Source organism: Malaya genurostris, chromosome 1, assembly GCF_030247185.1.
Source record: "Malaya genurostris strain Urasoe2022 chromosome 1, Malgen_1.1, whole genome shotgun sequence".
NCBI lineage: Eukaryota > Metazoa > Arthropoda > Insecta > Diptera > Culicidae > Malaya > Malaya genurostris.
This window is the reverse complement of record NC_080570.1, coordinates 49,692,026-49,834,726: the sequence shown is the minus strand read 5'-3', so window position 1 is coordinate 49,834,726 and position 142,701 is coordinate 49,692,026. Positions and strand designations below refer to the sequence as shown.

General features: G+C 37.0%; 15 protein-coding genes and 1 long non-coding RNA gene across 20 annotated transcripts; 7 read left to right on the top strand and 9 right to left on the bottom strand.

The window, feature by feature from the left end:
* Positions 1-6,016: 6,016 nt before the first annotated feature.
* Positions 6,017-7,063, bottom strand: LOC131425865 (craniofacial development protein 2-like). Its single transcript, XM_058588118.1, has one exon. It carries the CDS (start codon positions 7,061-7,063, stop codon positions 6,017-6,019), a length of 1,047 nt encoding a protein of 348 aa, XP_058444101.1.
* Positions 7,064-30,738: 23,675 nt separating this feature from the next.
* On the bottom strand, positions 30,739-32,261 carry LOC131439231 (nucleolin-like). The gene has a single exon (XM_058610000.1). It carries the CDS (start codon positions 31,932-31,934, stop codon positions 31,014-31,016), a length of 921 nt encoding a protein of 306 aa, XP_058465983.1. The 5' UTR covers positions 31,935-32,261; the 3' UTR covers positions 30,739-31,013.
* Positions 32,262-54,318: 22,057 nt separating this feature from the next.
* Positions 54,319-56,522, bottom strand: LOC131439160 (luciferin 4-monooxygenase-like). The gene is made up of 3 exons (XM_058609858.1): positions 56,200-56,522; positions 55,935-56,142; positions 54,319-55,855 (listed from the first exon to the last, which is right to left on the bottom strand). Exons 1-3 carry the CDS (start codon positions 56,326-56,328, stop codon positions 54,558-54,560), a joined length of 1,635 nt encoding a protein of 544 aa, XP_058465841.1. The 5' UTR covers positions 56,329-56,522; the 3' UTR covers positions 54,319-54,557.
* Positions 56,523-64,302: 7,780 nt separating this feature from the next.
* LOC131439183 (luciferin 4-monooxygenase-like) lies at positions 64,303-66,257 on the bottom strand. Its single transcript, XM_058609904.1, has 3 exons — positions 65,814-66,257; positions 65,425-65,746; positions 64,303-65,370 (listed from the first exon to the last, which is right to left on the bottom strand). Exons 1-3 carry the CDS (start codon positions 66,160-66,162, stop codon positions 64,416-64,418), a joined length of 1,626 nt encoding a protein of 541 aa, XP_058465887.1. The 5' UTR covers positions 66,163-66,257; the 3' UTR covers positions 64,303-64,415.
* A 24,194-nt stretch (positions 66,258-90,451) lies between these two features.
* Positions 90,452-92,570, top strand: LOC131439176 (uncharacterized). Its single transcript, XM_058609894.1, has 3 exons — positions 90,452-90,762; positions 90,811-91,018; positions 91,076-92,570. Exons 1-3 carry the CDS (start codon positions 90,634-90,636, stop codon positions 92,365-92,367), a joined length of 1,629 nt encoding a protein of 542 aa, XP_058465877.1. The 5' UTR covers positions 90,452-90,633; the 3' UTR covers positions 92,368-92,570.
* Positions 92,571-98,223: 5,653 nt separating this feature from the next.
* Positions 98,224-100,301, top strand: LOC131439169 (uncharacterized). Of its 2 annotated transcripts, none has more exons than XM_058609870.1 (3): positions 98,224-98,255; positions 98,313-98,529; positions 98,587-100,301. In XM_058609870.1, exons 2-3 carry the CDS (start codon positions 98,401-98,403, stop codon positions 100,087-100,089), a joined length of 1,632 nt encoding a protein of 543 aa, XP_058465853.1. In that variant the 5' UTR covers positions 98,224-98,255; positions 98,313-98,400; the 3' UTR covers positions 100,090-100,301. The 2 variants fall into 2 exon arrangements, with proteins under 2 accessions (XP_058465853.1, XP_058465864.1); XM_058609881.1 differs by having other exon boundaries at positions 98,241-98,255; positions 98,322-98,529.
* A 138-nt stretch (positions 100,302-100,439) lies between these two features.
* On the top strand, positions 100,440-104,016 carry LOC131439188 (luciferin 4-monooxygenase-like). Its single transcript, XM_058609918.1, has 2 exons — positions 100,440-100,728; positions 100,785-104,016. Exons 1-2 carry the CDS (start codon positions 100,603-100,605, stop codon positions 102,276-102,278), a joined length of 1,620 nt encoding a protein of 539 aa, XP_058465901.1. The 5' UTR covers positions 100,440-100,602; the 3' UTR covers positions 102,279-104,016.
* Positions 104,017-104,714: 698 nt separating this feature from the next.
* Positions 104,715-106,110, bottom strand: LOC131439193 (integrator complex subunit 15). Its single transcript, XM_058609931.1, has 3 exons — positions 105,886-106,110; positions 105,515-105,816; positions 104,715-105,458 (listed from the first exon to the last, which is right to left on the bottom strand). The coding sequence occupies exons 1-3, from the start codon at positions 105,959-105,961 to the stop codon at positions 104,730-104,732; spliced, it is 1,107 nt and encodes a 368-aa protein (XP_058465914.1). The 5' UTR covers positions 105,962-106,110; the 3' UTR covers positions 104,715-104,729.
* Positions 106,111-108,316: 2,206 nt separating this feature from the next.
* On the bottom strand, positions 108,317-109,335 carry LOC131439200 (ribosomal RNA-processing protein 7 homolog A). Its single transcript, XM_058609944.1, has 2 exons — positions 109,198-109,335; positions 108,317-109,080 (listed from the first exon to the last, which is right to left on the bottom strand). Exons 1-2 carry the CDS (start codon positions 109,223-109,225, stop codon positions 108,353-108,355), a joined length of 756 nt encoding a protein of 251 aa, XP_058465927.1. The 5' UTR covers positions 109,226-109,335; the 3' UTR covers positions 108,317-108,352.
* A 1,347-nt stretch (positions 109,336-110,682) lies between these two features.
* On the top strand, positions 110,683-111,196 carry LOC131439219 (uncharacterized). 2 transcript variants are annotated; one of them, XR_009231083.1, is made up of 3 exons: positions 110,683-110,791; positions 110,849-111,010; positions 111,078-111,196. It is a non-coding gene; the product is annotated as an uncharacterized LOC131439219 (long non-coding RNA). The 2 variants fall into 2 exon arrangements; XR_009231084.1 differs by having other exon boundaries at positions 110,688-110,791; positions 110,877-111,010.
* A 1,494-nt stretch (positions 111,197-112,690) lies between these two features.
* On the top strand, positions 112,691-113,669 carry LOC131439206 (histone deacetylase complex subunit SAP30 homolog). Its single transcript, XM_058609957.1, has 3 exons — positions 112,691-113,065; positions 113,136-113,351; positions 113,407-113,669. The coding sequence occupies exons 1-3, from the start codon at positions 112,889-112,891 to the stop codon at positions 113,533-113,535; spliced, it is 522 nt and encodes a 173-aa protein (XP_058465940.1). The 5' UTR covers positions 112,691-112,888; the 3' UTR covers positions 113,536-113,669.
* Positions 113,670-113,807: 138 nt separating this feature from the next.
* LOC131439147 (anaphase-promoting complex subunit 4) lies at positions 113,808-116,623 on the bottom strand. Of its 2 annotated transcripts, none has more exons than XM_058609824.1 (4): positions 116,198-116,623; positions 116,018-116,134; positions 115,819-115,964; positions 113,808-115,758 (listed from the first exon to the last, which is right to left on the bottom strand). In XM_058609824.1, exons 1-4 carry the CDS (start codon positions 116,322-116,324, stop codon positions 113,857-113,859), a joined length of 2,292 nt encoding a protein of 763 aa, XP_058465807.1. In that variant the 5' UTR covers positions 116,325-116,623; the 3' UTR covers positions 113,808-113,856. The 2 variants fall into 2 exon arrangements, with proteins under 2 accessions (XP_058465807.1, XP_058465816.1); XM_058609833.1 differs by having other exon boundaries at positions 116,193-116,293.
* Positions 116,624-119,718: 3,095 nt separating this feature from the next.
* On the bottom strand, positions 119,719-122,478 carry LOC131439137 (probable cleavage and polyadenylation specificity factor subunit 2). Of its 2 annotated transcripts, XM_058609813.1 has the most exons (3): positions 122,353-122,478; positions 122,100-122,291; positions 119,719-121,952 (listed from the first exon to the last, which is right to left on the bottom strand). In XM_058609813.1, the coding sequence occupies exons 2-3, from the start codon at positions 122,246-122,248 to the stop codon at positions 119,756-119,758; spliced, it is 2,346 nt and encodes a 781-aa protein (XP_058465796.1). In that variant the 5' UTR covers positions 122,249-122,291; positions 122,353-122,478; the 3' UTR covers positions 119,719-119,755. The 2 variants fall into 2 exon arrangements, with proteins under 2 accessions (XP_058465796.1, XP_058465786.1); XM_058609803.1 differs by lacking the exon at positions 122,353-122,478 and having other exon boundaries at positions 122,100-122,345.
* Positions 122,479-126,652: 4,174 nt separating this feature from the next.
* Positions 126,653-135,775, top strand: LOC131439126 (claspin). The gene is made up of 6 exons (XM_058609779.1): positions 126,653-127,445; positions 127,504-127,659; positions 127,715-129,194; positions 129,249-130,561; positions 134,702-134,857; positions 135,563-135,775. Exons 1-6 carry the CDS (start codon positions 126,783-126,785, stop codon positions 135,692-135,694), a joined length of 3,900 nt encoding a protein of 1,299 aa, XP_058465762.1. The 5' UTR covers positions 126,653-126,782; the 3' UTR covers positions 135,695-135,775.
* Positions 132,174-134,068, bottom strand: LOC131439154 (cytosol aminopeptidase-like). The gene is made up of 2 exons (XM_058609846.1): positions 133,733-134,068; positions 132,174-133,671 (listed from the first exon to the last, which is right to left on the bottom strand). Exons 1-2 carry the CDS (start codon positions 133,961-133,963, stop codon positions 132,265-132,267), a joined length of 1,638 nt encoding a protein of 545 aa, XP_058465829.1. The 5' UTR covers positions 133,964-134,068; the 3' UTR covers positions 132,174-132,264.
* Positions 135,776-139,709: 3,934 nt separating the features above from the next.
* LOC131439211 (single-stranded DNA-binding protein, mitochondrial) lies at positions 139,710-140,667 on the top strand. The gene is made up of 3 exons (XM_058609969.1): positions 139,710-140,116; positions 140,214-140,322; positions 140,378-140,667. Exons 1-3 carry the CDS (start codon positions 140,032-140,034, stop codon positions 140,595-140,597), a joined length of 414 nt encoding a protein of 137 aa, XP_058465952.1. The 5' UTR covers positions 139,710-140,031; the 3' UTR covers positions 140,598-140,667.
* The last annotated feature ends 2,034 nt before the right edge of the window (positions 140,668-142,701 follow it).

Sequence of the window (142,701 nt, the reverse complement as noted above, 5' to 3'; positions counted from 1 at the left end):
AATTGTAGAGTTTAATGAACACGACTCAACCCGTACCCAAACATGAGGAAAGTACAATACCAATAATGATTTGCTAGGTATCCGGGGAAAATGAGAAATAATTTGCTGCTGTGATGTTTCCGATAATTGTCAGCATTAGGGTGGGACAAAATTTTGATTTCAGCTCCACCAAACTTTTCGTGTACCTTTTACCTCCATTGTATGAGATTTAGTATGGGGAAATTGATGTTTTACAAAAAAAAACTCAACTGGAAATCAACCTATAAACTCTAAAAATCAGTGCATCGTTTCAGTGTCATTTTCGTAGGAAATTTAACGAGGAAGAAAACCTTCAAAAACTGTAAAACAATCCGACATTTGTAGAAAAAAAGATTTTAAAGGAAAACCGAATATACTGAGGTCTTTTTTATGCGGTTTTTTTTCGCGACTTTTTTTATGCGAATTTTCAGAGTTATGCGGTTTTTTTTATGCGAAGTTTCAGAGTTATGCGGTTTTTTTTATGCGAATTTTCAGAGTTATGCGGTTTACCCTTCTGCGGTCTTTTTTTATGCGAAGTTTCAGAGTTATGTGGTTTTTTTTATGCGAAATTTCAGAGTTATGCGGTTTTTTATGCGGTACGTAAATTCGCATAAAAAAGACTTAAGTGTAATGGCTTATTCCTTAATATATCTGGCACCACTGCTGCTAGTGGTCGTAATATGATTTGTCTTTCTTTTATTATGTTATGACAATTGATTTGAGTTGTTTGATGACGTCACTATATTTACTCAGCTTAGTATGAAGATTCTTTTTAAGTGACAAACCATGCAAAAAAACTCACTGTAAAGAAACAAAAAAAATATGTAAATTATTTTTTGTTTGCATATTCTAAACTAGATGAGACAGAGAGTTTACGACTTCGGCAAAGTTATTGGATTTGAGTTTATCTAAAAGCATTTTTGAAAAGCCGAAAAACATTTCTTCAAATTAAAAAGTTAGGCTTTTGGTGTCTTTACAGCGAGTTTTGGAACATGGCTTGTCACTTAAAACAATTCAGATCATATTCATATTACGACCTCTAGCAGCAGTGGTGCCAGATATATTAAGGAATAAGCCATTATTCGGACCTTGTATCGGCTTTTGCTTTATTTACTTTTTCTACAAATGGCGGATTGTTTTACAGTTCTCGAAGGTTTTCTTCCTCGTTGAATTTTCTACGTAAATAACATATGCACTGATTTCTACAGTGTATAGATTGCGCTCCAGCTGCCTTTTTTTGTAAAAGGAACATTTCCCCATACTAAATCCTAAATACAAACTTTAGATAGATTTAGGCGCGAAAATATAGTTTCACCAGTCGACGAGCTAAAAGGGTGCACCCGGTTTTTCATATAAAAACTGCCCCCAAACAGAAACAAAATGATATACGCTGTTTGAAAGGGTTTTTGTTGGAGATGATTTTCCCAAAATTTGAACCCTTTAACTGCCATATTGGTGGAGTTAGGACGGTTCTTCTGATTTTCAATTTATTTAAATTTTTCAAAAACCTCTTTAGCAAAATAATTCATTTTTTTCAGAATTTTTCAAAATGTATTTCATGTGAAAAATTTTTTCAAAATTTTCGAATTTTTTTTAAGCACACTTACAATTTTGGTACCACTCTAGATTTTACATCAAAAATAAATCATTTATGAATACATTAAGCTGTTTATTTTTTTATTTTAAAAAATGTGGACGTTAAATAAATCATTCGTTAAACCATGCGCCCTCATCAAATTGTCATCATCCGATGGAGACGCATGGTATTTAGTTCTAAAATCATATATCACATGCCCTTGGAACTAAATACCATGCGTTTCCATCTACAACTTGAATTTTCATAAGAAAGGACCAGTGAGAGAACCATGAATCAAAACTGATGAATTGACAAATATTTAGGTTTTATTATACGGTTTAATGTTTTTATTTATGAACTGACAAGTCATTTGACATTTATTTTACATTTATTGTGTTCAAATCAAATAATAACTATATTTAGTATAATTCTAAAGGACAATAATCAGGATAACAGACGGCAAACATTTGAAAATGGTTCTTGAATGTGATTCGGAAGGCTCAAGAAAAAAAGAAACATAGCGAGCAAGGTGGATCGATCAGATGGAGGCAAAGAGTGGTCATAGTCTGAGCTGTAAGGAAACGACTTCTAGATACATAATAAACGGGCTTGAGCTGATACGTGAGAAAAGTACTTCACGAAACACCAGAAAAAGACCTCTAAGTGCAAGCAAATTCGATGAACTAAATTTGCGAAAGCGTTTGAAATTCAATTTTTATACATAGCTCAGTTACTCATTCATTCTTAGTTAATACATATTTCGATTAAAGCAATAAAACAATACGGTTTTTTCGAAACTGTTTAATAAGGGGTCCTCTTCAGGAAATAGCACAAAACTAAGAATAATAAGTTTAAAAGAACATGTTGTTTGTATATAAAATCGACGATGCGAATTAATACGTTCATTTTGGGTCTTCGGGACTTGCAGCAGGCGCTTCGACTTGATTTCTATCTGGTTTATAGTATTTCTCAGGACTGTTAATAGCTAACCTCGAAACCTTCAGACTATCCCGCAAGATGTTGAAGTTAGGAACGAATTACAACCGTTCGCTGGCACACATGTTCACTAATACATTTCCTACATCAGTGCTTGGTAAATCGACCCAGACGTGTGGGCATGTGTAAATAACATAAGGAAGAAAATTCTTTTATCATTATCAATTACGTCAATACTCAAGCCGTGAGCTCAAGTTGTAGGTGGAAACGCATGGTATTTAGTTCTAAGGGTATGTGATATACATATGATTTTAGAACTAAATACCATGCGTCTCCATCGGATGATGACAATTTGATGGAGACGCGTGGTTTTCCGAATGATTTATTTTTTTAAAGTCTGATATTTTTTAAAAAATTCGAAAAAAAATACAGCGTAATGTACTCATAAATGATTTATTTTTGATATATAATCTAGAGTGGTATCAAAATTGTAAGTGCGATTAAAAAAAAATCAAAAATTTTTTTTCACATGAAATACATTTTGAATAATCCCGAAAAAAACAGAAAGGTTTCCCATAATTCCTTAAATATTCCTGATTTTTTTTCAATTATTTTGCTAAAGAGGTTTTTGAAAAACTTGAATAAAATGAAAATCAGAAGAACCACCCTAACTCCACCAATATGGCAGTTAAAGGGTTAAAACTTTGGGAAAATCATCTCCAACATAAACTTTTTCAAACAGAGTATATCATTTGTTTCTATTTGAGGTCAATTTTTATATGAAACACCCCTTTGCACAGTTCTTATGGGACCCAAAGGAACACGGAAAGTTTGGTAGAGCGAGAAAATAAGCCTTGCCCCATTCTTGATCATGCACTGCCAAGCGTGAACGTGGGCATTTCCCTACGAATGTAAAAAGTTTAAAGTAAATTTTATAGTATACTCTTTTCAAGAGCAATTTCATTTGAACTCGAACGTGGATTTCTCTTGTATTTCTTTTGCATAAGCATTCCTCATAACAAAAAGGGATAATTTGAGTCCTCAGTTCACAATTTTGACACTAGCCTAACTTTTGAGAAGGGCCTAGGTAAACATTCTTCGGAGCTTTTCAAAAACATATATCTCATAAACAGTTAGTCCGACTGATTTGGTGTCTTCGGCAATGATTTAGGTAACTAATGGAGCTATATGTAGAAAGTGTACTTTTCAAAGAAAAAATTGTATTTTTATTCTATTTCAAAAATTTTCCATTCAACGAATTCGGTGGATAGATGGTAATCGTTGAACCATTTGAGGTAGTCATCGATATTTCACTAAACAAACACAAGTAATCACTTTCAATCAATTCACTTTCTTAAGTCATAAGAATGTTTCTTTCAGATCTAAGATTTGTCTCTATGCAGATCTCTGGGTGTAGAATCCCTAGACAACACCAAGCAACTCTTAATCCACTTCACGAACCAGCTCATGTCTGGTTGAGAATTACTTAAACATGTACTGGATGTTTTAATTAATGATGTTACCGCAGGATGGAATAAAAAGTGTTGTCAGTATCGTCGGAACTAGTGTAGTTTGAAATGTTAAATATTGTGATTTTTACTGCCGGTTCTCAAAGACTAGATAGAGATGGTCGTGTCTAGGGTATTTGTACCCGAAACCCGACGGGTTTGTGTACAGATAAAAATATGTTAGTTTGGGTCGGGTACGAGTGCCGATTATTTTAATTTTCAACGGGTTCGGGTTGGGTTTGGGTTAATAAATTTGATCGAGTTTCGGTTTTTTATGGATTTCGGAGTTTATTTTTTTGGGTTCGGATCAGGTATGGAAAATCTTTTTTTATTGTTTTTATCGGGTGCGGGTCGGGGTTGAAAGAAATAATTATCTCGGGTTCGGGTCGAGTACGGGTAGAAGTTTTTTACCCTTTGATTTGCTCTGACAGGGTACCTCGTTTCCCGCTTTTGACGAACTAATGTCAGTCACCAGTTCAGCTCAGCTTCTCGCGCTCACTCTGTCTGCAGCCAAAGACTGCGATGCGACAAGATAGCGATAAAATGCCGTAAAGATAGCTAAACTGTCATTCGCATCGATTCAACCACTTCGAGACCGCTAGACAGAGTTTTTTTTAAATGCACCGTACGCATTGGTACGGAAGAAGAAAGCACCACCGCCTTCACGAACGATGCACAAAGCGTGCTTTGACCGATTTCGCACACGTTACGAAGAAAACGAAAACCTTCACCGTTTTGAAAACACAACCGAGTCCTTCGGTACTGAGCACTTGTGAGCACGTGTTTCCAATCGTGTTGAAGAAATGTTTGGTGTTTGATTGAACACGGTGCTACGGTTGAGTAAAATAATAGCTACTTTACGGAAATATGGTAAAAAGAAAGAATTTGAATGGATTTAAATTTAATTGAAAAGGCATGCATCGATATCTCATCGATATTCGAGATGTATACGTAATTTCAACAGTCGATTGTGTAGTCAATAAAAATAGTAAATAATATAAACATACCTGATGTGATCACAAAATTTTATATTTTATATATTATAACAAAAATAAAAACCCAATCACAAAGCATGCTTTTCACTATTCTGTTTAAAAAATATTATTCCATATTTAACTTGAATTTCATATACAGCAGTAACAGGAGCACAGGTTTTCGTTTGAGGTCTAACCATCATGTAATATATAGATAAGTACGATATTTTCAAAGCAGATTTTAAAACTATTTGAACTTGTAGGCTTGGGTATTTGATGAAATATTGATAAGAAAGGTATCATCACACCACTAGGTGCATTAAAGCAGGAATTGCAGTTTACTTACTAATGCATACTGTGCACCGGCAGTGGTGCAAAGGGCCAACGAGAAAGATTTCCATCCTGGGCGATTGTTTGCCTTCGTCTTGACCCAGGTCGAATTCTGATCGACTCGTTTAATTGACTTGTTCAGGCTCCGCCGCCATGAGCCCCTAGGTCTCACTCACTCCAGCGACTACCCGAATAGGGTCAGACAAGGCTCCATTATGCAGTACTCTACACGTGAAAGCCTCATACTGCGCTTCGATGAGGTTGACGATTTTATCTGAGACTCCCTTGCGCCTTAGAGCGCCCCACAGGTTTTTGTGATTGAGTCGATCGAAGGCTTTTTCGTAGTCAATGAAGACCAATTAAAGGTACTCTTGGAATTCATTGACCTGCTCCAGAATAATACGTACCGTGACAATATGGTCCACACAGGATCTTCCGGCACGTAATCCTGCCTGCTGCCGTCGGAGAGTCACTTCGATCTTCTCCTGTATTCGGTTGAGGATAACTTTACACAGAACTTTGAGAACAATACACAGTAACATGATACCACTCCAGTTGAGTCCCCCTTCTTCGGGATATTTACTAAGACGCTCTGCATCCAGTCGACCGGTAATGTCGCGGTGTCCCAGATATTCTGAAATAGTTGATGCAACATTTGAGCAGATAGCGTGGGGTCAGCTTTGAGCATCTTCGCTGATATGCGCGACCCCAGGAGCCTTGTTGGATTTCATGCTTTGGATGGCGGCTTCTCTGGTTCTCGCTCGCTCTATCGCGGCTTTTGCGTCTCTCCGTTCCTCGATTTTCCGCCAGGTATCATCCGTGATCCACTCCTTCCGCCGGGCACGCAGCTCACCCAGGTTGTTTTGGCAGAGAGACCTGGCATTCTTGAACGCCGTCCACTGTTCCTCTACGCTGCCACCTTCAGGAATACCCGCAGCTCTGGTCTCCGGTTCTTCCACGAATGACCTCTTAACTGCTGGGTCTTCTAATCGGCGTGTTTTGAATCGTCGCCCGAGCCTCTCCTCCTGTCGCATGACCCGCGCAATACGTAGGCGAATCTCTCCGATGAGAAGGTGGTGGTCAGACGCGATGTTGACACTGCGTTTATTCCGGACGTCAAGAAGGCTCCTTCTCCATTTCCGGCTGATGCAGATGTGGCTGATTTGATTTTCAGTATGTCCATCGCGGGAAACCCTCGTGACTTTATGCGCTGAGCGATGGGGGAAGAGCGAGCCCCCGATCACCTTGTCGTTAGTGCCACAAAACTCTGCAAACAGTTCACCGTTGTCGCTCATATCTCCAAGACTACAGCGCCCCATGACACGCTCATAGTCTACGTTGTCGGAGCCGATCTTCGCATTGAAGTCGCCGGTGTAGATCTTGATATCACCCTTTAGAACTTTATCCACGACGGCATCTAGCTGACTGTAAAAATTCTCCTTGTCTTGTAGCTCGGCAGCATCGGTTGGCGCATAACATTGGATTATGGGTAGGTTGCGGATCCGCGTTCTAAATCTGGCAACGATTATCCTCTCACTGATAGGTTCCCATTTGATGAGCGCCGCATTCGCTTGGGCGCTAAGTGGGAAACCAACTCCACGGTGACGGGGAGCTTTTTCACCTCGTATACCAGAATACAGTAGTACCTGTCCCGACGGTAGCTTGTGTTCTCCAAAGTTTGGCCAACGGACTTCACTTAGTCCCAGGATTTCGAGCTTCATGCGTCGAGCCCCACTGGCAAGTTATGCCAATTTACCCTGTTGGGCTAGCGTTAGTACATTCCATGTTGCAATTCTTGTCCGTTGTTTTTCGCTAAAAGTCGTTGCCGTTAAATCAGTTCGTAATCTTTCTCTATTGGTTTCTGTAACAGTTCTTGATTTTCGGAGACAGTGGTTAGCCTAAGGTCCCCTATCCTTGGGATGAGGCTACCATCTTAGATATAGTTTCCGAGGAATATAATTTCTTATTCAGCCGCTGGATACCAGGCAGACGCTGTTTGAGCCGTCCCTAACGTGGGAAACAGACGCTCGCTCCAAGGGGGTTTTGGTTGGCTGACGCTTTTAAGGCGGCGTCTACAGTTGTTGTTCTACAGTTGCCAGCTGCATGAAACCGTCGCATCCTATCCCTCCTCCGCTGCTTGCCTGGGACTGCTATCGCAGCTAGCCTCCATATCTGGAAGCCGTTCCACTATCCGCAACCTGTGGACCTGCTTGGTTGTTGTAGCTAAGCATCCTGCCCACCCCTGCAAATTGTCATCAACTGACTAAAGGCCAGGACCAGGAACTGCAATGCAATTTCTTAAAAAGAAAAATATTTAGATATACTTATTGTACCAATAGTCATCTCATTAGTGCAGTCGCCATGTTATTTTGTGGATAACTAAACTTTCAATGAAGGAATTGTTATAAAATCTATATATATAAAAATGGATGTAAGTTTGTATGTTTGTAACGCCATAACTTCGGAACTACTGAACAGATTGCCACCAAACTTCTTGTATTTCAGAGATGGTTTAGGGAGTATATTTATATGGAAGGGAGCGTAGCAAGTGTCATAAACAAGGGGGGGTCAAGGAAAAATTCTTATAACTTGACAAGAATCGATACGTTTTGAAGACCGTAGAACCATTTTGCATACCTTAGATATGACTATATGGGGGGTGGATGTAGCAAGTGCCTTTAAATAGGGGGGTGTAGTGTTTAAAACGGCATAATTCCGAAACTACTGAACAGATTGCCACCAAACTTGGCACAGATACTACTCACATTTCAGAGATGGTTCAGGAATCATTTTTATAGGAGAGGGAGCGTAACAAGTGTAATTAACAGGAGGGGGTAATGGAAAAATTAATATAACTTGACAAGAATCGATACGTTTTGAAGACCATCGAAACATTTTGCATACATTAAATATGACTTTACGGGGGTTGGATGTAGCAAGTGGCTTTAAAAAGGGGGGTGTAATGTTTGAAACGGCACAATTCCGAAACTATTGAACGGATTGCCACCAAACTTGGCGCAAATACTTCTTGCTCTTCTGAGAAGGTCATAAAAGTATTTTAATGGGGGGGGAGCGTAGTAAGTGTCCTTAACAAGGGGGGTCATGAAAAAATGTGTCTAATTTGACGAGAATCGATACTTTTTTTAGACCAAAGAAACAGTTTGCATATATTAGATATGATTATATGGGTGGTGAATGTAGCAAGTGCTTTGAAAAGGGGGGTGTACTGTTTGTAATGTAATAACTCCGGAACTAATTATCGGATTGCTATCAAACTTGGTACAGATACTTATTGCTCTTAACAGATGGTCATAAGGGTATTTTTGTGGGGAAGGGAGCGTAGCAAGTGTCCTTAACAGGGGGGGTCATGAAAAAATGTGTCTAATTTGACGAGAATCGATACTTTTTGAAGACCATAGAAACATTTGGCATTCCGTAGGTATGATTATATGGGGGTTGGATGTACCTTTAAAAAAGGGGGGTGTATTGTTTTTAACGACATAACTCCAAAACTACTGAACGTATTGCAATCAAACTTGGCATAGGTACTTCTTGCTCTACAGAGATGATCATTAGGACATTCTCAGGGGAAAGAGTGTGTAGCAAGCGTTCTTAATTTGAGGAGGCCATGTCGAAATTTATCTTATTTAAAGAGAATTGATAATTTTTAAAACCATACATACATTTTGAAAAACTCAAATATGGTTTCAAGGATATTTGTGGGGGGTGGATATAATGAGTGCCTCTAAAAAGGAAGTTTAATGTGAAGTTTATAAAATTTTCCATAAAACGATACTTCTTGCTGAGTACAGATATTATTTGCGCTTCAGATGATCCTAAGAGCATTTTTAAGAAGAGAGTGGGAGAGGGTGGATAAAGTAAGGGTCTCATCCAAGGGAGGAGCAAAGTTTAAATTGTTAATATAATCGAACGTAACTCCAAAACAACTCAAGTTTACCACACCTAACTAGGTTGGATATTTTAAGGTGGGGAGAGTGGGGGGGAGCAAAGTTCCAGAACAACTCAGTAAATTATCGCCAAATTTGGCACAGGTACTTTTTACTATTCAGAGGTGGTCACGACAAGCTTAGATATTCATGACAAAGGTTTATTGTAACATTTTCTTATTCGTCGTCAAATAAGATAGGGGGCGGATTCAGACTAGAAGAAGGGGATCTTGAAAATCAATTTTCAACTTGAATTTTTTATAAAATAAGAGAGGGGCAAAATGTCAAGATTGTTCTAGATAGTATTGCTATCGTTAATTTGAATTAAGTAGTACTGCTAATTATTAATCGAATCTTTTTGAAGAGCACAGATACACTACTAAGAGGTGGTCATAAGGGTTATCATGGAGGAGAACTGTTGTAAGTTCACTAAAAAAGGGGAGTTCAATATAAAATTTATTCTACGAGAAACGATGCATCTTGACAAATACAGATACTACTTTTATGTCAATGTAGATTAAAAGGTTATTTTAAGGGAGAGGGAGTGCAACAAGTGCCCCAAACATGGGAAGTGTAAGGTAAAATTGATTGACTAGCAACATAAAACTGCTCAGAGCATCACACTAAGTAGGACAACTTCGGGAATTTTGTTCGGTCTTTTCTTCCCGAAACATTTCCGAGCAACGCCGGGTCATTCAGCTAGTCGAATAAAATATCTTCGCTTCGGCTTTAAGAAGCAAGACCGCAGAAAAAAATAATTCGACAATTGAGCAATACTACTATTATAGCGATGCGAAATCACAAAGCGAATGCTCCTTTTTCATTTTACCCTTCGAGTCAATGGATCGAACGGAGACAGCAGATCTCACTTTAACTTGATGTTTTTAGAATACGATGTGTATAACGTTTGCATTAAAAAACCGTTTTTATCCACCTAGAGGTGTAATGATGCCTTTCTTATTAAAATTTCATTAGAAATCGATGAAATTTGCGATGGAGTTTTGACAACCTTTTTTCCAGAGCCGGAACACGGAGAGCATCACAGTCATAAAAATCCAACAGTCATAAAAGGCCAACAAATAGCCAGGACTACAAGTCTAAATAGTTATAAAATCTGCTTTGAAAATGACTTTATGAAGATTAGACAGTGTGACAAATATTTGATTATAGAACCAAAGACTTTGTTTGGATTAAACTATTTAGATTGAGACAATTGAACGAAAATGAAACCAAACGAAAACCTGTGCTCCTGTTACTGCTGTATAAAAATTCAAGATAAATGAGTAGTAATACTTCTCAAGCAGCATAATAGAATATGCTCTGTGATTGGATTTTTATTTCTGTCATTATTATAAATGTAATCACATGTAATTATGAACTAATCACATTTCATAAATTACATGTTTTCTTTATTTACAGGTAGAGGCGCAGAGTAGATTCTAGATACAAATGCATATAACAATTTTGTACAATAATAGTACAAAAATCCTTTTCACGTTGCTGTTACAGTTACTGATGACTCGGCAATTCAAGATTTATTTCCAGGCGTTTTACCGAGGTAACAGTAAAGTATATTTTCCTTAATTATACATTCTGCCGAGACGCTTATCGATCAACAGGCGGTAGCAGTCTTGGAAAGCTTTTCCCCTAGATTCAGCACAAAAATTTAAGTGTGTACAGTTACAGTTTTCGAGCTACAGTGCGATGAAAAAGTGCATATAAAAAATCATTCGCCTTTTTAACAACCTTATGTCGGATTGATCTTTCCATCGTGAAAAATAAACGGTTTCTTATACCGAAGACGTGTCCAAAGTTTTATTTGAATCGGAGTGTTCGAAGCTGCTACACATTCCTGGAATGAAACCCTTAGCGGTTTCTGTTTTCATAAAAGAAGGTCTAAAATAATTTTTTCGTCAATTTATTGGCTATTCTACCTAATTGTCCCTATATTCTACGGAGAGAATTAAACTCCAACAGACACCATTGAAGAAGATACAAAAATGTTATCAACCTTCACATTGAAAGTTCCACAGTTTGCCGAAAGACGAAGTTAATAATAATTAGTAATAAAGCCTCGATAACAGTCAGCTCTAAATGCAGTTTATGAATCAACGGTCCTTTTGTTAACAACCATTCTCGGGATAATATTTCTTGATGTTCGCTTGGAAAACTCAAGTCCATGAACCTCTCCTAGAATTAATTGCGGCCAAATTTTTCCATTATTGTTCAACTGAGTGGAAATAGTTTCGTGAACAAAGCACCATTAAAAGATCATAACTGTCTTGTCGAAAGAACAAAACTTTGCGGCGCCCTTCAGCGTAGCGAGAAATCGTTGCCGGCAACCAATTATGATTATGTGTTTTTAAGTGTTTCTAACAATCCAATGGCACACCAAACAAACAACATCTGAATGACTTTTCCACTTTTGTGCCCGAAGAAAGCTGTATAAATTATTGTAGCTGGAGGCTGTTGTTCCCCTGTACGAAGAAGTGTTACACATCGCACACATATGCAAATCAGACATGACAGGATGAGTACATTACAAATTGCATTACATAATCATCGACAGTGTTTTACCATCATGTAGTTATCTCCGACCCCGATGCATTCATCGTCATCATCATCATCATCATCATCATCATCGACGTTCTTCCTTCGGTACCCTCGTTATGAAATGTCAGGGCTTGGAGTGGCAGAGGACTGAAACAAGCAAGCGATTGCCGTTGTTCAGTACGTTATGGCAGTTTGCAATATTCGTATGTCATACATCATAAGTTTTCATGTTACAGTGCAGTGACAGATGGCCACTATCGGCATACCAGGCAACGGAGAAGGGCTCGTTTTCCGTGTCTATCGCAATAAACTGAACAGAATCGAAATCCATTTGGTTGTTTTACACAAAATCTTTACAATGTGTGTTCGTTTTTGGATAGAAAATATCGATGGCAATTCTTGTCGCCATTCATTGATAGGGGAATTTTCTGAATCTGTGTTTCTAAAGATTAGAGCATTGATTTCTCACATGTCACCTAATTTGCTTAATGGTGGTCTGCGATCCAACGAACGTGATAAACACACAGGTTATGCTGTTAAGTTGGCGGAGTTATTTCCGTGCAAAATTCATCACATTCCATGTCGGTGTTGACTTCCCAGGGCACCGAAAACAATCAGGAAGCCAACTCTTGCACGACTTGGCCGATTAGCCATATATTATCGCATTATCAAATGCCGAACGGAAGCACCGAACTACGTTGCAAAATGCATTCCTGAGCGAATTTCATTCGAAATACTCAATTGCCTCGATGCAACGCAAAGGATTCAATTTCGCACGTGCCTTCCGAAGGAAGCAAGCTCCGCCTGAAGAATGTGCTTCCATTAGTGTTTATGAGCCGTTACATTAGTTGGAAATTGGCATCTACTGCTCCGTTTCCGAGCCATCGTCGGTCGAAACGATTAGACCAGGCGACTGAAGGAATGTCGGTAAGTTCATCCTGCCGGCGGTAGAAAAACTTGATGACTAATTACCAACCCAATAAACGAGCTTGAGAAATGATGTAACTGAATCATCACATCTTAATTACTTTCTAATTAAACATAAATCCGACGATGATCCTCCGGAGAAGGAAGTGACTTATGCCGGCGGTCCTGTAACTGTAGACACAATATCGCTAGGCCAAGGATGGCTAATGATGCTGATATGCAGCCCTGAAATCTGATTACGTAAAACCGCAATAGATGTACGTGGCAGTATTGTCGGTTGCGGCAACCACTTCTTCGTGCCGGAGCCGAACGTGAGAAACACCGATGTCTTACAGTGGTGAAAAGTCTTGCTCATAGAGTAACATTGCTACATCTCACAATTATCTGCTTGGGATGAACAAACTTACACGAACATTGGTGTCAAGTTTTAAAAAAAGCAACATCAGAAAACGCGTCACTTTAAAAATCCGCATGGAAAAATAACGCAAAATTGAAAAAAATGTTGATGCCAAATGTCTTAGAAATTCATGAAACGACCAGATCTGTGTAATCTCAAAATTCTTAAAATCGACTTCAAAACTTTAGAAGGAGAATTTTTGGTGCGAAATGTCTTAGAAATGAAATGTCCAGATCTGGTATAACTCAAGAAAAAATGTTTTTCAAATCCGCGTAGAAAAAAAACCGCATAATCAAAAAAAAAGGTTGATGCCAAATGTTTATAAATGCCTAGAACGGCCAAATCTGGTGTAAACTCAAAAATTTCATTTAGAAGTTAGCCAAATTTTGTGCTAGGGCACATAACCGTTTTTATTACTTTTACGTTTCGTCTTTGACTCATCAGTGCAGAGCAGTTCAAGTTGAACTGCTTAGTGCTAAACTCGGCAGTTCAATTTGAACCGCTAAGCGGGCGTAAAGTTTCTGCTACTTACAGAACACTTTTTGTTTTGCTACGGAGTGCAATGTCTTTTCTGACGTGCCGAACGAAAACGTGTTTTCGACTATTTCTGGCCGATGCAGGTTTGGTTATTTAGGGGTTAGACAAATTTTGATTTTCTTAAAAGCCAAAAATTTGTTATTCTAAAAATCGAATTTAAGACCGCGTAACTTCAAAAATCCGCGTGGAAAAATAACGTAAAATTGAAAAAAAATTGGATGCCAAATCTCTTAGAAATGCATGAAAAGTCCAAATTTGGAATAATTCAAAAAACAATTTATACAGATCCGACTTAGAAAAAATTTGGGAATTCCGATTTTTGCCTTTCTCATATACAAAGGTTATGCAATCACTGTGAAAACCGACTTTTGAACCGAGGCACGGAGGGCCGACTGTCATATATCATTCGACTCAGCTCGACAAACTGAGCAAATGTCTGTGTGTGTATGTAACTAAAATATGCACTCACTTTTCTTAGAGATGGCCAAGCCGATTTTCACAAACAAAGATTCAAATGAAAGGTCTCATAGTCCAATAGCCTGCTATTGAATTTCATTCCGATCCGACTTCCGGTTCCGGAGATATAGGATGATATGTACCAAAAAAGTGAAAAAAATATGCAATCACTTTTTTCAGAGATGGCTGAACCGATTTTCACAAACTAAGTTTCAAATAAAAGGTATTATGGTCCCATAGCTTGCAATTGAATTTCATTTGAATGTTACTTCCGGTTCCGAAGTTATATGTGGAAATTTGAGAAAAAATTTACACTCAATTATCTCTGGAACAACTGAACCGATTTTTGCAAACTAAGATTCAAATTAAATGTCTTATAATATCCTAAAAATTTGTGGAACATTTTATCTAGATCCGACTTCCGGTTCCGGAACTAAAGCGTGATAAGTGGAAAATTACCAATTTTATTAGTATTTTTCCACGAACGATGGTTAAAAACAGGTATGAAAACATGAAAACTTAATTCGGCACTACTGGTCCCTTCTTTTCCTGTTCCAAGAGCACCGAAAGTGGAGAAGAAAAACTCCTAAAACTAAATTCACGATTTCTCTGCGATGCTTGAACCGATTTTCACAAATCTTGATTTGAATTAAAGTTCATACTGTCTTTAAACCTACTGTGAAATTTCATCCGGATCCGACTTCTGGTTCCGCAGTTGCAGGGCGATGAGTGTCAAAGTTTTCAAATCGCCGTATAGAGTGACAATAGAGTACAACACCGAAAGAAGAAGAAAACACAAAACGAACAAGGCGTGCTTTGTTCTATTTCGTACACGTTGTGTAGTGATTAATAATAATAATAATAATAATAATAATAATAATAATAATAATAATAATAATAATAATAATAATAATAATAATAATAATAATAATAATAATAATAATAATAATAATAATAATAATAATAATAATAATAATAATAATAATAATAATAATAATAATAATAATAATAATAATAATAATAATAATAATATTAATAATAATAATAATAATAAAAAAATAATAATAATCCTATTACATGTTTTATGCTGTTTAGCTTGACTAATATACTTGACTTGACTAATATATATGTGGATACTACTTTCGGTTCCGGAACTACAGGGTAAACAGGATTTATAGAGTTCGTGAGATTTGGTCCGAACAAATTTTCCTATTTCTATTCAATAAACAGTTGTTTTTGCGAATTTCACGATTATATTTATGATGTAATGAGTAATATGAGAAAGGCATCATTACACCACTAGGTGGATTAAAATATGTATTTTGCACTAACTTTTCTCGGAGATGGCTTAACCAATTTTCACAAACTTATATTCAAATGAAAGCTCTTTAGATCCCATACTAAATTCCTGAATTTCATTTTGATCTGACTTCCGGTTCCGGAGTTATGGGGTATTAGATTCAAATGAAAGGTCTTGTGGTCCCATTCAAAATTCCTGAATATTATATGGATCCGACTTCCGGTTCCGGAATTATGGGGTAAAATGTGCAAAAAAATGCGAAAATAAGTGCACCAACTTTTTTCGGAGACGACTGAACCGATTTTCACAAACTTATATTCAAATGAAAGCTCTTTAGGTCCCATACCAAATTCCTGAATTTTATTTTGATCTGACTTCCGGTTTCGGAGTTATGGGGTAAAATGTGCAAAAAATGAAAATATGATTTCTTGCTTTTCTCATAGATGGCGCGGCCGATTTACACAAACTTAGGTTCAAATGAAAGGTCCTGTGATCCTTGAATTCTTTCGGAATTTCATCCGAATCCGACTTCCGGATCCGGAAATATAAGGTAAAGTGTGTTAAAAATTTTATACCATTACTGAAAAGGGCGAAAACCCGTAAAACAAATTCTAAATCGACCATAAATCTTCTCCAATTGTTCGTTTTTATCAGTAGATGGTCAAACTAATTGATTTCGGTTATACTTTCAAGAATCGAAGAAAGTTAGTTTAAAGAATACCACAATATTATATATGATAGTATGATTGATATGAGAAAGGCATCATTACACCAATAGGTGGATTAAACAGGTTTTTTTGTATGTCAGATGTCTTAGAAATGCATGAAAAATCGAGATCTGATGTAATTTTAAAAAAATCCCATTAAATAAAAAAAACTTATTCGACTTGATAACTCTCATACTAGGTTGCAATATTTCAAAACACTTGTGTGGAGCATTCACTTACATTTTTATAGACACAACTTATACAAATATTAGATGCACTTAAGCGACAGTAGTAAAATGATTTCATTGCAATTATCCACTGCCCATACAGAATCGGATCGCGAAACGAGAATAAGCGACCTTTGTTGCTTCAGAAAGGATCCTCACAGCAGCGTGCTAACGTGCGAGATTCTCAGAAATGTCATCGAGAGAAATTCGCTCTCGCACTGGTGTCTATTCTATGTTAAATGAACCATGCCGGTTTTTTGTTGTTGCGATGATATCCGTCTCTCTTTGATGGCACTGATTGAATCGTATGAAGAGTTGCTAGTGAGCATTCTTTCATACGATAAAAGCCATCCTTCAAACATAATACAATATAATAAAACATATTGTAATATAATATAATACAATATAATATGATATAACATAACATAAAAAATATAAGACGATAATATATGGCATAATATGTTATGATACGATATTACAGTGAATGTCGCAGCGTAAGTTATGCTCTTCTTTCGTCGCAGTACTGCAGGAAATAGAATTCTTTTAATAATAATAATAATAATAATAATAATAATAATAATAATAATAATAATAATAATAATAATAATAATAATACTAATAATAATAATAATAATAATAATAATAATAATAATAATAATAATAATAATAATAATAATAATAATAATAATATAATATAATGTAACATAATTACATTCAATATACAATAAGTAATGTAATAAACAACATAATCATATGTTGTAATATACACTAAGGTCTTTTTTATGTGGTTTTTTTATGCGAAGTTTCAGAGTTATGCGGTTTTTTTTATGCGGTACGTAAACTCGCATAAAAAAGACTTCAGTGTACTATGATAAGCATTGCACTTTAGAATGGGCTTCAGCTTATAAGCCATTTCGTACGTAACCAGAAATCACAGTCGATTAATTTTCAAAATTGATCAATGACTCAACAGTAGAGCCTAGGCTTGATGAAATCGGTTCAGCTATCTTCGAGAAATTTGAGCGGTAAGAAAACGAGCGTTTTGTCGGTTATGTCACTTATAACATTATGTCTCCGGAACCAGAAGTGCAGGCCATTCGATCTTCGAACTCGATCACTGATCTAATATTAGCTTTCACCGTAGCCTAAGCTTGTTGAAATCGGTTTTGTCATTTCCGGGAAAATTAGGCGGTAAAAAAAAACAAGCGTTTTGTCGGTTAGGTCACTTATACCACTATATCTCCGGAACCAAAAGTAGCAGCTCTTTGATCTTCGAAGTTGATCAGCGACCCAATAGTGCCTATTAAACGAGTTGTTGCCTAAGTTTGTTGAAATTGATTCAGGGAAAATTAAGCGGTAAAAAATCGTTAAAATGTGCACACCGCCATTTTCCGATGTGGTCGAGCTGACTCGAATGGTATATAATACTAGGGGTCCCTGGAGCTCTGATCAAAAGTCGGATTTCCCAGTAATTCTGTTACCTACCGAATCAAGCATTTCTCGAGAAAACTACCTACCAGAGTGCTCCACAAAACATGAGAAAGTCATTTTGCACCATGACAACGCCCTTCTAGACTCATATGGGAACTTTTGCCTCATCCGTCATACTCCATAGATTTGGTTCCTTCCGACTGTTATTTGTTTTTTATCGATGGCTCACGCGGGCTCAAATTGCATCACAAGAAAATATTCAACAAAATTCTTTAAACTTCAGTGAATCAAATCAATATTATTCAACTTATTCCATGTACGCTTTATTCAATTTCAATACCATATCCAAATGCACCAACCTTCCTCTTAGTATCATGTATTTATAGGTAAACTTTGACATATTCTACTTTCTAAGATCCGGAGCTGTCGGAAGTCTGTCATCATCTGGGTTCCTTAGAACTTCCGTCCACGTGATTCTCTCACCTTATTCTGCCGTGTGTAGTCCTTCTCGAAAGTCATCTCTTACATAACTGTTTGGATTTCTCTTGAAAGCTTGAACCAGTGGGTGATCATTTTTACGATATAGAAAACCATTTTGAACACATTTTTTCCTCCGATCAACAGTTGTTTAACGCTTGATCGGAAGACAAAATGAATCTAAAATGGTTTTTCGTATAGTGAAAAATATCTAATTTATTGTACCAATTTAAAGCACTAGATACCGTAAATTATGCAATTCCCAGTTTCCTGACACGATGAGAGAGACCTGAATTTTCAAGGTGCGTGCGCAAAATCTTTTCACGACACTGCTGTTTTTCCGACCCTATCTTCGCAACGATTGCAAAACTATTACTGTCACTTACACAGTGTAAACATTACACATTAGGCTAGCTTTTTCCAAAATTTTAATTGAAAATACCCAATAGGCAAAAAGTTACAGATATTCGAAAGTGATACAATTTGAGTCCGTGCCCGCTTTTGTGCGGAACTGTTATTTAATAATTAGTTATTAAAATACATCACTTGAAGAGTAAAATTTAATATTTAACTTTTCCTTAACCGGGTTTAACTTTAAAATTGATAGATATTTGTAAGCATTTTATGTGGCTTTCTGTGCAACCAAGACTACAAATTCTGTGCAACCAAGACTACAAATGGCATTTTAGGCAATCTAGTGGCCTAGTATAACCATAATAGTAACACTAGAAAGAAATTGGCATGACAAAGATGACAAAGCAACATTCCGAACATAGATACTGTTGCATATTTGGCAGAACCCATTTCATCGAAACTGCAATTGAATTTGATGGTATACAGTTTCACAATGTCCGGTATTCAACCAACTGGACGAAAATTTTGCTTCACTTGTGCTCAGTCCCACCGTCTCGCACCGTCCAACCAACGGAAAGATCTCCGAAGTATTATTTTAGTTGAAATTTCAGCAGCTTTTTGTTCCTAGCATAGGGCTCAAGTTTCATCGAACATTTTCAGGAGCACAACTTATACCATGTGGAAAACATTGCTATTCAACTGTCCCGATCCACTATCTGTGCGAGTTTAGCAACTGCTTTATCCATTTCCGGAAAATCCGAATGTTTTCTGCAAACATCAACCGCTATCATCATCATCATCATCATCATCATCGTCGTCATCAACATTGGTTGAACAGCAGCCGATTTGAAAGCATCGATTGGAAATAATTTGAAACCAGGATCGGACCATTCTTCGCGTATTCACAGCATCCCTCTTGGTTTAGATCCTGTGAAAATTTTGTTGTTCAATAACACGGGATTGAAACTGTCTTTTGTTTTGCGTTGTTGAGCTGTTTTCTAGTTCTAGTTAATTTGTACGGCTGCAAGCCTACTATCATGTTTTTTTCTGATTTAATAGTGCTCACCGAATCCACAAAATTCGAAACAATAACCTCTTGAAAACAATTCGTTCGATTCGGTACGGTATGGCGACATATAAAAAAAATCGAAGCAATAAGTTAATTCCCTAAACAACATGCATTTCAAACAGGTTTCAACTCAGGCATAACAGAGTCATCGTATCCGTACACACCCGTTCATAATGTATTGCCCTTGGAGTTCCGGTTTTCACGAATGCCAGAAGCTCTGAGCAATCGAACAATGCGAATTCATCCCTGGACGCTAGTTGTTGTTTTTTTTTCCTACCATCAACATCCCAATTTTGAAACTCTGCTATCCATCTGCTAATATCCAACGTTATTGTGTTTAGGGAGAAAGGTGATGACGGATGTGAAACGCCCTGGACCTCAACGCAGGAAGGACACAACGAAACAAGCCGGGCAGGCTCCCGGCATGGGAAATTGAAAAATAGAATTCCGAACTTTCCGCTCAACATTGATAATCTCCTGCAGAATAGGACTCCTTCCCCATTGGCCCGAGCTCATCTGACTCTCATCCATCGAATGGCAGTGCCATGTAGAAGCAGTTGTGCTTTTCGCATTGTACGGATTTCAGCTTCCGACTGGAACCCGGGACATGAATTGTACTGGCTTGCTTTGTTCTGGCGTACACAAGAGTAAAACTGGTTAAAATTGGCAAGTTGACTAACAATGTCAAAGTTTTTCCCGTTCCCGGACTTTTTCGACGAGGTACACTTTAATATATAGAGCATCTCTTCAGCCAGATTGATTGGACAGAATATAATCTCCATGTCGCTCTATTGTTGATATTGATAGAAAGACATTAATTGTTGCAGATTTGGCAAAGCACATTGCTGAAGTAAATGCTGAATAGAAGAGATCGCTTTTAATTAAACTGCACCAAAGCAAGGAAACTGTAAGGAAAGTCTGCGGAGGGCCATGTTGGCTGGCACAAACACAATAATCTGCTAGTAAACGTGTTCACCAGGCTCCCAGAAAGTGTTGCCCACGGAAACGAGACCGTATATACGGGAATAATGTAATTAAGACATATAAAACGGAACGAACGATAAAAATTCGCTTTTCTTCCTGGGATAATAAATTGTTTGCCCCAAATCCGAAGCGGTAGAAACTAATTAAATCGCGACGAAGGTCCGAATTTACGGCGAAGTCATAAATTTTACGGTCTGTTTCCAATCAACGAGATGATACCGAAATTGTCGCGATAGCGAATTGCAATGTCTGAGATCACGCCATCGTTGCTTAAAATAGGACTCAAGGCTATTTAAATTTTTTGTCGAATCGAAAAATACGAAAGAATGAATAGCTATTCTTCTTGATCTTAAACCGTTTTTGAAAAAAATGAAAGTTCCCTTAAATTCCACCAGCCAGCCAGAGATCACAAAACAACTAAAATATTACAACTAATCGATTGTTGTTTTAACTAAACTGTCATTTCTGATTTATCGTGCTGACAGTTTAGCAATTACAGTCAGCAAAGACAAACGAGTAATGAAACGTTACAGCAATGACATACACCCTAAGCGAAAAATGAAACGCTTCAACGAGGTGTCACTCGTGCAACTGAGCAATGACACAATCCCAGCAAAGTTACCTGTATACATGAAAACAAAAAATGTCTCAATTATTCAGTTATTTGAACTTAAGACACCTATTGCAATAAATATATTTTACTGCTAGTCCCTTCGGAGGGCGGCCAATCGTTCATCGCTTGAACAACGAAATTTTGCATAATTAGCTGCTTATAGCTGTATCACTAAACTCACAGATAATATAGAAATGCAACAACAAAATTTAAATTCACAGGGCATCAATAAATTTATCCTCCCTTTGCAGAATGGCTGAGCTTTTTTGATTCCATTTTCAAGAATGTTGCCGATAATTCTAATACTACAGATGTACTTTCAAGAAAAAACCAATACTATCACATTACTTTTGTAGTAATTTTTATGCGTTAAACGTTTTTATTTACACTGACATGTACTGTCCGAAAACACATCACTCGTATAGGAAATTAAAACATTTATACTGTAGGAATATTTACTCAGTAGATGGAAAACTTGTTTTACAATCAATTCTTATATTCTCCTGCGTACATTACTAGTATCTGTGTGTCACTATTACGTTAGTATTATAACGAAATAGTTAAAAATCTTGATAGTGGAATTTAAGGGAACTTTCATTTTTTTTTTCAAAAATGGTTTAGTATCATTCCACTAAACGCTCAAACTTCTTGATCCTGCTTTTCTTGTCGCTTATTTGCTCCGCTCGTGATGCAAAACAAACGTATGAAACAGTTCTCGAAAACAAAATATTTCAATCACTAACTAAATTTATGCTTAGAACCAGTGATTTACTAACTATTCAACACTGAATGAACACTCAAGTTGTCAAAATTTTGCAAAGGTATATTGTTGGTAAATAGCCCAACGATAAGTTATCAAATACCAAGATCCAATCAGCCGCTTCGGTTGAATTTTTAAATGGCCGTATGAGCGAATGACTTTTTTTTCGATTATTATTAAGGGTAAAGTGTTAAAATACCTTATGATAAAAAAGAACCGGATTTTTCATTTTAAAATTCCCGCGCTTGTCCAATCGGTAAATTTTTATTCTCTCAACGTTGGCAACACTTTTAAACACATTTTGTCAAATTTTGACGGATATCGTACGATTAGTTTTTGTTTGGCGTCTATACAAAGAAGTTGAAAAATTTTCGTGTGGCGATTTTTATAATGAATGAAAATTTAGAACAACGTGCGTGCATCAAATTTTGTGTTGCAAATGGATTTAAGTGTTCCGAAACGTTGAAAATGTTAGTGTCTAGGAAAAACACAGGCATACGAGTGGTATAAACGCTTCAAAGGTGGTCGTACAAGCTTGGATCATGATGAGATTCCTGGCCGCCCAACAACATCTGTTACTGAAGAAAACATTGAATCGGCGAAGTAAATCGTGTTGCAAAATCGTTCTGTACCGATTAGAGAGATTGCTGTGTTGTTGGGCATCTCTTATGGATCAGCCGAACACATTTTAACTGATGTTTTGGGTTTGAAACGCGTCGCTTCTCGGCTGGTGCCAAAAAAGCTGAATTTCATTCAAAAAAAAACAGCGTCGTGTTGATGTAACCAAAGAGATGATTTCCAACGCAGATAGTGACCCCACATTCATCGAATGCATCATAACTGGTGATGAGGTGTGGATCTGTGAATATGACGTCGAATCCGCACAACAATCGACCGAATGGCGCTTCGAAGGCGAGCCGTTGTTCTAAATTTTCATCCATTATAAAAATCGCCACACGAAAATTTTTCAACTTCTTTGTATAGACGCCAAACAAAAACTAATCGTACGATATGCGTCAACATTTGACAGAATGTGTATAAAAGTGTTGCCAACGTTGAGAGAATAAAAGTTTACCGATTGGACAAGCGCGGGAATTTTAAAATGAAAATTCCGGTTGTTTTTTGATCATAAGGTATTATAACAGTTTACCCTTTATAATAATCGAAAAATAAGTCATTCGCTCAAACGGCCATTTAAAAATTCAACCGAAACGGCTGATTGGATCTTGGTATTTGATAACTTATCGTTGGGCTATTTACCAACAATATACCTTTGCAAAATTTTGACAACTTGAGTGTTCTTTCAGTGTTGAATAGTTAGTAAATCACTGGTTCTAAATTCCGGTTCTTTTTTTATCATAAGGTATGCCCCCCTTAAGAAAACATTGAGATTTCAAAATGTACTGATATATTTGCTTCGAAAATGTAGGTATTTATTTGCAATACGCCTGGGGAATGTTAAATATCTATTTTACTTTCTTAGGATTTCAACTCACCTTTACAAAACTTTATCTTTCAAATTCAGCTTTCAACCGGAGGAAACATCAAAGGTCCAAGAGCGGGTTAGGTAAGTATACCAGCGAGAACTCCCAACAGGTCCAGCAACAGGTAACCAGGTAAGTATTCCAGCAGGCTTTCGGAATGAACATTTTAAAGGAAAAACTAAACTATACGGTTTAACGGTCAAACTGAGAATGCCCAGCATCCGAAATCTTCTAACTTTATTTTAGCTCTTTTGACAGTTCTTGAAAGTGAACTAATTTCAAATTATACACTGAACTAAAAGATTGTACAAAAACTAACATCTATACACAACAGCTCTTCCCCTTTTAGAAGAAAAATTATTTTAACAACTCAAATTCAGAACGAGTTGTTATCACGGAAAAAATCAATTACTTTTATAAAAATGAAATTTGCCTTTGCCAAGAATATTTTAAAATCAGCTTACCGATTACAGCCCTTGCCGTATTCTAAGGTATTGATCGTCTTGGTTCGACAATCGCCGACTCCTTAGAACGAAGTCCGATTTTCCTAATTAGCACCATGGTTTTGTTCGTGAATCCATACAATCGTTCATCGCCTTCTGCATCACTACTCCCAGTTGAGAGTTTAATCGTCAGAACCAAGTTCGGCCCCATGAATTCATCTCTGTTGGCAACCCATAGAGTGGTATGATGTGCCCTTACCATTGTGACTTCAGCTGCATTTCCAAACTTCCTTCTGCTGTCAGCCGCCAGCCAATTAGCCGTCGTATTACGTATATAAATTTCCTCTTTTCTTGTATCTTCGACAATCGTCGATCCGTTATTTGATTCACCCTTTGGCGTTCTTTAATATATGTGAACTGTCGAAATCCAAAACCTTTAAAAAAAACACTCTTAATATGATCGCTTTTACAATAGTTTCATTGTCATGCAAATTATTGAAATAAAAGAACAATGCAAAACCAACGCCACTGAACAAAATGGCGAAATATTTTATTATCCCGAAAACAATTTGTAAAATGTATTACTCTACTTACGTATATTTTTTTACTCTTTAACGTATGATTTGCAGATAACCTGGATTCAAAGCATTTGCTTAATAGTGAGAAAAATCGATACACAACGGTAACTTTTCAACACTCTTTTTTGCAACTGAGGCCGTAAAAGAGAGAAAAGCTTTATCAAATGAACTCGCTTTTCCTCGTCGCCATTGTTAAATATCTATTTTACTTTCTTAGGATTTCAACTCACCTTTACAAAACTTTATCTTTCAAATTCAGCTTTCAACCGGAGGAAACATCAAAGGTCCAAGAGCGGGTTAGGTAAGTATACCAGCGAGAACTCCCAACAGGTCCAGCAACAGGTAACCAGGTAAGTATTCCAGCAGGTTTTCGGAATGAACATTTTAAAGGAAAAACTAAACTATACGGTTTAACGGTCAAACTGAGAATGCCCAGCATCCGAAATCTTCTAACTTTATTTTAGCTCTTTTGACAGTTCTTGAAAGTGAACTAATTTCAAATTATACACTGAACTAAAAGATTGTACAAAAACTAACATCTATACACAACAGGGAACATAATTTTCAATGATTTTGTATTTAATGAAGTGATGAGAATTGATTGATATAAACACATTTTACAAAACGGCCAGATTCTCATATGGAAAGGTTATTTCGCTTGCCGTAGGCATAATGCCCCAGCAACCCCAGTATGATAGAGAGTGTATCGAAAATAAGCTATCCACATACATTTGTGTTGAACGCATGTATTTGTCATAGTTTTTTATGTAAAAATGAAAATGCTTACACTTGTGATTTTGAAAGAAGTGAAACAGATTTTATCGACAATATTTTTATTGCGTCGACATCTTTTTGCTCGGCAAACATTTCCTACTTGGTAAGAAGAATTTTAAGGTAGACCACATCAGGATGATCTGATTCACTCTTTTTAATTTCAGTTTCAATTATAATAGCGCCTTCTTCTGTTATCAGATTTTACTCTGAATGTCTTTCTTTTCCTCCTCATCTTTTATTCTTTTATTTGGATCAGGGAAAAGCCCACTGGAATTAGTTTCTGTCAAACTTGTTCTCCAGCAGGCATAAAACCTCCTCATCTTTTGCATCAATAGATCCAAATCATCCAAATAATACATTTCCTTAAATCTAGTGCTTTTATAGTAACTAAATCTAATGAGACAGTAACATAAGAAACGATTTCTTGATAACATTACGTGATAAATGAAAGTCGAAAGAATTTAAACATTTTTTAAATATGCGGCACATGCTAGCAATGAGCTCGTTATATCCATAATTAGTTCTAACATAGAGAATCCGAAAAAAAACTACGACGTCGGAAGTCGAATTGTAAAAATTGAAAGCTCTATGTGCTCTTTAAAATTTAACTTGGTTTCCAGAACACCCAGGTCCTTAACAGACGATGCGCGTTCGAGAACAGTTTGTGGCATATTATAGTCGAACTTGAATACAGATTTTTTGCTACAAAAAGAGACGACGGAGCATTTAGTGGCATTTAAACTATTTCGAAATATGAAATACGAAAGTCATCGGCAAACGATAGTTTCATGCACATGATCGGAAAATTTAGATCGTTGATACAATAAAATTATGAACGGTCCAAGGTGACTTCCTTGAGGAACTCCAGATGTAACAGCACATGGTGAGGTTAAACAGGCTCCTATTTTCATTATCATTTCATTACCAGTTAGATATGATCGAAGCCAATTGAAAAATGATCCGTTTAATCCCAGTCTACTTAACTTGGAGATCGTTATGTGATGATTGATTTCGTCGAACGCAGCAGGGGAAGTTGAAAGCTTTGGCATGGAGTCTCTGATATGTAGTCAGAGCAACTATGTGTTATAAATTCTAGAACTATGATTTCAAACAGCTTCGATAAAGCGCACAAAGAAACAATTCCAAGGTAGTTGGATACTACACCCTTGTTCACATAGGATTTTTTCCATATTTCAGGAAACATTCCAGAACGCGAAGAACAATTGAAAATGTTGGATAGTGGAACCAACAAACTATTAGAACACTTTCTTATCACCACGGATGGAATCCCAGAACTTCTTCGTTTCTTTTATTGTCAGACTTTTTTTTTTGTTTCAATTATAGAGGCTTTAACATTAATGTCATTCGCCTCTTCGGGACAGAAAAACTTTCTGACCCTATGTGCGGGGTTGGGAATCGAACCCAGGCGGGCGGCGTGAAAGGCATCGGCTTACCCATCACGCTATACCCGTCCCCTTTGTCAGCCTTCGCTTCGTAAGCATGTCGTGTAAATTTTACTTTAAGAATGCGATTTTTATCATACACAAAATTTGTTACCATATTATTGAAGAATCGCGTTCCATTTTATTAAGTTCTTTGCATTATTGAATGTATTATCACTGAGACGATATCTTCCATCTCACAATAACCTTGAGTGCAAAAAGTTGAAATAGCAACTTGTATCACTCGAGATCGAAAAGCATAAAATCGAAATTTTGTCCACTGAAGAAAACATTGGCTAGAATCGCCTTCTAGTAAATTTTAGTTTTATCAAGGGGAAAATTCTCGACCATCTCGACCAATTGCTGAAACGTTCGCCCATCTTTAATTTTTTAGGGTTTCATAAAACTCACAAGCTACAAAAATTTGCAAAGAATTTTGTGGAATGATGTTTTTCGAAATTCGCGCGAAATCCGCGCCACAGCATCAAAATCTTAGCAGAAATCTCGCCAAATCCACGAAAATCGTGAAATCCGCAAGAACCGCGAAATCCGCGCGACCGTAACAACCCTGCATGTGTCGACAAGTTAAGCCCGTATTCGAGCGAGTTTCTTTCCGGGGGCTGCTTTGAGTTTGGATTTTTAATTGACGATTGTGGAACTGGGTTTTGAAAAGACTGTTGGATGGGAATATTTATTGAATTATGGGGGTTTCTGTAACTCGTTATTTGTGATGGGACTCGAGAGTATAGAGAAGAAACGTTCAGAGAGTTTGTATATTGAAAATTATGGTAAGGTGAGTATGATAGTTGGTGAAGTTGAGGTAAGTCTAGTTCTTGAAACGTTTGTGTACTAGCATTTCTGCTAATTTTAACCCTTTTGAGTTCTGCTTCCAAGTCAGTGATTCTGACTTGCAGGGAGTGGATCAAATCTAAGTCATCTGCACTAAGGACCGACCTACGGGGTATTTGCTCTAAGTTTTGATCATCTGACTCGTTTGTCTCATCCAAAATATCTAAGCAATCCACTTGCAATGCTTATGTGTCCTCGTTTTCTTGATCTTCATATTGAACATCATCCAAGCTACCTTCGGGCACAGGCTCTTCCGACTTGGTTTGTAGCCTTTTAACTATTTCGACCAGTTCTACGAGTGTGTTCTGTAGATTACTGTGTAAATTTGATGACCCTCGTAAGTTGGACAGTAACATTGATATTCGTTTGCCAATATGCAAAAGCCTTGCTATGCATTGACTTTTTGATACGTCATCTACCTGGGCTTCTAGCGTTTGTTTGATGTCGTTAAATTTTTGGACACACATCTGCATCTCCCCGCCGCTATCGCTTATCACTCTTCGCGTGTTTTCTAACTGACCCTCCTTTTCTGACTTTAATGCGTCTCTTACCCACTTTCGCTTTCTAGATAGACTAAGATCACCAGTCAAAACAACTGAACGTGATACCAATTCGTGATCAAGTTCATCATCGTGCAAATAGTCTACTCTTAACCCATAATACCATTCATTGATCATTTCACTCGCTTGGTCAAACGTAGGGCGACTGATAGCCATTTTTGATTATCTAATCTTGAAAATTAACTTTCAAATAACAGAACAACGTATTTCAAACATATACAAAATGAGACAAATAAATACAGAGAAATGGAGGAAAATATATAAATCCACCATAAATATATAAATCCACCATACCCTAACATTGATTAAATTGTCTCAAAGAAAAACAACATATAAACAAATAAATAAATAAATAAATAGATAAATATAAATCAATAAATAATGTGTAAATAATTAAATAGTGTATAAGTAACTAAATGGCAAGTAAATAAATGAATGAATAAATACATAAATGAATAAATAAATAATCGTCTGAATGAGGGAATAAATAAATAAATATAATTGAATAACTGTTTTAGGGCACCAATCGAGGCTATTAAACATAAAATAAACATCCTTCAAACACGTAAACATGGAAGACTTGACATTTATTTCATATTTAGACATTTACTGACAATGTTTAGATACAATCGAGGAACAGGAATGTCAAACACTGAAAGTGGACCTCACACTGTTTCTTAATTATAGAGAAGAAAAAATACAAAAAATATATGTAGTCTGGGTTAAGCTGGCCCAATAACCAGGGATTTATTGTGACCATAATCCCGAAGGTCACAATATATAAAAATGCAGAGATTAAACATTGTAATCGAATCACGTAAGAACGGATGGATAGATTAACATGATTATTTTTTTGTTTAAACAGCTTTTACCCCCACTGGGCTCGTACATAAAAAAAATAGGAAAACTTGTCGGAAAAGTGTGAAAAATCAATAAAATTGGTTTGTATGGAGAATAGAATTTTCCGTTGAAAAAGTTACCAATGCTTGCTAGATCTACGATTGACCGTTGAAGAAAAGAACACTAGATCGTTGAAAAAATCGTTTGGCGCGCAACGAATACCCGCATACGTATGGCTGCCAGATGGCTGACTAAACGCTGCCAGCTGGAAAAATATAGCTGGCAGACATTCTGGTGACCGGCTGCCTCACCGCTGCCAGATATACAACTCAAACGATATCCACCAGCATTTTTCCACATTGAAATCTTTGACATTTTCAGCGAAGGTGAGAAGATGAAAACGCTCGGCTAACTTAGATACAGGCGACTTTGTTTTGTCAAATTGAATTTGACAACCGTCACTGAATCAATGTTGGTAGCCGTCTGGTGGCCATGGCTGCCCAGGTAGCCAAAACGCTATGAGGGTAGTTTTGTGTGGAGATTTCACATGCATACGTGATTAATTGGGTATCAAAATTATTGCTTGGTAAATAAATTAATGACAGAATGCATATGACTGTATGACCGCAGCAGGTAGAAGAAAAATTCTGATATCCAGTTGAAGAATTGTATGTAATAAAATCAGACGAATAATATTGATCATTGTGAGCGCGAATTTAAAAAATTAGAAAATTTTTGAATGAATCAATGAAAAGATTGTGCTGTTGAAGCGCTAAGGTCAAACTAAGAGATCTTCTTGCATTCTACTTTCGAATGTTTTAGATTACACTAAGCACACATAATAAGTGACAATTAGATCAATGTTCAAGATGATTACCATAATGGATTGAGACTGCCATTTTCTATTTCATATTCTGTGAAGAATGTTAAAATTGGTAAGATAAACATCAAATTAAAATTTAAGTCGTCTCTCCAAGGAACCAAAAGTTCCACAGTACCTGAAAAGTATCGACTTTATTAGAGCCTTAATGTACGCGTGGTACTTTTTAGCAACTAGAACGTACAGAAAATGTTTCCAGAAAACTTTCTCGCTGCTTTAAAGCTGTACAAGGAACTTCTGCAAAGTTTGTTCTGTTGCGTCGGGTGAACATTCAAGTTTGAGTAATTCTTTAAAAACGGACTGTTGGGAATGTTCTGTATGCTACTTAAGCCAAATCCTTTTTTAAGAACTTTTGGTTACTTGGGCTAAAAACCAAATTGTAAATATATCCTACTCTACCGAATGAACAACTCTAGAAGAGAAACTCTGCAACATTGTGTTAAGTTTATCAATCCAACATTATGGTTAGTGAGCATTTTTATCGATTACCGGAGGCAAGAGTCACATAAAACGTGACACCTTATATCCATTCCGCCGCAACCGTTAGAGAAGGATCTCTGCTCAGTTCATTGACTCAAAGAATGAGATGACAATCTGTGCATTTGCTCAATTTTAAAATAAGTATTTCAAATTATTTTTTTTGTGATACTCCTTTTTTTAGCTAAAGAGTGTGTGTGTCGCAGCCCGTTGATTGTAAAACAATGGAGGCATACGTGAAGCATTTTTTTTTTTTTTTTTTTTAAATTGGTAATGTCAAAAAAAAAACTTTTATTTCTGACCACTCTACAAGTTGATATTTCCATTTAAAACAATGAATATTTTTATCGAGTACAGTAAATAGTTGAATTAGTTTTTATAGATTTTTTTAGAATTACTGGTATTATACAGTAAATCTGACACATTCTGTAATTTATTTTACTTTATAATATATAGAATACTTATCCACTCATCTAACGCATTATTTTTTTAAAATAAAGACTACTGAAAGGATGAATATGTCATGCAAAACAGTTACTACGCCAAACAGGTTTCAGTTATTAAAACAGTTCTTATCGATATTTCATTCTGAATTTAGATAAATTTTATTCTTCTTCTTCTTCCTCCTCCTCCCCTTCTCCATCTTCTAGTTCATCGTATTCATCATCATCCTCGTCCTCATCCTCATCTTCAGCAATCCTGTTGGAGTTGTCACCGCTCTTCTGAGAATTCGTTCGCACTGGTGGAACTCCGTACACCGCCACGTAGTTGTCATATTCTGATCTTGATTTCGCTTCTAACTCCTCGGCATCGACCAACTCTACCCTAACTTGTTTAGCTTGTTCAAGACATTTTACCTTTATTTCTAGGTATTCATAGGCACGTTTATCCTCCCAGCATGAGTACACCATAGATGAATTGTACTGTGGAGTACCAGTTGCGATCGATTTATCTCTCAAAAATTTTTGTAATAAACTCGAGCCATCCCGCCGCCACAAACACAACTCATGGTTGTTATAAATACCATCTTTCATATCCCCCTTGAAAATATACAGGGTTAAAAATCCTCCTTTATCCGGAAAGCTTTTCAAGGGCGTCGCTAGTTTGCGTTGAAGCGGCTGTGGTTTAGATGAACTATCGGAGGATGTAGTTGGTTCGAATTTAACTTCAGAGGTTGATGCTGTTGGATCAGTCTGAAGCACATTGTCGGCTGGTTTCTTCGGCGTTTTTTTTACTTTTTTGGCTGGAGTGGGCATTTGCTTTGTGAAATTTTCATCGTCTGTATCGTTTTCCTCGCCAGAATTAGTTTTCTTTTTTGATTTTTTAATTGGTTTACGTCCACGCTTCTTCGTGCCGTTTTTGCTGGATGCTGTAGTTTTTTTTATACGTCCAGGACTTACTTTTGATTTTCCTTTCGGATCGTCTTTGGATGGTTTCCAATCTTCTTCTGAGTCTTCAAAATCTGACTCTTCCTCAAATTCAGAGCCTTCCAATTGAGTTGTGACTAGTTCCGTTCGGCTTCGCATTGTCGTAAGTTGCAAAAATTAAACTGGAACACTGATTATTTGAGTAACACTCTTTCACTTAATCCAGATTTATAATGTATGAAAATATGATAAAAACACTTTTAATAAAACTGTGTTATGCCAAGCGTTTACAGCCACGCGCAGACACGAATTACTTTTGAATCACGAGTTGAATGTGTTGTTTTCCTACACTTTTTCGGGTTGCATATCAAATTTTATTCTTATACATAATTGAATACGTTTGAATATATGACTAATTAAACGTCTGGAGACATGTGATTGATGAGTTTTATTTATTTTTTCTAGTATTCAGTATGAAAATTAAACTTTTAAACAATTTATATGAATACAGAACAATATTAACACTTCGAAGTGGATTACACGAGCAGGTAACAAAGGAGCATAAAAAAACTACGTTTCCAAAAAAATGACGTGAAGCATTTAGTCGTTTGACAATTCTGCTGTCCATTCGAACATAAATTCGAACAAAAACTTTTTCTGCGAGACGAAGTTCGACGGGTCAGCTAGTATTGAAATAGAAAATACGTGTCGAATATTTTCGAGTTCTTTACCGAAAAAAAAATAGTTAGATGAAAAAAAATTTTGGGTGGTTGATTTTGTGTGGAATGCCCCATATAGATATATAGATTACCTCGTTTTTCATTCTCTTATCCAATTACAGCATTAATTCCAGCTTGATTTAAATCAACTACAATTCTCGTTTCCTACAAAACAGTTACACCTTTGAAAGCATTCCCTTCCAAGTTCCAGTTCAATAGTTGAAAGCACTCATCGGGTGGGTAAAAAAACTCCTCACCCCCCACCAGATACTATTCCTTCACTGATGTGTGAGCCATTCATTTGAGATTCGGCTTGAAAAGTGTAAAAGCAAACACCGCCCTATTTATCCGACACCAACCCAAGTGCACGGTTAAAGCAGCGAGGCTCACGCTTCAAGCAGCTAATTTCATCCGATTTGCATAAATTATGTATGTATGCACGCCCTGCTATAAACTGACAAAAACTTGCCATACACACTATCTGTCTGTACTGTTGATGAAACACGTGGACTACGGACTCGTTGACGGTGCGATGCGATTCCATGGGTTCCGTGGCGTGGCTTTTGGTTGGTAGACTGGCAGTTGATGGCCGACCTGGCTGGTGCCAGGCTAGGATAGCAGGTCGGCCCTTTAATGAGATTAGCCTAATGCATGGTACGTGCAGTAATTCGCTAGGATTTCCCAGAAGCGATGATTTGCGCTGGGTTCTGGAACTTTCCACTATGAAATGCTGAGAGGCTTAGTTTGTATGAAAATTTCCGGGGCAAAAATGTGGCCGATGATTTTGCATAACCGTTCAAAGTTTTGCCTCTTCTCAGACTTATGGTTTGGAGCAGGCTTCTATTATTCATTTGCAGAATATCGCTCTCATTGTCACTGGAAGTCAAATATATAAACCGTGAAGCTCTCACTTCAGAAACCGCCAGAGGTTCCTAATCGCAAACGGCCGGTTCGTAATACCGGCAACAATTCTAGGGTAATAAAATTTCTCAAGCTGCCTTTTATAAAAACCTTGAACCGTTCATGTTGCTCTTATTACCATGAAGTATGCTCAAATTATCATAAATGCTCTTGCAAATTGCCTGACCATTACTGCACTCCATAAAGTAGGTTTTTAAGCTGTATTTTACGGCACATTTCAACAACAGTTCCGTCTTAAGAGGCTCCGTCCTATGCAACCGTTTAATAGGCTAGATTTTTCCACAACAAATACGTTTTTTTCTCCTACACTGCGGGTGAAAAATTAAACCTTTGCTATGGGGCCATGTTTTCCATTGGCGCTTCCGCATGAAAAAAAAAACAACTGTGTCCCTAATGCCGTTTTGATTTCGGGTTCTTGTTTCTGTTTCGGAGTGTTTCCGAGTGTCAGCAGATTCCGCAAGTCGGCTTACAACATTTTCGAAAAGACGGGAGTTAAATCAAAAGCCAGAAAAAACAAAAACCTTTTAATAATCTTTTCCCGTAGGCCCCACGCCCCACAGTTAAAAGTTTTGGGCAAAACAACACTCACCCCCGCTCAGCCGGGTACCCAAATCAATCCCGTTGAGATTAATGATCGTACCAATATGTATAAAAGTTTTTTTTCTCTCTCTCTCCTCTGAACCATACCCGTTCCGGTCGTGGAAGTGGCATTTCTCGGACCTTCAGCAGCCGATTAGGGGCGACAAGAAGTACGCAGATTCGTTGGAAGTAAAAAAGCACACCTCAGGGCCTAGAAGTCTACCGGCTTACGAAAGGCGAGATCTCGATATTGAGAGAAAAAACATTGAACCGCAAGCAACCACAGTTTCGGCCATGAGGCACCAGCAAGCACACACAAAAAAGGATTGAGCTGAAGTCAATTACAATCATTGTGCTGCAACTGAGAGGGGGAACAACTAACCCTCACTGAACACCGTTTAAAAATCGATTTATCTTCGTCAGGGATGAGTTTTCACCACGAAGTAAACGTAGATTATTTTGGTACTGACTCAGACAGCACAATCGGGTGGATGTGCCCCGTACGGAGTAGTATGAGCCAAAGGATAACGATGTTGCTCCGGTATGGCCAACACAGCCGGTGAGTGAAGTCGAAGGGTTATCGTTGAAAGCCTGTTTCCGGTGGTTTCACTAGCGCAAAACATTTTATTATATCGGGTGTACTGTGATACTAAACGATTCGCATTGATACGTCCGTCAAGTTCCAAATCCTCAATGTAAGACAAAATGTTTGCATGTTTATCGATCAAGGTTGTGTTTCGTTGGTGCTTTGCATGCGAAAGTCCCCTATTTGGCTATTATTCGGTCTTTAGATAATTGCCTTTATTTTTTATACCCGCGGAAAAACCGGTGACTGAAAAGGAAATGTACAAGTCTGGTTCTGAAGTAGTTTAAAATAAATCTCAGGGCTATCAATAAAACTTCGACACGCAACTGCGAGGCCAGTAATAATTCTAAAGAATAATCATGATGGACTGTAACGAGTTTCAACTAGAAAAGACGGTAATACCTGGTGGGTAATGTCAGAATCACAATCGTATTTAAAGACTGTCCCAGAAAGTATGGACGCACTTTGATTTCGCTGTAAATAATTCACAACTGTTAGATATTCAAAATTTATTCAACATACTGATAATATTAGGCTACAACAACAGAAAATTATTCTCAACATTTGCTACTTAGCCATTGTAGACTAGCAGACTTTTTTTCCAATCTCTTTCGAACTGTTGAATGGTTTCGGCTGCCGAGACATGTTTACTGAGATGTGCCTTCGTTAATGCCCAAAATTCTTCAATTGGTCTAAATTGTGGGCAATTTGGTGGATTGATGTCTTTTGGGACGAAAGTGACATTTTTGGTAGTATATCATTCTACCGTTGATTTCGAGTAGTGGCAAGAAGCAAGATCTGACCAGAAGACAACAGGATCCTTGTGGCTTCGAATCATGGGTAGAAGTCGTTTTTGTAAACATTCCTTGATGTATATTTCGCTGTTCATTGAAGCAGTGGTGACGAAGGGTTTCGAAATCTTACCGCAGCTACAAATTGCTTGCCAGACCATAGCTTTCTTACCAAATTTTTCGACTTCAATCGATGTCTCGGACTGGTTTAACACTTGCCCTTCTCGCACCGTATAATATTGTGGTCCCGGCAAGGATTTGTAATCGAGTTTCACGTAGGTTTCGTCGTCCATGATTATGCAGTTCAAATTTCCAGCAAGAATCGTATTGTACAGTTCGAAAACTCGGCCTGATCGATGCTTCTTGTTTCGGACTACGTTTTGGTTGTTTCTGCTTCTTATAGGTTCAAAGATTCAAACGTTCTTTAGCACGAAGAACATTTGACTTCGAAGTGCCCACTTTTTTGGCCACATCCCGAACTGAAACCTCCTTCTTTTGCTCGAACGTCTTCAGTGTGGTTAGAGAAGAGTGTAAACAACAGGACGCAGCCAAAAAAAATTGACAGATTCTGAACCATTGCGAAATGGCAGAGGTTATGGGTTGCGTCCATACTTTTTGGGACAGTCTTTACGTGAATACGAATACACTGAGGTGAATACGAATACACTTTTTCAGGCGGTTTTTTACGCGGCTTTCCGAAGTTATGCGTCTTTCTTGATTTGTCTTAGAAATGCATGAAACGTCAAGATCTGGCGCTATCCCGAAACTTTGTGACATTTGGCATCAAACAAAATTTTCGATTTCGGAAATCTCAAAATGTTTCTAAAGTCGGTTTAAAAAAAATTTTTCGAGGGTACACCAGGTCTGGAAGTTTCTAGTAGTTCTAATAATTTTTGTATCAATTTTTTTTCACTTTGGTGGTTATTTTCTACGCGGCTTTCTAAAGTTACGCGGATTTTTTTGCATGATTTTGTCGTGAATACAACTTACTATTATTTCATACTTAATAAGTATTAAGTATGAAATAATATTTCGTACTTAAATAAAACTGTGTCTCAGTTGAAATATTAAAAAAAAAATAGTTGACTAAGCAGGAAGTTAAGTAAGTACATCAGTGCAGCTCTGTTCCAGCTCCAGTTTCAATTGAATTGAATCAATCCGCACACATTAAACAGTTCTGCTGCGGGACGTAAACAGAGCCAGTTTCGCTTCAAACAAGAGCGATTGTGTCATCCTGCTGCTGGTCGTTAACATTGGAGCAAAATACAACGAAAGGAGACTAACGATGGGGAACATTCTACAAAATTAGCCCTTTTAAATGTTATCAGAAGAACTTTTTATAGTACTTATTACTTCTTTGCTTTCATCAGTTTATTGCAAATATAGAATTATTTGATTAGCTTTGTGCACTTTTCACAGGGCGAAATTCGCAGCAAGCCAATGCAAATAAAGCTAGCATTTGACTGCTTCGCGTTTGAACAAAATGCTCCAAACAATGTTTTATATCGTAGAGTATTCACCAGTTTGGCCCTTCGACATCAAAATTCTGTATGAGATTTTTTTTGCAGCCGTTACCAACCATTTGTGAAAAATCTACAAATTAAATCGAAGAAAACCCTTCATCGAAATTGCTTTAGTATTAAATCAACTCGCACAGGAAGCAACTCTGCTGTGAAACGTTCGCAGTGCGCTGTTTCGCTTCAAAACACATTGATTGCGCCATCCAGCTGCTGGTCATTGGCATTGGAGCAAAACACAACGAAAAGTGGACAACGATGGGGACCTTTACAAAGAATCAGCCCTTCTAATGGCCCTAAATGTTATCTAAAGAACTATTACAATTAGTTATCTGTTGAAATATGCAAATCGGAAGAAAAATTAATCAAATTTTCTCGGCTTTTTTTTAATTTAGTTTTTTTGTGTATTGGTTTGAATGCATTTGGTTGATTCAGGGTTCGCACGGCGTTTCAGTTATTTTATTGTTCATTACATCCACATTAAGTTAGAGGAATTTTTTTGTATGATTTAAAATAAAGAAGTTTTTTGATTTATATGTCTTCCAGGAAGATTATAATCGGTTGTGAACGCTATACCTACGCCAATCATATCAGTTTCGCATCCATGTGACCTGTTGTTAAAAAAAAAAGATGACGGAAGTCAGCGGCCTCCATCGGAATTAGAATTTAACTCGTCACTCTCCAATACGAATGCCTTCATAAAAAGTTTTCAGAACTACTATTATTTTATTATAAAGAACTATACAAATTATTTCGTAATATTTAATTGTGTGTCAGAATGTATTATGTAACTAATCCGCACTTTAGTGTAGGTGCGTCGTTTTAAATTTGTCCCGAGTTGGGGGTTCAATGCATAGGACGCTGGTCTTACAAGCCAGCTGTCGTCTGTTCGAGCCCCGACCTGGAAGGATTCTTATTGTCAGTAGGATCCATAGTACTAGCCATGCATTGATTCTGTACACTAAGAATCGGCTGCGAAGTCTGTTGAAACAGAAAGGCCAAATTCCACCACAGGAATGTAATGCCAAGACTTTGCTTTGTCGTTTCAAATTCTAGAAGTAAAGAAGGGGAAAGCTTACACAATTCACACAATCGATCAACAAACTAATACTCGTTAGAGTTAGGAACGTGTGCCAGTTGTATTCGTATCCACGTCATCCAGTTATGTCTCTGACATTACCCACCCACCTTTTTTACTCGTTATGTATCCCACGCGTAAAAAGAGACCTTAGTGTAGGGTGCTGGTCTTACAAGCCAGTTGTCGTATGTTCCAGCTCAGACCTGGAAGGATTCTCAGTGTCAGTAGAATCGTAGTACTAGCCATGATTCTGTACGGTATGAACAAGATGTTAAAAGGCGTTACATTCGTTACCTTTGGGTAAATTATAAGAGTTACATTTGTTAGTTATAGATATTACGAACCGTAACATGCGTTAGTTTTTTGTAAGTTATAGGCGTTATAAAGCGTTCCTTGTGTTACTTTTTCGTAAGTTATAGGCGATAAGAAGCGATATATGCATAACTTTTTTGTATGTTATAGACGTTACATGCTTTATTTTTTTAAGGTTGAGGTGCTATGAGGCGTTAGACTCGTTACTTTTTTTACATTATAAACTATACATACGTCACTTTTTTCGAGTTATAGGTATACTAAGGCCTTTTTTATGCGGTCTTTTTTATTCGTTTTTTATGCGACTTTTTTATGCGAATTTTCAGAGTTATGCGGTTTTTTTATGCAAAGTTTCAGAGTTATGCGGTGTTTTTTATGGGAATTTTCAGAGTTATGCGGTTTTCTTTTATGCGGTTTTTTATGCGAAGTTTCAAAGTTATGCGGTTTTTTTAAAGCGAATTTTCAGAGTTATGTGGTTTTTTTATGCGAATTTTCAGAGTTATGCGGTTTTCTTATGCGGTACGTAAACTCACATAAAAAGGACTTCAGTGTATTACGAAGCATTACTTTTTACCTTTCTCATATAGAAAGGTTAAGCAATCACGGTGAAAACCGACTTTTGAACCGAGGCCCGGAGGGCCGAGTGTCATATACCATTCGACTCAGTTCGTCGAGTACGCAAAATGTCTGTGTGTGTATGTGTGTGTGTGTGTATGTGTGTGTATGTGCGTATGTGTGTATGTAACGTTTTTTTGCACTAACTTTTCTCGGAGATGGCTGAACCGATTTTCACAAACTTAGATTCAAATGAAAGGTCTCATGGTCCCATACAAAATTCCTGAATATTATTTGGATCCGACTTCCGGTTCCGGAATTATGGGGTAAAATGTGCAAAAAATTGCGAAAATAAGTGCACTAACTTTTCTCGGAGATGGCTGAACCGATTTTCACAAACTTAGATTCAAATGAAAGGTCTTGTGGTCCCATACAAAATTCCTGAATATTATTTGGATCCGACTTCCGGTTCCGGAATTATGGGGTAAAATGTGCAAAAAATAGTGAAAATAAGTGCACTAACTTTTCTCAGAGATGGCTGAACCGATTTTCACAAACTTAGGTTCAAAAGAAAGGTCTTGAAGTCCCATAAAAAATTCCTGAATATTACTTGGATCCGACTTCCGGTTCGGGAGTTATGGGGTAAAATATGCAGAAAAAAGAAAATATGTGTTCTAACTTTTCTCATAGATGGCGCGACCGATTTTCACAAACTGAGATTCAAATGAAAAGTCTTGTGGTCTTATGCAAAATTCCTGAATTTCATGCGGATCCGACTTCCGGATCCGGAAATATAGGGTAAAGTGGGTTAAAAATTGTATACCATCACTGAAAATGGGGAAAAACTTGAAAAATTTTCTAAATCGACCTCAAATCTTTTCCAATTGATAGTTTTCATCAGTAGACGGTCAAACAAACCGATTTCGGTTATTCTTTCAAGAATCGCAGTGTTATATATGAAAGTATGATTGATATGAGAAAGGCATCATTACACCACTAGGTGGATTAAAACAGGTTTTGTAAGTTACCTTTCTGTAAATTGCTTACGTAACATGTGTTGCTATTTTGTAAGTTATATGTGTTATGAAGCGTTACATGACAATCTATCCACTAGTGTTTGAATAACAGCTCATCGTATCAGAGGAGTTCTAGTTTTCATCATGCAATCGAAAAAGACGCACCAATGCATTCATGCATAAAAGCAACGATGAAGATGTACGGATTGGTTCACTATCCCTCGTATTCTCCAGAACTGGTTCCCAGCGAGTATGATCTATTTCCAAACCAGAAAAGGTTTCTCCAGGGAAAGAAAATTTCGTCGAATGCTGAGGTCATTGCAGAAACGGAAGCCTATTTCGAAGGCTGATTATACTGAAGGAGATTATACTGAAAAATAAAAAAATTTTCACGGTAAAAAATTGACTTAGGCCTTTGTTAGGCCCAGGACTTCTCATTGCTTGTAGTACCTTATGATCAAAAAAGAACCGGAATTTTCATTTTGAAATTCCCGCGCTTGTCCAATCGGTAAACTTTTATTCTCTCAACGTTGGCAACACTTTTATACACATTCTGTCAAATTTTGACGCATATCGTACGATTAGCTTTTGTTTGGCGTCTATACAAAGAAGTTGAAAAACTTTCGTGTGGCGATTTTTATAATGGATGAAAATTTAGAACAACGGCTCGCCTTCGAAGCGCCATTCGGTCGATTGTTGTGCGGTTTCGACGTCATATTCATAGATCCACACCTCATCACCAGTTATGATACATTCGATGAATGTGGGGTTACTATCTGCGTTGGAAATCATCTCTTTGCTCACATCAACACGACGCTGTTTTTGAATGAAATTCAGCTTTTTTGGCACCAGCAGAGAAGCGACGCGTTTCAAACCCAAAACATCAGTTAAAATGTGTTCGGCTGATCCATAAGAGATGCCCAACAACACAGCAATCTCTAATCGGTACAGAACGATTTTGCAACACGATTTGTTTCGCCGATTCAATGTTTTCTTCAGTAACAGATGTTGTTGGGCGGCCAGGGATCTCATCATGATCCAAGCTTGTACGACCACCTTTGAAGCGTTTATACTAGTATGCCTGTGTTTTTCCTAGACACTAACATTTTCAACGTTTCGGAACACTTAAATCCATTTGCAACACAAAATTTGATGCACGCACGTTGTTCTAAATTTTCATCCATTATAAAAATCGCCACACGAAAATTTTTCAACTTCACAAAAACTAATCGTACGATATGCGTCAAAATTTGACAGAATGTGTATAAAAGTGTTGCCAACGTTGCGAAGAATAAAAGTTTTCCGATTGGACAAGCGCGGGAATTTTAAAATGAAAATTCCGGTTCTTTTTTGATCATAAGGTACGACCACTAAGTTCCAGTTCGAACCAGCCTACGGAGCGACACGCAGATTATATTTACACATGCTCCAACAATATGAATCATTAATCAGAACAATTTTAACAATCAAAGGTTTTAACAGTAACGCTATCGAACATACTTTTTCTGGTACCGAGTGCCGTGGCTGCTGCTGGTGATGTGGGTCCATAACTTGTGCTTCTATAAAGGAATGTTAATTCGGTGTTCTTGACATGTGACACGTTTTGGTTGTGACTAAAAAGCTCTCAGTGTTGGACTATTTAATGACGGGATCACCTAACCTGAAGTCATTTTCGTAATCAAAACACATTTACCCTGCTTTAAAATTTATTCGTTGTCATTTGCTTGCTCTTCAGTCAAGCAAGAATACCCTACCCATGTTCCATTTGGTCAAAACAAATATTTTTAGAAATCACATTTTCTCCACAAATAAGGCCCATTCCCTCATTCCTTTCAATCTACCATTAAAGCACAATTAAAGTTCAGTGCCATCGTTTCTCTCCTTCAGTGCTTGAATAGTACCTTGATTGGCCACAGAACGTTTTCCACTCGATGCCGATTCCACAATCGACCGTTTACCATCGATTGGTTCGTAATTTTTCATCTCGATTTTTTTTAACCCAAGTCGATGGGTGTTGTAAGCACTAGACTGGTCCCGCAAAAAAAAGCACTTGCATGGTGTAATAAAATCCAATTCAATAATGATTTGTGGCATTACACACGACAGAGGATCCGTTGGTTGGTACTATGAACCAATGGCATGAACAGCAATGGCGGGTTTACCGGGGCGAAAAAAATCCACAACCACAGACATCGAGATGAAAACCTCTCTCGGGGGAGTACAAGCGAATATTACAGCCAATCCATGTAAGCTTGTTGTCATCAAGTTGAACATATATTTTCCTTTACTTTTTCCGAAACTTAGGGACTTGGGTCATCATTAAATTCTAGTGCTGTTAATAGGCTTAGGTTGTAGATATCAGCTCGATCATGGAACACAATTGGTGAACTCACCACCGGTTTTTAGGCTTTAGCACTAATCTTCTAATCGAATAACGGGGTAAAATAGATTCAAAGTGCTAGTTTTACTCTAGATAATGGTGGCAAACAATTCCAGAAATCAACAGCAGAATCAGAATTGACTTGCTCCGGTTTGGATGAAATTTTGCACTCATTTTCAGTATAACAAAAATCATTTGTTTTGCACGGATAGAGAATAGAGATGGTCGGGTAAGTAATTTCTTAATCCCGAATCCGTTCGACATTTTTTTTTGTAAGTAGTCACAGTGGCAGCAGTCCCTTGCTTCGGTTCTATACTGGACCCTTGATAAGATTTACTTCTATGAGCTTCTATTTTAAATCAACACACATACGTTCCTAGGCTATGGTGCCCACTTGGTCACTGTTTTTTTTGTGCTGATTCAAATAGATTGTATAAAATTGTCTCTATAATGTGTGGTTGTGTTTTATAGTTTAGTTGTTGTTTTGGTAATGACAGTGGTCGTAGATCTGGTTTTGTGATAATGTAAATTGTGGTATGTGGTTCTTGTAATGGTCTGTATGAAATGTAGTGGTAATAATTGTAATAGTAATGTAATAATGTAATAATGGTAATAGTAATAATAATAATAATAATCTTTTAAATGGGTTTACCTGTTGGGTCCTTAATGTATTTTTTTTTCATACTTATCTATTCTTTTGCGTTTTTTTTCTTTACTTTTTTTTATATTTCTGGTGTTCTGCATCATTCTTCTTCTTTTTTTCTTTCTTCTACTTCCTTTTTTTCCAAGTTTAAGAGCTTCTCTTAGTTCGATTTTCCAGTTTTCTCAGTGTGAATTAATTTCATATGGAATAGAAATGTTGAGTTAGTAATTATTTATTCACACATGCAATTTACACATACATATACATCTGCATATGCACGCAAACATACTCACATACATACATACATACATACATGCATGTACTCCACAAGCAAACATCGTAACATTGAGCTACTGTTTCTATTCTAAAGATTCTAACTAGGGTTAATGTACCAATAATCATCTCATCAGTAGTATCACCATGTTATTTTAGCGATTACTCGACTTTCAATAAATGCATTGTGATCAAATCGAATACAATAGCTTTGCTTCGGATTTGTGAAGCACCACCGCAGACAAAGTAGTTCGAAAATTGTTCAATACTGTTGTTATAGCGACGCGAAAACTTGAAGCGAATGCTCCTAATTTCATCTTACTTTTGAAATCAATCTATCGCACAGAGACAACAGATCTCACTCTAACTAATGGTTTCCGCATATGAGATGACTAATGGAGCTGAGATAAATGAGGGTACCGTTACCCTACTTTTAGCTCTACTATTGGTCGATCATTAGTCCTGAGCTGAAACGGTGGCCTTTATTACCGTTCTTGCATACACTTCACTCACATATCATCTCACCAATCAGGTCTCACATGAAAACGACACAACCTCACAAAATGAACTGGATGAACATCGTTTGACAGGTATCAGTGGTTTGCTCATTTGTTCAGTCTGCATTATTTTATTCTATTCTACAATATTCTATCTCATTCCACAGTATTCCATGGTACACAAACCAACAATAAACGTCAAAGATGAACTGCATTTACCGTTCGTTTGATGTCATCGTGTGAAACCCAATTGAGATACGTTCATTCCATTTAATCTCCACTTCAAACTGGTAATAAGGGCCGGTAGTATATAAATGAAATAATAAAACAGTGCTCAGTTAAGCCCTACCGGCCTCTCCAAAGCCCGGATGATTGGAGCGTAATGCAATCAACATCCTATTCAAGTCGTTCCGTATTTCATTCATTGAATTCAATAATTAAGCTAAAGCTGTAACATATAACTATATTAAATTCTAACTGTAATTGATTGTATCTGATAATGTTTGCAATACCGTCAAGCCCACCAACTACGGGAGGGTAATCCCGAAGATCTGATGTCATCCACAGAAAAAATTAAATTCAACATTTTCCAAGTCCCAGAGATTTATTTTTTTTTTCAAGTTAACACCAGATCTCAAGGCTTCATGTATTTCTATGGCAACACAAGAAAACCGCACAATTTTGAAAATTCGCATTCGTATATTTAAGTGTACCCTGTAATTCCGCATCCGGAAGTTGGATAATTAAGGTATTTTATCTGGAACCACACTTCTGGACATTGGTTGAATTCAGGCCAACCGTTTTCGGAAAAGTGAGTGCACAAAAATGTTACATACGCATTTGCGACATTTTGCGGCCTTAACGAACTGATTTGAATGGTACATGGCACTCGACTCTTCGGACCTAGGTTGAAAATTCGGGTTTCACAGTGATTGTATAGCATATCTTTATGAGAAAGTTCCCAGTTATACTAAAAAATTAGCGGGAACAGCAGCAGATTTAGAACAGAAATGTTCACTCTAATGTATTATATCGAAACTTAAAGGGTTATCCAGAAAATGGGTTTCTTGGTTCGAAAAAAATGTAGGCTTCTTTCGATATCTTAAGGAATTGTGAAATGGTTTTGTTTTTGATGAAGTACAAATAAGAGTCATCCTTGAGGACCCGTAATTAAACATTTAAATTTTAACAAAACGTATACTCATAAATTATATTTTCAGTAAAATCATAAAACTGTTTACTTTATCTTTGGATTATTATGGTACTCTTCGCAATGATTCTCTATAATTTTTTGCTGAGAATAATCACTAAATCTATCATATTATAATCAGCACTGAAGAAATTATCGAAAAATGCAAGAATATTCCGTAATAATTAAAAGAGAAAGTAAACAAAGACAATCTGTCATTTGAACTTAGGCCGTAATGGAAATTGTACACAAAAAATAAGGAATTACTTTCGGCTAAGTGACCATTTCGATGAACAGATACATTCGACGTGTTTTAATCGTGAACTAGATAGAAGATATAATTTGGATATTTTGAATTATGTTCTTCTATGAAATTGATGTAATAATATATTATAATATAATGATTGTCAATCGTACATTACATGTCATGTTCTGTCGTAAAATGTTGCTGTTGCATTACACCCTCACGTAACGATGATAACCATCAATATTTCATATGGGATATTATCGATAGAAATATTTCATATAAATTTTCTTGAACTTCTTCCAACTTTCCTCCAGTACCACGAGTTAAACCCTGATTCTTACACCTTAGGTTGGCTTAGATCGCGAACACTGACGTTTCACCAAGGAATGTTAATTTTCCGAATCACTACATCTTCACTAAATAGCACTTTTTCTTCCATCAAACCTTTAAGCCGTGCAATTTGCTAAAACATTTTCCGCACTACTCTGATGCAGCATGAAAATACACGCACTTCTACTACTACCGGAAATGTCCCGGTTAGGCTTATTTTATCGCTGGCAATATTACACAACTCACCAAATTAAACCGAATTATTACAGGCCAAGCCGTGTCGCGAAACCGTAAAATACATCCGCGATCCTATCGCAGCCTTCTTTCTAAGTTCACTAGAACTATTGAAAACATCACGAAACAATCATTGAAACGCACGCGGACTACCGATTAGAACTGATCGTTCAAACTAACGATTTGCTCATGATACACCAACACCAACACAAGAAACCGTTAGAAGCGGATCGAGAATAGAGACGATGACTCCTTTCCACTAGGGATGTCGTAATATCGATCGATTAATCGAGTAATCGATTAATAACCTAGATAATCGAGTAATATTTAATAGATAAGCTTAAAACTAATATTCGATTGTTGAACTAATTGCAATAGTTAAAAAATTCCCATAGTAATAATCGAATGAATAATCGAGTAATCGATTAATAACCCAGATAATCGAATAAATTACAATCGATTAGTTTCAAAATTATACTCGATTATTAAATAATCGAGTAATTCAAAATTTCCGACATCCCTACTTTCCACAGTTACCAATTTTTTTGGTTGTATCATTAAATGATTTCTGTATAGCGGCCCTTACACGTGACAATATTATTGTCAATCCAAAGTATTGTCAATACCGTCAATCCAATTGACTTGGTAACTTGGGTCCGCATTTTTCGAACGAATCAAGCGTTTGAAGCTTCAAGTATTGCAACTGAACATTGAAACATTGAGAGAAGAGTTCATTGCACATATTTGGCAGTTTCTTCTCTGGAGAGAAAGTATTGTCGGATTGATGAGCAGTTTTGATTTTTTGACATTATTTTCGTCTATCCAATGAAGTTTCCATTACACGATCAAAAGTATTGTCAATACTCCTTGTATTGACAATAATATTGTCTCGTGTAAGGGTAGCTTATGAAATGTTCAAAACGACGAATGTAACAATGAGAGATTCTCTTTGTTTACTTTCTCTTTCGATTATTACGGTACTCTTAGCAATTCTTCACTAGAATTTTCTACCGATAATAATAACTAAAGTTATCATCTTTGAATCTGCACTGAAGAAATTACCGAAAAAAAGCAGGAATATTCCTCAACAATCGAAAAAGAAAGTAAACAAAGAGAATCTATCATTGTCACATTCGTCGTTTTGAACATTTTATACAGATTTGTCGATTCGCATTACGCGCATGCACTGAGAAAATATGTGGAACTTCGTAGGTACGGCGCACCATCTGAGTTTCATTGCTTGAACGAATGTTCATGTTATTTTTGGTTATTCAAGAAAGTAAGCTGTTTTTTTCTTGAAAAAGTTGGAAAAATTATTGTTTTTTTTAATAAACTTTTAATCATCTAAATAATGCATATTTGGATAGATAGTCGCAAACAGTGTGGTCGTTCCAGTGACATTTGATAATTTACAAATCGAATAAAATGTGGGTGGGCAATGTCAAATAAATAACTGACTGACGTGAAAACGATTTTTTCGATGTTTCATGAAGTTTTTTGATGTTTCATGAATTTTTAAGATCCTTATTTAAGCGAATTTCCAAAGTTTATAACTTTCATGAATTTGAGTTCTTGATGAAAAATCAACAACTACATTATAGTATCATTTTAAGTCTATTCTTACGCGACATTTTTCATGCAAATTTTCAAAGTTATGTGGCAGGCATTCACACAACTACAACGAAAACTGCGTGAGGTGTTAGGCGGTCGACAGCATATGTAATAAAAGTAATTTTTATTGATTAAAAATAAACGAAAATGACGAAAAATAGATTCACTCTCAGCTTCGTTTGCAAATTATGAGAACGAGATCCATGTCCAGTCAATGACACAAGCGGAACAGTAGTTTCAAATTTCAATATTTTTCACGTTTACTTACAAAGTATTCGTGTAGAATAAAAAACAATATTTTCATTTTCCCAACAGTACCGTAACGAACATCGAACTTTTAACTGCATAAGTTCACATGCGATTTTAGCACTTAATGTGTAAGCTTAAGACCACAGCTTGGTGTTGATCAAAGCGAGAAGTGTACTCAGAGAAAATCAAAGGGACCTTACCAGAATGAAAGCTGGACAGATTTCACACTTGTGCACTGACAGTCTCTATTTGATTTGCTGCAAGTATATTTTCCGCGTTTGATCTGCTGTCAGTCACCAGCTCGTCTCAGTTTCTCGCGCTCACTGCGGTCTGCAGCCTAAGTAAGGTCATTCAGCTCCCAATCTGACAAAATTTCAAAATGCGATGACTTTCATAAATATCGGTTGAAATTAGCTTAATTTCTAAACATTATCAATATATTTTCTAATCATTCGGTGATTTGTCAATTGATTATGAAACTTGTTTCTCGTCACTACTATCAAAGAAAGCACATTCGAAAAAGTTTAATATGTTCTTTCCTATTTTTTATGAAATCTGTATTGAGTTTATTGAAACTGTATAAAATCTATATTCTGTTTGAAATCGGAATGTGCATGTAAAAATCTGAATAAAACAGATAAATCTTGTATGAATGGCATCTCTTCCTGTAGACGCTATTTCGGTTTCATCTTGTCGTAGGGGAACGAGTGACGTTACTATTGCTACTTTCTTTTGTTGCAATGAAAGACGGTAATGCTAAGTCTCTCTTCGTTTGTTTTGGATTTACGAATGAGACGGTAAAAAACGAATATGAGGCTGACTGTTGGATTGGATTTTTTCATGGAGAATTCGTGACAATTTTAAGCTCTGGTCGACAGTAAATAATTTTAATGCTCCAAAACTGACAAATAGACGTACCGAGAAATTTTTTTTATTAATTTACATTCAATTACTGCAGGAAGCGTTACGATCGATGCGTCAGCCCTGTTTAGTTTTTTTCCACAACTGAACAGAAATCAAAATATGGTACTCAAATCAACCTTTAATACATGGAGCAAAGTCTATTGAACAATCCAATCAGCGTGGTCACCACGAGATAGCGTTATGGTGATTGTTTTGACATATTCCATGTATTTAGAAAATTTTTTGACGAATTTTTCAATCTACTTGAGTTTGAAAGAATGCAGATGGCAAAACCTTATAAATATGGGTAAGAAAAACGATTATTCACGTCTTGTCATCAAGCATATGATTTCAAATTGTCCTACACTCTTGACAATCTCGGATGAAATTTGAAATTTTCAGTTCACATACAGATTTGATTTAGATGATAAAACATTAGTAAATAGACTAGTCATAAAACTTTTGATCATAATTTATCAATTAATCTCAAAATCCAACCCAAAAAACAAAGAATATCCCAGATATGAAAACAGTACCCAACCTCATTTCTTCGAATTTGGTATTTCATGTTACGATTTCTCCATAAATATCAATCAAACATACCACGGAAAGTTACTGAATTATTAATGATCGATTTTTTTTACCAAATTTTCACACGCTTTTGTATGTTAGTATTCGATTCAGAGGAAAAATAAATAAAAACCCTGCATTTTGTTCGAATCTTCAAGCAAAATCTGAAAATTATCACCATCGCTTAGTTTAAAGCTCGCCACTCGGGCAGCGCAGCGATCGCAAAAGAGTTGGTTGGATTCTTCAATTGCCCCGCAGTTTACCGGATCGCATCGCCAAAGCGACACCGAGTGTGAATAAAAGCAGTCAGCAAGTCGATTACACTGTATCCATACATGGTTCGACACGTTAACTTTTTTTTCTCCGTTTTGCCGATTCTTAGCTGTGCAACTCCGGAAGTGGGGAATAAATCTTTTTGCTGGCATCCTGCATCTTTCGAGGATGCTCTGGTGTCGGGTAAGAAAGTACAATCTGCAATGTCTTGTGTATGTTTACTTACTATATCAAGTGACAGATGAATCGAAGTGGAAAATATGACGGCACCGGAATGTGCTTGGTGACAATGCGAAATTTATAGCGTTTACATTTTTCTTGGTTACACTGTAGCCATGCAGAACCGACGGCTGCTTTTGCTAAACATTCAAGCGTAATCTTTGCTGCACCACATCAATGTATCAAAGTAAACGCTATTATGTGTTGATTGACAACCTAAAAGAATTTTATAATAGTATTCGTTGAGACGAAAAGTGGACTACTAGTGTTGACTCCTGAGTTCCCTTGTAAATCGGGCAGTAGTTATGGGTACAGTACGTACTGAATTCATACAAAAAACCTGTTTTATTCCAAATAGTAGTGCTATAATGGCTTTCCCATAAACTCACGTTTTTATTAGTATTACTTAGGTATTCGTTAAAGTTTCTTCGTTTTCTTTGAATATTAAATAGAAACAAACCAGTTTGTTTGTGTATACATTTCGACTTCTCCGGTACATCCAGAACCGGGAGCTGAGAACCGGCATAGTTGCAATCCGTTCGATATACGATTTCCGATTGTTTGGATGTATTGTGCTTGATTTTTCCATGTTATGTTCAAAAATACGCCCCAGAAAAGGAAATTTTTAAACTTATAAGCCTTATATGGGGTTTTAAAACCTTTCATTTGAATTTAAGCTTGAGAAAATTGAATGAGCGGTCTCTGAGAAAATCGAGTACACTTTTTTAGTTTATTTTGCACATTTTACTCCGTAATGCACTTTTTCTTCAATTTTTGCACATTTTACCCCGTTATTCCCGAACCGGAAGTTCGAACCCGGTTAAAATTAATAGCAACCTATGAGACTTAGAGATCTTTCGTTTGAATCTAATTTTGTTAAAATCGGACCAGCCATCTCCGAGAAAATCGACTGCCCTGTTTTGTTACATACACACACGCACAGACATACTTCAAGTTCGTCGAGCTGAGTCGAATGGTATATGAACGAATGGTCTTTCGCTATACTGTTCTCGTTGTGAACTTCAGTATATAAATATATAATTAATTAAATAATATCGATTTTAAGAGGTTTATAAGCTAAAAGAAGCATTTTCGTCATTCACTTCAACAAAAGAGAGTGTCAATGCCAACGTCACTCGTTTCCCTATGACAAGACGGAACCAAAACATCATTTGCATGGAAATGATTCTGAAATATGATGCATCAAAGTGATACACTCTAGTACCTCTTTGGGTTGGCGGGTTGTTCGAGTCCCAACCTTGAAAGATTCTCAGTGTCAGTAGGATCGTACTATGATTCAATGATTCTACGCCCTATAAATCGGCTGCGAAGTCTGTTGAATCAGATAGGCAAAATTTCGCAAAAGGAATGTAATATCAAGCCTTAGCTTTACCTGTTTGGAAACCAAAACAGCTGGCATCAACAGGTAAAAATCATTGCTCTGTCATAATCGTTTCTCGAAACTTCGGTTGAATATCGATACTGCGCAATATATTATTTTTGCTGAAAACCAAAAATAAGTGAAATAAAAGAAAGAACATAATTTTGAAATTACAATTCCGCTTTTGTCTTTGGCTGGATCCATTCTCGTTCTCAAAATTTGCAAACGGAGCTAAGAGTGATATTTATTTTTCGTCATTTTCATCTATTTTGAGTCAATGGAAATGACTTTTATTAGCTCTGCTCGGAACGGCGATTTCCTGAGTTAGACGAAAGCTACGGGTTCAAGTTCCGTCTCTACGGTAATCTTTTCACAATTTTCCATTTCATAGTTATATTCGACAGACTTTTTCCAATCTGCTATTTGTCTTGTTAGATACAGATAAAACCTGTTTTATTAAAGTATACAAATCGAGTTGTTACTAAAACCTTCCCGAAAACAATAAAACAAAATTTTCAATTTTATCAAATTATTTTATTGTTCGATTCAGTATATTTGATGTTTACTTTTACTAAAAAGGCTCGGTATCTTTGACAACGAGTTTTGAAAGCAACCAATCGGCATGCATCCGTTTCATGTAACATCTTGGTTGTCTTCACGCTTGTTCCCGATCCTTTTTTCTTCACGACACAAATTGTCAACATTTCAATGCAATCAGTTGAACGGCTAAATTCAAAAGTCAGATAAGTGCAACTTAGTTCGTAAAACCCGTTTAAGTATTTTTGAATGAAAATACCGGATAAAAACATTGAGAGCAAAAATCAGAATAGGATTTTACAATGCAAAAATCGTTTGGAAACATCTTTTTTTGCGAAAATCGGACAAAAACTCATCCGGTTCTTCCAAAAAAAATTTTTGCACTCAAAGTTTTTAAGGACTACCGCTTTTGCATTAGGTCGTTCAGTTGATAGTCACTGCAAAGGTCGAGAGAAGAAGCAAACCCAAACCTTTATTTACGAAGTCTGTTTTCATGAAGTATTCGATTTACGTAACTCTTTATTTTTCAAATGAACCTATATGCTTCGAAAAAGAGATTTTTGGATAGAATGTGTGCTATGGAAATAATTCTTGTCTTGCATTTTACGGATTTGTATTTTGCATTTGACTGTATCTGAATCCAAGATGACGACTTCTTATTTAACGATATTTCTTGAAACCAGTTTCTCTTTGTTTACTTTCCTTTACTTTACTTTCTTCTTTCAATTATTACGGCATATTCCAGTAATTTTTAATAAATTTTACAAAGCTGATCAAAAGTTGATGGTTTCAGTCATTATTCTATGTGAAGTGTTTTTATGGAAGGGTTGCCGACTGGACTGTAATAATCAAAAGAGAAACTGTCATTATCATTTGAGACCTATTCTAATGTTCGTCATTATTTGAGACGGATGATGAGTATATGCCAAAAAACGATGCTTGAGATCGTTTCAAAACACAAGATGTACATAAAAAACCACTGACCACTTTATCTTGAGTTTATCTTTGATTTGACAATGGTATGTTTGCACTGCTTCTCTGTGTTTATCGACGCTTTTTGATGAGTAGGTAATAAACGTGTACACTATTACTAAATTGCTCAGTTCACGATTACTGAACCATTTTTTCTTAAGGCTCTGTAACGGGACTCGGTTGAACCAAAAATAATCTCAAGCTAGAGTAAGCTGTGATATTTCATATACTATTCAAATACGACCCCTCGATAAACTCGGATCACCACCAGTTTCAGTTCAAATGCTATTTGAATCAAAACAGCAAGCATCTGATCGCTACATGCTTCGTAACTATGGCAATATTTGTTTATGTATAAATCACTTAAAACAAAAAGTCTTGAGTTTCAAAGAAAAACAAGAAAATTGACGAAATCTTTATTGCGTCCAAATTTGGCACACTCTTTCAGGCTCTTTTGGGATGCGTTGGTAGCTCTTGCAATGCTTCTGGCTGCTCTTCACTTCATATGCGACAATTTTGCTTGTTGGCGGTATCCATTCAACCAGAAATGAGCTTCGTCGCTGAACACAATTTTTCGATAAAAGTGGATCTTCCTCCATCTTTGTCACCATCATTCACGATTCACGCGCGATCTGTCGAAAAAAGGTGTTGCCAAAAGGATACCAAAAAATCGAACATTATTATTGAAAATGTCTTTTATTATTTTTTCATCATAAGAAGCATTGAAGCCAATGATAACAACATATTATTTTGATTTCTTCCAAACATGTACTGTTTACATGATATTTTACCGATATTTTCCAATGTTTATCAACCATTTCTGAAAGAAGCGCCAAAAAGAGTACGGCTTACTGGTTCACGGTGATTGCCATGAATTGTATGGGACATTGTAATCTGGAGTTTATCTTTGACAGATCTTTGGTACTACAATTTTTCTGACAATGAAAAAATCCTTCCAGTTCGTGACTTATATCTATATTTAGAACAACTGATATATTTTTAGAATAACGAAAAGGAGTAAAGGCCTGCTAAATATTGCTAATATTTCATGCAGTACCTCGACGTTTTGTTTTTATTACATCATGGCGGTCAGTGGATGTACACGCTGTACAAAAATGACCTTTAAGTAGTTTTCACCCATTCGTGTGTATGAACTTAATATTCGTGTGCATGAACTTAATATTAAGTAAAAGAGGTGATGTTGATGTTTCCAAATGGTCTCATGTAAAAAACTACTCAACGGTTGAGTTCTTTCTATTCAACTTGAGGTTGAACGTGGCTTACCTAATTTTCACTTCCCGCATTGAACTCCCGCTGTTGAGTTGCTTTACTCTTTGTTTCCTGACAACAATAAAAACCGCGAATGAAAGGCGACATCTAAAAAACTTGAAAGTAAATATGAAATGAAAAGTAAATTCCTTTAAGCAGGAAAACGACAGAAGAACATCGATCGCGAGCTTCCCTTTTTTCGTGTGAGCGGAAGTGTCATGAATAAACAGAATGGTTGCCAGAAACATCACAAACCTGTGATGACGTTCTGACGACCCATTATGCAACAGAAACCAGTGTTGATAACGATTTAGCCGGACTCTGCTGATTTTCTCTGAAGAAGTGAACCAAAATACACATCGGAAACTAATTCTACAGTACGTCGTCGTTATTTTGGTTCAATGGATTTGGGTGTTCAATACCGGAATTGGGTCGGCTCTCTAAGTGAATAAAAACGAAATCTGGACTGCAGAGCTTTTTCCAGGGATCCTTTCGAGCTGTGTAAAGTATATTAGAGGCCGATAACTGTTTTAAAACAGAGTAAGGTGTGAAAGTCCAAAAGCGATACAATACCCTAAATTTTAAAATCTTGGATAAAATACCACAAAGCACCTAACTATCTCACATGATGAATTTCTCGGTCGTCTGCCACGAGTATTTAATCTCAAGAGCGAGTAAGTTGAACTTTATCAGTGGATTTTCAAACAGTGATTTATTTACTAGTGAATCTAAATGAATTTGAAAAAAAATATCAATGTGGATCGTTTCAACGTAGCACTTCAACTATCGAATCCTTTACAATACTACTACTTAGAAATGTTTTACCAAAAGTTTGCTATTCTAAAGATAGTAACATTCAAAAACGTCTGAAAAATTTCCAACAATTTCCCTCTCCTGTACTAAATTATATACTTGTTAACAAAACACAACTTCATAGCTTTGATTTGGTATTTTTTATCAAGTCTCTCAGTTCTCTGCGCAGAATTTTTCCACTCATGGTTCTAGGAACTTCGTCGATAAACCTCACTCCACCATGCAATTGTTTCTGTGGTGACACCTGACTAGCCATGTATTGTACAATTTCCTCCGCACTAACCGACACATCGTCCTCCTTGACGACGAATGCCGTTGCCAGCTCTCCGACCCGCTCGTCTGACACACCTATCACAGCTGCATCTTTGATTTTAGGGTTCTTGATGAGGATAGCTTCCAGCTCGGCTGGCGGAACCTGGAATCCTTTGTACTTGATAAGCTCCTTGATCCGATCGACGATGAAGAAATCCTTCTCATCATCGTAATACCCAATATCTCCGGTATGCAACCAACCATCGTCGTCGATAGTCGATTCCTCGTTCAGATATCCTTTCATGATCAGTGAACCCTTGAAGCACAACTCTCCACGTTGGTTGGGTCCCAAAATTTTACCCGTATCCGGATCAATAACTTTAACCCACTGACCCGTTCGGATTTGTCCAACGCATCCCGCTTTGTTTTCGAAGCCCGTTTGCATTAGCACTCCCAGCGTAGTCTCACTTAATCCATATCCTTGCCTGATGAAAGCCACTCCGATTCTCTCCCTTACTCGGTCTTCAATTTCTTTACTCAGCGGTGCCGATCCACATATCAAGGTAATCAGTGACGACAGATCGTAGTTGTCTACGATCGGATGCTTGGCCAAAAACACCATCAACGGGGGCGCGACCGTGATTAAGTTAACCTGATATTTTTGAATACTTTCCAGAAATAGCTGCACGTCAAATTTTGTCATGACAACGCATCGGCAATCATTGGTCATCATATTTAGCATACTAATCGCAGCCATGGCATGGAACAAAGGTGTGACGGCAAGAGTGTTCAACTGATCCGGTATTTCTTCGAGTATTTTTCGAGTTTCTTTGGCATGAGCAATTGTGGTCATAACATTCAAATGAGTAAGTTCCACTCCTTTTGGCAACCCTGTAGTGCCTGATGAAAGTACTATCACGGCCACCTTCGATTTCACGTCGACTGGTTCAGGCTTAAAGTTGCTCGAAGGAATCGTTTCCTCTAAAAATCTTGCAAAACTGATGGCTTCGGGAAACTTTCGGATGAATCTCGATTCATCACCAAAAACAATCATTTTGGCTGAGAGTTTCAGCTTTTTGAGCGTTCCCGCAATTTTTGCCAGTACATTTCCCGAAACGAAAACAACTTTCGGTTTGGACAGATAAATTGCATGATCGAGCTCAGCTGTAAATAGGTGCAAAGATAATAAAATCGATATGGTTATCAGCACGTAGTAGCAAACATGAAAAAAAGTGTCAATCACCTTCCACGTAAGCAGGGTTCAAAAGTGCCACCGGAATGGATGCAAATATGGTACCGAACTCGGCTATGCAGAAGTCTAAGCTGTTGTCACTGATGATGGCAGCGCAATCTGTCTGCTGAATTCCCAATCCAGTCAAGCCGACCGCTACTTTGATTGATTGCTGAAGAATCTGTCGATAGGATAGTTCGACTTCCGTCACGGGATCAATCTGCAAAATTCAAACTTTCAACCAAACAAACTTCGTATTTGTGCGATTCAAACAAACCAATCCGATATTATTCTGCTGCAGCAGAAAGTCTTTCATCATCATTTCCCCAAGTGAGTCATCGTGAAGAAATTCCTCCGGGTCAGGACCTCCGTACAAAATATACTGTTCGTCTTCACGGGAGGCCATTGGATTGGCAAGGTGAGCTTTGCGTTCCAGTGAACTTGTACTTTCACGAATGTTTTATTCACGAAGCGCCGACTAACTCGATTCGAAGCAAACACTCGACTGAGCTGAAGGGTCCGGTGTTGTGTCACTCGAAGCGGGTATTTTTATGACGACGACGACGACGACGACTCTTTATCGCAGAATATTTGAATTTTGTTGATAAATAGGTTACCCATATCCACGATTCGACGCTCGATTCGAACGCAGATAAGAGTCTATATAAAGTAGTAGTATTGATGACTGGAGTTCGTTTGTTGATCCGGTGGATACTCGACTCAAGGTGCAAAGACCGACAAGAAGTTAACGAAATCAGTTGCTTATGGTAAATATGAAGGCACCGTCATACCAATACCGAATCCAATCGACCTCGGCTGTTGCTTACCGAGATTGTGGGCTATTAAATAAAGACTGTTATTAAAGCAAATCGTCATTTTAAATTTTAACGGTATTAGGCTCTCGTGAAGAGAGAACTCTCTCAATATAATAAAAAAGCTACAACTATAGAAAAAAATCGAAAATCTTGGACAAAAGCAGCTAAATCGATAAACTCAAAAGTTCAATGTTTATTTTCAGGCAGCATAACTAAGTAACTCTAATTGGTTTTAAACTAACTTATAATGCACAATTAAATGAATGAAAAATGCATTTCGGATTGAGCTAGCAACAAATTTATTTGATTCCGCATTTAACCTGTTCAGATTTTGTCGCGAACAAACCTTATGTGCGGGTCTAGGGAATGCTATTCAGATAGGATATGTTAAAAGCTTCATTCTCAATCCATATTCAAAAATTGTAAAATGTTGTACGTCAAATTTAAATGAGATCCCTTATGATTATTATTCATCCAAAATCAGTTGTTTTTTTTTCGTTCGTACTAAAAAAGGCGAGTGGGTAATGTCAGCGACATAACTAGATGTCGTGAATACGAAAAAAAAAACTGACACGCTTCCATCACTCTTCCGAATATCAGTTAGTTGATCGATTGTGTGAATTGTGCAAGCTTTACCCTTTTTCACTACTAGAATTTGATACGATGCACCTACACTAAAGTACAGGTAAGTTACATTCAGAGCTGCTATATGTCACTATCAACTAGTAACTTTGCACGATGAAGATTGGAAAGCTTATGTCACTGGACTGCTGCCAACCAGGCTCTACAAATCACCATATATTGACTGTCTGAGAGCCGATCTGTCAGAAATTAAATTCTCTTGATATTACACTCACCAGGACGCTCATTGATTGCCGATGCGATTAATATTATTCTCATTTTTCCTGTCACTGTTTGATTACGACGTGACTAATGGCGTTTTTTATTGAGAAACACTGGTGGCGTGGATTGCTCTGGTTTTGCACTTTCGAGCAGAAATGGCAATGAAACACCTTCAAAATATTACATTTCTGCTCGAAAGTGCAAAATCAGAGCAATCCACGCCACCAGTGTTTTTCAATGAAAAACGGCATAAATATTAATCAAACAGCATAAACATTTTTTTTTTATAAACTTTTTTTATTCAGGCCAATTTGCGCACAAGCTTTGCGTGGCCGAATGAGCCGTTGGATCTCGTTGTCATCCTTTTTATAGGGGGAGAGGAGCTTCCAATTTTATCTTGAGATGATTGAGGGGCACTTTGTCCGTGGCTCGTGTCGTCCTCCATTGCCGCATCGGTGATATCGTTGTTGGTTTCCATTTTTTCTTCGTTTTCCTTGTAATTCGTATTCTTGGGTTGATTGTTAGTTGCTGTACCTTGTTGTGTATTAATTGCAGTTGCTGGTTGGTTTGATGGTACAACAGGAGTACTGCTCTCACTAGTTTTCGTTGTTGGGCGGTTGTCCTTGTTTTTGTTTGAAGATGTCCTTTTCGAAGTTTCAGTGCAAGGTTTGCCGTAGTGTGCAGGTTGTTCACAAAACTGACATGTAACCAGTTGATTTTCATACGTAATCAGCGTTTTACACGGATGTATCCCGTCTTGATCACAAATTATGTAAGATGAAATTGCTTTACGTAGTTGTATACGTACCACTCGCACGCCATTCCGGACACCCGCACGGAGAACCCTTCGATCATAAAATTGCGATATCGCAGTTTTTGATTTTTGCGATAGTTGACTTAACTAATTTCTTATTGATTCAACCAATATGGTTTTTGATTTGCATATATTCAAGTAGTTGAAAAATATGTTGTTTTGAATGCTGTCAAATGCCGGAAACAATTGAAAGCAAAACAATAATCGCAATGCAAAATCAACAACTTTTTTAGTTGAATTCTGTTCGCGTCGCTTCAAAATGTCAATGAAAACAGCTTCGATGGTTAAAGCGTTTGGTGAAATTGTGTTCATTCGATTTGAGAAATTTATGATAACAAAGGTTTATCTAACAGCGGTGTTGTGATAAAGTTAACCTTGTTTAAGATGAAAAAGATTTGGTAACAAATTAGAAAATGTTAATGAATGATCATCTCGTAATATTTCAGGTATGCGCAAAAATTTTATGCTTCAAATTCGATCATTGATTTACTTCCAGCAGACTGTTTTACTTCCAGCTGTTTGATACTGATGATGATGTTCATGCATTAGCAATAAAACGCTTTTTGACATGAATTTAATTTATAAAAGTAACAGGAGCGAAGGGTTTCAACACAAACAGAACGCGCTGCGTTTGAATGGAGCGTTTGAATTGCCGTCGCAAAATTCCAATTCCCAGCGGTTGATGCAGCCAAGCTCAAATAAATTGACTAAAATTATCAGTGCATAACTTTAGTTCAACCGTTTGAAGGCATCGTCTTTCAATACTCATTTTAGGTAAATTTTTATAATTTCGCTAATTTACTCGCCCCTCCGGGCACTTTTGCTGATTGAAAACGTTTTTCTACATCAATCATTTCTGATCGAATCAGAAGTAATTTTTAAGAATTTAGATCTTTACTGATCTCGACTTGACATGATCATGATCATACAAAAACCAAAATCACTTAGAGATCAGATCAGTTCTGATTTCGTAATGATAATTTGTTCTTCGGCTAAGATCACTTGAAATCAGCAGTGATCGGTGGTTTTCCCAGCCCTAATGATATTACATGTCAATATAAAATACTGTTTATATTTTAACAACGATATTTATTTCATGAATATCAACATACCGAACTTATTTCGAATAGATCATAACGTGTATCAGTAAGTATATTTTGATTATTTTCGCAAATCAATAACATTGTTCGAGTTGATTCAACTATTTGCAATGTCTAAAACAAATAAAACCGACTTATTTTTCAACTAACAGAATTTTGTTTCAATAACAATACCAGTTATTTCAACTAAAATATTTGTTGAAATTGAAAGGTATGTGTCCTCACTAAATGACAGCATTTTTTTTTCAAACAGTTTAATTAGTTGTTTCAACCATCGTTTCTGATAATCGAAAAACAAAAATGACAGTTTAGTTAAAACAACAATCGATTAGTTGTACCAAATTTTAACCAATCGAATTCAGAAAATCATCTAATATTCTGGTTGAAATGGGATCGCGGGTGGTTCCGCCATACTTCCCCTTCGATGGAAAGAACTTCACCGTACTGCGACATACTTTCCCGAACGAACCCATCACTGGTCTGCGAGGGAAGGTCATGCACGCGTACTTCTATGGCATTGTCCACCAAGTACACAGGGATTTTATATTTAACATTGTCACGATCAACACTATGCACTCCGTTATTAACCGAAGCAAATGCAAATCTCTTTTACGTTTGAATATAATGCACACACAGTGAGACGCCTTGTTGAATTTAATCTAACTTACATCATTAACGTTTAGATGCATTCGTTCCTTAAGCAAGATTTCAACTTCGGTTGCTGCTGGTCTAACTTTGCAGCGCTTGAAATCAATACAAATTGAATTTGGCCTTGTAGGCCAAGTTTCAGGCTTTGTTAAATCGCATTTGCCCATTTCGTACAGTCTATTGTTCACTACACTGCATTGTCTTTGTTTCTATCGTCTCGACTGTAAGCAATTGTCAACTGTGTCGGATGAGATGCGAGCACGAACTGATAGCATAAACATTGAATTATATTCATTTACACCAATAAACTCCGAAGACTTTTTGCAAAGAACAATTAACTTAATCAATTTATGTTTATATCAGTACTCTCATTGATTTTGTTTACTTCAACAGATAATAGGGGAATGAGAGAAGAAAACAAAAAAGCGCCTGTCTTTGACTGAGTATACTTCTACTTGGTCATAGAACTATCGAGTATCTCATTTGATAGTCACCTTTACCGTACCAATTACAGTTGACGATGATTTTAGTCAGTCTGTCAAGGTCATTTGACATGACTGACAAATTGCAACTCTGGTTACATTAAATAGCTACTATTCTAAAACTGTATATTCTAATTTTGAAACAATTCCTTTTAAATTTGCTAATATAGGCTAGGTACAAGAAATTTTTAGTTATTTTAAGTACGAAGATATCTGATTCTTCAAGAAATTTTAGTAAGAGACAATTGCAATCGCCTGTTCTGAACTGTATCGAAGATCTTGGTTTTGTAATAGTTTTTTTGAAAATTATAAAACAATAATAATAATAATAATAATAACAATAATAATAATAATAATAATAATAATAATAATAATAATAATAATAATATTAATAATAATAACTATTTTTATTATTTATATGAATTTTTTATTATTTATATTAAAATTTCATAAAGAATTTTGAAATAATAAAATCAATCATTCAAAATGTAGATTATTTAGGGCGGATTCAAGCTAATCAACAAGATGGACTTATATTATTATTAATATTATTATTATTATGGATTATTGGAATATAGTAAAAACTTTAACTCCGCTACCCGCAATACTATCACTAGCACTTCATGATTAGTATTGAAAAATCTGGCACGAATTCAAAATATAGGAAAACTACAGTGATAATAACAATAATATCTAATGATTGTTAGTATTATTATTATTATATTATTATTAGAACTTTCTTGAAAAAAAAACATCAGAAGTATGTTCAAGATAAGTAAACAAACCATTATAATCAATAACTATATTAACAACTATATTGAAAAAATATATGCCAGACAAGACACAACATTTTTAAAATTTTGATCTAAAAATTTTTTATACAAATGTGGATTCGCAATATTTGAATCTATATTTTGCAGGAGAAATAAAATACCGATTATTCAGTATATATGGCAACCCTGTTTCGCACCACATATTTTGAAACAACACTCATACTAGTAGGGGTATGTGTTCGGTTGCTGGCACCCCACCGTAACTTTTGACAGAAAGCAGCTAGCGTCAATCCGACAAATGTCTTGTGTGTGTAATAGCAGCACATTCTTTTTGTGCCGAATTGCGAAGCAAACAGTCACTTGTACTTTTTGCTGCATTCAAAATAACTTTTAATTACGTGAATATCAACACAAAATTTTTTTCTGACTTTTTTTAGAGTATCATGAATTGAAGAGCATCAATCGGAGAGGTGAGTAGATTGAATATTTATGAGGTTAAAAAGATCTATTTCAATATTTAGTATCGATTTTTTTTGTCATTTTCAAAATGTCTACCAATTTCGGTTAACGGCACTCCATTTTTTTCGACAATTCGTGAAAAATTGTCAGTGATATGCAGGCTGCTGTCGGGACAAACATCTAGCTGCTCATACAGCAGATGCTCCGGCTAATAAAAAACGTTGAAGACCAGCCAAATTAATACCAAAGGCGCCACCATCCAATTATTCGACCAAGATAGTCAAGGTGAAGTCACAATCATACAATGAAGACTTTTGTCAAAAACGCTTCCAAAAAGAATACATTCTGTTTTTTCTTTGGATAGCTGCAGTCTCTACTTATATTTTTCCATTTTTAGCAAAATTTCTTGGGGTACCGGTAACCGAACACCTTTTTTAAAATGGTCAAAATTTATCGCTTTACTAAATTGATAACATTTTTTTTAATCAAATAAGTCAACTTAGTTTCTTAATCAGTTGTTAGTCAGGGACTTTAGCTTTCCATTGATGTATAGATGTCCGAATAATGTGCACTAAGTTAGAAGTTATGAGCTAAAAAGAAAAGGGTGCCGGTAACCGAACACTCTCCCTTATAAAGATGTGTTCTTCATCAATACTTTCATTTTCGCATTGCGTGAGCTGTAGGGGAAGATGGGGTAAAACGTACCCCCGAGGCATAATGCACCTTTTGCTTTTCTCAAAAGCTACCAATTTTTTTCACTGAAATTTTAATGAAACTGAAAGTCCGCCATAACAACAGATTACTATAAAATTTTGGTAGCGATGGTTCCATCATATCTGGAAAACTTTAAAAAAACCAATAATGTCTCTGTTATTAGTTATTTTTTATGTTCGTTCCATAGCAATTTTCTAGGGTGAAGAAGACGATTTTAATTTTGTAACCAGTGAACATATTTGCCAATCATTCGGGTTTCTAAAATTAGTACTAATACAGACGATGTATTTGCAATTTTATAGAAAAATCGTCAAATTTATCATCTCTATTTTTGGGGGCAAAACGACTCGAATTGTGCGAGGCAAAATGCTCAAGAATTCGTTTACAACAATTATCCATAAGTTATTAATTTAATGAATAATAGTGAACAATCTTCCACCTGGCAAATATTTCATCAACGAAAAGTCTAAAGCTTCAGTGTTATTCTCTATAGTTAAGATATAGCTACATTTCCTTAGGGGGTGCATATTACCCCATATACCCATAATTGAATGTGTTGGTGACGCCGCAATCCTTTTCAACATCCATTTTAATGAATCTGCTGCTTTTGGTAGGAAAAGGAGAAAATTCAATTGATTCTTAATGATGATCTGTGACACGGAATTGTCACGAACAACAAGATTTTCATTTAGATAGAACTGAGATGGCTCTTGGCGTGTACATACTGTAAACTCGTTCGAATTTTGACTCGAAATTCCTTGTGATTTACAATTGGATTCCAAAGAAGATGAAACAATCCATTTCGGACGGAACCAATTGGTGGAGTTAGAACACACAATGAAATCCGGCTCTAACCCCGGACAATGCACACACATTTTGGTGTGTGTATATGTGTGTCAGATTCACAGATCACTGAGCTATGAGCTTTCAAAATACGAGAGAGGCAAACAAGCATCATGTGTTTTTCTCTTTGATAATCGTTGATAAAAAAAACATTTTAGAAAAGTTTAGTTTTGAATTATTTGAGATTATGTCTCACAATTGAAAATAAAATTATGATCATATTTCCGATAGCATGTAGTAAAAATTATGTTGATATGTTAGATACAACAAACCATATTCACGATCCAAAACTTATCACTCTCTCAGGGGGTAAATTTTGAAAAGGCGCCACATAGTAGTCTTAGTATTCACGACAAAATATCAGCCATTTGAATACTTCTTACATCACAACTGTTTAAGCTTGTTCCTGGAAGCAACAATACCACCGGGTCGCCCGGAACAATTCGCCCTCCCTGTCAGGACATTTTCCATCAGTTGAAGCTGATAGACGTCGGACGATATACGACCTTTTGCGGTGTTTATTTCGCCAACATGTTAATTTTCCGTTTAAAATTTGCAAGAAAATGAACTTGTTTACGTCGGTAAAGGTATGAGCACGTTAAACGATACAGAAAGTTATTCCGCATGTTGACACCGTGGATAGCAAACTGTTTGCAGGAAGGAAGGCAATATGCTTACGACTGTATCTACATATATATTCGAAGGTGGAAGCGTAAACTGACAAAGGTACCATAAAGGTCTCTTGATCCTACGAGATAATCCAGTAACTGTTGTGCCATTAAGCGGAACGTGACTTGAATTGAAAAGTATGAAATCATGAAACCAAACTAGGTAGGAATGTTTCATGATGACACCAAAAGAAGAGTGCAATATTGAATGAACCAAACAGTTATTGTTAGAAAAATCGTTGCAAGTGTGAATCTAATTTGTGACTATTTATTGCACTGATAACGCACTGAACTTGTGAAATTGTATAATTAAATTTTCTGTTATCATAAGCAGTTATAGTTTTGCTTTTGGTTGAATTACTGCACGTAACTTTCGTCTCAATATTTTTCCACTGGCTGTTTTCGGAATTTCATGAATGATTCTCACACCCCCATGCAGTTCCTTTGCGTGCGATACTTGATCATTCACAAATTTCAGAATTTCTTCAACTTTCACATTGGATCCATCGACAGGAACGACAAATGCCGTGGCCAGCTCACCAACGCGTTCATCCGGAATACCAATCACAGCAGCATCCTTCACCTTCGGGTGGGTTAGCAGTAAGGCTTCCAGTTCGGCCGGGGGTACTTGAAAGGCTTTATACTTTATTAATTCCTTCAAACGGTCAACAATGTAGAAGTTCTCGTCTTGGTCGTAATATCCCACGTCGCCTGTATGCAGCCATCCGTCTTGATCTATTGCTTCCTCTTTTCCTATATATCCCTTCATAATTAAGGTCCCTTTGAAACACAACTCACCGTTCTGGTGCGAACCCAACGTTTTGCCAGTTTCCGTGTCAATTACTTTGACCCATTGTCCCGGTCTTACGTTCCCAACGCTTCCTGGTTTATTTTCGGTGTTCAGCTGAGCGAGAATGGCCAATGTGGTTTCGCTCATTCCATATGCCTGTCGGATGAATGCTACATTTAATCGAGTATGAATCAATTCTTCTATTTCGCGACTAAGTGGGGCTGCTCCGCAGAACATTGTTTCCACAGAAGACAGATCAAATTCGTCAACCATTGGACTCTTCGCCAAAAATACTGCAATGGGTGGCACCAGGTTTAACATATTCGGTCGGTACTTTTCAATGCATGCTAGGTACGAATAAGGTACAAATTTTGGAAGATGTACTAATCGCATTCCGTTGGATAACCAGTTCAGCATTGACACACCACCGGCGACATGAAACCATGGAATCACATCTACTGCTACCATTTCCGTTCTATTCGTGGATTCAATAAACGATCTGAAAAAAGCGGGTATCAAATTATTGTGATCGTCAAATATGTACAGAGCATACTGCGTATAGAAGATTGTTGTGATAATACTGTTTTGAGTTATTTGCACTCCTTTCGGCAACCCGGTAGTGCCTGATGACATCACAATCAGTGCCACTTGATCTGCGGTTTGAACCGCTGCTGGAACGAACGCCCCAGCCGAATACTTTCGGCTGGATACTTCCAAGCACTTCTGGAAAGTTTGCCCTTTGCCATTGTCATCCAGATGAATGAATTTCATCGGTCGTCTTATACGGAGGCAGGCTTTCTGCACCGAAAGATTTGGTTGCACCGATACGAAGGTAACTTTGGGTTTAGCTAGCCTGATAGCGTGTTCAAACTCTCCTGGAAAAAAAGGTAAAACACATCTTATCGCACTTTATTGCAAACATAAACTTCTATTGCGTCTAACGTTCGGTATAGCCTGGATTAAACAAAGCCGTCGTAGCTCCCAGGAACAGTGAGGCAAAGAGCACAACGGGATATTCAACTCGGTTCTCACTGATCAATGCGATTACATCGTTTCGCTGGACACCAATGTCGTCCAGGTAAGCTGCCAGGGCCAGTGATTGTTCCAAAATTCCGCCATATGTTAACTGCAGAGCGTTGATTCCGTTGATCAAGGCGATCCTATCCGACGTCTTGATCAGCTGACGCATGATCAGTTCTCCCAATGAAGCACACCCACGGTCGAAATCCACCGGCAGGGGTCCCCCATAGATGATGTTTGGGTCGTTCAACTTGTCGACAGTGGAATCCATTCGAGTGCGTGATAACCGCTCTGCTGGGTTGCTTGGTTGTAATGAAACTGAATTGAGCGCGGGAGAAAGCCACAGACAGCACAGGAATGAGGACCGATAAGACGAAGGGGCCAATATAATTGAAAAGATTGTATGAAGTAAACAGGTTTTTTTACTAGTCACGACCTGTGAGAGCAATGTAGTTTACAGAGCGTCTCGTTCAAAATTCGCCTACAAGTATGCACACTCTGGTAAATCGCAATACAATAGACGGTTGATTAGCAAACATGTGTCATGAACTGGTCATATATGACTTTAAAAATGTTTTGATAAAAGTTTAACAAAAGATGTTTTCGTTTGAGAAACTTGAAACTGTCTCAGAGTTCATTCTTCAATACTCCGAACACCAAGGAGTAAAAAGTTACGCGGAATACTAAAGGCGTAAAAAAGTTGGAACGCTAATTTTGACTGTCTATATAATAGATATTTTATCAACGATTTCAAAAAAATTATCATCATTAGAAGGGTACATTCATTAAAAATAAAAGTACTAAGACTAATGAATAATGGAGTTTTCTATCCAAAGTTTTCTAAAAAAGTGTAAACCAAAGTCTTTAAGAAAAAAGTTGGAACGCTTACTTTGGTTTGCTATATCTCAGTTTCCGATAATTCATTCTTCGACTTTCGGTTACGTTTTTTGATCAATACTTTTGTTAGACATACTCAACTAGGAAATATTTCAGTCTCGTTGTTTTGTGAGGGATGTATTTGCCTAACGATTATAAAAGTTTTAAAATCAAACTGCTAGACACTGATATAACCCAAATAGCACGGTAAATTGCTGTCCTCTATTTTCCTACTTCGTGTAAATTATCAAGTAATTTTATGTTACTATTATCGTAACTGTTGTGCATGTTTTCTGTGTCGTGCAACATATCTTTAAGTTCTTCCATCGTTACGAATATTAACTGTGTAACTCGTGTTATATAATTTAAAATCTCATAAGCAGCCCTTACACGAGCATTATTTTTGTCATTTTTAATGATGACTAAGTAATGATGTATTTCAAATTTGATAGAAATCTCGTCATTACTGCACCATTACCCGTTCATTAAAATGATATTATTTTTTAGTAATGACATTTTTAATGACTCGTGTAAGGGCCGCTATAAGTTCAACAGTAATGACATTTGCAAGAGAGAAATTGAAAAAGCAACCATATGAGCTCCGTATAAACATATGGGGCATTCAACACAAAATCAACTACCAAATTTTTTTTTTTTTGTTAATAACTCAAAATTATTTGACACGAATATTTTTTTATTTCAATTCAAATTCAAATTTTCGAGAAACGATTTTTTGAAGTTCCGCTTTCACAAAAACAGCTTTTTTTCAACAGCCTATACTGAATCTGAATCTAATCAAAATAGAAAAATTCGTCCGAAACTTGAAATGTGCGTCTTTTTCTTAGCTTTAAAATAAGCGATTTCAAAAAACGACTTTATTGTTTATTCAATGAAAATGGTTAAAAATCAATTTACAAATAAAATAAATTTGAAAAATCAAAAAAAAAATAAAAATAGTGCAGAAAGCTTACGATGATTCTTCTATGTTTCGAACACAGGCATACGAGTGATATAAATTATTCAAAAAGAGTCGTGCTGTGGTCAAAGATTTGCCTCATTCTGGATCAAAATCATATCAAATACCAAAGAAAATTGTACTGGAAGATCATCGTGTGACCGAAACTGAGATTACTCATGACTTAAACATCTCAATTGTACGCTATATTTTTATCAAACACGGCAGCACTGTCATCGCTCAGAGCCGTGCGACTTTTTCATGTTCCCGAAACTAAAATTTCCCTTACGTGGTAAGTCTACACACTTAAATTTTATTGCTGAATCTCGGCGAAATAATTGCCGAGATTTTCCCAACCGAGGGCTCGGTAACCGTCTCGGCAAAATGTATAATTACTGAGAATTTCGGCAATCCTGAACTGTCAACTATTGCCGAACTTGTCAGCAGTAATTTTGCTGTTAGTTCGGCAAAAGCGATCGGGATCGAATAATGGATTACCGAGTCATCAGTAATCGAGCGTAGAAAGGATTTTTCTTTATTATTACACGAAAAATTTATCACGAAATCCAAGTTTGGGGAATGAGTGTATTTTATTATTGCTCACATTAATTTTAAAAAATCAAATCCCGAACAGAAATATCACAGATAAAAACGTTTGTTTCTAGTGCTCGCCCTACCTATAAATAAACAAATATTCAAAAATATATATAAAATGAACATTTTGATTCCACTTAGTTTTCAACATAATACTGAAATTTCTTTCATTCGCCAAATTCGAACATATTTTTCAGCTCCATGAGAAATGGCGGCGTCCGGCGCTGTATAAAATCGATAGTTGACATTATATGACAAGTGTCGCGCTGAATTTCAGTAAAAGCTAACACACTGCACGGATTTGCTGATTTCGGTATATTTGTTGTTTACGGAAAAGTTCAGCAACATATTATGCCAAACATCGGTAATAAAATGCGCTATACCGAGCTATCAGAACTTTACAATAACGAATTTCGGCAAAGAGCATATGAATTACTGAACAATCAGTAAAATTTCGTGTTGCCAATCTAATTCGGCACAGTTCATTTTATATAAATTAGAAATTAATCTTAAGCACTTAAAATTTACCCTGGGGTAGTTGCAAATTTCACAGACGAAAACGACATAACATGGAATTTCATCCGAACTCGTTTGACACAAGATTAGAGCACACCAATTAAAGCTTCAAATCGGCCCTTATTACCGGTATCACTACACGGTGAAAACCAAGTGAAGTGATTGTGACCCTTATTATTGGTATCACTTCACGGTGAAAATCCATTGAAGTGAATTTTGGTCCTTATTACGGAAGCCGCTTCAGAGACAAAAGTAATTACTTGGATGAACTTGATGTCATTATGAACATCACGCCACCAACATTTTGTCGAAAAAATTAGTTTTTTCCACTACACTGATCACTTCACTATGCGTGATACTGATAATAGGGAAAATCAAGTGAAGTGACATGTAAGTGAAGTGAATGTGAAAGTGGAAGTGAGAACGGTAATAAGGGCCATCGTTTCATAGCGCTTTCTGTATTGCTGTGTAGCAATAACCTACCTTTGGCATGCTACACATAGGACTGAAAAGTTAGCTATAAGTTCGCTTATATTTATAGATTCGCGAATTTCCAACAGCTTCGCTTTTGCATCGATTAATCAATCAGAGCGATGCTCTCCCATTGATATATCGCTTACTTCTTCGAAACCATCGTCTACGTTAGGAAAATCCGGTATACCGGAGATTTTTAGCAGACAAAATAGGACACTGACACACTGAGAAGGCTCTTACGGCCTTCTGAAAAATCAACCGAGAAGTATAACTAGCTTGCACGGGCGTTTTGACACTTCGCGTGACGCTTGCACTCCGACAGCAAACTCAAAATGAGTAAATCGAAATGCCCGGTAATTCGTATTTGGTAAAAAGAAAGCTTGAGTGATTTTTTTTCTTTATTCGAAATTAATTGAATTTGAAAAGAACGATCTCTCATAATTCCGAAGAGTTTCAAAACATGTATCTTTATACTATATGGAAAGTACAATGAAAGTAATAATAATTATTCGTATTTTATTAGTTTCTTCCATCCATTGCATCCGTTTATATGGATCCAACCCAAACCACACACTCAGTCGAGTGATCCACGTTCAACTTGATTCATTGAATATGGAACTTTGTTTCATCAAATGATGAATTCACCAATTTGATTATGGGGTATCTCTTATTTCCTGTCTTCATGAAAGATTTATTCAAATACAGCCACACTATCTACTATTGCAGCAAGGATCGTAGCATATGCTACGATTATTGCTGTAATAGATATTACATGTATGAAATCAGTCCCACCTACCTCATTCCAAGCTTCTAGATCTGCGTTTATGTTATTACCTTGGTAGGGGACACTGCACATGTGCCACTTCAATACTCAGCCCTTGCTATAATAGTATTCATTCTAATTCCGAAACTTTTATTCAATTAGAACTTCCGTCTCTCGGTCGTTTGGTTTCTCTGCCAGCAGGACATTTTTCGATGTGGTACTGCCAATGTATTGCCAGGGTCTTGCTCTCTGTTATGATTTTGCAGACTGGCACATTCCGAACAGATAAACCAAGTTACTCAATCAGGAGATTTACTTGCTGAAGGCGCTGGGCGAACCTCGATTGCGTGTTCGTGAATTGGCCAAGGAAGCAGACGTTGCACGAACCTGACAAGAGAGGGTATAATTTTCCTCCAACAATTTAATTTCTACCCACCTCGCAGCTGGCACATAGATTAGCATACACGTCTGATGACAAGACGTCATCTGACGGAACAGCGAAAACATCAAAAGAATGGTCAGTGCTTGTATTATGCAGATATGATATTTACCTTATTCTGTGGTGAACGAAACATATCAGAGCTGTTCGAAAGAGTTTTTTTTTCTTTCATCTAGTAATAAAAACTATGAACGAAGAAGAACGGAAATAATCAACATCACCATGAGCTTCTGATTTTCTCAGCTGGATCGGAACATTGATTCTGTACAATCGGAAATAATGAGTTCTGAACCCAAATGACAGTCAAAAGGTACTAGTTTCTCATGATTGAAAAGCGAAACCAACAGTTTTTTATCCTTTTTTGTATTAGAAGAAACAATGAATATACAAATCGATGAAAGCTCAACAAGGAAATTGAAAAGTAGCTTTGAATCTTGTCTTAATTATACCATAATGGATTGGCTATTAAATTGGCCAGCCAAGAACATGCACCAGAACAGAAGGCTATCTTTATGAAAATGTTAATAGGACGAATTGAATCTTAGAAATATCAGACGGAGATTTTGCATGTCCGAAATGATTGCATTGTAATGTCGTATTGTCAATAGTAACGAATCATGTATTTATTTTTGGAGACGCCAAATATCAATACCAAAATTTTTACGTAAAATGTGGGGTCATCGTACTACAGACTACTTCCGAGTAGTCAAACCATCAAAGAACCACATTAGTGCAGGAACGGCTAGAATGTAAGTCCAGGTAGAAGCCCTTATTGTTCCCCCATGACAACGCTCGGTCATGTTGTAGCTGCATTTGAAAATTTTTCAGATATAAATAAATAGAGTTTTAAATACGATCAGTATCTAGCGGGGAAAACAGATTGGAAACCGTGAAAATGTCACCGCAGAGACGGGACTCGAACCCGTAGCCTACTCCTAATCGGTGAAATTGTTTTACCAATTAACACATATGCATATGAAAAAACAATTAACACATATGCATATGAAAACACATGATGAGAAAGCCCAATTGACTAGACGAAACCAGGCATGCTTCACTGGTGATAATAGGCTTGGTTCCGAGTTGGCACGTGCAAATTCTTGACCGCATCAGAGTGTAAGGTGAACTTTTCACGCAAATTTTGGTCGTTCGCCGGTGTTCCGGAACTTGACCCTCATAGACTTCGCAACATAATCTATGGGTACACAGCTATAGAATAGGTAATATTATAACGTTTCTTCTTTTCCTTCTTTTTTCTACTTCTTCTTCTTCCTTATCTTTCTGGTTGGCGTCACCTCACTTGAGATGACACCGATTGACTTTCTTTTCACTGGACTACAAGCGAAAATCTCGCCGTGTGGCTTCGTCGATTCGCCAAAGTACGGATAAAAATCCCTTCTTTCTCGCGAAATATTCGCATTTTCTTCACACTAACACGGTACATCGTGCTCACTCATAGAGAGATTCATCGGAAGTCTATAACGTTTCTGGTTTCTAGGAAAATTTTTAAATAACAATTAAATTTGCGAGTAACCTTCATTGAAAACTACATTTATATCCACCAAGCTTTCCACGCAATAAATTCCAAAATTGTTTCTATAACTTCTGAATTGCTGGATATTACATACAAAACATCCTTTCAACACAAAATTGATTCTTTCGACGGAAATCTGACAGCCCATCACATTTAATGAAGCATGTTTTATGGGACATGTCACCTCAGTTCATCACCTTCCAGTGCAAAAATAATAAACAGCATCCTATGGGACATCAATCTTTACAAATAAAGTGACACTACTTGTCGTTGTCAAACGGGGGGTTTGTCTACAGGCCTGCGTGCGCTACTGCGATTGATATGTGCTTTCGTGATGACACATTCCTTCCGCAGCGTCTACTTTCATCAGGCTTACTCGAAGACGTCGAACACGCGAATCGACCTCCCGAAAGCGTGGTGCAAAATGCTATAACCAATGACGCCTCCAAATCAATATGATTCCAGTTGATTGATCACCCTGAAGGAAAGGCATCATCGTATGGAGTTTCTTTGGCTCGGAAACAACAAAATTTGTTAATAGTGAAAGAAAAATCACATTTAAATCAACATTGTACAGATCGTTTATCTTCTTGGATAACTTAATTTTTTTAGTTGAAGATATATCGCTGATATCAATTTATTTTACTTTAAGCCCTTTTGAACACCTTCAAGTAAAGTGTTAGTGAAAAGTACAGTCTATTTTCGCCCCAGCCACCCGTCGAAAGAAAACCTTGGACACGATCGTCCAATAAACACCACCCCGGTCTGCTATTATCACACAGAGGAAGAAACAAAAGCAACTTGACACTTCTGTTCGGTTCTTCCTTCTGCTATGGATAAGTTTGGCGTGACGAGAAAATTAAAGAAAAACTTTTCATTCTCACACTCGCTTCAGCTGTACTACTACAGCCATCGAATCGTAACGAATTAAGTTGAATGTTATTCAATTAAACAGTTCCCGAATACTGCCGGGCTGCAAGAGATAAACAATAGTGTGCGACAGCTACGAGAGAAAACGAATCCAAACTTCTTCTTCTTCTCGAAGTTTGGACGATTGAGTGCTATTGATTTAACTGTGAAAACATACATCCGATGCAAAGGATAGTTGATACAACGATTGGAGTATATTGAAGTGTTGAATGAACCCTAGTAATGAAAATTCGTTGTTTTATGCATTAGCAAAAGAAAGCGTGTCATTTGAAGAAGATAATATTTATACACAGTCACGTACCTAGAGAGAAGGGGGCCGAGGGGCCCTGGCCCCTCCCGAAATCAGAAACAGAAACGAAAAAGAAGTTTGAGAAATGTTATGGGGCGTAGAGTACATCGTGAGATAGAGGTTTTGAGAGTTACGTGTTGGTCAAAACAGAGTCAAAACCACATAAAATGATGGATGAAACCGGGTTGAAATAAATAACAATAATAATAACACATAAAATACATGGTAGTTTAGTTTTTGAAGCTATATACGTTACGAAGTTTTTTCAGGCATATCTGAGTCGACGTCAGGCGGCATCAGTAGAGGTACTATGGAATATTTTTTGTTCCGATTATTGAGGTTTTAACCTTAAGGTCATTAGCCCCTTTGGGCTAAAAAACTACCTGACCTTATGTGCGGAGTTGGGAATCGAACCCAGGAGGGTTGCGTGCATCGACTTATCCATCACGCTATACCCGTCCCCAATATGGAAAAATGTTCCATTTGACGAAGCGTTTCACACGATATTATCGTAAGATGGGAAGGGTTACATTAAAGGGCTAACGAAACTAGAAATCGTTGTATACGATAATTTTTTTTAAATTGAAGGCTACAAATCGTATGAGTTATTGGATTCTTGCCGTAAACGAGTTACAAAGCGTTAATTTTAAGGAAGCTATAGGTGTTACGAAGTGTTCTATACATCGCTCTTTTGTAAGTTATAGGTGTTAGGAAGCGTTACATGCGTTACTTTTTTGTAAGTTATAGGTGAAACAAAGTGTTACGTGCGTTACTTTTACAAGCGTTACAAACGTTACTGCTTTGTAAGTTATAGGCGCTACGAAGCCTAAAGCTACATGCGTTACTTGTTAGTAAGTTATAAACGTTGCATGCGTAAGTTTTCTGTAAATTAGAGGCGTTACAAAGCGTTAGTGGTACTGTAAGTTATAGAAGCTACGAAGCGTTACATGCGTTACTTTTTTGTAAGTTAAAGGCGTTACAAAGCGTTACTTATTTTGTAAGTTGTAGCGAAACGAAGTGTTACATGCGTTACTTTTAGTAAGTTACAGGCGTTACAAAGTGTGACAAACGTTACTGTTTCATAAGTTATAGGCGTTACGAAGCGGTAAATTTTTATGAGCCATATGCGTTACGAAGCGTTACATACGTTACTTTTTCGTGAGTTATAGGCGTTACAAGCGTTACTTTTTTTTTGAGTCACAGGTTTGACGAAGCGTCACATGCTTTTCTTTTTAGTAACCTATAGGCGTTACGTAGCGTTACGTTACGTAGCTGTCAAAAGCCGCGACGAAATTTTGATTACCGAATGTGTGATTACCATGCAATTATGGATCTGCTAAAGCTGTTTGAAATCCTACAAAAAATTGCTGATTTCAGTAAAAAGGGTGTAGCCGGGTATGCACATAAGAACTGTCCTCAAACAGAAATTTAATTGATATGAGCTATGTGAAAGGGTTCCCAAAATTTGGAGAAGCATGGCTTTTGATTGATTTAATTTTTTTTTAAAGTCCGATATTATACCCGTCAGTTTGTGTTCGCATCTCATCCGACACAGTCGAAAATTGTTTACGGTCGAGACGACAGAAACAAAGACAATACAGTGCCTATAAAACCAAATTCAATTTGTATTAATTTCAAACGCTGCAAAGTTAGACCAGCAGCATGCGAAATTGAAATCTTACTTAAAGAACGAATGCATCTAGCCGTTAAAGATGTAAATGAGATTCAGTTCAACGAGGCGTGTAACTCTGTGTACATTATGTTTAAACGTGAAACAGATGCAATTGCATTCACTACGGTTAACAACGAGGTGCACAGTATTGAGTATAACAATGTTAAATACAAAATTTCTGTCTACGTGGTCGACGATGCCATGGAAGTACGTGTACATAATCTTCCCCCGCAGGCTAGTGATCATTTCGTTCAAGAAAATATGTCGCAGTACGCAGAAATTCTTTCCATCGAAAGAAAAGTATGGCGGAATTTTTCCCGGTATCCGGAATGGCGTGCGAGTGTTACATATGCAACTGCATAAGGCGATTTCATATTATGTAGTTTGTGGTTAGGGCGGAAGGCATCCTTGTAAATCGCTGGTTACCTATGAGAATCACCTGTTTACATGTCAGTTTTGTGAACAACCTGCTCACTACACGCTCTTTGAACATAACTCATGGTTTGAGTTGCGATTATTCAAATTCATAAACTGGAATAATATGTCAAAATTTGAGTAAGGATTTGAGTAAAATAAACTCGTTGCCATGAGTTCTCTCGCATGTATTCATTCATTAGAGTAAGCGTTGAGTTTTTAAACATATGAGTGAAAAACAATACTTGCAGTTCTGTGCGTATTCATTCTCGGAATATTCTTATCGAAATAAAGAATGCAATACGTCGTTTGCATTGCCGTTTCTAGATCCGGTTTTGAAAACATGAATCAACGTCAATCGTAGATATTTTGTGGTTTCAATTATGCTTAGTGAAAAGCGCAGCATAAGGATATCAAAATAATTCAATTTTGACTCCAAACCGTTCAAAACGAAACGGTTTTGAATCACTATTTTGCGCATTCAAAAGAAAAAAGAATAACTTTGTATATGAAAATTAAGGAAGAAAAATTTCTTCATTTTGAGAGCAAGGAACTCAAATTTTGAACAATTTTTTTTTTATTTTGAGTAAAATAATACTCAAATTTTGACAATTTCGTTCCTAACGCAAAAATGAGTAGATAGGTGGTAACTCAAGTTTAGTATACGTGAATTTGAGTGATGTGCCACTCAATTTTCAGTTATGTTCAATGAGGGTGTACGGCAAGCCCTGCATTGAAACTACGAAAAAGACTTGGTTGAAGATGTCAACCATTCAGTACAAATATCTAGGGAGTCCAGTACTATTGGTTCAAAAAACAAAAATGTTGCAATAACCGAACAGGCTTCTTCAGCTAAAGCATCAACTGCAACAATCGTGAAACAACACAAACTCACTTCAACTAACATCGATCCAGACAATACTACGGATGTTCAAGAAACGCACAAAAACAACGACTACGAAAACAATAAAAACAACAGCATCGACGAGGACGGTAAAATGGAAGAAGAGCCAACGGTCTCTCAACCTATGGTGGAATGGAACGAGAGCAACTCTCCACCGAGAAAAAGGGTTACAAGATCCAGTAAAAAAATTATCTTTATTTTACTTAAAACCAATGTTAAATCGGCTCTGTTTAATTTGAGGATCTTGAGCCGCATAGAATAAAAGTATGCATAAAAAAATTATACCCGTCCACATTTTTTTTAATCTGAAAATAATACTGCGTTATGTTATTATGCGAACAAAAAAATCGAAAACTTTAAGCATGTTTTTTTACATGAAACACATTTTAAAAAATTAATCCTGATTTTTTTTTTAATTTTTTGCAAAAGAGGTTTTTGAAAAAGGTTAAATAAAATGAATCAGAAGAACCACTCTAACTCCACAAATATGGCATTTAAATGGTTAAAATTTTTAGCAAATCATCTCCAATACAAACCCTTTCAAACAGTTTATATCAATTAAATTTCTGTTTTGGAGCAGTTTTTATATACATACCTGGCTACATCCTTTCCTATATTCGTAAAATGTTGTCACTAAGAAATGTATTTATTTCATCATACACCATACTTTTGGTAAGCTACGCACATTATTGTGAAGGAGTTGGTCGAAGTATTAAATTCATTTCTTTTATGGATATTGGATTCTACAAAAACACGATGACCGTTTTTATTTCGACCGACATTGATTGTTTGATTTAGATAGATTATTAACTATTTTTTATAAGCAAAAGAACTGCAACCTCAATCTAAAGTGCCGAACACTGCCGACCGTTAACCTAATCTAATCCAACCTTGTAATACCTAATAATTTTTAAATTGAAAAATTTTGACCGCACATTAAAAAGTTTCATTTTTTCCAATCAATATTTTAAATTAAATTCGCTGACCCAATAATTTTTCATTGTAATCCTGTAATCGTTTCATTTATTTAATCATTTTCCTCGCTGTATATAAAGTGTGGCAGAATTGATATTATGTTATTATGAAATATGTTAACCATTATAAACGATAGGCACGAATAGCGATTGGACAAATGTCATGATAAACCATCAACCTCAACACAGATTGGTGAAAAGGCATGCAACCAGCTCTTGAACCTTGCGGAAAATTAGACCTAAGGGAGTACGTACGAACACTAGCAAAATGTTATTTATCGCTCCATATTGGCGGCTCTCGTTTTCAATAGCGTCCAAATTGTAGAGACTTATCTCATGATGCAACCAATTTTCCCTGCCTCTGTGCTATCAGACCGTGACCCATTAATTAGCGATCATCATTTAGGCTAATTGTATGTTAAACTGCCGATGAAGAAGTGGTAATTATGGATATGGTTCAAGCACGTGGGATTCCAATCGAATGCCACTCCAGAATCATCGGTGACCAATTTAGATAGTATGATAGAATCCGAACCAGACTCAGTTTATACGACCAGTCTGCACTGGTGTACTCTCTAGAGGTGAATTTCAATTGTGTTTCAAATTTGCAAGAAAATCAATTAAACCGAAATAGGGAAAAGCAGCAGTGTCGGATGCGCCAGCGAAATATTATATTGTGAAAACTAGTGAAATATTCATTTGTGATTTGTGAGCAAAAAATTGTTTCAAAACAGTACGAACATATTCACGGAATTCGGTAATTTTTACCATATTATTCGGAAATTCCTATTTGACTCAATTCGATTGGTGTTGACGTTACTTTTGCCACTGACCGCAATCACAGTGACGCAGTGTAGAGATAGAAATGTACAACAGGCTTCCATTCCATTATCCTTAAGAACGGCATTTAGTTCGAACTGATACAATACAATTACCCCATTCCCGGATCAATTGCACTAATTTTCTAGTTTTAATTACTTTCTAAGAGACTCGGTGGCTGCGGTAGATCCTTGTCGGAGCTGTCTGTTAAGTTTCCAAGATGCGGAAAGCACAGCCCCATTCAAATGTAATGTACCCTGTATTGAAATTTAACTACTAAATTTGTCTGAATTCCAAACATTCTATCGATTGAAAATGTTCTTACCGATCTTAATGTGGCTTCTCATGATTGGATTGATTGAATCCATCTTCCTCTGTCGAAGCAAACAGCAATTATTCTTTTCTGTAACGATAACTGCATAAAACTAATGAATTCCAACGAGATTCCATACAAACATAGCAATGAACTCGACCGGAAGTTTCGCTCTACCGTAAGGGGACATCATTCGGAAGCTTACGTTCAACCGCGGAACATCTGTGGCGTAAAATCCTATCAAAAAACTCATAGCTTCCCCGGTTGAAGCAGTCAAGAATCGGACGGCAATTAATAATCTTCTCGTTTCCGGTTCACTGCTTACCGAAATCACACCACGAAACTAGTACTTCTCCTGGCAACATGGAATATAATTCCGGCCACTAAATGACGGATGCGCTTAGCAAAGTTGGTCTGGACTTCCATTCTATCTGGGAAGAGCTCTTCTGCCTTTTTGCAGGAAATATATTCAGTGCCAGTTAGTATTTGAATTTAAACGAGTTTATTAATTACCATTGCAGCACACCACCCCTGCTTGTTCGCAGAAACTTGGCAGTGCAGTGGAATAACTATGTATCTGCACATCACAAAAAGATGGAATAAACCGAAAGTTTGGCCAACACCAGCGCTATTAAAAATGTATACTTTTCTAAGTGAGAAGCTTACTTCCAAGGAGATAGCAAAAGATTGTAACGATTCGCTCTTGAACGAGTATTTCTCATGAAAAAAGTTTGTTACATATGGCTAGAATGTGCACACAAAAAACTAGAGATATAAAAATGCAGCCACTAACTTATTTTATAATTTGAAACATTGAAATTTCCAATGTTTATTTCTCTTTTAAGTATGTGAAAATCGGTTTAACTATCGGTTCTCATGAAGAAAGGCTATTTACTGTGAAGACCGACCATGATGTGAACCATTCGAATCAGCTCGTCGATATCACCAAATGTAAATGTGTGTAAAATATTGTCACTCAATTTTCTCGGAGATGGCTGAACAGTTTTTCATAAACTTCAAATCAAATGAAAGGTCTTATTGTCTGAAAAAGAAAGCTGTTGAGTTTTATCTGGATCCGACTACCGGTTTTGGAATTACGGTGTGATATGCACCAAAAATGTGAAAATTTTCACAGAAATGGATGAAGCAATTTTCACAAATTTAGCTCCTTTGATTCCATGCAAAATTTATTAATTTCTTCTGGATCCGACATGCACGAAAGAAGCGAAAATAATTTCACCTAATTTAACAAACTTATCACGCAGAGAAAAATATTATTAATGTAACTAAATTTGGGCTTCACGCAACGATTTATTTTATTGATATAGTGACAAAAGAAAATTTAGCTAAATATAGCAAATATTGTTGCTTGAAAAAACAAAACTAAATATTAGTTTGTTAGTTTGTTTCAATTAATATTTTGATAAAATAACAAACATTTTACTTGTGCGTTTCGTCAATTTTTTGACAACAATTTCATGGTAAATTCACCTTGCAAGATCAGTTTAAAGTGAACTAACTTTAGATGAAGGTATTATTTGTAGTGCTTTGAATTTATCAGGTATGAACTTATCAGGTGAAATAAATGATAAAATATTAACCTTAAATGATTACAGGGTCCGGCACTCGAAGTGTAACCAACTTCAGACCTTCGAGCCTGGCGTCAAGGTAAATGCGACATATTATCGGGAAAGTATTCTGGAGGTTGCTTTGAAGCCGTGGGCAGACAAACATTTCGGTGGCAGACCATGGACGTTTCAGCAGGACTCGGCACCGTCTCACAAAGCTCGAGTGAACCAAAAATGGCTGAAAAACAACGTTCCGAACTTCATCACGTCCACACAATGGCTCTCGAATTCACCAGATGCGAATCCAATGGATTATTCTCTTTGGCCCATTTTGGAGAGCAAAGTCCGAACTAAAAGATACACCAGTCTCGAGGCGCTGAAAAAAGTTATTGTCCGCGAGTGGGCCAAAATACACCTGCAAGTCACATTCGGGCAGCTTGCGATTCGTTTTTTGACCGTCTCAAGGCCATAGTCAAGGCAAAAGGTGGTCATATCGAGCAAAAGTGAATTGATTCTGAATTTTGTATTATTTTTACACATTTTGTACTTTGAATTAAGTAAAAGTAATTTTCCAAACTGAATTTATGGCCTTTTTAATTGGTTACACTTCGAGTGCCGGACCCTGTAGTATTTCAACTTACGCTTTTGTTTGTCAGAATCATTCTTTTTGTTTTGTTTTTAAGAGTAAAATGATTTCTTCCGAATCAATTTGAAGGCTTATTATTCGGTATATTCTATTTTATTTGTATATTTGTATAAATTCCAATCACTCACATTTATGACATTTACTTACCACAATCAAGCCCTGGTATATTACTTTTAACGGTACTCAATGATTCGGTGCCCATTCAGTCCGATCGAGATAGAGATAACCTGTATCAAATATTTGTTGTGAAGAAAACGTGTTATGAAATGTTATTCAGTTTCTAATATGATTAGGGGAGAGTGTTCGGTTACCGGAAAGCTAAAGTCCCTAGCTAACAACTGAATAAAAAACTAAGTTGATTCATGCATTCAACTTTATTATCAATTTGGCAAAGTGATAAATTTTGGCCATTTCAAAAAATGTGTTCGGTTACCGGTTACCGGATGATAACTTCGTATTGGCTCTCTTGGCCGATGATTTGGATGGTGGCGCCTTTGGTGTTGATTTGGCCGGTCTTCCACCGGCTTCGGGGGATTGAACACGTTGCTGCAGTCGAATTTATTGGCTTCTTATCCACTAAGTAACGTTTAATTGCATTAATCAGTGCATTAAAGTTCATTTTCCTTGACTTGGACGATTTGTTTGAGGTCGCCATGGCTAACAAAACCAGAGAACCAAAGTTTTTACTTATATGATGGATGTATTGAAGCCGTCAAGTTGTCCACGCGTTGTATATCACCAGAGATGCCATGTAATACAATAAGTTTAGCTAGCCAAAACGACAACATCGCGCCAATTTTGAAAAGTCTATCATTTCTGACGAATGTCTGCATACTATCGAAGTTTCAAAAGTCTGTAAAAAGTCTTTAGACGGAAAAAAATTTACAGGGTAACCAAAAAAATTGATAATTTACAGACAAATTGCAGACTTGGCATCACTGCATATCATTGACAATTTTTCGAGATTTGTCGAAAAAATGGGGTACCGGTAACCGGCAACCGAACATCTTTCCCTAATTATCAATACCTACGCTTGGATTGTTGAAAAGTCCCAAGGAAAAGAAATATGCGAATAAAATTTTACTTTTGAAACGCGTACAAACTTTTCGATTCATTTGCGGTTGAAAAAAAAGCTCTGATTTATTAGAGATAAAATTAATACGGTTCATTTGAATAATCATGTTTGATGTTGAAGGGGGAGAAAGATTTGAAACAATCATATTCTAGCTTAAAATTTACATGACATAACATAACAATTTCTCTGCAGGTAGCTTCAATTAAAAGGGTTACAGGGTGTTGTGTGTTCAAAAATTAAAACAATTTCACTTCTCTCGAAACCGCTTTCCACCATCTCAGATTCAACTGAAAAATTTTAAAATGCCAGAAGAATTTTTCGAATTATGTTCAGATCTAACCTCCGGTTCCGAACATACCGGGCGTTCAAAATAAAAAAAATACGAATTCAAGTGTATTTTCCATGTGATAAGATACACATTCTATAAATTAGTTATTGAATTTCTCTCGTTTGCAGACCACAATAGACTACGACCAACTAACGTCAGATCAGACTTTCAAAAACCCAAATTCAAACAAAAGTCCCATATAGCTTATGATCAAAAAAGAACCGGAATTTTCATTTTAAAATTCCCGCGCTTGTTCAATCGGTAAACTTTTATTCTCTCAACGTTGGCAACACTTTTATACACATTCTGTCAAATTTTGACGCATATCGTACGATTAGTTTTTGTTTGGCATCTATACAAAGAAGTTGAAAAATTTTCGTGTGGCGATTTTTATAATGGATGCAAATTTAGAACAACGTGCGTGCATCAAATTTTGTGTTCCAAATGGATTTAAGTGTTCCGAAACGTTGAAAATGTTAGAAAAGGCCTTTGGTGAATCGTGTCTAGGAAAAACACAGGCATACGAGTGATGTAAACGCTTCAAAGGTGGTCGTACAAGCTTGGATCATGATGAGATCCCTGGCCGCCCAACAACATCTGTTACTGAAGAAAATATTGAATCGGCGAAGCAAATCGTGTTGCAAAATCGTTCTGTACCGATTATAGAGATTGCTGTGTTGTTGGGCATCTCTTATGGATCAGCCGAACACATGTTAACTGATGTTTTGGGTTTGAAACGCGTCGCTTCTCGGCTGTGTCACAGTTTTTGGCCAAAATCTCAACCAATATCATCAACCAAGCACCGTACTCTCCAGATATGGCCCCGTGTGACTTTTTCCTCTTCCCCAGACTCAAATTGCCATTGCGGGGAACGCGTTTTGAGACCATAGAGACCATGAAAATGAATTCGCTGCGTGAACTAAAGGCCATACTTTCGGCGGCCTATAAAACTTGTATGGAAAATTGGATCAAGCATCGGCATGCATGTATTGCCGCAGGAGGAGAGTACTTTGAAGGCGATAATAAAGAAATTTATTAAAAATTGAAATTTTGCGTTTTTGTATAAAATTCCGGTTCTTTTTTTATCATAAGGTATGTTTTGCTGAATTTTATTCAAGTCCGACTTCCGGTTCTAGAATGACGGGGTGGAAAGATTTTAAAATTTCAAACGGTGTTAGAAAATGACAATACCAAAACTCGTAAAAAAAAGTGGTACAGTCTCACAAGTATCAGAGAAATTGTCAAAATAATAAAAATTTAGCTCACTTAATTCTCTCATATATGATTGAAACGATTTTCACTAACTTAAATTCAAACGTAGGTAGCACTAGCAAAAGAAATCTTCAAAATTGATTCGTAAAATTTTTCATTTCCGATATTTCGATGAATCCCTCTGTAATACAAAGGAGATAATGAATAATATGAGACAGGCATCATTCCACTAGGTGAATCAAGAGATTACATTACCATATATATATATATATATATATATATATATATATATATATATATATATATATATATATATATATATATATATATATATATATATATATATATATATATATATATATATATATATATATATATATATATATATATATATATATATATATATATATATATATATATATATAAAAGGTGATTTTTTTGAGGTTAGGATTTTCATGCATTAGTATTTGCTCAGATTTTTTGAGGTTATGATTTTCATGCATTATTATTTGCTCAGTATGCTCTGACATTTCATCATGAATAGACTTACTAACGAGCAACGCTTGCAAATCAGTGAATGGGCCCTAGAAAAGTTGGCAGAAAATCCGCTTTTTTATCGACAAATTTTGTTCAGCGATGAGGCTCATTTCTGGTTGAAAGGCTACGTAAATAAGCAAAATTGCCGCATTTGGAGTGAAGAGCAACCAGAAGCCGTTCAAGAACTGCCCATGCATCCCGAAAAATGCACTGTTTGGTGTGGTTTGTACGCTGGTGGAATCATTGGACCGTATTTTTTCAAAGATGCTGTTGGACGCAACGTTACAGTGAATGGCGATCGCTATCGTTCGATGCTAACAAACTTTTTGTTGCCAAAAATGGAAGAACTGAACTTGGTTGACATGTGGTTTCAACAAGATGGCGCTACATGCCACACAGCTCGCGATTCTATGGCCATTTTGAGGGAAAACTTCGGAGAACAATTCATCTCAAGAAATGGACCGGTAAGTTGGCCACCAAGATCATGCGATTTGACGCCTTTAGACTATTTTTTGTGGGGCTACGTCAAGTCTAAAGTCTACAGAAATAAGCCAGTAACTATTCCAGCTTTGGAAGACAACATTTCCGAAGAAATTCGGGCTATTCCGGCCGAAATGCTCGAAAAAGTTGCCCAAAATTGGACTTTCCGAATGGACCACCTAAGACGCAGCCGCGGTCAACATTTAAATGAAATTATCTTCAAAAAGTAAATGTCATGTACCAATCTAACGTTTAAAATAAAGAACCGATGAGATTTTGCAAATTTTATGCGTTTTATTGTTTAAAAAAGTTCTCAAGCTCTTAAAAAATCACCCTGTATATATATATATATATATATAAAATATCAATATTAATCACTCCAGAGAATTCAATACAAATTGAAAGAGACGGAAAAGTTACACCATGTCGTGACGGAAAAGGTTACTAATTAAATATTGTTTAATAGTTTGCGTTTAGCATGCATCAAAATCTGAAATCTCGGTAGATTTTTCATTAGGGCGTATAAGCAAGTGACAGTTTCTCTTTGTTTACTTTCTCTTCTATTCATTACCAAGCGGTTTCCACGTTTATCACTCAACTCTTTGCATGAAATGATACCCGAAACTTTCGACTTTCAAACAGAATAGTGATATCAAAGAAAATCTTTTTAATCACATCACAATAATCGAAAGAAAGAGTGATTAAAGAGAAACTGTCACTTACTTATACGCCCTAATGAAAAATCAACCGAGAAATATCTAAACTAATTGAGCATGATGTCCACTTAAAGGTGGAAACTTTTCTATATTAAAGTGTTTTTTTTTTGTCTGATGAAATAAAATATCGCCTGTAAACAATGCATTAACATTCAGAGTTTTACCTAAATCGAAATTTAATTTCACATACACTTATATCAAAAGGTATTGTTGATTATACAATGTATTCGTATTGTCCCTCGTAAATCGCAAGAGTGTTCCATATTGATATATAATATATTTTATGTTTTGTTATGTTTGTGAAAATCGGGCTCTGATTCAAAGATCGGTTCTTACAATGATTGCAGAGACTTTCTATACGAAAAAGGTGAAAATAACAGTGAAAACAAATGCCATTGTATATGAGTAAGCATCGTAGATTAGATTACGATAATTGTAATATGTTATTATGTAGCATTTGAATAAATATAATCTATGAGTATATGAGTAGGTTTGATGTCTGTTGGAAAAGGAAAACTAAAATCTCTTCTTCTTCTTCTTCTTCTTTTTTCTGCTGGTTGGCGTCACCTCACTTGAGATTCCAGTTAATTTTCGTTTACGCAAACAACCAGCAGTTCCACGATTACTTTGAAAAAACTTGAAAGTGCACATCAAGTTCCGCGTGAACTTTCTAGCTGCTTAAGAAAACACGTGGCAATTTTTGACAGTTCGAAGTACAGAACAAGTTCTGCGTGAACTTTCTCGCTGCTTAAGAGTACGCGTGGTACTTTTGGCAACTTGAAAGTACAGAACAAGGTATGCGAGAACTTTTTCGCTGTATTGAAGCTGAACAATGTATGCTAGAAGCAGCTTAGAAGCTCGTTCGGTTGCGTCGCGCGAACTTTCAAGAGAGGATAATTACTTAAAAATAGGCTGCTTACAATGCTATTGATGAACTTTAGGAGCTGCTTAAGCCAAATCAGTCCCTTTTATCCGAACTTTTAAGCATCCCGGGTTGGCTGTTCAATGCATAGGGCACTGGTCTTACAAACCAGTTGTCGTATGTTCGAGCCCCGACCTGGAAGGATTCGTAGTGTTAGTAGAATAGCAGCAACAGCCATGCAATGATTCTGTACACTCTGGAATCGGCTGCGAAGTCTGTTGAAACAGAAGGTCAAATTCCACTACAGGAATGTAATACCAAAGCTCAGCTTAGCTTACGCAAACTTTTGGTTGGTTGGGTATAGTCCAATGGACTTCACAGGACTACAAGCGAAAATGGCTACCTTGAGTCGTCAAAATACGGATAAAAATCCATTCTTTCTTGTGGAATAGTCGAATTTTCTCCGCACTAACACGATACAACGTGCTCTCCATTGGAAGTCATTGAAATCTCAGTTTCGATTGGCTTTTGCCTTACTTCTAAGTTAATAATCTTCTTTCGCTCGACATATTGAGCAGAGAGCTACCATTATGACGACGCCATAATAATCAAAAGAGAGCAAACGCAAAGAATGCGAAGTGAACTTTTCAAATGGGCTTAAAAGCCAATGACAAATTCTCTTCGTTTTCTTTCTCTTCTATTAAAAACTCATGAATTTTCACTTTCATTTCCTAACTAGTTTTGTTGAATGAAACCCAGTACTTTCATTTGGTTGTCAGTTCAACTTAACGATTATTTGTATAATAAAACAGAAATAATCGAAAGAGAAAGTAAACAAACAGAATCTGTCTATTTGAAATATTCACGTCGAATAATGCTCACTAGCAGCAACCATGTCAGATCTACAGAAATACCCAAAATACCAATAATTCACGGATCGTACAGATAAATACCGATTTTCGGTTTTAGCTTCGATAGACATGTAAAAAGGTTGCTGTGGGACCTTTTTATTGCTCGTCTAAATGAGCTTTGGTGACATTTTCCTGGTACTTATGTTACGGGATTCTGATACCGATAAGGTACAGATAGATTTTTGCGCCAAATACAGATTTTTGGAAAAATGACCTGGCACCCCTTATGCAGACACTTACGAAGTCTACAAGTAACAAACGAAACACGTAAAACAAAGAAATCAAATCTCCAAAGTGTGAGTAAATTGAACATACCCCATTAGTAATGAAATGTTCGCCAAAAGATTAGTATGAGAATATTAGAAGTAATGTATGCTTACGAGATACCAAAAATCTTTAGAACCCACAACACTCGTGCGATATGGTAAACTATGACAGGCCATATTTGCCAACTTTTCCTACCATTGTGGTTATGTTTCAGTTATATATTGCATAACATACCACTGCATCATGTTTAGGATGTGTGAAATAAAGTTACTGGAATAGCAAACTATTGGCGGGAATTCAATTTAAAAATATCAACCACATCTCGCAAGATCGCTACTGATCGGACTTTTCCGTGATCGAACTCGCCCCACTCTTCCCTATCAGTCCAGAATACGAGGGTCAAACGGTAAAGTTAATGAGAAGGCTATTTTGAAATATTGGTTAAAAGGGAAGCTGTTTCGAACAAACTTTTCTCCTTTTATAATTAAACATTCGAGATGGAGACAAACAAAACCAGGACACGATATACCGCCAAAAAAAAACCCGCGAAACGCTGTACCCGGTAATTAGTGTTCTGGCTTTAATATCACGTAACATTAAATTATATAACGAGCTACCGAATAATATATATTTTTAGTAAACATTTCTTCTCATTGTCAGCTTTACTTTACTTATGCTCGGAAAATTCAAATGAAATGTAATGATGAAATAAATTCAAATAAAGTGTAATGAAAAACAAATTTAATGATTTATTAAAATTTGAATTAAAACAATACTAAAACTGTTAAAGTCTTATCGATGAGTTGTGTTGTCTATTGGTAGAAACGACATTCAGCCATCACCACTGTCAGTCATAGACTTACAAATAAAGATAAAAAACCGGTTTCAACTATATTGTAGAAGATCCGATGCACACGCAGAGAATGTTTCAGGTTAATATTTACAACGGAATGAATGATAGCTACACACAGGGAAAAATATTGTAAAAGTAACTAAATTTTGGTTTCACGCAACGATTTATTTGATTGAAAAAGTGACAAAAGAAAATTAGGTTTAATATAGCAAATATTGTTGATTGAAACTACAAAACTAAATATTTGATATTTCTCAGTGGATTAGTTTATTTCAATAAAAATTTCGATAAAAAAATAACCAATAAATTGCGTGTGCGTGCAAAATGCAAAATCAGTTTAAAACGAACGAACTTATGATAAAAGTAATATTTATAGTGTTTTGAATTTATAAACTTGGCAGTTGAAATAAATGATAAGATATAAACCTAAAATGATTAAATATGTTATGCTTTTGTTTGTAAAAATCATACATTTTTGTTTGTTATAAGAAAAAGAAAGACTTCATTCAAACTAATTTTTAAGGTCATCTTTTAAACTTATTTCGTTTTTTATCCATTCTTGAATTGTTAAATGCTTCTAACAGTAGTTGGAACCTTTTGTCTTGAGACGACCGAACTTTACACATGCCACAATCAAGCTCCTGGTATATTAATTTTTTTTCTATCCAATGAACCATCAGTCCGGCCAAGGTAGAGATCCTCCATCAAATATTTTCTGTAAAAAAAAGTGGTTCATAATGTTAAGCAGGTTAAGTAGAGGAAGGTGTTCGGTTGCCGGCATCCCACTGTAACTTTTGACAGAAAGCAGATAGCGTCATTCCGTCATTTGTGTGTAATAGCAGCACGTTGTTTTTGTGCCGAATACTAAAGCGAACAGACGCTTGTATACTTTCTGCTGGCATCACAACAAATTTGAATTATGTGAAAATCAACACAAAAGTTTTTTCTGACTTTGTTCAAAGTATCATAAATTGAAAAGCACCAATCCTAGAGTGCCTATAACCAAAGTGACGACATCTCATCCGTAATGTTGGCAACAATTCAAAACATTCCATTAGCTTTACATTGAATTGACAGGTCGTTTGCTTGTTTGGAACTGGTAGCTGTCATTCCAAACGAACAGCTGTCGCCACTCTGATTATAGTCACTCTAACCAATCCAAAAGGTGAGTGGATTGAATATTTATTATGTGAAATCGATCTATTTCGTGATTTAATACCGGATTCTATCAAAATTTCGCCATCAAAGCTATTTTTCGTAATTTTCAAAATGTCAACCGATTTCGTTTACCGACACCCCATTTTTTCGACAAAATTGTCAGTGACATGTAGAAATGCCAAATCTGCAAATTTGTCTTTAAATTGTAATTTTAAATTTAGTAATTAACTTGCAAACCTTTTTTCGTCTGAAGACTTTTTACAGACTTTTAAAACTTCGATTGTTTGCCGACATTCGTCAGAATTTACAGTCTTATGAAAATTTTCTTTTTGTTTTTGCTAGCTAAATTTATTGTTTATCTGGCATCTCTGGTCATATGCAACACGGGGACAAATTGACAGCTTAAATACATCCGTCATATAAGTAGAAACGTTGGTTCTCAGGTTTTGTTCGCAATGGCGACTCCAAACAAATCGTCAAAGTCAGGGAATAAATTCCAATAAATTCTACTGCAGTAACGTACTCAATGCCGCGAAGCCGGTGGAAGACCGACCAAATCAACACCAAAGGCGCCACAATTCAAATCACGGCGAAGTTACCATCAGACAATGAAGACTTTTGTCCAAAACGCCTCCGAAAAGAATAAATTCAGTTTTTGCTTTGAATAATTGCAGTCTTTACTTATATTTTTCCATTTTTAGAGAAATTTCTTGGGGTTCCGGTAACCGAACACCTCTTTTGAAATGGCCAAAATTTATCACTTTACTGAATTATCAATAAAGATTTTACAAACAAATAAATCAACTTAGTTTCTTAATCATTTTTTAGCTAGGGACTTTAGCTTTCAATTGATGTATATATGTCCGCATAATGTGCACTTAATCAGAAGTTATAAGATTAAAATAAATCGGTACCGGTAACCAATACTATCCCCTAATATTTGGAATTATCCCTACATACACTTGTGTTGTTAAAAAGCTCCAAAGAAATAAAAGAAATGCATAAATTTTCCTTTTAAAATACGTGCAAACTTTTTTGATTATCCACGTTATTTATTATTAGTTGTGTCATCACACAAATAAGATTATAGATAAAATAAACCATTATTTTTCTTGACATTTATGTAAAACATGATTGAAACAACAAATACGTTTTGTTATTTATATCCATACATACAATACAGTAACAAGTATGATTCTAGTTTAGTTTGAGTTATTTTTCGTATTCTATTGTATCCTGGTTCAAAATAGGACAGTTTTCTGATTCCAAACAATTCCCCTAACTATCTTTCTATGTGTAGCTATGAGCTTCGTTACATCGTTCAAGTAAAAAACACCAATACAGTTTTTCTTTTGCAATAAACCGGTCAATTTATTCCCAACCACTAATTCTCACAACACATCCACGTGCTAGCTGCTCTCTTATATAGTTGCAAGTCGCGATCGCGATCGCTTCCACGGTCCGTCACATTATACCGTTTTGGTAACGCACACTTGCGCTGCAACCTTCGGCCAGTAAACACGGCACACACGAACGAGAAGCGATATACCTTTGACACTATCGCGAAGAAAGTCGCTCAATTATTTTGATCATTACCATTCAAATTGCTCTTCAAAGGAAATTTACATTGTTGGTGCACTACGAAGTACTCGGTCGACAGAATATGCCTTCGAACGAGAATGAAACCTTTATCATCTACGGTGGGCCAGATCCAACGGATTTACTTAAGGACGGGTCTCTCGGTGAAATGATGATCAAAGATTTGAAGCTCAGACCAGCAAACATTGGATTGGTAAGTGATGGTACAGTAGTGGGACTTTGATGTATGCCGGCTTCGTAGATTGATCCCGTTTCAGGAACACAGCTCAGTTATCAGCAGATTTTGGATCAGTCCATACTGGTGGCTACGGGGTTGTTGAGGATCGGTATAACAGAACATGATACTGTTGCAATCGTCAGCCATAACTGTTTGGAGTATTGTTTTGCGATGTTCGGGACGATATTCACAGGAGCCACCTTAGCACAATTCAACCCCACTTATTTAGAAGGTAACACAGGAACGAGTAATGATGCTAATAATTACTAGTTACGTTGTAATTTTACAGGTGAACTTGAACATGCTATGAGAATGACCAGACCGAAAATAATGCTCGTCTCTCGCGCCGTTGCCGATAGAGTTGTTACTGTCAGTCGAAAGCTAAAGTTCGTAAGCAAAATTTTTGTGTTCGATTCTCGCGTGAAATCATTCGAACAGCCCCTTTTGGTTCCATTCGATAACCTGCTAAATCAACAAGCTGCTTCAGAAAATTTTTATCCGGCGGCCGTTGATAAACAAAATCATGTAGCACTAATTTTACTTTCGTCAGGAACAACGGGACTACCGAAAGGGGTGCAACTGACGCATGCCAACATTATGACTACGATCGCACATTCCAAAGAAGCAGCAAAACTGTTGGAGCTACCGGACCAGTTGGTTGCGCTAGCTGTTACTCCACTGTTTCATGTACTAACCAGCGTAGGTCTAATTAACATGGTCACCAACAACTGCCGCTGTGTGCTAATGCCCAAGTTCGATGCTGTGCTTTTTCTGCAGAGTATTGAAAAGTACAAAGTTAACCTGATGTCGGTAGTGCCACCGTTGATGGTATTTCTCGCGAAGCACCCCATGGTTGACAATTACGATCTATCCTCGCTGATGACACTGTTCTGTGGTGCCGCTCCGTTGAGTAAAGAAATTGAGGATCAAGTTCGTGAAAGACTGGGGATTGCATTCGTTAGACAGGGATATGGAATGACCGAAACCACCTACGTTATGTTGATGCAAACTGGGTTTGAAAATAAGGCTGGATGCGTAGGACAAGTCCGCATGGGACAGTGGGTTAAGGTCATCGATCCTGACAGCGGAAAAATCCTGGGACCGAACCAACCAGGAGAATTGTGCTTCAAAGGATCACTGATCATGAAGGGTTATGCCGGAAAAGAATCTGCAATCGACGCCGACGGTTGGCTGCATACGGGTGACGTTGGATATTACGATGAGGATAAGGACTTTTTCATAGTCGATAGAATCAAGGAATTAATCAAGTACAAGGGATTCCAAGTTGCCCCCGCTGAACTGGAAGCAGTTTTGCTGAAGCACCCGAAAGTAGAAGACGCTGCCGTCATAGGGGTTCCGAATGAAAGAGTAGGAGAGCTAGCGACGGCTTTCGTGGTGAAAAAATCTGAAGTAAATGTGACCGAAGGTGAAATCGAACAATTTGTAGCTAAACATGTTTCGCTTCACAAGCAACTGCACGGAGGTGTGAAGTTCGTTTCCGAAATACCAAAAACTGCTACCGGTAAAATTCTGCGAAGAACACTGAGGGACGCTGTCAGGCCAACACTATCCAAACTGTGAAGACTAGTGTGTGTTTTGAAAAAGTCATGCTTCCTTATTTGGTCTTTATGGGTTGATAGGGTTGATTGAAAATCGTAAGTAAGTGTGAAGGTTGTATGTCTATTGATGTTTGGTGCACTGACAGAAACAAGGAAAATCTTTATTTATCATACATCGTATGTGAAACCAAACATAGCAATAAAGGTACAATTACTAATTCAAAAGTCGTTGCTTCTTCAAATCCCCATATTGTGGTATTCATGTTCACAACCAACTATCGTCTAACTATCGGCCTAACCCACATAAATACCATCGAAAATTATCCACTCTTCAAAAATTCACGCGACGCAACTGAACGAACTTCTAAGTAGCTTTTGGAATACATTGCTCAGATTTAAGGGGCGGGTAGGGTCTAACACTTTTGAAAAATCATTTAATTATTTTCTTTATATTTTGAAGAAATTTTCTGTGAAATTTTCAAGCCTATTGGAACGAAACTCTGGAAGTTATGGACCTTTATCTATGGCTATCTCATTCTACGAAGAAGCAAGAGCTCGGCGCACAGGCCCATGATTTCTACTTCGATTGACTTCGAAACTTGACAAAACATTCTTGAAATATTTCGTTGTAATAAATTATAACAGAAAAAATATAATTTTATGAAAATGTTAGACCCTACGGGCTCCATGGAGTAATTAATTGTTTCCATTGATTTTATAGACAAAAACCTTTAAACGCGTTTTCCTCGAAAGCAGATTTTGAAAGTCCGTGTCCATCGTCATTCAAAAACCACTGCACCAATGTTTTTCAAATTTTGCACACACTTTCTACATATTAAAAAAACCAGACCCCAGCGTTTTCCTTTTCGTTGTTTGTTACTTTGAGGATGTTTAACAGCTACAAAATGGCGGATTCTTTGTGAAAAAACGTAGTTTTCACTTTGAACAACCACCAAAAATTAAAAAAAAAGTAAAAGAAAATCAAACAGAAACGTTGGGGTCTAGAAAAGCTTCTACTCTCAATATGCGCGTTCATTTGTTCACTTCTGATTTTTCTGCGCTGAGATACAGTGGACACCGCAAATCATGATTTTTAAGAAGCGTTCTCGAAAATACCTCTTCACCGACTTATTTCTCAATATTTTTCCACGAAAAAAATACAAAATGTTTTTCGAATGATTCTTTTTATCATGCAAAACATTTGAATTTATTTTGTTGAACGATAATTCTGGAAAAATGATTTTTTTCATCGTTTAGACCCTAACCAGCCCCCCCCCCCCCCTTAGAGCAGTGAAAAAGTGCTCGAAACTCGTTGCAAAATGTTCCACGAGGAATTTGTTCTGCACCTTAAACTGGGGCCCCGGCCACTTCACGAGCTATCTGTTATTTACTTTGGCAACCAGGCTGAAATTTAGAAACTTGAATTCGTGTCGGTATTTGGTTTAATATTCTTGAAGAATGAAAATTTGAATGTTAAGATGAAGTATGCTGCTAAATTTTGCCAAAAAACCGTTTCTATAGAACGTTTACCGCTGTTCGTGTTTTTTTCAATTTCCTTAAAGTGCAAAACATTTTAAATAAATGAAATTTTAAAAAAATCAATCCGGCGAATTAACAAACAATTTTAGGCTGCACTTGAATTATGAATTTGACTTATGCATTGCTTCTTAAGGAGGAAAGTAATGTTGGTTCCAGGAGATACGCGTTTACGAACCTGTTCCGAATGTAAACCAAAAGAATTACGAGAGGTTTGTGTTATACGAATTTTGTTCATTTTGGTGTTTATGTCACAGAAGAAATGGCGGTATGTTCCATTCGGTATTATCGTTTTCAAAGTAAAGTTGGGCAAACGTTTAATAAACTCTCCAGTTATGGCCAGTACTGAAAATCAATCCTAGTCGAAGCTTACCACTATAGAAATTTAAACATGTTTTTGATTCAGTATACACGTAGTTTAATCCATGTTACTTGGCTATCAAAACAAAAAATTCAAATTTTTTTTACCATTATAAAGCAAAATCATTTCTTTAACATTTCATCAATAACATTTTTTTGGGTATTATTTTTCAGCTCTGATTATAATACCCCTCTTGAATTTTTCAGCAACAAGCAATGTTACTCATTTGGTTCAACGTTTGACGGTTCGTTTGGTTGCTCTAGGGTTCCTCTCCGCACGTCTCTGATTAGAACAGAGTCTCTTATACGTTGCTCGTTGTGCTGCTCTGCTTCTTAAGCCTACCGGTTTTGATTCATCAAGCACCCACATTATCAAATCCGAATGGATTCCGAATCAATTCCGAATCGGCGAGAAATTTTCATTCGGAATTTCATGTGGAAATCATAATGGATTCCGAATCAATTCCAACTCCAGTGCAACAACCGATTCCGAATGTATTTCGCCTACAACCGGTTGATTCGGAAATCTGTCAGAATTGAGTGAGAAGATGCGGACTGAATTGTCAATTCGTCTTTTTCTTCTTTCCCGATTTTGTACGTTTTCGGGTTGATTTTCAGTTTATTTTTAAATGAAAATATTATATAACTGAATATACAAATTTTAATCTGTAAAGTTTTTCGGATATACAGAACTAGTAAATAACCAGTTCTTCTTAGAATTCCATCACAAACTGTTGAAATTCGCTGGAAATTAACAAAACGGCCTATTTTAGTCAGCATCATCCATTCCTTTAGCTGAAGTGTAGTGAAATGGCTTGAGTCGCCTAACTTTTACACTAACACATTATTTTATGACTGCAAATATTCAATGACATTTATAATGTCACTGTCAATCGGGTTGATCGAGCAGTCAACTCAGGCGAAAATTCTAGCACTGAGTCGATCGAGCATTGATAAATAATGCAGTCGAGTAAGAATTTATTGTTCATTCCGTTATTTCGATAATGTGGGTGTCATTTCCACCAAGATAGATAAAGGACCATTAACACATTTCAGTTCCGTGAGGGTTCAGTGAAAGTGCCTTCAGTGCGCCGTCAGTGTTCTTTTTTTATCGGAACCCTTTCGTTCCGTTTCCGTGCTGTTTCCGTTCCGGCACAGCCAATGCAATGACATACCGACTTCAGTGAAAATAAAAAATATCGGTGACGACGAATTTGAGTTTGCCGGACGGACGTTACACTGACAGCGAGCTGCACTGAAACGGCACGGTGCCGGATAGGTGTGAATGCGTGCATAGAAAACGAATGAAATAATATCAGTATCCGTGCACGGTGTCGTGCCGGCACTGAACCGGACCGGATATGTATGAATAGTCCTTAAAGAGTAATTCTATCCTGAGTTGATCCAGTGAGTCGAATCATAACTCTCACCTTCTTAGAAAAACAGTTGAACGCATTACGAAGAAAGGAAAAAGCCACGAGCTGAACGGAACTTCAGCTCTTGAAGAGCGAGATCTAAACTAGAAGAAATGTGTACACAATATAGATGATCGGGTAAGCAATTTCTTGTGCCCAAACCCGACCCGTGCCCGATTGAGATTGAAAAAATACCCGAAGCCCCACCATCTTTAATGCACAAGCTTTCTGTCGTTCTTCCAAACGTGCATCTATCCTTCTTTAACGGATTAAATAAGACATTATAAGAGCAAACTCAGTTTTAGAACTGAAACTGGAACACAATTTGAGTGCCTCTTTCACATGAGATACTATTTTAGGCAGGGATGCCAGGTTCACAGATTAATCTGTGTTTCACAGATTTTCAACTTTCTGCACAGATTTTAAAAATGGCTCAGATTTCTGAAAATGATCACAGATTTTCACAGAAATAAATCACAGATTTTCACAGATTTTTTTTAAATCGAGCATAGTTTACCACCAAACAGTACAGTGCGGTTGTGTAAAAAGGTACAGAGCGTGTTGGTAGTGAGACCTTTTTTTGCTCACAAAAATTATTTCGATCAACTTTTTTTGCTCACCGAATTGATTCCGATCTGCTATTATGGTACGGGAAACGTGCACAGGTTTTTGGCTAGATCACAGTTTTATGAAAAAATGACCTGGCATCCCTGATTTTAGGTGCTACATTCACTTCACACTAGACTATTGTTTTACTGTTGATTGAAATCATAAGTTTATTTTTGTTTTATTCCGATTGAATTCACGAGTGATTAAAACGACGTGGAAATAAAATTTTCTTTTACACTTATGGAAATCGTGTGAGAAGTGTTCAATTTGTTCTATTTGGAATATTTCTATAACAGGCAGGAGAACATAGTTGTCGTTCCGGAACGTAGTGGAACGTTTTGAAAGATCGAGGCGAATAGTCGAGTAGGTGGCAGTAGCAAGCTCCTTATTTCCAACATACGCAAATTTAAAGTTTACATAGGATTCAGAAAAAAAAGTTCGAACCTGTATATTTGTTATCTCTGAAACAATTTTGAACCAAACTTAGAAGAATTTTCCTTCTTCTTTGCATTATCGCTCTTCAATCATTACAATTTCATACACACTTAACCCTTCATTTCCGGAGCCGGGAGTCGTATCCGGACGAATTCTACACTTACGCAGAGAAAAAAATTCCAAAATTGTTAAAATTTCCATTTTACGGGACTTTATTCCGTTGCTGACAAAGATGGTGATAATAAATCCAGCGAGTTCACCACCACAACTTGTTTTTTCGTCAAAAAACTGATTTTGGTCTTTCCGTGTAACCCTGCAAATGTTGCAATTATTTGCGAAATCACTTGAAAACGAAACAGGAAAAGGATACCTAGGTTGAATGGTTCGGTTCTCTTTTAAGCAATGTTTGTTGAGAAAATGCTCCATGTAACTAATGAACTGAAAATTTGAAACAACTGATGTAAATTATTAAAATAATAAATTCAGTTGTGTCCTTCAACGGAAACAAAATAATTCCTTTAATAACTAAAATAATGTTCAATACAATAATGAAACAGAATTGAGTCAACGAGGAAACTATCGATAAAACCAACTCAACTCCTGTTGATCTGGAATAAACGTTAACCTTTTATCAACCATAAAGTCAGCTTGAATAAATATCATTTTGGGTTTATCTGGACCATAGTTTCGACGATAATTAAACAAAAATTAATGTTGTCTTCAATAACAAAACCGGGCTCAAAACAATTACACCACCGCTGGGGCTAAGCATGGATCTAGTTTGAACATTTACCAAATATTTTGTTGTTTAACGTAAACAGCAGAATCTTTTCCTAAAGTTGTTGGATTCCGAAGGGAGCTATTTTGGAACTGAAATCGAAACGAAAAATATCCAAGAAGAATTATCGTACCGGCTATATCCAAAGATCGATTCAAAGATAGTTTATCTTACATTATCTATATTTTTGCATGCACTGCAAGCGCTAAATATTGGTACAGAGTCCAGAAAAAAAATAATGCAATCCGTACATTTTTAGTTACTAAAACGTGATTTTTAATGCGTGGGACAGATATGCGAGTACTTTCCATATGGGATAGACCCGGCTTGATATTTTACTGAACTAATCCCAAATCAGTTTTGAAGTTTCTGAAAGTAAGGTTAAAAGAGACGTTATCCGTCAGGCTAACTCAAAAGTGGCCAGAACCCATATGGGACTGATAAGCGAGTATAGGTTTGATAAACAATGTTGTTTTCATTCTTTTTCCCTTCGCTAGTTATACTTTGGAATAATTTCTTGACGATTTGCCAAAAACAGTGAATATTCAGATTAAAGTAATATATTTAAAAAAAACCATTGATTCTTCTCTCAAACATCATTGAAAAAAGCCTAACTGCAGGCGATTTCTCTTATCATACTTTCTCACGAAACATACTAAGCAAGTTTACGCGAGTATCAATGAGAGAGCTTATCTTCTTAAAAACAAATCTCGAGCCCTGCACTTTAAACTATTATGCAGTGCTAATCAAAACACAGGGGAGTAAGTATCTCGCAAAGTGAGTAATCATTTTTTGCCTGTAATCGGTTAGGTAAGCTATCTCATCTATCTTCAGACTATATAGGTACATTGTTCATGGGTGATATTTAACAACACTTTGAGCTGATAATTCACGACAGTATCAATTCAGCGGTAGCGCTAATATGACGGAAGAAGATGAAAAATACGTGTTCTACGGCGGTTCCACCGAAGAGAGTGTGGAATCCGACTGCCGTTCGCTAGGAGAGCTTATTATCAAACGGTTGCGTGGAAATGGAGACGATGTTGTATTCGTAAGTACACTGCGTAGTTTTGTATGAAAAGTAATTTGAGAAATTCTCCACTTACAGACGGACGCTGTTACCGGTGATTCTTATACCTATAGTGACATTTTGGAGCAGTCAGTTCGGCTAGCGAATAGGTTTCATCGGATTGGAATCAAGAAAAATAACGTCGTTGCGATCATGAGCGAGAACGGAATCGAACATGCCATAGTGTCTTTCGCTGCAATCTACATGGGTGCAATACCACTTTTGTTGAATCCGGCATACACTGCCACAGAACTCGAACACATACTAAAATTATCTAGTCCAAAAGCGATCTTCGTATCAACAACTGCTATACAAACCTTGCAAACAATGTCCACCAAGATTCCATCTATCAAAATGATCATATTGATCGGATCAAAAGATAGACCAAACCAACGCGTTACTCTGTTCAAAGAACTTTTCGACCGCAACAAATTGAAAAACGCTAAATTCTTTACTCCTCAACCGGTAAATTTGAAAGATCAAGTTGCCCTAATGGTTCTTTCGTCTGGAACAACAGGACTTCCCAAAGCAGTCCAGTTAACCCACTACAACCTGATGGCAGTTCTGGCGTACATTCGCGAGAATTTGAAGTACATTCAGCTGCCGTTAACATCTCGGGGGCTGGCTATTCTACCATTTTTCCACATCTACGGTTACATGCTGCTTCTGAGTGCATTCTGTAATAAACAAGAAATTGTAAATCTGCCAAAATTCGAACCAAAATTATTTCTATCTACTATTCAAAAGTACAAAATCACCGGTGTAGGATTAGCACCACCTTTGATGGTGTTTCTAGCCAAACATCCCATGGTCGATCAGTATGATCTTACTTCACTCATTATGATTGGCTGTGGTGCGGCCCCTCTCAGTAAAGAAATCGAGGAAATGGTCCTGAAACGACTCCCGAATTTGCAGATAATCCGCACAGGCTACGGGTTGAGTGAGACCACGCTCGGTGTGCTAACAAGAATGACCGGTAAAAATGGCAGTGTTGGTCGAGTGAACCGTATGTGTTGGGTAAAAGTGACAGACGTGGCCACCGGAAAAACACTAGGACCTAACCAAGTGGGCGAAATCTGCGTCAAAGGACCGATGGTTATGAAAGGTTATTTGAACAACGAAAAAGAAACTCGATCGGTCATCGATGCAGACGGTTGGCTGCACACAGGAGATACCGGGTACTTCGATGAGGATGAGGATTTTTTCATTGTAGATCGTATCAAAGATTTAATCAAGTATAAGGGCTTCCAGGTTCCTCCAGCTGAGGTAGAGGCAGTTCTACTTTTGAACGAGGGGATCAAGGATACAGCAGTGATTGGTATACCGGATGAAGTTAGCGGTGAGCTTCCGTTAGCTTTCGTGGTTCTTCAGCCAGGGGTAAAGCTAACCGAGGAGGAAATTAAAACATGGGTTGCGAATCGTTTATCTAAGGCAAAACATTTACACGGAGGGGTACGATTCGTCGCTGATATACCTAAAACAGCAAGTGGAAAAATCTTGCGCCGTGAGTTGCGGGCTATGGCAAGAAAGTCAAAGTTGTAACAGGTTTTTCAGTAAAGGACAACACAATCTGATGATAAGATGGATTACTTCTATCGCATTTTCCTATTCAGCGTTTGATTTACAGACCAAATTTAAAATACTGATAAACACAAAACAATCTTAAAATGATTGGGCATTTTTTAAGAAACAAAATTGTTTGCCAACTGACAAGTGAACGTCAGCAATAAATGATAACAAGTACAAACAAGAAAGGTGTTCCTATATTCGTACTATTGAACCGACTCAAAAAAATATTGTCTTAAGAAATTGCTATTGAAAGAAGAAAAAGTTTCATTACGAACCATTTTCCATTTCCCTGACGCTACCCTTCAAGCCAATGCATTGTGCAAAGATAGCAAATCTTACTCCAAATAATGAGTCCCAATGGATGAGATGAAAGATGTTTATGGGTACGGGTACCTTAACCCACTTACCATAATCACATTTCTTTCCAAGTGAACAATTCCATTTTACAGCATTCGTTAGTTATAGTAGATCTTCCAACGAAATAGGATGTCAGAACAGAGAGAGCATGTGTTCTACGGAGGATCTCTAATCGGCAGTATTGATTGTGATTGTTCCTCCTTAGGTTCACTAATTTTGAAGCGTCTGTCAGAGAATGGAAAGGACGAAGCGTTCGTATGTATATTATGATAACATTCGAATATGTTCCAACTGACCAAACGTTTCCACAGATAGATGCTATATCAGGTGAATCGATTAGATACGATCAATTATTAGAATGTGTTTTGATTCTGTCCCATCGACTAAGAAGCTGTGGAATCGGAAAGGGATCCGTTGTGGCTATTATGAGCGAAAATAGCAATAAATTTCCAATCGCTGCACTCGGGACTATTTGCTCTGGTGCAGTCGTTCTTCCCCTTAATCCCAGTTACACCGAAACGGAGCTTAATCATATCTTAAGCCTCACGAATCCTCAGCTGATTTTTGCTTCTACAAAAGCCTTGCACACATTACTATCTATACATTCGCAGCATCCTTGTATAAAACAGTTCATTTCCTTTGACAACTGTGTAATAAATCACAAAATAATTCTCTTTGACAAATTTGTGGAACACACAGACAGCTATCCAGTAACTGCCTCAGACCCAGTTCTACTGAAAGACGACGTTACTCTCATGGTTCTGTCCTCAGGAACAACTGGTTTTCCTAAAGCCGTCCAACTAACGCACTACAATGTGATGACGGTGATCGCCTACATGCGGGAAGATCCACGCTACACTCAACTTTCCGTACCGATACGGTTGCTTGGGCTACTGCCTTTCTACCATGTCTACGGTTTCATGCTAACTCTTAATGTGGCCTGCAATCACTACCCAATGGTAGTGTTGCCCCGTTTTGAGCCTGACCTGTTTCTTCGCAGCATTCAAAATCATCAAATCACGATGGCTAACCTGGTGCCGCCATTGATGGTGTTTCTTGCCAAACATCCTGCCGTCGATAACTACGATCTGAGTTCTCTCCGAGCAATTCTTTGCGGTGCAGCTCCTCTCAGCAAACATATCGAAGATCAAGTGTTGAAACGACTACCGCACGTACAATCTGTTCGAACAGCGTATGGAATGAGTGAAACGTCATTAGGAGTATTGTCGAAAGTTAACGACAAAGCCGGAAGCGTGGGTCGAGTGCACAAAACCAGCTGGGTTAAAATAGTTGATAACAGCGGAAATTCTTTGGGGCCGTACGAAGTAGGTGAAATATGCGTCAAAGGACCACTGGTGATGAAAGGATACTATAGAGATGCAGAAGCTACCAACCAATCCATAGATGAACAGGGCTGGCTTCACAGTGGAGACACCGGTTATTTCGACGACGAAGGCGATTTCTTCATTGTGGATAGAATCAAAGATCTGATCAAGTATAAAGGTTTTCAAGTGGCTCCTGCGGAGATAGAAAGTGTGCTGTTGAGTCATGAAGCAATACGAGATGCAGCAGTCGTCGGATTACCGGATGACAACTGCGGGGAGCTACCTGTAGCGTTCGTGGTTCAAACGGACAAGCTTTCCGAAGATCAAATCAAACAGTTTGTGGAGTCTAAATTATCTCCGCAGAAACATCTTCGCGGAGGAGTATACTTTGTGAACGAAATACCGAAAACCGGAAGCGGCAAGATACTACGCCGCGAGCTTCGTAAGCTTCTACCTAAAAAAACAAAGGCAAAACTGTAAGAGTCGTTGAACGAACTTCGATTCGCGATACGCACGTGATGGAATTGGTAGACATTTGCTGTACTATTAGTTTATCAGAAGCTCCACAGTCATTTAGAATACAAAACCACCATTTAGTGATTACCGTAACAGATACTTTTCATGAGCGAAAGACGCCTTCTTCATAATTTTGGATGTACACTTAGACCTACCAAAGACCAAATGTTCAGAGAGTTAACCTACGAACGAGCAAACATTAGATTTTCTAAAAGGAACAAATTCCACTGATTGATTTGCTCATTGAGATGGTTCTCCTTTCACTAAAAATTTGCCCTCTGGGAGAGATAAACATTGCCGAAATTTTTCCGTTGGGAGGTCCAAATTTAATCAAATATGCGTGTGCGTAGATATCTGTACTATATTATTCACTTCACTGGTATCGTACATTTTAACGTAGGACTACGTCTTCATTTTATATAGAAAGGAATGCAAATTCTAAATACGGAGAAAAAACCGTGCAAACAGTGATCGCATCTATTCGAGTAGATAAAACTATATATTTGAGATAATTGGTGGTCGGAACTTCAATAAATAACGAACAACGTATAATTTACCCTATTTATCAAGCCTGTCTCATAGCATTCCCTTATAGAAACGACAATTTCGTAAACATAAGATCACTTCCCATTTCGTATAGCAAAGCGCGACTATTTAAACTGAGTATCTTCGCACAATCAAAATATTAAACATTAGTATATAAAACAAGAGTAACTAAAACACCTATTATTAATAACGAATCGTATGAACAACAAAGATGAAATGCCAAAGGGTCAAAACACTTGTACTGTAAAACGTTGATATAATACACAAAAATAAGATTTATAAACAGATATTTATGCAAAAAAATGCACAATCAAAATTAGTATTGACCCGGCTTGCACTCTGTGCAGTTTGTTAAGGCAGGATTCATCAGCAAATGGGCCTTCTGTGGATTTTTATGAGCCGTTCGCCTTGCATGAGAGGCAATGATTTTGGTCGGAACACTGCTGATTTTTTACATTCGAGCTACTGAACGACCTCAACAACCGAGAGCTGCATAATTTTGATCCGGGGTGGCATTATACATCCAAGCCGAATCGACTTGTCCATACAAAAGCTCGTACAAAAAGTCTTTCGTTTCGAGATTAACTATGCGGACGCAGCACGTCTCATCACCAACATAAACTAACGGTACTTTTCGGGAGATTAATTTTTTTAATTGCATTGCATTTTACCAAAAATAAAATAACGAGAATTGAACAATGCATACCGTCTCAATATTGCTTATTTCAATTCTTTCACTAAAATTGTCCATGTGTGTGTGTTCATTGGATAACAGTTTCGCTTACAGCTAATTCAATGAGTACTTTTATGACAAATGTACATGGGTTATAGCATTTATTACTTTTTAGGTTAAGTATAATTTGCATTAAGGCAAATTTCACGTCCGCCATTTTGATGTTCTACCCTTGCATTTATTGCCATCAAATAAATTTCAAAACACAAACAGAAGGAAATACGATTAACGCAACGAAGCTGTTTTATACCAAAATAACGACGAATCTCAAAACATAATGTTTTTAAATCAGAATTTTGCAAGAAGCGCATTTATTTCAAGGCGATTAGTTATGATTCTTACTTTTATCTATACATTATTAAAATCCTTACTATGTAATTCATCCGAATAAATTTAATGTTGATTGTAAAGCAGGTTTTAAAACATTCTTAAATTCTTAATCATTTCGAAATAGATTTAACTCAGGTTTATGCTGATTCTTCATTTTACTGTATAAACCTTATGAAGAATTGTCCACTTGGCTGAAATATGGTCTTATAATGGTAGGCTTTTGTGCAGTTTACAGTTTCAATGAGAGATTCATTATGTAGCATTCAAGACACAAGATTTAAGAAAATTTAGAACGTTACTTGGGATAGTCTTACAAAAAAAAATAATATGTGCTCGTTTTCATGTTTGTTAAAAAAATGGCGGCGGCGTATATTTCACGCCAAATCGTATTCGCAGAAATGAAACTTTCTGGACATGGAGACTTTGTCACAAAAAGTCACTTTGCAAACTTTGTTTTTCCAAAATTAATCTATCTTTTGAAAAGGGCAAATCTTGCACTTGTAAAGTATCGTTATTCAGAACTTGTTCTTCAAAAGAACATTTTTCTCTCTAACTGCTGAATGCAAAAATCGGATGAGTGAAACTTAGTTTGGAAATCGCATTCTAGTATTTTAGAATGCAGCAACCGGATAAAAACATCAAATGCGAAAACTATTGCAACCATGTTTGAACCCAAGTCAGTATTGAAACGATGTTTACATCAATTTCATTGTCGGTTTTGGTATTTTCCACAAAATTTTATCCCCGGAAATCATTTTAGCAAAACTTGTTCACCTTGTAAATGAATAGAAGATTTAAAAATATTCCTAAGCTGTTGTATTTGCATTTATTACAATCTGAAGCAATTTATTTTTGCTAGGAAGTGTTTCTAGTCGACACACTAACTGTGGAATGTTTCCAAATATACATCTGGAGGTTAGTCCTACCTGTACGGCTTGAGCAAATCGTTCAAGGCAGCTGTGGATGTATTCTTCGTTAAGAGTTTTTCCTCTTTTAAGCATCGAGTCCATTTCAATCTGCAGTGAATTAACGATTAAACCTAAATGTTGCGCATTGAGTGCACTTGGTGGTGCCGTAGCAGGTGGAGTAGCTTCCAGCAAGCTTTGTAGTACGGCTAGATGAAGTTTACTATACAAATCCTGTTTATTGGTGATTAGAAGCGAAAGAACACACCAACGAATCAATCCAGATAGTGGTGTCACCACGGGCATGGCGATTGCTCCCGGTGGTAGTGCCATTGGTTGCTGAGAAGCAAGACACAAAGCAGGATTCTCCGATACCCATTCGGTGATAACATCCAAGAGAAGATCCGGTGGTGCCAACAGTTGACCCTTTCCTCCGTTCAGATAAAGATCGGTCACTGCTGTCATAAAATTTGCCGCGAAACGAGGCGCTACCATTGGCAATGATTTCAGTTGTTCCGAAGATTTACTAGAGAAAACGATAAAGTCTTTCACAATGCATTGGGCTAATTCCAAACTTAATGGTGAAGTACATCCGAGTTGTTGCATCCAGGTACCCGCAGCACACAGGAGCTGAAAACAATTGTGATAAGTAAAAAATACATGCAAATAGTTGCATTTATTCCTACTGGTGCAATCGATCCAGAGACTGCTGTGCTTATCAGTTTATTTAGAACACTGGTTCTTCCGATAGAACCTCCAAATAATGAAAAGAATATAGCGTTTCGGGTAGCATCCGGACCAGGCCGAGAGAAAAAGTTGCATAAAACCAACACTAATTGAAATTCCTCAATCGAAGATAATTTGGGAACTACAGGTTGTTTTTGATATTGTTGTGGGTTGCGAAGATCTTCTTTTCGCTCGTGAAACACAAACTCCGCTATAAGGTCCATCGCGGTGTCGTGTTTATTTCGATTAATAATGAGATTTTCTGCGAATTGATATATAAGATAAACCATCGTGGTGTGGAATAAATTGTTGTAGGAGCTTTAGTAATTACCTATTATAGGAAGTGCTTCCCGAGCCATATCAGGAAACTCCATTTTCCGTAAAATCTGTCGCTCCTGGCTGGTCATTTTGAAATTTAATCTAAACGGTACGGATAAATAGTTGCTAAAGAATTTACTATTTAGCTGTCAACTGTTCAAATTCTACATGTATTCCTCGATATTTGTTATTTTTTGTTTAAATATATTCGGCGGATTCTGCTAAACGCGATTTACTGTTTACAAGCACGATGGTAAATGGACAGGTGACGAGATTTATCTATGTTGAGTGCGGCTCTCATTTTTTTAACGATAAGATATGGGGAAGAGAAATGTAAACATTAAACAAGACGGAAATACTTGATACCTTAGAGAAATTAAACTGCATACCTGAAAACACCACATTTTAGCTCTGAAATAGAATGTTGAACCATGTTTTGTTCTAATGTTTACTCTCGTGGATCCCGAGCCCATACTTTATTACGTGAGAAAATTACAAACACATGCAAAACCGCTGCATCTCTCCACCAGTGTTAATTCTACATCATGATTTATAAAACTGTTATTTTGACATATGAAACCAGAGATGCCAGATCTGCAGATTTGTCTGTAAATCTGCAGATTTCGGGTATAGTGCTGCAGACATTTTTTTTTTGTGCAGACTTGAAAATCGAGTTTTTCGCAGACTTTCGTCCAAATGTACATTGTCGCGACCTGTTTTTTTGTTTTTGCACGCCAAATCAGTTTTGTGTGTCATACTTAATAGAGAAATTACTGTCAGCAAGGCATGCTTGCTGACTGCAGATTTTTTTTTCACATCTAGACTTTTGAAACCCTGTCTGCGAATATTAAAAATTTGTGAGCCTGGTGCCAAGTACAGCTCTCTGCTATGACGTCATGAGACTGTGGCCAGCATCATTCTGCAAAAACCAAAACAATGAAGAATAATGTCTAACAAAAAAATTGGATATTACAAACTACTTGTTTTTTCAGTACCCTTTAAAGCACTTCCCCGCAAATTATCGATCAGAATATCATCACTACGATAAGGAAATTAAGATTGTACTCGGATGGAAATGCTCGAATGTTTGTTCACCATACTCTAAGCGCTCTGATTGCCCACCAAATGCCCAAGATGTTGGCTATGATAGCACTTGCTGGAGCGCCCTATCCTTGCCACCGGCCTGGCCAAGTATTAGGCTTTCTGGCTACTCACTTACAACCACAAATGCAAATGAGATTGGTTTGTTTTCATCAGGAAACGTCTGCAATCAACACGATTCAGATGATCAACCAAATTCAGTCGACGTCAAGATTAATTTAATTCGATAGTTCCACGACAAAAGGGCCTAACTTCAAATGAGAGCCTCTTTTTGTTTACTTTCTCTTTTGATTATTACGGAGTCATTATTGTAAATTCTCTAAAGTTTCCAATATAAATCGAAAGCTTGTAGTTTTACCTTGAAAGTTTTGAGTACAGTAAATTGTCATAACGTTTTCATTTTAAAAATAAGCAAACATTGTCGAATTTTCATCGGATTTCCTTCACCCGCACTGACAAAACTAGCCATGCAGCATCAGTCATAGTAAGCCTTGAGTCAAAAGACAAAAATTGACAGCTCTATCCGTTGAAATTGTGTTGGCAAATACAGTGAAGCAACTATGTTCACACACTTAGAAAATTTCGCCGAATTCGGTAATTTTTAACCAAATTTTCAACAGCTGAACGTTCGGTAATTGAATTGATTACCGATCGATCGGTTATTGCCGAATTGTCAAACAACTACCGTAAACTGTTTGAGTAGTTCTAATGTTTTAAAAACTTGTGCACTTGTACCTCATTCCATTCGACGAATTCTTCAAGATTTTGTTTATGTTTGGGTAATAAAAGGACACATACTGAAAATTTTAATAACTGTTTGAAAGTTATTTTTCACGAAAACCAGTATTTACAGAAGTTCGGTTATTGGGAGACAATTTTACCATACGGACGATATGGTTTTACCGTACTCGGCGTTTATTCAGATTTACCGTATGAACGGTATATCTATTTACAGAATTCTGTGATGAAAACTTGCGTAAAACCGATCGTCCGGTGGAAAATTGCTTAATTATTGTAAAATGAAATTCATGTACTGAAATATTGGTAATTTCTATTGATTACCGACAGTTTTCGTCAAAAAAATTACCGAACAACGGAATCAAACCTTAGTGTGCACGTTTGAAAAACCCCGCGTCGAAGATGGATATCGCGCGGCATTTTTTGGACGCCGGATACGTCATATTAGACGACGGATGACACTATGAGACATCAACAATGCTCTCAAAGCATCCGTTTCTATTCAATAATCGATTATCTACTTTATAAAAAACACATATTTGTTCATTATAAAATTAAACTGCTCAGGACAGAATACATCATAAAAATTTGATGAAAATCAAGCATTTCGCAAATATAACGTTTATTATTCAGCTATCTTTTCAATACGGTTTGAATCGCTTGGTCTTTTTAACCTGCTGCATCTTTTTCAAGTCTCTGTCGTACTTCTTTCTCAAACTAACAATATCGCTCTTTTTCGCCTCTCGAATTTGAAAAGTGTAAAAATTCTTCAGTTCTTTCCGCTTACGTCCCTTACTAATTTTTTCTTCCAATTTGTGAACTGTAGCTTCTCTTTGGGAAAATGTATTTGCATTTGTTTTTGATACAGTTATCCAACCATCATCATCAGGTAAAGTTTCTTGCTGTGCCCTTTTTTCGGATATTTGTTGATCATACCCGGCCATATACTCATTGATCTCCTGCTGTAATACCACCGGATTGGGAATACGTTCCTGGTATGCTTTGGTCCATTTATCAATTCCAGTCAGCAGATTACCACCCAAATTCAATTCGTTTAATTTTCTTGATTTAAGTAACCTCCTCAATGCCGATGCTTTTTCGTACACGACATAACACACTTTGAACCGGTCAATCGTATCGATAGCTTCATCGCATTCCTCGGATGGCTTTTCCTGAACCATGACGTTGACAACCTGTCCTGTAGAGCTGAATGCCGTCTTCAGAGATTCTGGTGTTGCATAGGGTGGTACATTCAAAACAAAAAGCGTTCTTCCTGCTGGTTTTGTCGTATTTATCGTTTTGCATATATTTTCTTTTGCAAACACATAATGAAAGGCAGTGTCAGTAGACTCGTATTTCAGAGGAATTTCTAAAATCAAACATTGTAAGTACAAATTGATTCCACTTTACTTATAAAAAGGAAAGAATCGAATCTAGCAATAAGCTTTTTTCAATTTGCACAAAATCGAAACAATTATATTATTACCTGTAAAGTCCTCAACGTTTGAATACATCGCTATTTAAATCAATCTAATAAAGAGTGAAAAATCACATGTATGGATATTTTACCAAAAAAATATGAACACGAGTATAGTTTGTAAATACTAATATTCACCACTAAAATTATTTATTTTTTTTTATTTTCGTTTGGCAAGCTAACACACTGCAACAAAACGTATTATTGTTTTTATTCTTTTTTCATGACCATTTCAAAGAAGGGCGAAACTGCAAATCCCAACAATTTTTGATTCTGTAATAATTCAAAATGCTTCAAAAGCTACATTTTTAATGAAGTCCCTTACGGTATGTAAAAGCATCATTTGTTCAGTACTTGAACTTGAACTGCATTGAAGAGCTTAATACCAATAAAACCGGCTCCCTGTCACGACGCCATCTTGTTGAGATCTATATCGGAACTTCAAAATCAGCTGATTGCAACGTAAATAAGCAACTAGTAAAGCAATTGTTTTACGCTTTACCTTGTTTATTGCACGAAAAATAGAGAATTTCAGGTCGATTCTCTCAGAATAACTAGTTGGTTTACCTAAAATACAGCAGATAGTATTTTGGGATATCAAGTTGTAGTGATTTTCGCAATTTGAGAGTCGCGATGAGTATTAAAAAATCGCAGTGTTTGTGGCTCGACGCAATCGGTGTACTTTCAAATGGCTGGGGCTAAAATACAGGTGTCAGATGGCTGAATGAAATTTATTACAAGGGGCACTCACAACATAACACGTACCTCACTACAGTTCAGACTAGAGATGGGCAAAACAGTTCATTTAGAAGAACCGTTCAGTGATGCAGAGTTCTGTTGAAAGAACTAGTTCTCCAGAGCCGTTCGTTCATTCTATTCATAATTGGTTTGTTTGTTCAAAGATTAAACGAGAACTTACTTTTGTAAGCTTAAGCGTGCAAAAAAAAGTTCCTCGAAGTAGAACTGAGGTTTTGTGATGAAACTTTCTTATTACTACACTGAGCAAAATACCATAGTAACCGTAAACTGTTTTCCATTGTCATTTCAACTATACGCTTAAATAGTAGCAACAACCATGATATATGACTATTCACCATCTGTATTGTATAAATTACTAGACAACAAAGACTACGACTTGACTAAACTATTTGTATTTATGACTTTTCTGGCATGGTCATCCTGACAATGGTAGTCATCTCAAATATAAGAACAGATAGTTAAAATCACAATTTCTAGTAAGGTGAAATTGCTCTCGAGCCTTGTATATATGAGGAGCTAAATAGTTATCGCTACCATGTAAATATGTCCACAGTTTAATAATGTTACCATAATTAGATACATGGTTTAAAAGACGATTATGAAGTTTGAAAACACTATTCATGTAGTCCATATCAACAGAATTTATGTAGTAAGCACATTATCGTATAGTGTTTTTCAACCTACTATGTATTACATTTGTGCTGACTATACAAATTGTCAATGAACGGGTGTAGTGTTATTGTCACATAAAGTTAATCTAATTTAGCAGAAAATTTCGTACCTGGGTGATGGATTTGAACAAAATATTCTATATTGTGACTGTGTACTTTGGTAGGTCTTGCAGGTAGGTAAAGTTTGTAGCCTTACTAGTTTCCGAGGTTGAAATTCAATTTTTCAATAGTTTTTCCGGCAACTGTTATGTTTTCCAGTGAAATCAACATCTCGTATACGGTTTATTATTCATTATCGGTCGCTGTAGAAACAACATCAAGCGATTGATGAAAAGGAAGATTATCATTTGATTCCCGGATTCAATTCGCTCGTATCACAAGGAAAGTCGCAGGTGAGTATCGAGGTTTGCATCTGGACTTGGCTAATAATTTCTTTCCTGCTGCCAATTCCTGCTTCAGGAAAAACTCCACCGGACAGAACCTTGAATCAACTGATGCTATCAAGCAATGCTAAGCAATATTCCACCAGGTATATTATCATTTGATTTGATGCGAAAATAAAATAGAGTTTAATGAAATTATTTTGTTGTTCTTATTTTAGAATTTAAATTCATAAAACTTTTTAACATTAGCTCATGTTTTGCTGATCTTCAGCATTGTTGAATCAACCACTGCCTTTAGTTTCGAAATAACTAGAAGTGAAATGTCAAAAATACCATGACTCTGGTTATAGCAAGAACTACAATGTAAAAAAAATAGGCTAACCATCTCAATCGTATTAGTTATTCATACAATACACTGTTCAATATTACTATTCTAGAGCCGATACCATTCATAGTAAACATGAACTTGATCATTGTTGAAATCATCTGATTTCATAGTCGGCTGAAAACCACTATACGCTCATGGTCAAGTTGGCCCTCTATATAGTAACAGTTACCATTTTATTTTCCTGAGTGTACCTATATTGAAAAAATGTTTAGCGAGCTCAAAAAAAAAGATCCCACGACTTTGAACTGGAAAACTACCGTTCTCGAAAAAAGAACTACAGCTGGTTCATTCTCTCAAAGGAACTAGTTCTTTTGAACCGTTCGCGAACGAATTGCCCATCTCTAGTTCAGACACTTATTTCTCGTGAATGACACAATTGATCACTATCGTTTTCATTCTGAGACACAATACGTTGCGCTCTAGGGCATTTTTGTTATCGATGAAATGTGCACCACCAATCACCAAAATCACCATTTCAAAAGATTAATATTAATAATATACCTTTATTATAATGTTTATGACTCAGCAATATACATCTCGTCTATCACTATTATAGTTTTAATACGAACAACTTATGAATTCCACAGTATACGAGAAAAGTTATGTTTGTTATAGATGTTTCGCACAATGTTCCTAGAAATTTCGTATGAATTTTATAAACCTTTTTATTGGAATTCCAATTTTTGTGACTTCATAAGTCGGTTTCATGATTCGCATACGAGATTCTTGTGACTAAAAACCATACAATATCATTATGAAATTCCATATATTTTTTTGCCTGTGTGTAGTGATATCGAAAAAAATTTCTTGAGAATTTGTACGAGCTGTAGATGTTTAAAACCCGAACAACATTTTGAATTTATATAGAAAACAAACACTAATGTCGTTTTTCATTGATTCCACTCGCTCGGTGCCAGTGTTTTGCCCTGACAGCCGATCAATGAAACGGTTTTGTAAATTTTGGTTTGCACGCATGCTGCTCGGAAAAGAAAACGGGTGCAAAATAGTTGCCCGCGAATTGCCCCGAAAGTGCATTTTTTTCGTGCGGTGCAAATCAATGAAACACAGTGCACCTGTTTTGATTGCCCGACTGCACGAAAAGGTCACGAATCGAGCAAAACACTCCACGAGTGTTCTCAATTAAAAACGACATAAGTTATCTAACAAAAACTATCTATCTAACAAAATGCCGATTTTTCCGTATATAATTTCGCCTTTTTGTTAGTAAAGTGTTGATTTATTAATCCCGAAAAGAACCCACTTTTGGCAGAACTGGCAGCCAGGTGTGTACCGAAAGAAGCCATTGTATGAGCAAGAGTATAGTGTTTATAAGCTTTCGGCAGAAAAGTTGTAATATATATAAATATATAGTACGTTCAGTACTGTTATCATTCGTACTATCCGGCTGAGTACATGAGTTTGGTTTTCCGATTTGTTGGAAAATGTACTAATCTGCAAAATTACGAAGTTATTGATTATTTTAAAGTTTCAAGTACACAATGAACAATAATGGTTTTAGTACTGGAGAGGAGGATTCGCGAGGCCCCGCGGATCAGGTTTGCTGTCTTTTGGACGACGGCGAACGATGTCGGAACCAGGCTGGAAATGCATCATTCAGTAAGCGCATTAACAAAACTGTAACCCAGAGACGACTTAAGCTCAGTATCGATTCAGCAGTATGTATCTTTTATTTGAATAACTAAAAATTATATCTTCATTCTGATAAAATACGTACTTTTTGTTTAGGCTCGTCACATCTATATTTGTGATTTTCACAAAGGTCGCATTCAGTGTGCACGAACAAAACGCCGTCGTCGCGATTCCGAAGATGATAGCAATGAAACAGATACTGATCTTCCCGAAGTGGATCTGTATCAATTGCAAGTGAACACACTCAGACGGTACAAGCGTTTTTACAAAGTATCTACCAAGCCTGGTATTAACAAGGCGCAACTGTCGGAGGTATGCACATATTCAGTACAATCATATAAATATTATTTTACCCATTGATTTCTAGAATATCATGAAACACTTCAAAACAATTCCGATCAAAGAAAAAGAAATTCTTACATATTTCATTTACATGGTGAAATCAAATTCCAACAAACTGGATCAGAAGAATAACGTCAGTAGTGAAGCTACATGAAAGTGATTGGCATTCGAATGTGTGAGTAATTAAGGTATCATGACTAGAACCGTGTTCTCTTTTTTATCCCTAAGACAATGTTGTTCTGTTCATGCTATAAAACGTCTTTGCTGATTGAAAATCGACCATCTATTATAAGTTGAACAATCTCGCATTACGACAAATCGAAAAATAAGTTTACTTTATTGGGTATCCGAAGTTTCTTGGAAATGCTACAAATAATGTTCTTGAGAACTATCCGAACTAGTACTAGTATAAATAACAAAACGGTGTCCAGTATGAAAATTATATATTGCCATTAGTGAATTTCATTTCGCTTTCTCACGCGTGTATCGAATCCTTACTATTGTCCAAACTGCTGTTATTCAACGACGTATCTCCAAGTTCATCATCCTCCTCCTGCGCGTCCATATCGTAAATGCGTATAGTCTTCCGCGATTCCGACAACACTGAGGCGACATTTCTCGTGCCGGAAACGGCAATCAAAGATGCTTCGATTCCTTCTAAATATTTGAGGGATCCTTCCTCTAGCAATGTGTAAGCGTTCACCGTTCGGCAACAGCTACTGTTTTTGTCAATTAACTGACTACTGGTAAAAGGAATCGCCTCGAAAAGTTCCCTCACTCGCTGGAGCGCCAGTTGAAACAGGTAACTACCAGAATGACTTTCAGTGATTTGTGCTCGCAGTAGAATCGATAATGTGTCTTCGTTGTAGAATTGAAGATGTTTAAATGTCAGCTCACCAAGTGACGAAAATCGTGTATCGAAGTATGATTTTTCGCTGAAACGAAGACAGATTGAACGAATCAACGATGTTCGATCACATTCCACTAATATAAGATTGTTTGCAGAGTCGAGAACAGCGAACAAGGAAAATTCGCCTCCCTCGGCGCTAATATGAGAGATTACACGTGAAAAAGTTGCACTGGTATCTTCGCTATGCATACGAAGGACGCTTTTCTGCTTGAAGTCCTGCCCAATTACAGCGATCGGGTTTTCAAAGATTTTTTCGATGCTAGCCTTCAATAAATTGTTTTGCTGAACCAAGGAACTGTTGTCGTGATGGGGGTATATGAGCTTACATGTTTTAAGACAATCATTTTGCTCCAACAGCTTAGCCCATTGATTAGATGCATCTGCCTTCGACGGAAAGGTGAGCATTTTGTCTTCTAAGTACTGTCCCACACGTTCGAGATTGAACCTTCGTTTCTTTTCCGGCGCGACCAGTTCATCCCCAGTTTCATTTATTTCTACGTGACTCACATCAAAATTGTCAAGAAACTCCGCTAGATAGTTGATTTCTTGCTGTGTCACTGATGGATTATCTTCCGGTAAAGTTTCGTCCATTAGGCGAACAATTACGATGTACAGCCAACGGAAGAATATTTTGAAGTCTCTCGTGGAAGTATCAATTGTTTGCTGCAATTCATAAGCCTTGATCAGGAACGCTCCGCAGTTGATCAGCGCCTCATTGGTCACATCACCCAACAGAGGCTTATAGTAATATACGTTGCTAATCATTCCTTGCAACGAGTTCAAATGATAAAACATACTACAAATTGCTGTGTGCAATGGTTTGACCACCAGTTTTTGAATCGTTGAATAACTCAGTTCAATGCTATTACCTAACTTTTTCAAGCCTTTTTCGGTCAAATCTTTGAGCAAAAATTGTTCTAGAGCTGGAGACGTACAACCAAACATAAGTAGCTCCAAAAAATCAGCAGCAATTGAACCCTGCGGTTGACTGTTTGCATATTTGGTAAGTTTGTTGTCCATTTCTAGAAGAACTGTTTCCCAAGCTTCTACTATGCATTCGATTGTATCGTTAATGTATGCCATCGTACTCAAAAGATGGGCGTGCTTAATTGCTAAATTCAGCAAAGAATTTGAATACCTCTGCAATATATCGTTCTCGAACACAATCAGCTCAAACATGCCTAATCGTTCAATTGCAACAAACAACTGTTTAAAAGTAGAACTCATTTTGACATCTTTGATTATTGCATCTCCGGGATGAATACCAAACTGTTCGAACAGGTCGATCTCGCAACATGCCAGCATTCCAAATACGGACAGATGTACTAGTCCGCTAGTGGTTCCAACGATCAACAAATTCAGTATTTGCTTGGAATAAAACTTAAGTGTATTATAATCGCTCGACTTTGCCGTAGAAGATAACGAATTTAGACTCGGTAGAGGTGGAAGAAATGTAGTGTAATCATTCTAGAATCAAAACGATAGCAAATTTTGTGAAATAACTAAAAATTTGTACATCATCCTTACAATAGCATCACCGCTGGTGTCATTCACGGGAATTTCATTCGTATTCTCCGTCCAGTTTATACAAGATATATCTGATTTCACATCAAAGCTGTAGATTTCTTCCTTGTTCTCTATGTTTATTAGAAGAATCGTACCATTGCTGTAAGCTAAATTTGATATTAACGAAAGAAAATAATGTGATCGAACTACAATCACTAACCGATAGCCATGACTTTTTCCAATGGTCTCCAAGAAATCCCACGTACTCGAAGTCCATCTTCTGGGGGAGCCAATTGCCAAACCTTCTGCCATTTCAGTCGATGCAGTATTACTTCACCTACGATTATTTCAAATTTAATTAGATTAGGACAAACTTGACGTTCGTGAATGTTTACCAAACCTTTATCGTTCCCGATCGCCAACAAATCCATCCTATCGCTCCATTTGAGAATATCCACTCGGTAGCCTACATTCTTATTGCCTGTTTGCTTAATTTGATTTCTGTTCGCAGGGTATTTAAATGACATATTTATCACAGAATTTCGCCGGTAAGTTTGTTCTCAATCGGCGGAAATCGTTATCAACAGTCAACAGTTCCAATGCAACATATATTATATTGAAACAAAATGCTTTTCTTTGCCGCAAATCATTAATCGATTATTTGTTCAGAGCTGTCAGATTGTACACTGATATAAACTGTTTTCGTTGTATTTGAACGGTTGATTCGTAACTGACTAATCCAAACCACGTCATTTCGTCTGTAAACGAGAATAGGACTTTTTGTCCGTACGAATGATGTTCGAATACACGTATCGTTCGAAATTAAACTGGCATATACCGTTTTCGTTTTTGAACCTAGACGCGGGTTACTCTGACTCCGAGTGAAACGAACACGTGGTACGCGCCCTAAACAACAACTCATGAAAAAAAGAAAAAATAAACAAACTCAGCTGGATGCGTGATGCGACCCGAGAAAATTTTCAGAGCGAAACTATGCGATTAGAGTCCGATCTAGAGCGACCTCAGGTTGCTAAAACAAACATATCAAACGTTGTTTGGGCGACTCTGGGTCAGCTTTCGGGCTGCTCTGATCAATAAACGAAAACGGTATTAATGATTTCTTCATGGCTTAGCATTTATTTGAGGAACTGATTCACTGGAGAGTACGTTATTTGGCCGAATTTTGATTGGCATAACTTTTATTAGACATAAATCTGTATGGCATAATGTCATTCGGCATAAAATAGAAAAACATACACCCTTATTCTAAATAACGACGTATTGATTTTTCGATCGTATTTCATTTGTATTCCGCATAACACTAACAAAATCAAAGGTTACATATGAATATAGCATAGAGTTATTTGGCACAGTTTCAATTGTGTATATCAGTTCGCTTTCACATCTCATCCAAGTCAGTCGATAAATCAAAACCGCTTACGTTCGGAACAGAAGAAACCAAGTACAGTATTGTGTAGTGAACAATAGAACGACCTCGAAATGAGTGAACCAAATGAACTAAAAGCTACCGCCGACACGAAAGAATACAATTGTTGTTGACTCAGGCAGTGCAAAATTCGACCTTCGATACGAGAACTTGAAGGTTTGCTTAAGGAGCAAATGCATCTTGACATTAAACGCGTGCATTTACTTCAATGCAATTAGACAACTAATGTTGTTTACATCCAGTTTTATAGAGTTGAATGCAATTCAATTCGCAAAAGACAATAACAATGTGCACTATGTGGAGCACGAGAACATTAAGTACAACATTCCAGTATATATGGAAAATAGTGCTACAGAAGTGCGTGTGCATGATCTTCCCTCAAGCGTCACCGATTCATATATTCGCAAAACTATGTCCCAATACGGTGAGATTCTCTCTATCAAAAAAGAAAAGTGCAGGAATTTTTCCCCCGGTATTCTAAATGGCGTACGTTTATTACGCATACACTTGAAGAGGCCTATACCTTCTTATGTGATTTTCGGTCAAGATACAAGAATTCCGTGCAAATCACTTGTTACCTATGACAATCAGATGGCCACATGTCAATATTGCCAAAAAGCTGTTCACTACGGTAAGCCATGTGATAAACTGGACAAGGAGACAACCACACCAAAGGACAACGGTGCTTCCTTCACACCAACCCTAAGCAACCCCAATACAGCTATGACAGTCACCAACAACAGGGAAGTATCCCCTTCAACGAAACCATCCAACGTATCCCCTATAGAACAAAGTACACCAGCTGCAGTTAACAGCTTACCATCCAACCAACCAGCAACTGCAAACAATGTACAACAAAGCGCATCTACAGCAACTAGCAACGAAATCAACAACAATACCACCGATGCGGCAATGGATAACGAGACGAACCACGAACGAAGTGCCCCTCAATCCTCGCAGGAGGGAAATCGAAGCTCCTCTCCTCCTAGAAAAAGAGTGACAACGAGATTCAACTCAAAAAAAAATTATTTAAAAAATCGGCTCAATCGGCCACGTAAAGCTTGTACGCAAATAGGCCTGAATAAAAATATCTTTTAAATAAAAAAATGTGTATATTTCCCTAGGTATTTGATTTGTTCTGGGAGTACTTCGAAAGGATGAAATACATTAAGGCCGAAAACACTTGGATTACAGGTGTTCTGATTAGTGCTCGATTTTTACATTCAATTTTAGGTGAATATGTGTTATATGTCTATCAATATGGCGCAGCCACATAAACGAAGCCACCTAGGCGAAACCGGCTGAGTGTGTCTTTTTATATTATGTCAAATGATATTATGCCAATCAAAAGTTATGCCAAACAAATTTCGGCCGAATAACGTACATCCGATTGACTGATATTTCAAAACTTTGTGGAAAACGAGTCGCGTTCGAATACATTCGAGTGAAAACATGAATGGCTTTCTCGTATTCGTTCGAAAGTATGTATTCGTCGATGGAACGTAAACAAGAATGAGTGTGGATATGGCAAAAGTTTCACATAGATCGATGTCAAATAAGAATGTACGTTATTTGTCCGAGTTTTGTGTGGCATAAATTTGTTTGGCATAATGTTATTTGGCATAGCATGAAAAGACATACTGTTTCATTAGGTATAATTGTTGTTTGGCATAATTTTCATTCGGCATAATTTCAATTGTGCATATTTTCATTAGATTCGATTTGTTCTGGAAGTACTTTAAAAACTAGAAAATAAATTTAAAAGAATGCGGTCTTCTAATGCGAAGCCAAGAGAGTGGATTACAGGTTCGCGTACGGGGGCCACCGCTTCCGACGGCGTTTCAAAGTACTCCCAGAACAAATCGTCAAGTTGGAAATATTCAAAGCCTGACCGCTGTGTTTATACCGATTTTTCCATATTGCACCCCAGAAAACGAAGACGCTGTCCTACGTTAAAAAAAAGATCTATCACAATGATTTTCAATAGAACTCGAAAGAAACCGTCGATGTCAGGGCAGGCTTGATACTAAGGCTGTGAACCATTTCGCGGTTAATTTTAACTTTTGGTTAAAATCTGACACTCGAGCGGTTAATTTGATGTTGTAAAAAATAACCCTGCTCGAGAGCATGGTTATTTTTGACAGATCGATGGTTATTTTCCCACACTGAAAAAAATCTTGCACTGAAAATTCTAATACTAACTCATTAGTTGAATTAATTCCAGTGGAAAATAAACCCAAATAACTTTCCGTCCGTCAAATTTTGAAATGGGCCGCAGTTTTAGTCAAATTTTTACTACTCGAAACAAAATAACCACTCAAGTGTCAGATTTTAACCAAAAGTTAAGATTAACCGCGAAATGGTTCACAGCCTAAGAGAAAATATATCTACAATAAAACAGATAATACGGATATACAGGGTGATAGATAAACGAAACACCAAATTCGAGTGACAATCAGAAGCAAAAAACTCAGTAATGCTAAGCATTGCATTTATTTTCTACAGCTGATATTACACTATCGCATACTGCTCATAGAGTAACTCACGGATTTTGTAATAATCTTCCGAAAGACACCCTTCGATCGTAACTTTTCCCGTGTCAACACGTTTCAATGCCAGAGTTCCATTGCTGCACCACAACACGCCACCGGAGACCTCTGAGTTGATGTTAGCCTTCATAAGAACTTGTCTGAAATCGATTAATTTTAGCTCATTGATAAAAACGGAATTATGAGCCGGTAATTCATCATTTTTCAAAGGTTCTAGTGTGAGGATCTGCTTGTCACTTTTATCTTCCAACCCGTCCACTTGATCGACATCCATTGGAGCATCGGTAGCTGCTGCTGTGGCAGCTGCAATGACATTGTTGGTAGTAGCATTGTTCGTAATGCCGCTCAGGGGACCGAGAGATTCTTCGTCTACTTCTGCCTCCGTGCTGAACTGTTTATTACGGATTACAATCTGCGCGTCGATCCATGACACTTCGGCGTCCTTACCCTTCTGGAATTCCAACTGAGAAACCAAAGCTTCAGTCAGGCGCACTTGATAGATATGCGTTTCGGTTGTGGCATCGATTACTTCGTTCCTACTGGGAGTAAATACTCGTGCTCCGATGTTTAGTTGGCAGTGTTCGGCAATGTGACTGGTGTTGGATGACGAACCGCGCACAACGATTACCCGGCGGGGACGCAATTGAGATAGAATTTTCAACATAGATTCACCATCTGATCGTCCTTCGAAATCAATAAATTGAACCTGAGCGTTAACCTCCACCAATTTACGATTACTGATACATTTTGTTGGCTTATCGAGCACGGTGAGCTCGCTGTCTTTTTCTTTTTTAATATCTTCTGGTTTGATTTGATAGTTTTCTTTATTATCCTCCCCAACCCCGTCTGGGCCCGTATCGACCACACGATAATCATCAGGTTGAATAATTTCACCATACTCATCGAATTTGATTTTCTCTTCATGAAACGGGAACATAGCATACTGTTTCTTGCTAGATTTAAAGAACCCGGTGTGCGAACGTCCTTCCGGTCTCACGACAATGTCATGTTTTCCAGTAATTACACTCATTTCCAATTCGTCTTCCGAATCAGAGCTACTATCCAGGTTCAGGTCGCTTTTGATAATTGATCGATTATGCTTTTCACCTTCGGTTCGCATGTACTCCTCTAATTCTGCTCCTTCTAAGTCAATTCGACGTCTCACATCTATCTCGATTTTTCTTCCGTTTCCACCGTTGTCAATTAAATCTCTTGCTAATGTTCCCGGTGAGGACCTGCACGTTATAATAATACTATTGTTCACATTATTCGCCCACTGGACAAAGAGTTCACGCGAAAATCCACTTTCCATGTCAGCTGAGCTCGCCAAAACGACTTTAGGACTTGGAACTTTTGCGAGATCTGCCATTGTGTGACAAAGTCGCAAATGCTTAAATTGAAATGGATTATTTCTTGCGCCTTCAAAACTTTTCATTAGCTTATCACTCATCCATTCAATTTGACTTTTGGCGAACTCAACCACGTTGTAACTGACATTGTTTAGTAAAGCTAGCGAATACGCCATCAATCCTGATTCTTTATTCTTCCATAGCTGGTCTAACATATGTGCCAACTCGAGAACACGTCCGGCGGTGTCAACAGTTACTAAAACATTCCCGTTGTTTCGCAGTGTCTGCAAAATGTTAGTCATAAATTTTTCGTCTCTCGCCCTGCGTCTCGCCTGCTGGTAACGTGCGTTAAATGCATCAATGATTAACAGTGAGGGACGCTGCAGCTTTTCCAGCTCACATCCATTCAGGTGTCGTTCCTTTTTGTGATTGAAGTCCGTTGCATAAACAATATCCTCTTCGCCGACCTTGACGATTTTCCATATTGTGCCCCCGATTAAATGTCCAGCCGGAAGTGGTGTGATTGTTATTCCATACCCTTTTCCCTTCAGCGAGACACTCTGATTGTACTTGAGCTGTATAATTCTATCGAATGCCGCATCTACATCGTCTAATGTGAACAGATCAAAGTCGTACATGTTATAATGGGACATGAACAGGTCATACATAAACATTTGACCCATTTTGTAGACAGGAATGGTGGCATATATAGGACAGTTTAATCCTAGTTTGCCGACTAAGTATGGTAGCGCTCCTAGATGAAGACCGTCTGGATAAGATAACAGAACAGCGTCAATTGTATGAACGTATCTGCAAGTGAAAAAAGGTCAAAATGTGTTTGTTCAACACAATACTTTTTTTTTATTGGCATTAACCTTTACTGCCCACAGCTTTAATTGTTAAGGTGCTTTAATGGTAATTGCAATTCAACTTAAAAAAAAACAAGTAGGTACTTACTTTTTAACCTCCTTTATAAAATTGGGATCAAACTTTTCATCCCACCCGCAATCCAACAAAAATCGTACTTCATCCACTTGCAAAATATAGCACGGTGGTGATTCATCCATGGCCCCAGAAATAGCATGCAGTTTGATAATCGAAGTCATTATTAGTTTTTTTGGTGTATATTAAATCAGTTTGCTTCCACAACTGTAATTAAAAATAAAATAAAACAATTTAGAATCGATCTGTTTACAGACTACAGAATTACCGCTTCAATCACTTTACACGCTTATTCTCGCTAAACATTATTAACGCAAAACTTAACTACCGGTAGCGACACCTGCGTATGAAAATCAAATTAAGAGAAGATGATTCTATATTTTTTATGCCAGCGGTTGTAATTCACAACGATATTCTCGTTTAATCTTTTTGTGTCCACAATAAACATCAACTCAGAGGATAAGAAAACGAATTTCAAAATGTTGTATTTATTGATTTGTTTTAGCGTAATCAACAGACATAACATAGTGTTAATGATAATTACTTAAAATGTATTGTAGCAATGGCATAGTTAGTTTGCAACGTACTGTATACGCTATGTAATTTGATCAAGACACACAGGAAAATTGATTTGAAATGCTATTGAATGAGCAGTCACAAGGGAGCGGACCCACAAGTGAGTAACTGTGGAGTTTCTATATTGAGGAAAAATATGATTTCGCTCATCGAATGCACAAATGCCCACAATCACTCGTGTCGCAAGTCATTTTGATTTGGGAGGTGGCTCAATTAAAGAGAAGATGAACCTGCCACCAAAAGACGAATACAGTAAGCAGTGCTCTTCTCTGTTTCCCTCGCATACTTCTTTATCAGGCTTCCGGATGACCTAACCTAAGCTCCGTTATGTTTGTAAATAATTTTAATGATAATTTTTCCCCCAAAGGTTTGAGAAGGAAATAAACATATGTTAACATACCGCAATTCCCGTAGGATAAAAAACAAAGTATCTATTATTTATCAAAGTAATCCTAACTGATTTTTACTTTCATACTTCAAGAACCACTCGAAATATTGAAACATGAAGATTAATTTGATTTTCATTCTACATGAACAAACAGTATTATAGTTACCTAATACAAGAACTGACCACTGGCTTTTTATTCATCCTTCATTGTTTTTCTTTTCGTAACCTTAGAAATGCTGAAAATATTTCAAGGGCTAGATTAAGTATCGGTAACAGTGATAGCAGATTGATTGATTAGATATGTTAATATGCATTTATTTGTGTCAACAAAATTCAGCCCCACGACAATTGTTAATAATTTATTTATTTATTTATTTATTCATTGTAAAATCAACAGATACGATGTGGTTCTAATGATTAATTTTAATACTATGTAAAAATTTGGTCCTTGTTTTATGCCGTGAAAGATTGAAATCGAGCTCAGTTGATTTGACTAAGCGAGATAATTGATGAATAATGACAGATGTTGATAACTCAGTCAATGATTTCCCTTCTACTTAGCAACACTGTCTATGAACCCAGCAAGAACTTTTATTTTTCTTGTTGTTTGGACGGAGTTATCAAAATCAGCCTATCAGAAACTGGAACCTTTTAACATAAAACTGGAACAAATACTGCCCTAAGTTATCAGGTCTTAGATAGTTACGACGTATTTAACGATCTTACACTTGTTTTGTTTCAAAACATAATTGAACTGACTGACCAAGTTCATCGAGTGGTCCTAATCAAATGATACATGAAAAATTGCATTCTATTGAGTTTATCGGAATTGCAAATTTGCTTCCAAAACAGAAGACTTACGAAATGAACACTGTACACTGTGTTTCGTTCGATGATAATTTTTCAGGTGTAATAAAGTTGTAGGAATTTAATAATAATTTTTCAGGTATAATAAACTTGCCATTATTGAAGGAATGATTATTGATAAATTCCTTCGACACTGCATACAAATTATTTCTTGTGATCGAACACAAACATCATGCGATAAAAAATTTCTTAGTCGATGCCTGTGATAACTTCTTGTACACAAAATATGTACTATACAATAAATAATCATGTATTCTACTGATAATTTTATAAAATCTAACTTTTTTTTTCACAGCTAGAGGCGCTCATGTGCGAGGATGATAATTCTCGGTTAATTTTCCATTAGGGCGTATAAGCAAGTGACAGTTTCTCTTTAATCACTCTCTCTCTCTCTCTCTCTCTCTCGATTATTGTGATGTGATTAAAAAGATTTTCTTTGATATCACTATTCTGTTTGAAAGTCGAAAGTTTCGGGTATCATTTCATGCAAAGAGTTGAGTGAAAAACGTGGAAACCGCTTGGTAATTGATAGAAAAGAAAGTAAACAAAGAGAAACTGTCACTTGCTATACTCCCTTTTGGAAAATTAACCGAGAATTGCAAGTTTATGCAAGGGAAACTAAATTTTCACTTGTAAATTAACTAAATGAATTTTAGTGTGAGAAATATCGTCATCCTGAGAAACATTCCCAGAATGAAACCATTTGGGTGTAATCTAAGACAAGCCCTAACAACTGGCTTCTTATTCTTCCTTCCGAATCATCCTTCTCGTAATTTTCGCCCTGTGGAATAAATACCAACGTATCGGCTACAGTGTAGCCATATTTACAGATTTTTTATGATAGGAAAAAAATATTACATTTAAATTTTTAGACTTTAGGTTTTTGATTTGAAATGAACATGAAAAATGTTTTGGTGAATACATTTCTTTATTATATATTAATGCTTAAAAACAATTAATTTAGTTTTGATGACAAAACACGAAATATCTCATGTTGAACGCAAAATCGAATCCATTGTTGGCGTATTACCGGATCTTTTGGAAACCGGAAAAAGTCAGATTTGGATAGAAATGCTTAGTGCGACCACAGTGTGGAACACGACAGTTCATTCTTCTCGTAAAACTGAACACACTTTCGAGTTTACACTAATTTAACAAATCTTTTTTGGTTACACTTTAATTCACTGAAAAGAAAAACGGCTTGATGTCTATTTTAATTACACAGTGCAGCCACTATAAACATTTATTACCAATATGATTGAAAAAAGTAAAACATTCTTCGAAAAATTTTCATTTTCATTGGTGAGCTAAAATTATACATTTTAATAAACTTGTTTTCTGATTTTCTTTATACTTGGCATCATTGCTCGCGTACCCTGCAAAAGTTTTTTCTTTTCACAATGTGCAGGTAGCAACATCAAAATCAGCCAATCAGAAACTGGTCCATTTTGGAACAAAAGCAGCCCCCCCAGATGTCAGGTCTTGTCTTACATTCAAATAAAAATTCACGTTCGATTCACTTGAAAAATCACGTAGAATGGTTTCGAATGTCAAATTGAATACTTTACGTGACGAAAATGAATGTTATACGAACATCCCCTAAAATGAATAGAGTCATAACATAAGGTTTACGTGAATTGACCAAACGTCAAACAATCTACGTGAATTTTCAGTGTTAAAAACTCGATTTTGAAAATGGCGAGCAGTGGCCCTCGAAGTGTAAGTAGTGTAAATATTTGCGAGAAAAATTATTTAATTGAAATTTTTTACTCCATCGACCGGATCATTCCAGTATGAAAGTTTCCATGTGTTCAACTGGACCGAGTGCCTGCGTGAGTCCGGAAGTTTACCCGCTCCTGCCGAATGCTTCAAACAGGCCGTCGGTATGAAGCTAGAGACACTGGAACCATGTAATGCGACTTCAACCTGCATCGGTAGTGTTGTGGGAGTTCTTGGATCTCGACTTCAGCTTCGGTTGGATGGCAGTGACAACAAAAACGATTTCTGGAGGCTTGTCGATTTGAGATACCACGACGTTATTAGTTGCTTTTTAAGCCATTGGAATTATATGACAATTTTATGAAATAAATGTTTTATATTTCATGGCATTTTTCATTTCATAGATATATATATATATATATATATATATCAAAATCTTAAATCTCCCTTTTGACTGCAATCAATATATAAAATAGTAATTTTTTGGTATCTAAATTTGATATGAACTGATAGATAAATGTGATATTAACAGTACATTACATTTTACCTATGGAACACGTAACTTTTACTGGATTATGCATTAAACAGCTTTTAAATGCCAGTCCATTAAAACCTACGTGAAAAGTAGGGTGGAAAATATTCACATAACTTTTCACGTAACTATAATATGATTATTATTTTGAGTGTAGGGTGTAATCAAGTCATCCCTTTCTGCCCTACACCGGTGTAGTGCCACCATTGAAAACGAAAACGCTATTACATGGCGCGTCAGGTAAAAAAATTTTTGCGTTAGATTACCAATAGTGAAGGTACCGCCTCTACATTTCATTTCAACATGAAATGTGCCAATACTGAAGAATTCTCCGGTATAGTGTAAATGTAGAACTTCTGAAGGGTTTATTTACAATCAGTCACCCAATGGATTCTTGAGTCTTGCTTCATTCTGGAACGATGTTCCTACCTGTGCGCCTATAATTCATCCTTCATTCCGGAATGGTTGAAAAGAAAGACAACTGACATAAATCGTTGTGGCGGGAAACGATTCTCTAGTTTTTTTTTTTAATAACTTTAATATTGTTGAATAACGCCACAAAGTTACTAGAAAGTTATTACAAGAGAGTTCAATACAAAATCTACACTTATATACGATGGAAACAGCAGATGAAAATAGTAACCAGAGTTCTCAATCCAATGTGCCGCATATTTTCAAATCTCAACAAGAGTTAGACTCAGATTCGGAATTGCACGTCGATGATACTCTTCGGATGGAGGAATCAGATGATGAAGCTTCCGTTGATTTACTAAGTGCTAATAATGAATTAACACCAGTTGGAGAAAATACGACTGAGAAACTGAATCAGAACCAAGAAACATCATCTAATGGGCAAACAAAGAATGCTAACGGAGAAGTATTGTGTTCTGATACAATCGATTCCCAAACGGATGGAGAGGATGCACTGACAAATAATAAAAATTCTACTAAAAAAACATTAAAAATCATTGATAGTGATTCTGAACAAAATCAATTGATTAATAATATAACTTCAAAGGCAAGGTTTTCCAAAATAATTGACAGCGACACGGACGACAACTTTGAAAACGACCAAAACGTATTAGAGCACAAACAAGTAATGGGTACTATGGAAAATAAAGAAAAATCAATGAATCGACTAAAATCTTTAATCGATTCGGATTCTGATAGTTCCAACAAAGAGTCCGATACAAAAAACACCAAAAGAAAAAAACTTAAAAGCAAAAAGGAGCGTGAAAAGACGAGGAAAAATGGAGCTCCAAAAGATTTATTGGCAAGTGTAGGTATTTGAAAAGGTTTAATAAAATATCAATGTTTTAGTTTCGTTTATATTTCAGCTAAATTTAGATTTTAGTGATGATGATTGCCACAATGTAGAACAAGCGGATACAAATAGTAGTTGTGGAAGCGACTCGAATAATAGTGATGAAGAAACATTAAATGGTAAAGAATCGAAATCCGGCAATATCAATTCCGAGAATAAATCTCAAAGGGTACGTGTTATATTTGTGATCGTCATTCAATTGATTTTATAGCATTCAGTTCCAGATGTCAGCTAAAATGGCCATGGATCAAATGAAAGTCATACAAAGTGAGTCTCAGCGAATGGCTCGTGAAGCGAACATTGATGTTCCGTACCACCGCCCGAAACAGCACACGCTCCAAGAGTATCTCAACCGACGAATGGTTCATAAATCAAATGACAGTAATGACGGACGTAAAAAAATAGCAGCTGCCATTAAAATGACACCCGAAGAATTAGAAGCCTACGCAAAGCGATTAGAGGAGCGTGAGAAAGAAGCTATGGAATTTTTCAAAAATGAAACAGATGAAGAAATTGAAAGTACTGAGCATGTCAGCGCAGTTCAGCTGGATAGCAAGCTTCTTAGTAACGAGAAAGCGGACGTTTTCCCTCAAGAAGAAACTAGAATTGATAGTCTTCCTGATTATGCAACACAAAATCAACTTGATTCGAATCAGAATGCTAATGACATCCAAATGCTTGAAGTCAATCCACAAGCTGATCGTATTGAGAATTCACCAACTGAAAAAGATGACGAGGTTGTCGACAAAACTCATGAGAATACAGAAAAATTATTAGTTCTTCAAACAGAACATACAGATAAACCTACGACGCCGGCAACGAACATCAACGTGGTCGATAAACAAAATAAAACAGTCGATTACGACATTTTTCCCGAACCATCATGTTCCAAACTAGTGTCAAAAAATGTCGAGCTACTCGCAGAAGCTAACATACCCTTGTATCCTACGTTGCATGGCAGTCCCAACATGGTAATCGATTTAGACTCTGGAGACGTCGTACCACAGGCGCCAACTGGTGCAGCGATTCTTCTGGAACGCTTTGCTAAGTGCAGTGGTAAAAAATCAAAAAAAAATGCAAATTTAAACATACTAAGCACTGATAAAGGAACGATCCAAATGGATACCATTGTGCTGCCGGTAAATCCGGACGATCGTGATCCTAATGGTAAAGAACCTGTTCCAGGTGCATCTTTCATGAAACTACGACAAAGTCTACGCGAGAAAATGGAGCAAAGTCGCAGAGAAGCGTTTCTCAAGCGACAGATGGAATCGCAACAGGCAAAACAGTTGGATGACGACGAAGAAGAGGAGGACGAGATTCTTGATGAATCGGAAGAGTTCGACTGTCAAACTGCGGTTGATGACGACGATGAGGAAAAGGTTATTGAACAGACGGAGACAACTGAGAAAAACGTCGGTGGTCTAATTGATGATGAAGCGGACGAGATCGATAGTGAGCAAGGCGATGAAGATGATGAAGAAAACGAGGAGAGCAACGTAGACGATGATGATAGTTCGAGTGAAAACGAACCGACCGAGCAAATAGTTGAGCCTGGAACGAAAAAGAAGTCTAGAATTATTGCGGCTTTCGTGGACTCCGATGATGATGATGATTTGGTTTCGAAAAAAATGTCTCAAGATAAACAACAGGCTTCAACAGAAGCAACAACAGAAAAAGATGAATTGTTAACGACACTGGAAGGTAATTCTAGGATATTTTTTTAATTATGAGTTTTTCATGTGTACTTTCATTCAGACACAAACAAATTCACTGCATCAGATCGGGAGAATCTAGAATCGGGAGACACTATAAAACTTCTTTGGAAAGATACCGACGAACCAGTCACTGCAACGCAAGCAGATGACGACCTTCTAGACCTATGTTCGGGAAGTTTCGGTGGAGTCACTCAGGTTCCATCGCCGCTGATATCAGCCTCTCAAGATACTAAATCTATAAACTTGAGTACTGGTTCGATGTTCACATTTAATACTCAATCGGATTTAGATGATTTGTTGCCTTCGGAAAGTAAGAAAACAGCCACCGATGCTTTATTTACTCAACACAATGACAAGAATCACGCGAATGACGATGAACTGATGGCCCTGTGCTCGGGTACATTTACTACACAGCGTCAGTCAGTCGAACAACAACAGAATCCTGAGGGTGAACTCCCGAATACTGTGGTTAGTAAAGGAAAGCTGGTTTTAGCTTCTTCCGACGAGGAGAATGACGAAAGTGATAGTAAGAGGCCGAAAAAACGAAAACAGAAAAAAAGGACCAAAATTTCAGACGACGAAGAGAGCCTTTCCGACGATGATCTAGTAGACGAAGAATTCTCTGAGACCAATGAACCAGTAGAACCCATCGATGAAGATGAAGCTGAACGTTTTGTGGACTATGATTCGGAAGAAAATGAGGTCGAAGTTGTTATGACCAAGAAGGATAAACAAAAAGTGGCAAACGCTTTCCTTGAAAACGAGGCAGAATTATCGGAATCTGAATGGGGTAGTGCCGATGAAGACGAGAAAGATCTAGATCGATATGATCTTGAGGTTGGAGACGAGGAAAAGTTTGATCAAAATAAGTTGCATGAAGAATTGGAACGAATCCATGCTCGAAGAATGTTGGAGCAAGACAAGAAGGAAGTAAAAACTCTTCAAGAAATCTTTTTTGAAGACGAAGAGAAAGATGGTATTGGCCGTGAGAGGCAATTCCGCTGGCGGAACGTTGAAACTACTTTCAGTTTGGATTACAACAAAGAACACGCAGACGAGGACAATGCTGATGAACAAGGAGGAAGCGATAATGAGACCGAACTGCAGTGGCGGAAACTTCGCCACGAAAGAGAACTATTACTGAAAGAAAAGAAAGTTAACCTGGATGAGGTCAATTTCACAACGTTATTGGATAAGACATTTGAGGATGATGAAAATAACTCGAGTGTTAACAACACAATGACGTCATTGGGAATAAAGAAAAAAATTACGATTGTTCGGACCAAGAAAACAAGCGACGTCATCACTCCTAAGGATTCGCCATTCTTGATAACAAAATCTTCCATTGTTCAGGTGGGTATTTCTTGATAATATCATCGATCAACCTTACTGACTTTTATGAGTATTGTTTTCGTTTCATTTGTGGTGCCGTCGACTCATTTGGCAAAATGTCGTTAACAAGAGTTTTCACGTAATGGTAATTTAACATAATAGCAGCCCTTACACGTGACAATATTATTGTTAATCCAGAACATTTTCAATACCGTCAATCCAATTGACTTGGTAACTTGTGTCCGCATTTTTCGAAAATCAAACGTCTGGAACATTCAATATTGCAACTGTATATTAAATCCTTGAAAGCAGAGTTCATTGCATATATTTAACATTCTATAGAATTGCTGGGAAACCTACTTTCGAACGGAACCTCACTATTATTTGATTTTCAATTTTCTCAGAGATGGTCGAATTTATTTCAACAAGCTTTGGCTCGTTTGAAAGTTACTATTATGCCATTGATCAAAGTCGATGTCACTTCTGGTTCCGGAGACACAATAGTGTTAATGACGCAAGCAACAAAACGCGCTCAATTTTCTCAGAGATAGTTTAGATTTATTTTCTCAGAGTTGATTTCAACACGCTTTGGCTCTTTTGGAAGCTTCTATTGAATTGTGGATCAACTTCGAAGATTAAATGGCTATTATTTCTGGACATATAAGATTTTACCGTTCAATTCTTTTAGAAGTATTATTACGTCAATTAAGTCAAGCCACGCTATGCTAAACAGAGTTGCCCTGTCAGAAAAATCGATTGAATTTTATTGATCGAAACTCAAAACTACAATGCAAATTGAAAAACATTTGGACCAGTTTGAGTCAAATTTTGGAGGATTTTTCCATTTTTTTTGCACCATCGCTCAAAATGACAGTCTGAAATCTTGGACACAATTCACACCGTAATTCCAGAACCGGAGGACGGATTCGAACAATATTCAATAGTATCATATGGGACCATAAAAACATTTCATTTGAGTTTAAGTTTGTGAAAATCGTTTGTTTGGCCAGCAACTCACAATTTAGAAATTTTTTTCCTTATTTTGCATCGTCGCTCTAAATGGTCCCTTGTCATTCCGGAAAGGGACGCCGAATCCACGTTACTACAGAACCGTAAGTTCGGCTCGTATATAATTTAATTTAGTTGGCTATAGAGCCAAGTGACCTTCCATTTAAATCTAAGTTGGTGGAAAACGGTTCAGTCATCTCCAAGAAAGTCTAGTGCGCTTAGTTATATCGAAAAACTGAGTCGAATGGTATATGGTACTAGGCCCACGTTCAGAATAAGCATGATTATCACCCTTTTTCGGGAAAATGGCGTAGGGTAACGGGCAATCTCAGGGCAATTGGATTCGATAATACACCGTTATTTAGCGCAAGGGCGTATCATTCAAAAATTTGAAAAATCAATCGCCTTTATTCTGAATAACAACGTATCGTTTTTTTTGATCGAAAATCGTATTCCTAATAACGCTAGCAAAATCAAAGGTAGCTAGGATTCGACCGAACCATATTCGATCGAAAAACCAATACGACATTATTCAAAATAGGGGGAATAAAGGTGATAGAGAACCCGCTTACATCATTCTAGAATTTCCCTATTTTTTCAATCCAGTAAAACAAGTACACCGAAATAAAATAACAAATAATTTATTTTGCCAATTGTTCAAAGCTTAGTAAAATATCAAAAATAAATAGTTTGAAGTAATCACACATGAATTTGTCCTACAGATACTTGCTATTTTTGTTGTGGCAGCATGCTTGCGCTATAAACTCGATTAATGTTCGCGTGGGACGTCCGGCCATACCCCTTCGTAGGTACGGGTAGTCTTCCCCTTTCGTAGTCATGACATTGTACGCATCAATATGCATCCACTGACCACAGGGTAAAAACTCTCTCAGCAACGCCGCTGCTTTGCAGGACTCTCCACCTTGTCCCTTTCCGAAGTTCTGTACATCGACATGTTCTACTGAGCACATTTGGTACGTAAAGTAGTCCCACAATGGTAACCTCCAAACTCGGTCGCCAGTGTGAACTCCAGCATTTTTGATGCGCTGCCAAAGATCCTCTGAATTCGTGAACACTGCGCTACAGACCTTGCCGAAAGCTTCTAGAACGTGATCAGAAATAGTCGATACATTGACTATATACTTCGGCCCAAAACTCTCTGCATATAATAGAGCATCTACCAACACTAGTGGGCCTTCGTAGTCAGCATCTACAATTTCAATACTTTTACCATTCTTCACTTCCACGACATCTCCCGGTTTCATAGCGTTACAACCAATCATATGTTCGCACAGTGGAATCAACGCTCGTATGTTTACAGGTAATTTTAATGCTGCGATTGCTCGGCAGGTTGCAACCACACAGGCAGCACCTGTCATATCTCCACGCATATCCCGTAAAGCGTGCAGCTTTTTGGCACATATTCCGCCGCTATCATAGGTGTTTCCCTGTCCGATCAAAACGATCGGACGCTCTTTGAGGTTAGTTCCATAGTAGCTCAGTTCTAAGAAAATAGGCGGCTCGCAGGAACCTTTAGCTACTGTTAGGAATGAACTCATTCCTTGACATTCCGCCCAACTTCGAACTTTCACTTCTACATTCACTCCAGAGTTGCATAAAATTTGAACAACGTTCTGGGCAAATGTAGTAGGAGTCATATGGTTAGCGGGAGCTTCTTGTAATTGTCGCGCTAAATTTTGTGCTTCTGCTTTAGCCAGTCCAATGCGCCAACCGTTGGAATCACACGGTAGTTCCGGTTCGTAGTACAACTGCAACTGTGGAATGTAAACCCGTTGGTCGGGATTTTTCATTTCCTGATTAATCCACATGCCCATATGAGAACCTTCAGCAGCTGATTCTGCATGACCAAAATCTTCTACGTAGATTCGGTTAGTCTCCAGTTTTTGCAATTCCTGACATCCGGTAGCCGCTGCAATTCGAATTGCTTCTTTCGACAAATCTAATTTTTCAGATGGATCATATCCAAGGCATTCGGTACCTAGACCACAGATGGCTACAGCAGAATATGTCGGTTCCAAATTGAAGAAAACTCTAGTTTCACCTCTTTTTGGCATTGGACCAGCAATACGAAGCATATCTAGCAACGCTCCGTTGGTATAGGTCTTTAAAATTCAGAATTAAACTTATGATTGGAAATTATTTTGCATAAATTAACAGTTTTACCTCATTGTACTTGGCTGCAGTAGGTGTTAGCATTCCTAAATCATCTTTGTCGTGTTCATCCGCATAGACTCCAAGCACCAAACCTCGTGAGGGTGGATTTGAGCATTTCTCAGCCCCAATAACCGATGCCTGATGGGAACTTCGCTGTGAAACCAATGCCTTGGATCGCGCAAGAATGTACTTCTTCGCACTCTTCAAGTGTGGTGCCCGAAGCAGAACTTGAATGAACATTTTCAGACAAATTTATGACTTCTGAAAGAGAAGATCTTTTGGAAACTCTATCCCGAAGGAGAGAATTTTGACTTCTTGGAACGAAGCACAGGACTGCAATGGAAAAGTTTTTTTTCCGATTGAAGTCCACGCCTGCCTTGTTTTTCGCTGTTTAGTTCAAGACACGTGAGAAGCAAAGCGTTAGCGGTAAATGAAGCGTTTGCGTAATCTCGATATAGTAGTACTAGAATCAAAGCTTAATCAGAAATTTATTCTGGTGAAGCAGGAAACAGATTTCGCTTTAAACAGTAAATTGATCAATAATTGTTGCTTTTTTCGTGATTTTATTATATTTCTTTACTTTTCGTCTCCGACCAGTCAGTGCTTAGCAGTTTATGATGGATTGTTATGCTATTTAACAACAATGCAGTAGAAGCATTGATAAAATCGCTAGGCGGACGTAACCTTACAGTAGTAGATCTAACTCAGATAGTAAATTTATATTTAATTAGTAGTGTTTGTTGTTGTGCCTGAGTCACTAATATTTAAACCAGAATATGATTAACTGTAATCCTGAATCATGATGACGTACAGAAATCCGTGCTGTAACGTGTGGTGCCCGAATGTTCCGATCTAAAAATTACAATCAAATTGGTGTCCCATATTTTTCGGAACCAGGCCAAGAAGGCATTCTTATCAACTAAAAATCAGTCGACATTTTAGTCAAGAGAAAATCACTCAATTTTTTTTTCTTTTCAGGGTCATAAAGCTTCTTTTCTATCTCGGGACAATGACACGTTGAATAAACTAGCCAGTTTAGTAAAAGTTCCCGATGTCGAAGGTACTAGCACCGTGAATGCAGCAAAAGGCAGGAATTTTGTGTTTGCTGCTGTCAGTCCAGCTGTGGATAAAACGGTAGGTAAAGGGCAAGATGATTTGGATGTCACGAAGTTCGGTAACAGTAGCTTGGACTTCCGGTGAAACTCTTAACGAGTAAGCACGTTGTATCGTTTTAGTACGGTGAAAATTTGAGTATTTCGCGAGAAAGAAAGGATATTTATCCGGACTTTGGCGACTCGACGTTGTCACGCTGCGAGGTTTTCACTTGTAGTCCACCAAAAAGAAAGTCCATATAGCCTAAGCTGCTGTGCCATCAATCGGTGTCATCTCAAGTAAAGTGGCGCCAACCAGAAGTAGGAGAAGAAGAAGAAGAAGTAACAGTAGCTTTGACTTAATTAATAGCGGCCCTTACACGAGTCATTAAAAATGTCATTAGTAAAAAAAATATCATTTTAATGAACGTGTAGTGGTGCACTAATGACGAAATTTCTAACAAATTTGAATTACATCATTAGTTAGTCATCATTTAAAATGACATTTTTAATGCTCGTGTAAGGGCCGCTAATGCATCGAGATTCGAAAACAAGCATAACTACTGTTGTTTTAGTTTGTTTTTGAATGTTCTCCAGAGATGACAAAGGAATAATAAACAAATAACAATGAATGAAACTCGAAGAAAAGACAATTTTTTGAATCGAACTTTATCCATTATAGTACAACTATAATGCATTTTATTTTGTCAAATAATACTCAACATTGCATATGTTACTATATTTGCAGGGAACTAAGCGCTCATTGGATGCAGAAACAGATGATTCTCCGCAGAATACCAAGAAAGTCAAAACGGGGTCTATTAGCTTCAATGCAAGTGTTCCTACTAAGAAGCGGTTGCTACTAGAACAATTGATATAACTGCACATAATACAAATGAAAGAACGATTCCTCATGTGGAATAAAAAAAAGCAATCCAATATCATTCAGTACTTATTATCTTTTGAAACGGACTTTTCCTAAAGTGTGCTATTTTTCTTTCAAATTGTTGAATCTCCAACGGATTACGATTTCTGGGCGGTTTCATTTTATTTAACTACTTACTACTAACGGGTGGCAACTAAAATTTTGGAATTTCTTTCTAAAGCTGTCAAAAAAAAAAAATACTTGGAGATGATCTGATTTATTGAAATTAAAGATACATTGTTCATTGTTGAAAAAAATAGTGAACGTTTGAAAACGGTCCGTAATCGGATGTTCGGCGAAGCTTCCGTTTGATGTCGGAACAGGAGCGTTGTACGGCCTTCATGTCAACTTTGCGAATGCATCTCTTGATTCTACCAATCAACTGTTAGCAATTCGTGGCTCTCCAGTTATTTTTGTATACCAAGGAGCTCAAAACCCCGCAGAATTCTTCGATTAGGCGACACTGAGGAAGACTTATCGAGTTGTGGTTTTTGGGTACAAATGGGATCGAATGGGTATTCAGGAACGATTGTGTTTTTTGGCGCAATGCGAAGACGCTTTACCCGGTCAAAATATGTATTGTTCATCAGCATGATGTTTTTGAAAAAACGGAATCAAAACTTTCTACAAACATTCGTTCTGGTACACATCTTGATTGATTGCCAAGCTAGATGGCTTGAACCATAGCTTAGAAATGCCTTTCTCGGAAATGACAATATACAGCACCACTTTCTGTTCAAACTTATGTTTAAACTAATATTTTATGTTCGGATGTACAGTAGAACTTTCCGTTGAATAGTATCGATCGTTTGCGGGAACCTGCGTCTTTGAAAGAGGCAAGTAACTTTCGTTGTCCAAAACAAAACTTTTTCCGGAAAAATTTTAATCAACCAGCGGCATTGGGAATTCAGCGTTGAAATCTGTGCGTCAGTATATCCCGGGGCTCGTGTCTTCTTTCGGTACTTTATTCCAAGTCTTTTCAATGCTTTGCAGATGTACTGGTGAGAACAGTTGAACTTTTTTGCGGCATCCCTTTGACTCTGAATCCTTGTTGTTGAAGCCACGAGAAAGAGAACGTAGTCCTTTTGCGTCCATAATTTCGGCTAGTCTTCCACTACCTTCCTTACGAGCAGTTGTTGGGCATCTTAGGATATTGTAAACTGTCGAAGCCGCAACATTTTTGCTTTTAAAATGTTGTACCGTATACTATTTGCCGAGATTTCTGTGCAGTTCGTAGAACTGTACAATGCGCTCGTGAAATACTTCTTGTTTCGACGGCATTTTGAGCAAAACTGAGCAAGCATGATTAAAACAGAAAATACTAGCTGAAAGAGGAGAAAGAGAGCTCACACTTACATACTCTTAGTTCTTTCTGAGCTCGTTTGTTGTTGAGCATACAGGAGTCGAAAAAATTCCAAAATTTTAGTTGCCACCCGCTACTGCTGTGTATCATGGAAATGACGAACCGGAATAGAACAATTTTTCGTACATAGTCACGAGTAACCACAAGCTTACGTATTTTACTGTGGATATAAATTTCACCAATCAGCTGAAATTTATGATTCACGTGAATTTTTGTAATATTTAATTCAACTTGAAATCATATTTTGATAGAACAAAGTACACCAGCTGCAGTTAACAACTTACCATCCAACCAACCAGCAACTGCAAACAATGTACAACAAGACGCATCTACAGCAACTAGCAACGAAATCAACAACAATACCACCGATGCGGCAATGAATGACGAGACGAACCGCGAACAAACTGCCCAACAATCCTCGCAGGAGGAAAATGGAAGCTTCTCTCCCTCTAGAAAAAGGGTGACAACGAGATCCAATACAAAAAAAATTCTCTAAACTCGGCCACGTAAAGCTTGTACGCAAATAGGCCTGAATGAAATATCTTTTGAATAAAAAAAAATATCAATAATTATTTTCAACTTGCATTGAGATTTATGGTCTGCATGGAAGTACAACAAAAGGCCGTCGGAAGCGACCTCATTTTGCTAGAAATCTTGCAATCCACTCGTTTGTCCGGTCTACTAAACAAGTTCAGCAAAAAAAAGAAAGATCGGAAACTGATTCGGCTTTTTGTGTGGTATGTAAGACCATCATCAACCTTAAATATTTATGCCTTTGGTAATTCTGCCAAAGATAAACTCATACAGATTTAATACAGAATACAGATTTTATACAAATTTCTCAAATTAAATAAAGATTTATACAGATAACACAAAAAGTAAGAAAGAAATAATGAAACTTTTCCGTCTGAGCGTGTTTGATTACCCATACTCAAATGAAATTTTTTTCGTGCAGCGTCATGAAACTTTATTGTCAGACTGAAAAGTTGTATGACCTGACTTGACGTTGCGTAATGGGCGTTTGAATTCCATGTTTGAATTCCAAGTCATCATTTTCAAACGAAAAAAGTATATGGATTTACAATTCAATTGTGGTTGATAACAAAAACAATTAAATTTCGTCGTTGAATGTTCATGTCCGTCGCGCAAGGACTTACGATATAAAGGAATGCTCTTTGCATCTGCCATTCTATAACAATAATCTAATGGAATAACATCTTCAAACATCATTTTATTTCCGAAATTTTCCTTTCTGAATACAGATAAATACAGATTTTTTATATAAAACAATACAGGTTTTCTATGAAAAATATCTGGCATCTCTGCTCCCACGTTCACAGCTTCTTATGGCAAAATAATGCTTTTCCAGATCTCGGCTAAACTTCTTTAATCCCATTCTAATCCAGCGAGATCCCTGGTAAACTTTTTTACTCCCGGTAAAACTTGTTTGAGTTCAGACAAAGTTTAGAGTGATTTGCCTCTTGAGTTAAGTGATAAACGTGTAAACCGCTTGCACAATTTTATTCCACTAATACAAAATCTGGGAGCTTTTGAAGCCAATCGATCTGTTGTTTTCCTACCTTTTAATCAAATAAATAACTTTCAAAATTAACTAGAAAGAGGAAAACACAAAACAATCAGTTCCACTCAACAACGTAATGTACTTTGCAAATCTACTGATAAGTTTAATTACTTATATGTGGTTTATTTCGTTTAAGAGTGGGATCTTGACACCGAATACACACATAACAAACGTCAGCTCCACGATGTAAAATACCCTGGTGATCACGTTTTTCTATGTGTTAGTGCGGTTGTCATATTATTTTGGAATAACAGAGAGACGTGGAGAAAAAAAAACATAAACAAATGACGTTCCGGGAGTTGCTTTTATGAAAATATTAAGAGTTGGTTCTGTTTGCGAAAATATTGACAGTGAAATTCTGTGTTTTGTTCCGGGATGTTTCAATCGTCACTCCATTATCCATAATAACTGTAATAGATACCACAGTGCGATCCGTCAAATCCTTCCTCCAACGAAATGAACAGAATCGGATGTGTGTACAATTTTCTATATTTCGACGTTACCTTGCAAGCCCTTGAAGAAAAAATGTCCAGATTTTCAATTAGTGCCAAAGATTCGCCAGGCTGCGCGACAACTGGAGTAACTTAGAAGTGAAATCCCGATCTGAAATGGTCGTTTGTTTATGTTTACATGCTTGAATCCCGGTGCGCCATACTTATTTTCGTGAGAAAATTACCAACACAACCAAAACTGTCTTATCACGCCACCAATGTATTTTACGTCGCGCGTCAGCTTAATACCGTAATCATATGAATCGTGCATGTGTGCGATAAGCACAGTCCGTCAAATATTCTTTCGGAGAAATGTTGACGGAGCTTGCCGTTGACGTTCCGGATCTCTGCTGGTTAATGTGAATGCGCAAAGGAAAAACTCATTTGACTAATTTTGACGGAGGCTGACGTTTCGGTGACGGTGACGGAAGAAGCCGGATCGTCTGAATCGTACATTAAATGTAAATCTTCAGATTTGCTAAACAAACTTCAGACACGGTTTTGTTACTGACTTTTTTGCAGACATTTCCGTGCATCATACTTTTTAGTGAATTTGAAACCTGATTTTTTTCAAGTTCACAATATTTTTAAACATTCAACGATATATGAACTTTTTATCTGGCATCTCTGTAGAAGACTGTCAAAATTGATAAACAAAAGTTTCTAGAGTTTGAGCACATCGGTCTGTGCCAAAAGGAAGAGAAGGAAAAAAAAAGAGTTTGAGCACGTTTCTGAGCGGGAACGAATATCTACGAAACTTGTGATTCAAACGTTATTCAGCTAAAGTATTTTGAACCCGCTAATTTTGTCCAAACAAAAAGTAGGATTTTCATTCTACTTGAATAAAACAAAGAAAATGTTCGTGTGTCGAGCTTTTCGAGTTTTTATTCCTCGATTAAATTCACAAGCATTTTGCAGTGAACCAGCACGGATCGAAAAAAGTAAGATAAAATGTTTTGTTTCCTTATGTTCCTATTTCCGATCATTCATTGCATGTTACCACTACATAATTATAAATACTTGAATGTTTATTTCCAGCGATAAACTCCGTCTCATTGTTAGGTCGCATAGGAGCAGATCCACAAAAACGAGGTAACGATGCCCATCCAGTTGTTACATTTTCACTAGCAACACATTCGAACTATCGGTGAGATTTAATTTTATTCATACGAAAGTTACTTTACAAACCTAAACTTACATAGCTATGAATCTGGCGACTGGATGCAAAAGACAGATTGGCACAGAGTGGTGGTATTTAAACCAGCCTTACGAGATTCTGTTATGAGCTACCTACGTAAAGGCCAGAGAGCAATGGTTACTGGTAAAATAAGTTACGGAGAGATAACAGACCAAGAAGGAAACCAGCGAGCAACAACTAGCATAATTGCCGATGAAGTGATTTTTTTTACAAATAAAAGCTAAAAGATGTGAACATTTATAATTAAGAAGTAGTTTGTGTTTACGAATTCATAATAAATAAGTCTAAACTAGATGTTTACGCTACCACTCTCGGTGTAAAGTTCCGATTAAATCACATAGATTCGAGATGAATTGTTCAGGTGACCAGTTATGTACCAAATTTGCTGATATCATACATACCGGAATTATTTGAACCGCGTATTTACCTTTTATATAGTTCAACCACAGTAAAAGATATTCATGTAGAAATTTCAATGTTGATTTCACCAGGGTCGCCAAGTAGCAATTCGCCTACAGAGGCGCTTTGAGCAGCTTAGCAATGGGACGTTGCGTTCGAGCTTGTATACAATGGTAATTCATGCGAACTAAATCGTACGCAACGGTCATTCATACAGGCCTCCATACACGTTCATTTTTTCGGACAGATCAAATGAACCTTCATTCCTTATAGTTTCCTTATATTACATTTTGGTGGGGAAAGGGTTCCAATCAGCTTTTTACAGCCCTGTCCAAAATGTATTGCCCTCCCCGTTAATTTGTATCAGGCCGAATTAGCGCATGCGCGCCATATAAACGCCTCTTTCAATATGAGGAAATTATATTATTACCCAACAGTTTCTATTATTTATTCATGTTGGTTTTCTTACCTTTGGTCATAGTTTATATTCTGTTTTACCTTAATTCCAGTGTTCTATTCAATTGTGTTTCGTAAGTGTCTTTTGTTGTCCTTCTATTTTATTTCCATTCCGTACTTTTGCTGATGTTATTTTATTCCCTGAAATGTAAAAGTTAGTTGTATGCAATGGTCTTTTTATTCTTACCGATGTTCCATTTTGTATCTAAGATTTCCTAAGAGTGTTAATTAAATTATTTTCCAATTTTTCAGCTCCACATTTATCACATTTGTTCCTGCTTTTCTTGAGTATCTTATTCTTTATTCCGAATTTCTTGGTTACACTCAGTCATCCATTTCCGAAAAAAAGAGAGACAAAAAAGGATTAGTGTTTTTTTTAATGACATCTTTGTACGGCCGGTCATGATGGTTTGACGGGAAAAAAAACTGAGAACATGCATTTTTATTTAAATTATATTGACCCTTGGGTCCCATAAGTATTGCTACCGCATGTTCACATTTAGTTGTCTTCAGTTGATCCTTGACAGTGGCAAGGCACAAATCTCCAAATATAAAGGGGAACGTGCCATTTGAGCCAATTTGTTCTGATTCCTGATTCCTGACCCACAATCGAAATGCATCACTACCAATTTGGTACAACGCACTCAAAGGCACGGTAAAATGTATATTGTATATACACACAAAAACACATACATACACACACAGTCACACACATACACACATGCATACATACCCACATGTATTCCACACGCAAGCATTACAACATTGAGTTACTATTTCTACTCTGATAGATCCTAACTAAAACTAGTGTGCCAATAGTCATCTCATTAGTAGAGTCACCATGTTATTTTGGCGATCACTCGACTTTTAATAATTGATTTGTGATAAATACAAAGTCTTTGCATCGTCTCTAAGAAACAATAACGCATAGCAGTAGTTCAGAAGTGGTTCAATACTGCTGTTTTAGCGAAGCAAAATGCTCCAAATTTCATGTTACTTCTGAAATTAAACTAATGGTTCTCGTATATGAAATGACTAATGGATTTGAGATGAATGGAGGTACCGTTACCCAATTTCTATCTCTTCTAATGATCGATCGTTAGTCCTGAGCTGAAACGGTGGCCTTTATTACCATTCTTGCATGCACTTACTCTTACATTTCACTCACACATCATCTCACCCATCAGGTCCGAAACGATACATCCTCACAATACAAACTGGATGAACATCGTTTGACAGCTATCAGTGGTTTGCCCATTGGTTAAGTCATTATTATTCCGTTCTATTTTACAATATTCTATCTCATACCACAGTAATCCATTGTACACAAACCACCAATAAACGTCAAATATGGACTCGATTCACCGTTCACCTGTTGTCATCGTGTGAAACCCAATTGGGATACGTTCACTCCACTTAACTTCTACTTCTATAACACTGGTTATAGGAACCGGTAGTATGAAAATAAAACAT

Bases quoted from the DNA above. Each gene is read 5' to 3' on its own strand.
- LOC131439183 (XM_058609904.1), bottom strand. From the start codon at position 66,162: ATGGATTCCACTGTCGACAAGTTGAACGACCCAAACATCATCTATGGG. The intron at 65,747-65,813 runs GTTAGACGCAAT...CTTTTTTTCCAG, and splicing joins TAATCCAGGCTATACCGAAC to GAGAGTTTGAACACGCTATC. The intron at 65,371-65,424 runs GTATGCTCTGTA...CGCTTTTTTCAG, and splicing joins ACAACAATCTTCTATACGCA to ATCGTTTATTGAATCCACGA.
- LOC131439231 (XM_058610000.1), bottom strand. From the start codon at position 31,934: ATGCGAAGCCGAACGGAACTAGTCACAACTCAATTGGAAGGCTCTGAA.
- LOC131439154 (XM_058609846.1), bottom strand. From the start codon at position 133,963: ATGTTCATTCAAGTTCTGCTTCGGGCACCACACTTGAAGAGTGCGAAG. The intron at 133,672-133,732 runs GTAAAACTGTTA...TGAATTTTAAAG, and splicing joins CTGCAGCCAAGTACAATGAG to ACCTATACCAACGGAGCGTT.
- LOC131439200 (XM_058609944.1), bottom strand. From the start codon at position 109,225: ATGTATTCAAACGTTGAGGACTTTACAG. The intron at 109,081-109,197 runs GTAATAATATAA...GTTTGATTTTAG, and splicing joins AAACGTTGAGGACTTTACAG to AAATTCCTCTGAAATACGAG.
- LOC131425865 (XM_058588118.1), bottom strand. From the start codon at position 7,063: ATGAAGCTCGAAATCCTGGGACTAAGTGAAGTCCGTTGGCCAAACTTT.
- LOC131439188 (XM_058609918.1), top strand. From the start codon at position 100,603: ATGTCAGAACAGAGAGAGCATGTGTTCTACGGAGGATCTCTAATCGGC. The intron at 100,729-100,784 runs GTATGTATATTA...ACGTTTCCACAG, and splicing joins ATGGAAAGGACGAAGCGTTC to ATAGATGCTATATCAGGTGA.
- LOC131439160 (XM_058609858.1), bottom strand. From the start codon at position 56,328: ATGGCCTCCCGTGAAGACGAACAGTATATTTTGTACGGAGGTCCTGAC. The intron at 56,143-56,199 runs GTTTGTTTGAAT...TGAATTTTGCAG, and splicing joins AGCAGAATAATATCGGATTG to ATTGATCCCGTGACGGAAGT. The intron at 55,856-55,934 runs GTGATTGACACT...ACCTATTTACAG, and splicing joins GAACCCTGCTTACGTGGAAG to CTGAGCTCGATCATGCAATT.
- LOC131439147 (XM_058609824.1), bottom strand. From the start codon at position 116,324: ATGTCATTTAAATACCCTGCGAACAGAAATCAAATTAAGCAAACAGGC. The intron at 116,135-116,197 runs GTTTGGTAAACA...AAATAATCGTAG, and splicing joins GGCGATCGGGAACGATAAAG to GTGAAGTAATACTGCATCGA. The intron at 115,965-116,017 runs GTTAGTGATTGT...TATCAAATTTAG, and splicing joins GGAAAAAGTCATGGCTATCG to CTTACAGCAATGGTACGATT.
- LOC131439137 (XM_058609813.1), bottom strand. From the start codon at position 122,248: ATGACTTCGATTATCAAACTGCATGCTATTTCTGGGGCCATGGATGAA. The intron at 121,953-122,099 runs GTAAGTACCTAC...TTTCACTTGCAG, and splicing joins TTTATAAAGGAGGTTAAAAA to ATACGTTCATACAATTGACG.
- LOC131439169 (XM_058609870.1), top strand. From the start codon at position 98,401: ATGACGGAAGAAGATGAAAAATACGTGTTCTACGGCGGTTCCACCGAA. The intron at 98,530-98,586 runs GTAAGTACACTG...CTCCACTTACAG, and splicing joins ATGGAGACGATGTTGTATTC to ACGGACGCTGTTACCGGTGA.
- LOC131439206 (XM_058609957.1), top strand. From the start codon at position 112,889: ATGAACAATAATGGTTTTAGTACTGGAGAGGAGGATTCGCGAGGCCCC. The intron at 113,066-113,135 runs GTATGTATCTTT...CTTTTTGTTTAG, and splicing joins AGCTCAGTATCGATTCAGCA to GCTCGTCACATCTATATTTG. The intron at 113,352-113,406 runs GTATGCACATAT...ATTGATTTCTAG, and splicing joins ACAAGGCGCAACTGTCGGAG to AATATCATGAAACACTTCAA.
- LOC131439176 (XM_058609894.1), top strand. From the start codon at position 90,634: ATGCCTTCGAACGAGAATGAAACCTTTATCATCTACGGTGGGCCAGAT. The intron at 90,763-90,810 runs GTAAGTGATGGT...CCGGCTTCGTAG, and splicing joins GACCAGCAAACATTGGATTG to ATTGATCCCGTTTCAGGAAC. The intron at 91,019-91,075 runs GTAACACAGGAA...GTAATTTTACAG, and splicing joins CAACCCCACTTATTTAGAAG to GTGAACTTGAACATGCTATG.
- LOC131439193 (XM_058609931.1), bottom strand. From the start codon at position 105,961: ATGACCAGCCAGGAGCGACAGATTTTACGGAAAATGGAGTTTCCTGAT. The intron at 105,817-105,885 runs GTAATTACTAAA...ATCAATTCGCAG, and splicing joins GGAAGCACTTCCTATAATAG to AAAATCTCATTATTAATCGA. The intron at 105,459-105,514 runs GTAGGAATAAAT...AATTGTTTTCAG, and splicing joins TCTCTGGATCGATTGCACCA to CTCCTGTGTGCTGCGGGTAC.
- LOC131439211 (XM_058609969.1), top strand. From the start codon at position 140,032: ATGTTCGTGTGTCGAGCTTTTCGAGTTTTTATTCCTCGATTAAATTCA. The intron at 140,117-140,213 runs GTAAGATAAAAT...GTTTATTTCCAG, and splicing joins ACCAGCACGGATCGAAAAAA to CGATAAACTCCGTCTCATTG. The intron at 140,323-140,377 runs GTGAGATTTAAT...AAACTTACATAG, and splicing joins GCAACACATTCGAACTATCG to CTATGAATCTGGCGACTGGA.
- LOC131439126 (XM_058609779.1), top strand. From the start codon at position 126,783: ATGGAAACAGCAGATGAAAATAGTAACCAGAGTTCTCAATCCAATGTG. The intron at 129,195-129,248 runs GTAATTCTAGGA...ACTTTCATTCAG, and splicing joins ATTGTTAACGACACTGGAAG to ACACAAACAAATTCACTGCA. The intron at 134,858-135,562 runs GTAGGTAAAGGG...CTATATTTGCAG, and splicing joins GTCCAGCTGTGGATAAAACG to GGAACTAAGCGCTCATTGGA.